The sequence below is a fragment of the Pezoporus flaviventris genome, unplaced genomic scaffold, assembly GCF_033815535.1.
Source record: "Pezoporus flaviventris isolate CSIRO_AGI_PZ_B2104156 unplaced genomic scaffold, CSIRO_AGI_Pfla_v1 ptg000154l, whole genome shotgun sequence".
In the NCBI taxonomy this organism is placed as follows: Eukaryota; Metazoa; Chordata; class Aves; order Psittaciformes; family Psittacidae; genus Pezoporus; species Pezoporus flaviventris.
The window spans coordinates 1,903,341-2,031,432 of record NW_026892702.1 but is presented as its reverse complement, the minus strand read 5'-3'; the positions used below and the strand labels follow the sequence as shown (position 1 = coordinate 2,031,432).

Genomic DNA, 128,092 nt, shown 5'->3' with positions numbered 1-128,092 from the left:
TATCTCAGTGCACAGCTATGCGAGGCGCACCAGCTGTCTGTCATCATGTGGCATGGGAAAGATCTCAATCAAATCCCAGGCTGAAGAGGTGGGCCAAGGAGGTGGTGAAATCTCCATGCTTGGAGATGTTAAGGTTGGGTTGGACACAGCCTTGAGCAACCCAGCAAAAGTCTGAGTTGTTTTGCAGAGCGGAAGGTTGGATGGAGACCCAAAGGCAAAGCAGAGGGCTTGCAAAGGCATAGTGTGGCCTTTGGGACTGACCTTCATGGGGGGAGCCCTGCTACCCAAGATACATGGCTTGGAGAAGGTTTTCCAGGTGTCCTTTCCCCAGGCAGACTCTTCCCAGGGTGCTGGGCTGGGAAAATCCCAGACAGACTTACTCAGGCTTTCCTCAGATGCCTAAATTAGGGCAGCTGCATCCCAGCCTCGGGGGCGGCTGATAAAACAGCCCCGGAAATTCAACAAGCTCAAAATATCCCCTGGAAATCCTAGACTCTGTGTTTCCAGCAAGGAGCCATGAGTGGCTCTTTGGAATAAGCCCTATGGCTGGGAAAGGAGCAGAAGCTGGTCCCGAGACAGATTTCTTTATTCCGAACTCATGCAGCCTGCTTGTATCTGACCAGCTGGAGCAGACACCATCCCATTCACTCTGTCAAACAGCCTACACACATACTGCCCTGGACCTGTGGCCAGCCCTGTTTCTCACAGAACCACAAAGTGCTGCTGAACTCCCAGTAACCCCCTGCTGAACACAGAAATGGTAGAAGTGTTGGTTAGAAGGGACCACTGGTGATGTCTAGTTCAACCTCCCCCTGACAAACCCTCTTTCCCAGCATGTCCCATGGTTTCCTTTAGGGGCCTCCCAGCTTTTTCCCCAAGAAGATACCTTATGGCAGGGCTCTGGGTCATATCGTGCCCCATGTCCCCAACTGGAGACATAGCTTCTGACCCAGGTCCATGAACCCTCTCCCTGTGCTGGGCACCAGTGTGTCTGTGTCCGGGTCCTGCTGTGGCTCTGACCCCACTATTCTTGCTGGTTGGACAGTTTTGTTTCCCCAGGATGCTCAGCACTTTGCAGCACGCAGCAGTGTGGCAAATCTTAACTTTAAACCCTGAGAAACACGCTGGGAAAGTCTGATCTTAGCAGTTTTATTCTTACAGGATTACAGAGGGAGCAAGGCGCACAGGATCTTTGCACTCTCATCATTTTGAGAGCTGAGCTATGTCTGATTCGTGAGAACTGACAATTACAGCATGCAAGTGGAGGCACTGAGTACAGTTATGCAACACTCACAGGTAGGGAGCACAGCACAAGCCCAACCCAGGAACGCAAAACTGGTTCCTGCAGCCTTTTGTTACAGCTCTTGGAAACCACAGTCTCTGATCAGTCACAAGTGAATCAGCAGTAAAACCTGCACAGCTCTTGCTGCAGCCCTGGCTTTTCATCAATGCTTCTTCCAGCCACTGCCGGCCCTGAGTCACCATCCAGAGTCCTGGTGTCCCTTTGGAGGGGTGCAGGGTTCCCAGGCCATGGTGCTGCTCCAGCAGCTGATGTCCAAGAGCAGGTCTAGGAGCACAGCTTCTCACACAGCTCACTGCTCTGCACAAGGGAAACTGGCCACGCACTGCCTGCAGAAGGCGTGCAGAGGTCTCCTTGCTTGTTGTGGCCCATCTGCTGTGGTTTGCCTGGGAGGCTGATGCCCATGAGCTGATGAGAAAATGATTCCTGGGGCCTCTGAAACAGCTCTGTCTTCTCTGGAGCTGTTCCCTGCAGCCCTCAGTGACGCTGATGCACAGAGTGGCTGCACTTCAAGGCTCTTCCCCCCAGCCAGTCCTTCTTGCTCAGGATCCTCAGTTAAGACCTGCAGGAGGATGATGCCAGCAAAGAAGAGCAGCCACCGCTTGACCAGGTCTTTCTCCTGACGTGGCAAATACTTCCTCACCTGCGCTGGGTACAGCACCCTCCTGGCTTTCCTGCTTCGCTTTGCTGCAAGGCCTGAAGGTCTCCTGACAGCTGGGACAGCAAACATCGGCCCGGGCAGCCTCTCTGCACTGCTTTTCAGCAGATCAGTGCTGGAGAACATGTTTTCTCTGGTGTAAGCCAGCATGTCCTTAGCAGCCTGCTGGGGTAGCTCTGAGAGCTGGGAGAACTCTATGGAAATACCCTCTTTGCTCAAAGATGGGTTTAATTCAAAAAGCAGAGCAATGAAATAATAGTAAGAGATATCAGTAACAACGGCAGTTTTATTCATTCGTATTAAAGCAAAAAATGCAGAACCCCAGAGCTGAACTCTTGGAGTGATTTATGCATCTTTCTGGGAAGCTCGCCTTTGATTTCTCTCCTTACTCCTACCTGTGCTATAAATACTTGCTTTGATGAGTGAAGTTGTGATGGGAGGAGCTCGTCTGACTCACAAACCACTCTGGAATGTGTCTGCCCCCAGCACCAGGTATCTGCCCACGGGCACTAACAGGAGTGTAAAATTATGCTCCAAATCTCCTCCTCCCCAGCTCTGTTCTCAGTTATTACAGCTGTCTGTCACAGAACTTTGCCTCCAGAATTTTGAGAGTGTACCATCATTAGAATTCACCCATCTGCTATACAGAACAGTCTGAGGACTCTCACCTTCCCACCCTGCCTTCCCATCCCATGCCGGGATCTCTGGCCTGGAGCTGGAGGGATGGAGCTGGGAGACCCCAGGTTCTGTTAGGATCCTGTGCAACCTCAGCACTATGCCCCAGAAAAAGAGCAACCTCAGCACTTGCTCTGGCAAGCTCGGTCTCAGAGATGCCCAGAAAAGGAAAAAACACTCGTGTTCAAATTCTTTGTGCCTTATGATGACTAAACAGAGCCGGAGGGGGCTGAGTGCCCACAAACCTGCTGGAGAGGTCTGCAGCTCTCCAGCACCTTTGTCATGAACTTAGGAGATTTAGCTGCAAACTTCGTGTATCTTTGTCAGCGTGGGGCACTTCACACCGGTATGGAGCAGGTGAGGGGGACAGATGGACTTCTGCAAGGGCCCTGAGCAACCACCTCTGGATGGCTAACCTGAAATCGAACACAGCAACCTCTCCTGAGCAGCCGTTAGCCACCACAAAGCACCAAGGAGCAAAACCCCAACTTTTAAAGCTATTCTTTGGCACCTTGGCACCTCCCTGTCTGTGGCAGGGGTTTGGAACTGGATGATCTTTAAGGTCCTTTCCACCTAAAACCATTCTGTGACTTCCTTTTGCCCTCTGGGGTCTCTAACCTCGCTTGCTTTCTGCTTCTTGGAAGAACAAATTCATGTTGTCTTTAAGTCACAAAGCATCAAACTTCTGTGCTTTCAGCATTGTAAATCACCATCATGTCACCGGCTGTCACGACGTGACAACTCAATCAGGTTTATTCCACTGGAAACAGTCTTGGGCAAAACCAAGATGTGGCTGCTAACACAGTGACTACAATACATGAAGTCCGATTTTTTGGTATGGACCACCCAGCACCTCTAAGCTGACGGTCAGTAATTCCAAGCAGGACCACTGCTTGATTCTGCACTCATCCCTAACCCCCATTTAAACCGAGTCTGGAGCCAGTGGCTCACCACAAGGCTTGCTGCTGAAAAACACCTTCCTCATGGCAGGCTCTTAAATGAATGTTTAAACCTGAGACACAGCCAGGGCTTAAAAACAGGTCTTTGGTCATCATTTTTTTCCCCTACAAGGCAAAGTCTGGAGAGCTGAAGACAAACTGCTGCTTCCAAACTCACCTACTCATTGGCAACGCTGGGCAGTTCCTAAAGTAGCAAGGAATTGGCTCAAGCAGCCCCTGTAGTCACCATCTCTCCTGGAAGCTGGTTGGAGTGGGGTACAACGGCTTGTCCCTTAACTGCTGGCTAAAGCTCTGCTCAGTGGCAGGTCCTAACTGCATCCCTGCCTGGCATCCACCCCCATGACTGGTGCAATGCTGTCAGGCAGCACCTAAATCACTGAAGTGCTTTAAAAGCAGCACACAGTAAGAAAATAAAGCATGTAAAGTGCTGCTGCTTCACCCTGTGGTGTCTGAGGCCTCGGATCCACCCCGGTCCCAGCACATGGATGAGTCAGGATAGGGATTAGCAACAAACCCTCCCACACGCAGGCCATGGCTTCAACCAGCTCCACTCGGATCAGAGGAGGAAGAGCCACAGGAAGCTACCAAAGTGGACACTAGGAGCACCCGGATGATGAGCGAAGGGTGGATGTCACAGACCAAAAAGCAGACATTCAGTATGACATCCAACTACCCCTTTTATGTCAACCAGCATCATAACCAAGCAGACAGACCCATTTATCTTTTCCCAGCTGTTCCATCATGAGCTGTATCTACCCTGGTGCAGTTAATGGGCAGCTCCTGATGGACTGGAACACAGCCTGTCTAGAAGCTGACTCCAGCTCTGACACCAATAGCATCACCTTGTGCAACTGATCATGGAGAGGTTTCTCAGGGAAGCTCCGCATCTTCACCTCATCCATCTCACCAGCATTGCCCAACACCCAGCTGTAGGGAGGCGAGTAATAACCCAGCTTCAGACTGAGCCCCAGGAAGAGGGGTCTCTGCCTGCAGGGACAAATCCTGTTCTTATTGGCAATTACCATGACCCATTAGCTTATTGTCATGTGAGTATTACACAGGGGTGTATTTATAACTCCCAGGTGAGCTTGTCCAAGCAGGTCACTGGATCCTCCTCAAGCGAGAACTGAGATGAATCAGCACCACAAGAAGCAGATCTTCTGCCCACCAGGTGCAAGGAGAGGAAAGACGACTTCTGTTGAGCCGGAGCCGAAGAACTGAATTTCATCTAACCCAGAGACCTGTGTGCATTGCACTAAGGGATCACCAAAGCCAAAAACTGAGCCTTGGATGCATCAAGAGCAGCATTCAGAGGTGGAGGTGCTGGATCTTTGGCACAAGGGTGCAGCCTGAAAGGTCTTGATGTGATTTATGGGAGTAAAAGAACCAGCAGAGAGCAGCTTTTGCAGCTGAAGCCGACAGAGGCCGTGGCACTGAGGGAGCTGAGGACACTGGGTCGCGTCAGGCCAAGGCGCTCCACAACATTCAGTGCTATGTTCTGACCTCAAGACATCCAAGAATCAGAGTGCAGTTTGTGCTGCAGAGTCTGCAGGGAGGGGCAGAGCCGCTCATTACATCATCTGCAATAGCTGGAGCAAACCCAAGGTACACACAGCTTTTTTCACGCTGGAGAGAGAAGCAACAACCTTGAAGCCAAGGACCAGCTTATGCTCGAAGGAAAGGCTCCGAACTGACTTTCCAAGGCCCCCACAGCACCCAGGGAGGTGGCAGGACCTCGTATAGGCAAAGCAAGGCTGTGAGTCACAAACCTCCATCCCACAGGGGGAATTTATGAAGTCATCTCAGGAAGAGCTGGGCAGTTCGCTGTGATATAGCAGCAACGGTATGAGAGAGTAACACCGCATTGTGCCAGCTATGAGGGGTGCAAACCCCTTCACTGCAGCCGAGAAAAAGCTACTGGGAAACAGAGAGCTGGGCTGTGGAAATGTGGAAGCTGGGGAGGGCTGGGAACACAACAGATGCCCTGGTTTCAGAGTCATGCCTGCAGCTCCTCTTGTACCTGCACTGAGCTCACGTCAGGCAGCTCAGAGCCTCAAAAGAAACCATACGTTCTGGGAATATATTTCTCCAGGATTTTTCATGGATGCTTTGGGTTTGTTTGCTTGGAAGAACAGGAAAAGTACCACATGGACCTGGCTTGAGTGAGAGCACTTGGATAGTGCAGTGCATTGTAGGGGCAGGAGAGGGGAGAAGTTACAAGTGAAAACATATTTTGGGTGCCGTTAATGCTTTACTTCTCTTCAGATATCACTTACTGGCCTCAGAACTGTACATACATGTCATGCAGGTGAGAAGCCAGGATCTGGTGAAGGATGGGGTCCTTCAGACTGGATCCTTCATGACCCTCTGGGAAAGCTGATGCCAAAGGTTAACAAAAGCCATCGAGATCTGGTGAGGGGCCCCAGGCTGGGACCTGGGGAGGTGAAAACACCGTGATCCCTCCATCCAACCACATCCCCAGGGTAAGGCCCCAGCAGGGAGATGCACCATTAGCAATAAAAGCAAAATGCAGGGCAAGACGCACCCACAGAGCTGTCCTGTAGCTCAGGGCAGCAGAGTGATGGCTTTTACAAGCTGGTAGCAAACTAAGCAGCTTAGCACAAGTTTGGTCTGCAGGAATTCACTGTCCTAGATGGAAGATGTTGGGCAAGGATGGGTGAGTAGCCAGAGTGGGATGCAGTGGTGGTGGCTTCCATCAGCAGCCTGTTGTTGCATCGAGGAGAAGAGAGCTGCAAAGGGATGGAGTAACCTGGGGGCTGCATGGGTACCACGTGCCTGCAGGGGTCCAACCCTGCCCAGGGATCTCAGAGCAGGAGCTGCGGCTCAGAGAAGGTTTTCCAGGTGGCTTTTTCCCAGGCCTGGGTTCCTGGGCAGCCTCTTTCCAGGAAGCAGGGATGGGGAAGTCCAGGAGAGACTTACTCAGACTTCAGGATACCAAAATTAGGGCAGCTAAATCCCAGCCTGAGGGGTGGGTTGGCAAACCAGCACAGGAAGCACAGTGGCAGTAAGCTCAAAATAGCATCCGCAGATGATCCTAGGATGTGCATATCCTGCACGGACCTGTTAGCAGGTCTTTGCAGTGATCTGCACAGCTGGAGGAGGAGCTGATGCTCTGCTCCTGCACACGGAGCCACCAACCACCTCCACATCTGTAACTGGAGAATATCAAACCATGCCAGAGCATCTGCCCCTTCTGCAGGGGCTTCCTGGAGAAGGCTGCAAGTCCTGAGGCAGCTCCAGGTGCAGACCCTAACCCCATACCTAAGATCTATTAGAAAACCAAGTCGATAAGGGAAAACAAGGGGAAGTAAATGAGGTTTGAGGTGAATTGTTACATGAATAACTCTTCTGCGTGCTCTAGTTTCAATACTGGCCGATTCTCTTGCCCTCCTAACAGATCCCACCTGGAAAACCAGTCTGTCTGGGGGGGGGGGTTACTTGCTGATCTCACCACATTTCCCAAGTCTGACAGTTTGCAGATGCAGGTGCCTGAGACTTTGCACCTGAACCCAGGTATTTTAGTAACTGAAACCAAGGAGCAGTGTTGAATTGCTGTGCTCCCTGTGAAGGCTGAGCACTGCAAGTCAAACCAGCTGTGTGCTGAGCAGGTTACAACTGACCCCTTGACAGGCACCAAAGATTAACAGAAGACGAGCAACATATGGGACCTGGTGCAACCACCAAGGCAGAGCCCTACAGCTTGGGCTAAACAATTCCCCTCTGGGTTCAGTGGCAGCAATGGCGCAACCACCCCAATAAACCCATTTTGGTGCTTCACTCCTGCAGTTACAGCAGTTTTCATCAAGTTTAACATATTCCTCACTCTCTGGAGCCAATCCACACCCTGCCATGGATGAGGGGGTAACCAAGCGCTGCTGTCTGCTCCTGCCAGGCTTCTGCATGTTTGAAACCTCTTATCATGCTTCACCTGAAACTTCTCCCTGGGCTGCATCCCCCCCTCACCAAGGTCTTCCTCCCCAGGAGGGTGCCCAAATATGGCCACGGTGCTCCAGCGAGGCCCCACATTACTTCATCCCTCGCATATGCAACACACCTCTTTACACACTTCTGGATGTTTGCCTTCCCCACAACCCGAGGTATTACCCCTTGTGCGGAGCGGGAGCGCTGCGATCCCCCCCCCAGGCTTGTTTTCCTCCCAGCCCTTTGCCCTCCCCAGCCTGGAACGTGCATTTGCTCACCCCCACCCTCCTCTGCAGCAGCTCCTCTCAGACCTTTCCTCCAGTGTTTGTGCTTGCCATCCCCAGTGTGTCTCCTGCAGCGCTTGCAGGCCTCCCAGCTCCCCGTCCCCTCCACATTCAATGGGCAGACAAAATCCCACCTCTGTTCTCCCCACTGTTTGGGGGATATTGACTTTCCCCAGCTCTGGAAAGCTGTTTCCAGCTCATCCCAGTAACTATTAACAGCTATTCTTGGAAAGGAAGAAAGACTTCATGGTCACAACTTAACTTACTTCTCCCCCCTCTGCTAAAAGCTCACACATAATACTTTTGCTCCCATCTGCTTGTGCCTTCCTCCTCCTTCCCAAGGAAAGGGAAGGCTTGTCCTCCCTCCACCTTTCAGAGGCTCACTCATCCTCAGGTGATCTCAGAAGCCATTGCAGACATTCCTTCTGCACCTTGAGGTAAGTTGCATCATTCACAGCTATTGAGAAAGCTCTGACTTACCTGAGCTGTCCTCGCTCTGTTCTCCCCTCCTGCAGCCCTGCCACCACTGATAAGATTTGCTTTTCTGCTTGCAGCTCATCTGCTTAGTGAGGACCACAGGAGTTGATAAGAAAGCAACAAAGCACTTAACCTGATAGGAATCAGTAGCTTTTCCTTGTCCTGGGAATATTATTAGGGAATCCCAGATTGGTTTAGAAGGGACCTCAAAGCTCCCCCAGCTCCAACCCCTGCCACGGGCAGGGACCCCTTCCACTAGAGCAGCTTGCTCCAAGCCCCTGTGTCCAGCCTGGCCTTGATCACTTCCATTAGTGTATGTGGAGATGGGTTTATTGTCACCCCCACATCCCTGCAAGCGGTACCTCGATTTACACAACCTCTGTTCAGGTGCCCCAAGCCAATGTCACGCATGCCCTGTGGGTCTTGGTAGAGCCATGATGGCCAGAGGCACTGCCAGTGAGGACAAGGTCCTGCTGGGGGGGGCACGCTGCAGCAGGAGCAGCTCCAGCAGCACATGGGGAGCTCAAGGACCAGGCAAGCCCAGCAAGGCTCACCCAGCGCTGCGGTGCATAACAGAGCAGCACTGGTCAGTACTGTGCCAGCACTGGAGCACCTTCCCACGGCAGAAAGAAACCCCAGGGAGGACCCAGCCTCACAGCCAGGCTGGGCACAGCAGCCAGCACCCACCTCTGGGAGCAGCATCAGCCTGGCTCGCTTTGAGCCACAGAGGCACCCAGGATTAGCTCCTTTTAAGGAACGTTGAATACAAACCTTTCCCTGGAGGCAGCTGAAGTTAACCAGAGCCGACACAGAACGTGTGTGTGCACCCACCTTCCTCTGCCTGGAGCTGGGCCATGGCCACGGGGAAACACAGGGCACATCCCACAGCCGTGGGCCACGCAGGGGAGGCAGCCGGGTCCCTGGTACAGGGATGCCCTGGAACCTGGGGTCACGCCTGCAGCGCCCCAAGCCCATGGGCTGGGCGAAAGCAGCACATTAGCACACTCTCTATCAAGACAAACCTCCCAGCTCAGGTGCAGGAGCAATCTGAGGGTCAGCCTTCAGCTCCTCCTCGGGAATCACTAAAGGCCCTCCTGCAACGGGAGGATGGGAGAGACAGGCTGGGAGATTGTCCTGGATGATGCTCCTAGAGGTGACCAGGGCTGTGGGTGCAGAGCAGGGACACCACCCCAGAGCCCAGCTGCAAAGTAAAGGAGCCCTGCAGCTGAGCAGGGACGTGGGCAACACCCAGAGAGACACGAGCAAAGGCATCAGTGCACCACTGCCAACCCCAGCAGGGAGGGGTTTGCTGTTTCTGTCTCTCTGCAGCCCACTCTTTGTCCAGGCATCAGGGTTACTGCACCCAGCATCCAGTCAGAACACCCACAGACACGAGCCCCCAGTGCCATTTGCTGCCAGTTGATGTGGCAGGGACAAAGCACCCAGAGCTGGGTGGGAGGAAGGAGCTTCAGTCCACACATGGGCGCAGGGCGCAGTGGTGGGTTATGTCAGAACCACACACAGCTTGGGGGCACATCAACACTAGCATGGAAAAGAGATGCCACTGGGATGGAGGACAGGCTGTGCAGCAGTGTGCTAGGGTACAAGCACACCCTGGGATACAGCACAGGCAACACCTTCACCAGCCAGGCTGCTCATGTTGCTGCACCACCCCAGGCTGCTCCTTCCCTGGGCAGACCCAGCGATCCATCCCGCAGCCCAAAGCAAAGCTGCTTCAGCAGGGAAGGAGGTGCAGGTGTTGGGAACCACTTTTCCTCCAGCAAAAGGGCTCTTCTGGTTCCATGGGGGCTGTTCTACCAACATAGGTCATACCCTGGATACCAGAGGGATGTTGCCTTCTCCTGTAGCTTTAGGCACCTATAGGGAGAAAGCAGTCAGTGCCTTGCCCACAGGGCCCCCTTCAGTGTTCATCCACAGCTGCACACTTGGCCTGATGGCCTTTCCTGGGCACCCCCTCCCATCAAGGTGCCCTCATATCAGGGGCACCAAGAGGCCTCTCCCTCAGGGAGGGAGAACTTGGAGGAACCCAGTCCAACAGGACCCATCCCATGGTACCTGTATGGAGACCCAGGCAGGTCTGAGATAGCAGCCAGGTCCAACCAAGAGTCCAGAGCAACCTGAAAGTCCAGATCCAGCAACACATCTCATGATGATGAGATGGGTCCAATGTGAAGCCAGCCTGCAGATTAGGGCAAGCACTGAACAGGCAGGTCCATGGTGATGGAGCAAGATGAAACAACAGGCTACAGACTGTCTTGGATCAGCAGCAGCGCATAGATCAGGAAGAGCTTGACCTGTGCTGGACACCAGCATTCCTTGAGCACAGCATCCACAGGGAGTGATGGCTCCAGCTGAGCTTAAATAGGTTCTGAGCATGCTTAGCCCATTCCTGCCATGCAGAGAAGTCTCCAGGGAGTGGGGAGCTGTCAGGTGTGGCTGATATGGGGAGGGTAATTGGTACCTCCAGAGCTGGTGCTCACATGCATCTTCTACCTCCTGGAGGTAGCCCAGCCGCTCTGCAAAGGTCTGACAGTGCTGGATGTGATGGGAATGCAGCTTGTGCCCCTCTGACCTGAGCCCAGCCCTGGGGAAGCCGTCAGCACAGACCACACCGTGACCAGTGTGGCCACAATTCCCGTGCTGTGCCAGACACCGTTTCGTATTTGCTTGTGCCCTCCTCCATCACTGTTACGCTCTCACAGGCAGTAGCAGCAGCTCTGCCCACATTCACCTACTGGGAATCACACTGCACTTTCCCCAGGGGAATTTCCCCATACACCATTCTGGCTTTGGGATACACTTGTAGGGTGCAGAGTACCTGCTGTTCACCCCATGAGCCCCAGCCAACCCCGTGATGGGGAATCATTATCCCAGTGCTGCTTTGATTACTGAACCAGCTGCGCTTTGCTCAAGGCCGAAGGTGGTGCCATGCCTGCAGAAGGGCAGGAGCTGCTTTCCATGAATCGCTGCTCCGAGCACGACAGGAAGGTGTGCCTGACTCAGGAAGAGCTCTTGCAACTGAGGAAGCCTTCCCAGGGCCACCTACACCCACGCCTATAGCAGATAGAGAATGGTTTGTGCTGGAAGGGACCTTAAAGCTCATCCAGCTCCAACCCCTGCCACGGGCAGGGACACCTTCCACTAGAGCAGCTTGCTCCAAGCCCCTGTGTCCAACCTGGCCTTGAGCACTGCCAGGGATGGGGCAGCCACAGCTTCTCTGGGCTCCTGCACACCAGGCAGCCCCCATTCACCCAGGGCATGCAGAGGAGCTGGATGAAGGCCCAGGACAGATGAGCAGCCACGGCAATTCTTTTTATCCCTGTCAATATCTCCTCCAAAGTCATATTTCTAGATCTTTGGATGATAAAGGAGCTATTAAGAGTAAAGAACGGCTGAAGAGATCCCTCATGGATGAGTCTATGGACAACACAGCACGATACCCTCTGCAGCCCCCTACTCCATCATGTGTTGTACGCATTCCTGAGTGCACGGTGCATTAGGCAGCAAGAGCTGGCCACAGGAGGGTGACCCATCCTGGTGACATGGGCCCTTGGGACCAGCTGTCCCAGCGTCCTGTGACACCCATGGCCCAGTGCTACCGGAAAGAAACGAGCCCTTCCCCAGGCAAAGGGAGCCAACAGCGCAGGGGAGGCAGGAGGGATGCCTCCAGAGTCAGGGAGTCCAGGCTGCCACCAGCCCTTCAATACACGGCTGGGCTGTGCAGGGGAAGAGCAGGACCAGCAGTCCATGTACCCCAGCATGGAGGGTTCTCTCCATCCTTCAACTTCAATCCCATCCCTCCAGTTCAGCCAGGGTTTTCCCTGGAAAATGCAATTGGGTAAAGAAATCCAGGCTAAGGAGGACAAAGTCTATGGTGAAAGCATGTTTCCACAGAGATGCCCTTTCAGCCATACCCATCAAGTTAAAGCTCTCTATGAGAACCTTGGGTTCTATGCCAAGAGCATCCAAGCCTCCAAGAGACAGAGTGGGACCATGGACAAGCCTCAGCTCTCTCTGTGCCTTTGTCCTCCAGCCTCAGCTGTGCTGCAGGAGGAGCTGTTGACTTCTCCAGCCAGGCCCATCAATCAGCACAGCCCTACAGCAGGTGTGTGGTACGGTGTGGGGCAGGTACGTGTAGGAGTAGCTGAGTGATGAGCAACGTGATGAGTAACTCCTCGAGAGGTCCTCCTGACTCTGAGCAGCAGGAGGCTGCTCCTGTGCCGAGTGAAGGAGAACCTCAGTGGTCCTGGCAGAGCTGTAAAGTTCCCCCATATTGCGACAGCAGCCATTAGGGGACACTGAGGTTTGTGTCCTTAACGGTTCCTTTCCCCTAGACCAGCTTCCTTTGCACACACGACATTGAGAAATGAGACACCAGGCTCCTGGTGCTCAGCACTGCAGATTGACCATGGGCCAGCTCCCCTGCCTTGAAAGTGCCTGGCAGGGCCGGTGGCTTTGCAGAGGTTCTCGCAGCAGCTTGGGGTCTAGGACAGTATGGACACGTCTAAGCTGGCATCCTGGGGGGCACTGGGGATGGGACACCGTGAAGAGCCATCTGAGCTGGGATCTGAGCCCTGGGCAAGCTGGGGCTAGGGACAGCCTGGCCACATCCTTATCTGCTGGCAGGGAGAGTCCTCTCCATGGCCTGCAGGTTCCTGTGTGTTCTGATGAAGGCCTCCAGAGGTACAGGCTGTGGTGTGGGCTGGAGCGTGAGGAGGGCTGGCACATGTACAGCACTGGCCAGGTTGTCCTCCCCAGCACTGGCCAAGGGATGAGGTGGTCTTTGTGCAGCAGAAAGCTGAGCTCCAATTCTCAGCACTGAGAGGAGCTTTGTGGGAGGCAAAGACCTTGGCGGGTTTTAGGGTGCCCAGGGCACCGATGCACCCCATGCCTTTTGCAGCTTTGCTTAGGGAGGGACTTGATGTGCTGAAGTGGGGTAAGATGGAGTGGGAGGCAAGACAGTGCAACATGTCCTTCATCTCCCCAAGAGGCAGCATGGGGCCCTACACTGCTGAGCCACGGGGTGCTGAGCTGCTCCCAGGGAGCCCAGAGCCACCCCGCACCCAGCTCTTGGTGGACACGGGACAGAAGCCATCTGCAACGCAGCACCCATGGGTGTCTGCTCCGGCAGCACCCCTGCGGTCCAGCACTGCACACACTGGTGGCACTTCCAGCTCCCAAGCCCAGGCAGGGTGGGTGATGTCTCTCCTGCCACGGGGATTGGGCTTGGAGCAAACCTCCCAAAAACAAGAGAGCTGGGTAGAAAACACACAGCTTCTGTCCTGCTCCCAGCCGGAAAGGGAGGGGAATCCTGGTCCCTGAGTCGTTTGTTTCTTATCCAGGATAAAACCAGGATTTTTAGTACCAGGATTAACTGTCCTGGTAGCAAAGTCACTAAGCTATGGGGACCAGCTCGCATACACCACGTTTTGTGGCCACTGTGTTCAGAAGGTGGCTTAGTTTCATTCAGAGCCCACCCCCTAAGCCATGCAAACAGCAGCTGCTCTCACGGGCTCCTCTGCATGAGAAGTCTTCTCCAATGGGTAACGGCAAGTGAAGGAACCCCAGTCAGGCCTTCCAGCCCAGCAGCATCTCGGGCAAGGACACACTTGGCTGGCCTCCAGGCTTGTCCACCCTGTGCAGCTCAGGGGGATGGAGGAGCTGTGCAGCACACAGCTCCCACACTGCTGCACGCTGTGGGGTTTGGATCTGGCTTTCCATGAGTGCACCTTGAGGAGCTGCACACACACAGTGCACCAAGAGCCTTGATCCCAATGTGAGTCACTGGGAAGCACAGGCATGGAAATGCAGCTACATCCGTCCAGAAGAGAAATTTGGGAAGAAAAGCACATTTCACTCAAATAAAGGAAATGTACTTCAAATGATTTTATTTGGGACCGTTTGGATTCATTCCTGACAATAGCTCTGGAAGCAGGAGTTTGTGATGGAAGTCTCTGGAGCCCACATTACAAAGCGGCAAATCAAACCACCAGTGCAAACATCCGCAGGACTACGTAGAGGATAATTCACAGCAAATTGTAGAAGGGGGTTTAGGCCAAAACCCAAACCCTGAAAAGGCAATGTCATAAATACCTGCTCGGTTGGCCTGCACAGAACAAGCACATGTGCTTTTCCTGAGGCGCTTCCCCAGGTCTCAATGGCAAAGAACCTCTTCTTGGCTTCGCACAAGTGGGAACGAGCCCAGGATTCCCACTGCACTTGGCCCAGACAGCCCCAACTGTCTTTTCCAGTGTGTGTTGCTTAATACATGTCAGTTGCTATTTTGGGCTTCCTGGGTAATGGGGTGGTGAAGGGTACCCAGGAGCAAAAGCAGAAGAGCTCTGGGGATGAGCCCCCACCAGCATCGCTGAAACAATGCCGTGGTTATGGCTGCAGCCTTCGAGACGAGCCCAGACAGACTCGCAGGGCACAAATCTCACTGGAGGTGCCAAAGGTGAGCTCAGGTATGAGCTCAGAAGAGCAATAGCTCAGGAACAGATCCAAAAAGGATTCTCTGGAGCATGTGGTGATGTAGGAGCTGGAGGGAGCAGAGCTCTGACTGCCCTGCAATTGGGAATGAGGAGCCACAAATCCTTTTTGCTCTTTTACACAATTACAAGGGCCTGTAGGGACAGGCCAAGGGGAATGGCTTTAACCTGCCCGAGGGGAGACTGAGATGAGCTCTTAGGCAGAAGCTCTTCCCTGGGAGGGTGCTGAGGCGCTGGCACAGGGTGCCCAGAGAAGCTGTGGCTGCCCCATCCCTGGCAGTGTTCAAGGCCAGGTTGGACACAGGGGCTTGGAGCAAGCTGCTCTAGTGGAAGGGGTCCCTGCCCATGGCAGGGGTCGCAGCTGGATGAGCTTTAAGGTCCCTTCCAGCACAAACCAGGCTGGGATTCTGTGATTCTATGATCCTCTTAATTCTCCCAGGCACCCAGCACTGCCTCTGCTCTGCACATCACCAGCCAGGACCAAGAAAAACGAAGAGCTGAAGACTGTGAGCCTGCAGGAGTGAGAGATGGTTACGTGTACTGCAGGGACAGTAACCCAGTTACTATTTCCTCCTCCTCACAGCGTCTCTTCTCATCTCACAACTCCTTAATGACAAGTATCCCAAATGAGCATGTGAGGAACAAAGCATCTCGCAGTTAATGGGAGGTTGCTTGGGCTTCGTAGCCCAGGCCTTATTCACAGAACATTAGGAACAAGTGAAGCATCTGGAGAACGGAGACCACAAGGCTGCCATCCCTCTAGCTGGACCAGGACAAGGGCAGTGAGGGGCTGAGGAGGACACCTTGACCACAGCCTGCTGCAATGCACTCCTCCAGAAGGCCAGAACTTTGCAAATCCCAACAGCAGGACTTGGTCCCTGCAGTAAAGCACTACAACAGGTTGACTTTGGCCACAACCTGCTTGCAGCCCATCCTGGAGTACTGCTTATCCTCAGTAGTGTAGTAACTGAGCTGACTAGCTAAGTTTTCAACATGTTTCTGGTCGGGATACAGCCCTTCCCTCCTCATCTCCTCTAGGAAGCAGTTTATGACATGAGTCTTCTCCAGGAGGACAAATGGGATGATATCTGCAGACTTCCAGAGAGGGTGGGCATCGATCAGTACAGGCTGGACGATGCTCAGCAGTTCTTCAACTCCCCTCTGCTGACGCAGGATCTCAGCAGATGAATTCTGGATAACAAACTTGGTTATTTCACCACCTCCTATGTTGCTTATTAAAATGTAGATGGCATTGAGGAACTCATTGGTTTGATTGGGCTCAAAGAATCGGCTGAGAGTATCCAGCAGGACTGGAGACATGAGTTCAACCTCATCCAGAATAAACAATGGGATCTTCTCCTCTATTTCGGCTCTTGTGACCATGTCAGAGATCTTCTTAGACAAATCTATTTCACATGTAAGCGGGGCCATGCCGCTGGGACAGTGATGCATAACAAAGTACTGAAGCACAAAGTCATTGTCCATGATGGAACGAAAATGTTTGGCCAGCAGCCAGCCAACATGACTCTTCCCAACTCCTGTTGGGCCATTTAAAGAGATGACTAGAGGCTTGTTGTGTATGTGGGTAGCCAGGTAGTCTTTCAGCAATTCCATAATGCTTTCCACAGCAACCTTCTGCCCAAACACTTCCCGGTGCATGGTTTTCTCCAAACCATCTAGGTCATATTTTTGGAGGTTATCATCCAGGTTCTCTATTGCATTGAGAATCTGGAAGAAGATAATGACAATGAGCAAGAGGAGGCAGCGTTTTGCCTTGCTCTTCTCCTCCGCTGGCAGGTATCTCTTGGTTTTATCTGGGTACAGCACTACCCTGGATTTCCTCCGGTTCTTTTTCCACCTGCATTTTTTCATAGCGTACTGCTCCACAGACGTGTCAAAGGTGAAGTACTGGGAACTTTCAAAGCTGCTCTGGTTAAAGAGGGACATGGAAGGGCCGTACAGGCCAGTTCTGTTCAGGGAAAGCTGCCTCTGAAGCAGCCTCGTATGAACGAGCTCGGAGGGCTTCTCTCGGGGCAGCTCTAAATGCAGCCGGCTCTTCTTTTGCCCGCGGTACCGCCGGCGCAGGCGGATGATTGCCCGCAAGGGAGAAGAAATGGAATACATTCTTTTGGAAGCAGCAGGGATTTCAGTAGCTGGTTCTTCTTCCTCCTCAGTCTCATAGAAAGATCCCTCTCCTTTGGCGTCACTTTCGGCACAGGGCATTTCCCCTTCCCCGTTGCCATCAGTGCCAGGCATCTCTCCTTCCACACTGCTCTCAGCACGAGGTGCCTCTTCTTTGAGGTTGGTCTCAGTACAGGGTATGTCTCCTGGTGCATTGCTCTCGGTACAGGGCATGTCTCCTGATGCATTGCTCTCGGTATAGGGCATGTCTCCTGCCGCATCACTCTCAGTACAGGACACATCATCATTGCTCTCTTCACAGGGCTTCTCTCCTCCCAGATCCTCCATGGCAAAGTACACTTCTCCATCCGCCTCAGCACAGGGCAGCTCTTCATCCATCTCATCTGATTCTTACAGCTCATTCACATCATCTTCTGTCTAAAAAGAACAATGTAAAAATCAATCTTTGCAAGATTTTGCAGTGGCCATTGACAGATTAGAGAGATACCCCACCTTCTAATAGGCAGAACGGTGACCTGTACCCGTCAACAATCACAAGGTGGCAGAGAGAGACTGTCAGACCTAAGCTAACTCTCTGGGAGATCGTCTAGACATGCAATACTACAGATGAAATCCAGCATAAATAAATCAAGTTGATGCCTATCACAAACCCAGCCCTGCCTTCGCATCCAGAAGGAGAGCTCAGAGCAGGCTGGAGCCAAAGCCGGGGCTCTGCTCCGTGCTACCTGGAGCAAGAGGCAGGACACGGGCAGACAGACCCAGAGCTGCCCAGTCCTGTTCCCTGCTCTATTTCAGCAGGACCCAAACCCACCCCAGTGCACCAGCACATGCACGTACACCTCTCGAAGGGACCTTGTCACCCACACCCACAGAGCCCTCACAGGGTGTGCGCGCAGGAGCAGCTCGCTGCGGAAACAGGGCTGTGGTGGCTCCACATCTCCCAGGGGGGGAATTCTTCACAGCACCCCAACCCTCCTACCCCTGCGCCATGAGCCCCCACACACTCACACCCCTGCACACGCAGCAGCCGCTGTGTCCTTCCCACATGAGAACCGGGACACGAGCATCCCTGGGGATAACTGCACGGAGAACGCACGGACAAACCTCGGTGGGTGCGCGCGGAGGAGGAGAGGCTGTGCTCCAGCAGCAGGGCTTCATGAAGGGAACCCCCCAAGAGGAAACATCTGCCCAGGGCTGGGGCTGCCACGCTGCCAGGACCCCGCACACAACCACCTACGTGCTGCGGCGCCGGGACGGCTCTAGCCCTAGCCCTAGCCCTGCCCGGCACGGCACGGCACGACGGCGGCGGTGGTGGTGGTGGCAGAAGCTGTGTCACAGTGGGAGGGCATTTTCCAGCCAGCTCAGGACCGCAGCAGCGCTGACGCAGGAGCAGTTTGACACCGTGACATTGCCAACCCCAAGAGCAGGAAGAGCAGAGCCGCCTTCATCGGCCGCCCAGGAAAGCTCAAGCCTCGGCGTTGCCGGCGGCAGCACGGTCCCTGGGCAGGAGGAGGAGGACCCAGGGTTCATCATTAACCTGCTTCAGCTCAGCAGGAAGTTACCAACCTGCCGAATGTCACGCTCCGGAGAAGGTTTTACTTCCCCAAGCACGGGGCTGACGCAGGAGCCGGGGCTGGGAAACGCTCCCAGCCACCTCTTCCCTTCACCCGGCTCCTTCCTTGGCTCCTCTCGAATGCCGGGATGCCCCGAGCAAAGCTTCACCCCTGCCCTGGGACAAGGTGATTTCTGGACCATGTGCTGGCATCCGGCTTGGTTTGGGATCAGAGCCAGGGCCAGCCCAGCGCTAATCTGCTGTGGAGCAATTAGCCCTGCGTGTTAATTGCTGACCCCGTGCAGGATTTGCCCGTGCCCAGAGCAGAACCAGCCAGACGAGATTCCTGCAAGCAGGAGCTGAGCCACCGGGCAGCAGGGCTGGGGGCCACCAGGATGCCACTGGGAACACCAGGCTGTCCCCACAGCACCCTGGGGTCTCTCACTCACTTCTCTCCATCTCACAGACTCTGCCTTGCTCACACAAAGCCTGAAGGGACCCAAAGGGACCCAAAAAGCTGTCCCCAAAGCTGTTGGGAGCAGCTCCTGTGGCACAGACCAGCACAGGCCGTGGTCCCCAGGGAGCGCAGACACCACAAAGCTCAGCCTGGGGACAGGACAACACACGTACACCCCATAAACAGTGATGCTTTCTCAGCCCCAAACCCAGGCAGGTGTCAAGGGGGTGACGGAATGCCAGGGGGAGCTGTGAGAGCTTGGGGAAAAGGTTTAGGGAGCAGAAGGACGCTGGCAGGGAAACACAAGACATCCCTAATGCTTCCCTACGGATGCTGCCGGCACACAGCAGGGTGTCACCCCCCTGCCCAAGCATGGAGCACTTCAGCTTCTCACAGCCTGGAGCTGACTCTCCTACCACCATTGTGTCCATGCAGGGCCCCCAAGATCCCTGTGAGGCCGATGGAAAACATCGAGGACTGAGCACGTATTAGCCAGGAGATGCTCAAGACCCCCCTTCCCAAAATCCAAGAGCCCAGATAGCACATCCATCCCACCGGCACGGGGTGCCCAACCCTCCAGATGAGCTGAATCCATCCTCAGCAAGAAGTCTGTGCTGTCACCACCAAATAATCCTGCTGAACCCATGACTCAGTTCCTAATACCTGCTGGATGTACAGGGACTCTTCTGGAAGAGCAGCCCCTTGCTTGCTCAATGTCAGAGCGGGGCCGGGCAGGCGGCGCTGCCAGCTTCCAGGGACGAGCCTTCGGCACCTTAATTGGGTGTTTGGGAACAACAGCATGGAAAGGAACCCAGCAGTAACGTCCAGAGCATCCCAAGGGCTCGTGTAAGCGCCGCCAGTCACTGCTCCGTGCCCGGTACCGCAGGCACACCGGCACCCAGCCCCTGCGAACCTCCGGCTTTCCTCCTTTGGCTCTTCCCATCACATCTGCATCCCCGTGTCACCCTGCGCCCGCCAAAACAAGGTTTCCACAACAGAGGAGCCTGCGTGGGCAGAGGGAGGCAGCCGGGACACGAGCGGGACACGGGGGCAGCCTCCGGGCATTGCGGGTGGGAATCAGGCAGAGAGCGGACAGGGAAACGTGTCCCTGGTTAAAGCGCTGGCTGCTGAATCCCGAAGTTGGCACTGGGGAGGAGGGAGCTGCCCCCCAGGTGCAGGTTCCTCGGGTTAGCAAAGCTGCTGGGATAAGGGAACAGCTGGAAAATCCCAAAGGTTGATCCCCCCACAGCTGGAAGCTGAGCCCCTCCGGCCAAAACTGAGCCCTTCCAGGGGGAACGTGGAGGAAAACGGCCCCTCATAGCGCGAGCAGTGCGTCAAAGGGTGTCAGGGGCCAACACCGGCGACCAGCATGGCCCCAGCACAGGGCACAGCCCCACGCCCCGAGCTCAGCTCCCCAGGGACACCGCTCGGAAGCAAGCTGAGCAGCACGGATTGTGCCCGGGGTTGTGTCGGGGTGTGCAGGCGCTCGCCCTCCCCAGAACCACCGCACAAGGGTGACACCAGGGCAACGCAAACCCCACCGTGCCACCCCGAAAGCCTGCGTGCCACCAAAGCCATCCAGCCCCGCTCCCCGCACAAACAACTGCCAATCCCAAACGCCAAGCGACGGGAAGGGAAGCAAGAGGAGGGAAGAGCCCTGAGCACCTGAAACCAGCGGGAACAGGAGGGTCCCCATGAACCTGCGGTGGGTTTTGGAGCAAAGGGGCCACTGGGGACAAGCAGGAGGTGGTGGCGGGGACGGAGATGGAGGTGGCAGAGGCCAAGGGGCGCGCAGGGAAAGGGGAGCGGGACGGGGCCGCCGAACCGAGCGCAGTTACCGCAGCGTCCCCGCGGGTCCCCCGCAGCCTCGGCAGGGCCGGCCGCTCCTCTGCCCTCCCCAGCCGGCTGCGGCCGCGGCCGGGAGGAAATGGAGAGGAGGAGTGGCCCAAGAGGCAACTTCCTTCTCCCCGCGCCGGGGGACGGCCGCGGGGCCGCTTTTCTCTCCCCTCTCTTGCTCAAAGCCCTCCTTGGTGCCTGCGTCACATCACGGGGGCATCGTGCGGGGAAACACCACTGGGGGCGGCTGCGGAGGGACCGGGATGGGGCAGTGGGACAGGGATGGGGGCAGTGGGACAGGGATGGAGCAGTGGGATAGGGATGGGGCAGTGGGATAGGGATGGGGCCGTGGGATAGGGATGGGGCAGTGGGATAGGGATGGGGCCGTGGGATAGGGATGGGGCAGTGGGATAGGGATGGGGCAGTGGGATAGGGATGGAGCAGTGGGACAGGGATGGAGCAGTGGGACAGGGATGGAGCAGTGGGATAGGGATGGAGCAGTGGGATAGGGATGGGGCAGTGGGACAAGGATGGGGCAGTGGGATAGGGATGGGGCAGTGGGACAAGGATGGGGCAGTGGGATAGGGATGGGGCAGTGGGATAGGGATGGGGGCAGTGGGATAGGGATGGGGCAGTGGGATAGGGATGGAGCAGTGGGATAGGGATGGAGCAGTGGGACAGGGATGGAGCAGTGGGACAGGGATGGGGCAGTGGGATAGGGATGGGGCAGTGGGATAGGGATGGAGCAGTGGGATATGGATGGGGCAGTGGGATAGGGATGGAGCAGTGGGATAGGGATGGAGCAGTGGGACAGGGATGGAGCAGTGGGACAGGGATGGGGCAGTGGGATAGGGATGGAGCAGTGGGATATGGATGGGGCAGTGGGATAGGGATGGAGCAGTGGGATAGGGATGGAGCAGTGGGACAGGGATGGAGCAGTGGGACAGGGATGGGGCAGTGGGATAGGGATGGGGGCAGTGGGACAGGGATGGAGCAGTGGGATAGGGATGGGGCAGTGGGATAGGGATGGGGCAGTGGGATAGGGATGGGGCCGTGGGATAGGGATGGGGCAGTGGGATAGGGATGGGGCCGTGGGATAGGGATGGGGCAGTGGGATAGGGATGGGGCAGTGGGATAGGGATGGAGCAGTGGGATAGGGATGGGGCAGTGGGATAGGGATGGGGCCGTGGGATAGGGATGGGGCAGTGGGATAGGGATGGGGCCGTGGGATAGGGATGGGGCAGTGGGATAGGGATGGGGCAGTGGGATAGGGATGGAGCAGTGGGATAGGGATGGGGCAGTGGGATAGGGATGGGGCAGTGGGATAGGGATGGAGCAGTGGGATAGGGGTGGAGCAGTGGGATATGGATGGGGCAGTGGGATATGGATGGAGCAGTGGGATAGGGATGGAGCAGTGGGATATGGATGGAGCAGTGGGACAGGGATGGAGCAGTGGGACAGGGATGGGGCAGTGGGATAGGGATGGAGCAGTGGGATAGGGATGGGGCAGTGGGATAGGGATGGAGCAGTGGGATAGGGATGGAGCAGTGGGATATTGATGGAGCAGTGGGATAGGGATGGAGCAGTGGGATAGGGATGGAGCAGTGGGATATGGATGGAGCAGTGGGATAGGGATGGAGCAGTGGGATAGGGATGGGGCAGTGGGATATGGATGGGGCAGTGGGATAGGGATGGAGCAGTGGGATATGGATGGGGCAGTGGGATAGGGATGGAGCAGTGGGATAGGGATGGAGCAGTGGGACAGGGATGGAGCAGTGGGACAGGGATGGGGCAGTGGGATAGGGATGGGGGCAGTGGGACAGGGATGGAGCAGTGGGATAGGGATGGGGCAGTGGGATAGGGATGGGGAAGTGGGACAGGGATGGGGCAGTGGGATAGGGATGGGGCCGTGGGATAGGGATGGGGCAGTGGGATAGGGATGGGGCAGTGGGATAGGGATGGAGCAGTGGGATAGGGATGGGGCAGTGGGATAGGGATGGGGCAGTGGGATAGGGATGGAGCAGTGGGATAGGGGTGGAGCAGTGGGATATGGATGGGGCAGTGGGATATGGATGGAGCAGTGGGATAGGGATGGAGCAGTGGGATATGGATGGAGCAGTGGGACAGGGATGGAGCAGTGGGACAGGGATGGGGCAGTGGGATAGGGATGGGGGCAGTGGGACAGGGATGGAGCAGTGGGATAGGGATGGGGCAGTGGGATAGGGATGGAGCAGTGGGATAGGGATGGGGCAGTGGGACAGGGATGGGGCAGTGGGATAGGGATGGAGCAGTGGGATAGGGATGGGGCAGTGGGATAGGGATGGAGCAGTGGGATAGGGATGGGGCAGTGGGATATGGATGGAGCAGTGGGATATGGATGGAGCAGTGGGATAGGGGTGGAGCAGTGGGATAGGGATGGGGCAGTGGGATATGGAGGGGGCAGTGGGATATGGATGGAGCAGTGGGATAGGGGTGGAGCAGTGGGATAGGGATGGGGCAGTGGGATATGGATGGAGCAGTGGGATATGGATGGGGCAGTGGGATATGGATGGGGCAGTGGGGTATGGATGGGGCAGTGGGGTATGGATGGGGCAGTGGGATAGGGATGGAGCAGTGGGATAGGGATGGGGCAGTGGGACAGGGATGGAGCAGTGGGATAGGGATGGGGCAGTGGGACAGGGATGGGGCACTGGGATAGGGATGGAGCACTGGGATAGGGATGGGGCAGTGGGACAGGGATGGAGCAGTGGGACAGGGATGGGGCAGTGGGACAGGGATGGAGCAGTGGGATAGGGATGGGGCAGTGGGATAGGGATGGGGCAGTGGGACAGGAATGGAGCAGTGGGATAGGGATGGAGCAGTGGGATAGGGATGGGGCAGTGGGACAGGGATGGGGCAGTGGGATAGGGATGGGGCAGTGGGACAAGGATGGGGCAGTGGGATAGGGATGGAGCAGTGGGACAGGGATGGGGCAGTGGGATAGGGATGGGGCACTGGGATAGGGATGGAGCAGTGGGATATGGATGGAACAGTGGGATAGGGATGGAGCAGTTGGACAGGTATGGGGCAGTGGGATAGGGATGGGGAAGTGGGACAGGGATGGGGCAGTGGGATAGGGATGGAGCAGTAGGATAGGGATGGGGCAGTGGGACAGGGATGGGGCAGTGGGATAGGGATGGGGCAGTGGGATACGGATGGGGCAGTGGGACAGGGATGGAGCAGTGGGACAGGGATGGGGCAGTGGGACAGGGATGGGGCAGTGGTATAGGGATGGAGCAGTGGGATATGGATGGAGCAGTGGGATAGGGATGGAGCAGTGGGATATGGATGGAGCAGTGGGATATGGAGGGGGCAATGGGATGGGGATGGGACAGTGGGATGAACTCAGCACCCGCACAGCCTCCAGAGCCCCAAGGTCAAGGAAAACCTCCCACCCGTTGGGTGACATCAGCCCAGAGCCCGTCACCAGTGAAGGCCAGAGCGATGATGCTATTGAGGTTATTGAAGCCGAACCCACAGCCCGGGGACAAGGGGCCTTGCCAGGGGGAGCAGAAAGTGAAACTGGGAAAGAGCAGTGAATCCATGCGACAGAGCCTGGGGGGCAAGCAGGCCCAGAGCAAGCGCTTTGTCTGTCGCTGGGCACTGCAGCAGCTCCTGCACCGCGGCCCTGCTGAGGCGCAGGCACGTCCCTGCAGCACAGGACATGGGGCCAACGGGGCCGAGCCAAAGCAGCCTCCTGATGGGGTTCAACTTCCTGGTGCTGGGGAACCCCAGCAGGAACCTGCTCCCTGCCACAGCAGCTGCACAGGAGCAAACCCAGGAGCGGGGAAGGTCTGGGGTGCTCTGGAGCATCGCAGATCCCGCCCGGGCTGCGATGCACACCAAGGTCCCCACATCCCCGTGGGGCCAGGATGCTCTGAGCAGGGCCCCCCCCCAGCCTGGACCCGCAGAGTCTCTGCCGGGCACCGGACCTCGCTGGGGCTGAGGCTGGGATTTGCCTAACAAATCCCTGCAGCCCTGGGGGATTCTGTGTCAGGAAGGAGCAGGAGCTCAGCTGGGGGATGTCCGTCCATCGGCACGGAGCTCCGGGTCCTGCTCTCAGGGTTGGGATGCGTGGGGCCGGACCCAAGCTGGAGGTCCTGCCCCAAGGAGCTTGCTCCTCCAGGGGCGGCCACGGCAAGAGATGGGCTCAGGCTAATTCCGTTTTGCAAGGGAGGAACCTCCCCGAGCACCGCTGAAACCGTTGGAAAACCCCAGCGATGCCCCAAGGACCCGAAAGGAAGCAACTGGAGGGAAAGCGGCTCCCGGGCACCACCTGAGGGCTGTAAGCGGGGGCAGTGTGAGCCATCCCCAGCACCCCATGGGCAGCCCAGGGGGAACAGGGGCAGGAAGCCTCCAAAACGCATCAGGAAACCGAGGGAGGTGGAGGAAGGGCTCAGTGCGCGCCCTTTCTGGAGATGGGGGTTCCAAACTGCCCCAAGCTGCAGGCAGAGGGGCCGGGGGCCACGGCCGGAGGTCCTGGTTGTAGTGGGGACATGGGACCAACCTGCATGGGACAATGGCGCATGGGGATGGGGACCCATGTGGGGCAGCCTGACCCAGGGTGCCAAGCACGGCTGTGGGGTGCCCGTGCAGGTGATGGGGTGATGCATGCGGGGCGATGCAGGGCTGGCACTTGCAGCTGGGGATGGTGACCTGGTGCTGATGCCCATCAGCCTCCCAAAATCATCAGCTTGGTCTGGGGTGATGGCCAAAGAAGCCGGGGGAGCGCCTGGGAGAGCAGGAGGATGGGTCGGGGCATCACTGGCAGCAAGAGGTGTCCCACATGGGGATGTCCCCCTGGTGCGGCCCATGGGGACAAGAGGGACAGGACCATGGAACCTGCTCATACTCCCGGCTGTGCTGCTGCTGCCCCTGCCACAGCCCTGGGCTCTGAGACCTCTGGTACCCCAAAGTGGGGCAGCAAGCTGCTGTGCTGCTGTGTGCCATGGGGAGGGGATGTCAGGGGTAGGGGCACACATGTGGGCAGTGTGGCAAGGCAGTTGGGGGGCAGCGCACCCTGGGGACCCCCACATGCAATGCAGTAGGCTGTGTACATGGGGGGGGGGGTGTCTGATGAAGGAGGGGCACACATGGGCATCAGAGCAGTGCAGTGGGGGAATGGGGTGGGGGATACACACACCACGTAAGCAGGACAGCAGTGGGGGGCCATGCCTGTGCAGTGGGGCAGGTTACCTAGGCGGGGCTGTACGCATGCAGTGGGGCAGTGCAGGGGTGGGGGCTCTACACATGCAGTGGGGCAGTGCAGGGGTGGGGGCTCTACACATGCAGTGGGGCAGTGCAGTGGGGGGAGCTGTACGCATGCAGTGGGGCAGTGCAGTGGGTGGGGGCTGTACGCATGCAGTGGGGCAGTGCAGTGGGTGGGGGCTGTACGCATGCAGTGGGGCAGTGCAGTGTGGGGGGGCTGTATGCATGCAGTGGGGCAGTGCAGTGTGGAGGGGCTCTATGCATGCAGAGGGGGGTCTGTTGCAGGAGGGGTGTGCATTGGGCCAGGCCTCTCTCCCCCCAGCCCCAGGCCCCCACTCACCGTGTCCCTCGATCCCTGGACCCCCTCCGTGTCCCTGCGGGTGCCGGTGCCGGGACCCCCAAGCTGGGCCCCTGGCGGGGAGGAAGCGGCCGGGCTGGGCTGGGCCCTTCCTGCAAACCCTGCACAAACGTCCCCTCCATGGGGCACCCGCAGGGAAGGGTGGGAGATCCCCAGGGATGGAGGCACGGGGACCTCGGAGCCGAGGTGCTGGTACCAGCCCCTGACCAGCACCCCCCATCTGGGTACCCGCAGGTGATGGGCACCCCCTGGTCTGGTCCCCACCAGGAGGCATTGCTGCAGATGGGGGGGACCACAGGGCCCATTGCTGCTGAGCACTGATTTACAAGGGCGATTTTAGGTCTTTCCTCTGTTTTTGCCTTGTTGCCAGAACACCCCCAGGGCTGTTAAGCTGCAGCCCAGACACGTGCAAGTGCCCCCGGCACTGTGCTGCCCCAGGAGCCACAGGAAGCTCAATGAAGCCCCCCGAGGCCAGTGGGTCCCTTTGGGGGGGTGCCCAGAACGGGTCCAGCGTGAGCCCCATCAGCTCTGTGCTCCCATCCCCACAGCACCGGCCTTGCCCAGGGAAACTCTGCGAAAAGGAGGAAATCTGTTCAAAAAGAAGCAAAAAAAGCAGCTGAAAAGGTCACGGGCTCGGAGGTGCAGGAAAACGGGCGCAGGGATGAAATGTGCCCCATGGAGGCACAGCCGGGAGCGGGGAGCACAGAAACTAAAAGTGAGAGGCTGCAAGTGGAGAAGGGGAAATGGTGCTGGGATGGGGACACGGAAGCCCCAAACAAGGAAGAATTAAAGTGTATAACGAAGTAACCCGCCCCATGGTGGGAGCAGCTTCCCCAGTGTGGGGCTGCGCGAGCATCACCTGCAGCGTCCAGCCCTTTCCCAGACCCATAGCGCCTTACCCAAGCCCGGAGCTGCCCTTTTTGCCCTGTGAGCCCCCACCCCATCAGCAATGACTTGGGCTCTCGGGTGGGTTTTGTTTTCTGTCGCCCACCTTTGCGTCCGCGCGCCCTGAATCGCTGCTGCTCCTCGTTCCCATGGGGTCCCATCGCAGCATCAGCCCTCCTGCATCCTGAACCCGTGGCAAGAGGCAGGAGCAGCAGAACCGCGGCGTGCAGGCAGGAGCAGAGCAGGGGCTCCCGTTTCCTGGGGCACTGAGCCTGGCCTCACCGTTACCAAAAGTTTCCAGCCCTTGTGAGCAGCTTCCACAATAACCCAAACAGTTTACGCTGGGCCCGGGAGCCCGCATCCTGCTTGGGTCAGCGGGGCCCTTCTAAACAGTTTATGCATAGAGCAAGGGAACTGAGGGCGATCGCTCTTCTCAATGGAAAGCGAGGAATCTCATGGGATTTGTGGAGTTAAAGCCGTTCAGGGGTGCTGGTCCCGATGCCCGCTCCCGAAACCCAGCTGAAATCCACTGCTGCTTTCTGATGCAGCCGAGCTCCGTCCCCACCTTACCAAAAGGATTTAAAGAAGGATAAAACAGGGAGAAAAGGATTCTGGCAGCTTCGGCCCTTCACGTGCTGCCGTTGGCACTGGGAAGGCTCCTGGCTGTGCCACAACGAGCTGGGCAGGCTCAGTGCCACCGTGGATGCTGGGGCCAGCGACAGGAGAGGGCAGGGAGCAGTGGCAGAGGCCGCTGGGCCAGGGAGGTTTCAGGGTCACGCTCTGGGGAAAAAAGTGAAAAATTGGGGCTAAAAACAGAAAACTTGGGAAATAATTTGGAAAAGATGAAGTGCAGTGAGCGCCTGCGGCTGCTTCCTGCGGCCGGTGGGACAGGCACCTACAGCACCCTGAGACTGTCACCTACAGCGTCCTGAGACTGGCACCTACAGCACCCTGAGACTGTCACCTACAGCGTCCTGAGACTGGCACCTACAGCGTCCTGAGACTGTCACCTACAGCGTCCTGAGACTGGCACCTACAGCGTCCTGAGGCTGTCACCTACAGCGTCCTGAGGCTGTCACCTACAGCACCCTGAGACTGTCACCTACAGCGTCCTGAGACTGTCACCTACAGCACCCTGAGACTGTCACCTACAGCGTCCTGAGACTGTCACCTACAGCGTCCTGAGACTGTCACCTACAGCGTCCTGAGACTGTCACCTACAGCGTCCTGAGACTGTCACCTACAGCACCCTGAGACTGTCACCTACAGCGTCCTGAGACTGTCACCTACAGCGTCCTGAGACTGGCACCTACAGCACCCTGAGACTGTCACCTACAGCACCCTGAGACTGTCACCTACAGCGTCCTGAGACTGGCACCTACAGCGTCCTGAGACTGTCACCTACAGCACCCTGAGACTGTCACCTACAGCACCCTGAGACTGTCACGTACAGATGTCCTGGGACAGTCCCTTACAGGGTCCTGCTGTAAATATCAACTCATTTCACAGGCAGTGACCATTCACTCTCTCCCGTGTGAATGAGTGTTCATAGAAGGTGCTTGTCCCAGGCAGCAAGGGTGCCTGTAAAGTGCTGCAGAGGAGCCAAAGCCATTTCCGAGCCCCTAAGGAGTAAAGCAGTGGGATCGTACCTGCATTTTAAAGCTACGAATGCTTTTCGTTTCTTTCCTCTAAAAGCTGTTGGAACTACGTGGTCTTTAAGGTCCCTTCCAACTCAAACCATCCTCTGATTTGCAAAGGCAAAGACATGGGACAGGGCTTTGCCTTGGCCAGCGTGTGCAGCTCCAGCCTGAAGCAATGCGGCTGCACAGCCAACAGCGGAGGGAAGAGCCCAAAGCCCTTTCTTCCCACCCTGCAGCTCCCCCTGTTCAGGCTGGAAGCCGCATTTCCAGCTTGTTCCAATCAGTTTCCAGACTTTCACATTCCAGACAAGCCCCAGGGCTCATTAAAGCAGGAGTTTTCCTACTGTAATGCTGTGGAACAAGCACTTTAACAGCTCAGCCGGTGGCCCTGGCTCGGCCGCACCAAGAGAAGTGACTCCGGGTCCCCTAAGCAGCAGCAGAGCTCACCCTGCGCTCACGATGGACAAACTCATCCTATCCCAATGCCCTTCCCATGGGGCAGCATCAGCGCAGCTGGGAACAGTCAGGACAGGAAAGATGCTCGTCCTGGGCCCTTCCCTTCTCTGATCTCCATGGCAGGGCTACGGCTTTGGGCATGGCGAAAGGGCTGGATGTGCCCCTCACCTCACTCTGAGGTGCTGCTGAGGATGGGTAATGGCCCTGCAGCACCCTGTTCTGGGGGTGACAAAGCAACGTGAGAGGAATACATCCACCTGTACCCATACATACGTAAATAATACTGGCTAATCACAGGATCCCAGCCTGGTTTGTGTTAAAGGGACCTTAAAGCTCCTCCAGCTCCAACCCCTGCCACGGGCAGGGACCCCTTCCACTAGAGCAGCTTGCTCCAAGCCCCTGTGTCCAACCTGGCCTTGAGCACTGCCAGGGATGGGGCAGCCACAGCTTCTCTGGGCACCCTGTGCCAGCGCCTCAGCACCCTCCCAGGGAAGAGCTTCTGCCTAAGAGCTCAGCTCAGTCTCCCCTCGGGCAGGTTAAAGCCATTCCCCTTGGCCTGTCCCTACATCCCTTGTCCCAAGCCCCTCTCCAGCTTTCCTGCAGCCCCTTCAGGCACTGGAGCTGCTCTGAGCTCTCCCCTTCAGGAGCTTTCTCCTCTCCAGAACACTTTTGCAGTCACAAGTGTTTGTGCCTGTGTGAGCAGAGCAGAACCAGCCGGGCCCTGCAGTCCCCCCCAGCCGCGTCCCTTGCCCCAGCAGCCAGCCCTGGCTCCGTCTGTGGCCGCCAGCAGTGCTGGCACGAAGCTGGTGGTTCCTTTGATCCCAATGGATCAAAGAGCTGTTTCCCCACCGCGGCGCGGCCGCAGCGTGCCCAGACACTCCATGGTCAGCCAAGGGAGGAGCAGGACGTGCCCTGTCACACCCCGGCGCTCCTGCTGCCCCTCCGGGTGCTTCCCTGTGCTCAGCTTCCCTTCCTGGAAAACACCCCAAAGCAGAGCACAGGGAGCTGGGAAAGGCAGCCCTGGGGCTCTGCCCCTGCAGCACGAACAGGGAAGAGGTGTCCTGAGGGATGTGGGCACAGCCAGCCCATGTCCTGCTCCCGCTCGCCCTCATGGCCATGTGGGGTTTGGATGGAGCCCAGGCACTTGTGGGCTGCTTTGATTTATCCGGCGTGGGCCAAGTGTCTGAGCTGAGCAAAGGCACAAGGAGCTGAGCAGCCTCTGAGGGAATGTGGAGACTCACGGGATATGGAGAGTGCTCCAGGAGGTGGTTTCTGCAAGGGAAAACCCCGCTGCAGGAGCACCCAGTGGCAGCAGAGACCTGTGCCTGGGATCGAAGATCGACAGCATTCCATGTCTGGTGCCCTTGACATGTGGCTCCCAGGGATGTCCCCAGCCACATCCCATGCAGGGCACAGCAGTGACAAGGCCGTGTCCTGGCCACTCTGCCCAGCCTCAAACAGCAGCAGCTCCAGCTGGCTGTCCTGCCAGGGGCTCATGGGGACGCTCAGTGTTTCCCTTCCCTGCCTGCTGCCATCTGGGCTCAGCCACTCGTTATCCTTCTTGGCTTTACCTGGAGCAATATCCTATAGGTTCACAGATGGGGATTTGTTATTGCCACAGCCTCTACAGCACAAGGGACATTCTAAGCATCACAGCAGAACACACCAAAGGGCTCCCAGTGCCACACCAGCACCAGCCAGGAGCGAAGTGCCACAGGGAAACAGGAACACGTGCTCCCACCCGCAAGGGAAAAACAGGAACATGCCCAAGGGGAAGACAAGCACCACACTCTGCTGCCTGCAGCTGCACAAAGTGTGAGCCTGGCGGCCCTTTAGGCACTGACAACCCAGGTTAAATGTTAAATAGGGTGATGTGCAGCCCTGGCTTTCCGTGTTGCAGGAGTCTCCGTGCCCCTGGAGGCACAGCCGTGAGGCAGTTCTCAGCGGGACCCTTTGCTATCTGAGCTCCAGCTCCTGCCCACAGGCTGGGGTAGAAGATTCAGCAGAGGACAAAGACTCCCTGGGCTGTGGGAACAAATTTGCTTCACAGAAAGCAAGGTGTTAGTACAACCCCCCCCCCAGATTCCCCTGCATCCTATGATCCGTGTTCCTCCTGATGAGCCAAACTCACCGGACTGAGGAAGCCCGAATGCTGTGAAGGGGAGACAGAATGGACCCCCCCTGCTCGATACCCAGGTTGGGACACAATGTTTAACCAGGGGAGCTCAAGGATTCTCCCATCCAGCTGCCTCGTTGATCTCAGTGGTGCCAGAAACCCCAAAGCTCCACCAGATGATGGCTCAAGGGCAGCCCTGTGGTGCTGGAGATGCGTATCCATGCCACGGCAAAGCAATCCTACCACTGCCTCAATAATCCACTTAATTATCCTCCCGGACCCAACTGCTTGCCCTGAGGAACTGCTACATCTCATCCATTTAAAGCATTCCTCATCCCACAGTGAAATTATTCCACCCAATTTAAGAGTTCCAAACAAGGAGAAGCAGGCCCTGGAGTTCCTCCCATGTAAGCCAAAGGAGACAGCATCAGCCCTTGCTCCTGTGCAGGGTCTCACCCATCACAGCCAGATGCAAGACGCTGCTTTAGCCACGCAAAGAGACCCAGAGAGCAACTGGAGCCAAGAGCCCCCTCCAAAACCTCCTGGGGACAGATGAGACCCAGGGAAAGGGAGATGGTGCCTTCCAGACGGGGGAGTTTCCTCCCTGCCCTTCCAGCATGGGAATGCTGATGCCAAGCGTGGAAAGAGGAGTGGAGAGCTGGTACCATCTGAAAAAGGAGACTGCTGGCTTTTATTAACCAGTGAAGTGGGCCCAGACACTCACATAAGGGAGGAAAAGCAAAGCAGGGAGCAGCCCCAGACCCAGAGTTGGGGTGTGCATGGCCCAGAGTGCTCCTGAGCTGTCTCCATGTGGAAAAGGACACCCATCCGGGGAAGAGGGCACAGAGAAAGTACCCAGAGCTGGGTGGCACCAGGAGGTGAGCACAGGCCCGGAGCAGGGACACTGCCCCCCTTAGTTGCAGTTCTTGGGCAGGCGATAGACACCTCCGGAGTAGATGAGCTGCTGGTCCCGGACCTTCTTCTGGAGGAAACCCTGGAGCTCTTGGATATCGATTTCTGTCACCACGGGGCCTGTCATCACAAACATCTTCAGCATGCTGTGAATCCTCTCCAAGGACAGGCTCTCCAGGTTGGTCAGCATGGCCTGGATGTACGTCCAGAACAGCTGCAGGGGACACACAGCAACAGTAAATCACACGGTCGTCTGTACCAGGAGGAAAGGGGTGCTTTAGCATCCTGTATCCCAAACGCAGAGCAGGGCTGGAGCTGACAGCAAGTTCTGCTCTCAGCCATGAGCGTTTGGTCTTCAAACAGAACCGCATCAGGTGCTGGGACACACAGCAGGGCACTTTTCTGGAGGGAAGGCTGCAAACCAGCACATGCACCAACGAGCGTTAAGAGATACCCACTTCAAACACCCTCCAAAAACCTGGACTTGCCATGGAAACTGCAAATCCAAAATGCATCACCTTAATCAGATTCCCCAGTCCCAAAAGCAGGGGATGTTTGCATCATCCTGCTGCCTTTGCAGGCAGCCAAGACACACGGACAGTACCTGCAGCTCTTCCTCTTTCTGGTCAGCCTGCGAGGCCATGGCAGAGTCCCCCTCCTCGTCACTGTCTATCAGAACAACCTTCTCCACCTGGTCCTTCTGCTCCTCCTCAATCACAGTGAAGGTGCCCTGGGGCTCCTCTCGCAGGACACCCTGTTGCAGCCACAGCGTCATCTTGCGCTTCAGCGACGTCACGGGCACCTTGAGCACCTCACTCAGCTCCGTCAGTGTCCATGTACCTGCAGAGAGCACGGGTATCAGAGAAGAGAACAGGACATCTGCCCACCCCCAGCGTGCCAGGGCTTGGTAAGAGGATGGGGAAGGCTGGGGAGCCGCTGTCAGGAGCGAGCAGTGACTGCCTGAACACAGAGCGCTGAGCTGGGGCCCTGCTGGGTGCTGTCTCCTAGGAGAGCCGGAGACCTGGCTGAGCGCTGCGGTAGATGCAAGTCCATGAACCAGGCCTTGGTCCTGCTCTCAGAGCCTTCAGCTACCCCAGGACCACGGCCTTCCCCTCCACCCCTGGGAAGCTGACAGACACTGGGGTAACACCGAGCCGCTGCCACTCACTCTTGGTCTGGAAGTGCAGAATGATGGCAGCGTGCACAGGAGACACGGACAGCGAGAGGGTGCGATCCGCCAGCTCCACGTCCAAGCTCACCAGGCCCAGGTGGTACTTCCAGTTCAGGGTCCTCATGGCCTGGAAAAGGGGAAGCAGCCGCTCACAGCAGATCTTCCAGCAGGAACCACTCAGTGCTGCGTTACTGCAAATGCCCCTCTGCACGTCACACACCTCTGCCAGGTACCAAAGCTGCTCCCCTCATGAGTCGCCCAGCACTGCCACCATCCCTCATGGGGAACATCCTCCTCAGCACCAGTTGTGGTTCAGCCCTTACCCAAGACCAGTGCCCCTCTCCTGCATAAACACCGGTTACTCAGCTCCCCGGTAGGGTAATGTGGAGGTTGAGGAAACACTGGAAGACCAATTGGGTTGCTCAGGACAAACTCCTACTGGAAAAGAAATATGCATCTGGGGCAGGATTTCCTCAGAAGAGAAGTAGTCTCTTCTGATACTGATGTGAGAAGAGCACTGCTTGCTTTAAGGCTGAGGATGCTCAAGGAGGCTGCTCCCTCCTTCATAGAGTCATAGATTAGTTTGGGCTGGAAGGGAGCTCAAAGCTCATCCAGTCCCAACCCCTGCCATGGGCAGGGACACCTTCCACTAGAGCAGCTTGCTCCAAGCCTCTGTGTCCAACCTGGCCTTGAACACTGCCAGGGATGGGGCAGCCACATTCATACCCTCCTAACTAATTTTTCTGCAGGCACAGGCATCAGCTGGCTTCCCCATCTGCCATGGGAGAAGAGACAGGACCTAGAGCTGGGAGCTTCCCAGCCTCATGGCACATATCACCTCGTGTATAGTAACAAGAAAGGATACAGAAAACCAAGCTGGAAGTGATCAGAGCACAAGTGGACAGTTAAAGAGGAACATCTGCATAAAGCACCAAACTGTTCAGGTTGGCTGCAAAGAACCACCTGCATGTGCACACAGACACGGTACCAGCCTAACTGCTAAATCTGAACCCTCCATGCTCCAGATGTGTGTTCTGCGCTCCAGATGTGTGTTCTGCGCTCCAGACAAAGCCAAGAGCACAACTCTGGAAATGACCTACATCTCTCTTTGATATCCAGACAGATGCTCCTGCTCCCAACCCACTCTATGTGCAATGCAAGACGCATCTCAGCCTTCTCTATTTAACCACCGTGGTCAAGCACCCAGAGAACACAAAAGAATATTGCACAGTTGCTTATATTTCCTCTGTGTGTCTCCATTGCACGCTGTTTATAAAGACATGGATCCTATGTCTGAGCCACTGTCAAAAAAACTTGCACCTGAATTGTCTTAACGTGTTCAGGAACCCTCCAGAAATGGATGAAACAAGCCAGGAGAAACCACAGGCACAAGAGGCAGCAGCACTCACCTAACTCCAGACTAAGGGACTCTTCAAATGAGAGCATGTTAAGTTTCTTTTCGAGAGGATAAACAGGGGAGGAGAGTGCCAGAGTAGTGAAGAACAGAGGCCCAACAGGGACAGGAGGTTGCTTCTACTGCTACAGGATGGCCAACAAGCTTAAGAACTTCCAGCTCAGAACCCATTTAACCAACAAACACAGTCACGTTGTAGAAAACCACCAAACTGCAGTCACCACAATGACCAGGCACCCCCAGAGATCAACCCTTCCTTTGGCTCAGCTAAGCTAGTGCAGCCTCCAACACTGATTCAAAGCTGAAGAACTTTGGGGCTCCACTGTAACAGTGTGGGTTTACCAGCAGCTAAAGCCGAAGGGATGTTAAAGGGGACTTCTCAAGGCCCATGCTATCTAACAAAGTCTGCCTCACCTTTAATTTCTCATACTTCTTGGAATAGGCTTCCATGGCTTCCTTGACCTGCTCTGGAAGCTCCAGCTTCTCCTCTTTCAGTGGTGGCCAGAACTCACTGGACAGGATAACAGCCACGAGGCTGAAGGGTGGCCTCTCCTCCTCTGGAAGCTTCTCTTCTTCATCACGGATGTTGGCGTTAATGCGTCGGGAGTCTGCCATATCCTGGAAAAGGCAGAGGAAGCTCAGGCAGCCCCTTCTCCCCAAGTCAGTGTTAACCAACAGCAAACCTCACCAAGGTGACCAGCCTTGTCTCCAAATGATGATGGGGACATTAGAAAGGGTTGAGGGAGGGCCTGCAGCTCAACACTGGCCTGCACTGGAGTCCCTCAGACCTGTGTATTTCTCACAGTGCTCCAAGTGAATTAAACTCCAGAGTCCCAACCTTAGAGGAGCTGGAAGAGCTCACCTCTTAAATGCCAGGATACTGTACTGCAGGAAGGGCAGGAGAGACAACAGCACCAGAGCAACCATCCCCCAGGGTCAATAACACAACCCACAGGGCTTAAAAACCAGACTTGATTTGAATGCACTTCTGCCTGTCATGAAGCAGTGCCCTCACTGGGATTTTGGGAACCCAACTTTCCTAAAAGACCCTTTTTTGGGGTCCTTCTCTTCCCCAACAAGCTCAAAACGCCAGGATTTGAATTTCATTGATAAAAATTACTTTTAACATGACTTCACAATAGTGCATCTGAGCTTCCCCAAACCGCAGCTTCAGCAGCTCCACGTTGCGGATCTCCCTGGTAAGAGAAAGAGCAGATCAGACCCAGGTCCCTCAGCCAACGAGCCTGGCTTGGCCTCCACCCCTTCAACACAGCCCAGAGAGGCAGACCCTGGCACAGGGTGCTCCTCCTAGGACCCTGCAAAGCTCTTTATCTGAGAGGATGCCTCCCAGCATCTAAGTGAGGAGCAACCTCTGGGGAGCAGCAGCTTTTCGAAGACCTTCCCATCCCTTTCATTCAGATGAGCATCATGTGGAGCCAATCCCCTCAACACCACAGAGCAACCTCAGCGTTTGGTGAGCCACTTGCCCGAGTTTGCCCATCCCAGATATGGTTTGCAGTAGAAGCACTTCACAGACAGGAAAACCACTGAGCTGTTGAATCAAGAGACACAGCTGTGTTGCACCTGAGGTTTCCTGTTGCTTCATCTCTTTTGCTTGCTTGGACACTTTCTGCTGACCCTCAGCAGCCTGTGCAGGTTGTGAGGGCCACCAGAACATGTGAGATAGAGCTAAGAGGGTGTTGGTACCTCCAGTTTCCTACGTGCTGCCCTACTTGTGCAAGCCAAGGGCAGGACTGAGGAGGAAGCAGTCCGAGAAGAAGTGAGCACATGAAATTCCAGATGCAAACCCAAAGCTACAGAGAAAATGGCCAAAGACATTCCCGGTGTTCACAGGGGAGTCTGTAGCACACCTTTATCAGGTGATTTCACCATGGAATGCCCTGGGCTTGGGCACTTGAACCTCACCTCTCAGCACTGTAGTTGAACTGATGCAGCAGCCGGTCGGCCAGGAGCGTGCGGTACTCATTGATGAACAGGTCTTTGCTGCCGTAGATGCTCACCAGGAGGCTGATGATGTCTGAGGAACGACGCTTGGAACTTGATTTTCCTGGTGAAATCCAGCACAGTGTCACATCAATAGAGACTTGCCCCAGCTCAGCTAGAGAGCAGAAGCAAACGAGCTGCTCAAGTCTGCAGCGAACCTACTACAACTTCTGGTCTTGGCATCTAACCTGGATCTGCATCAACTGGGTCAGGAACCCAGTCCCCTGGTTCTGCAATGTCATCATCACTCTCCTGGCCATTCTCCAGGGTCACTGGGTCAGCTTTTGAGAGCTCGTTTGCAAGATCACCAGAGCCCTCAGCATCCCCTGTGAGCCCAGCCACGATCTGCCGCACCGTGTCCTCCCGCGTCCTGCCAACAGCAACAAAACAGAGCAAGGGAAGGGAAGAGGAGGAAAAGGGGATGCCTAAGGCTGCCCCACAAGCCTCTTACCTCAGATACTTCCTGATGGGCTCACAGGCGACCTCCAGGATAACCATGGAGGGGTCAAGCTCCCGCAAGGCCTTGATGGCTGAGATATACAGAGTGATGATGTCGGATGTGTTGACTCCTACAGGAATGGGGCAGAGGGAGTCAGAGTCCCAGAGCACAGACTAATGGCTTGGATGCAAGAAGCCTGGATGCTGCAAGCCCTTGGTTTGATCTATGGAGTCGGAGGCAAAGGGCTTGCTGCCCTACTGCCTCAGCCAGAGGGAGAGATTGGATCCATGTGTCTGAGAAAGCAGTTCCAACTGTGAGCACAGGCTCAGAGCGCACCAAAAACCAGCTGAGCCCTGACTGTGCATGAAGAGATCCAACCACACACAGCAAAGAAGCCTGTTTCCACCTGGACCAAAGCTAAACTTCCAGTGCAGCTCCTCACCATACTGTGAAAATGAGGCAAAAATGGGCTGGCTATAACCATCTACTGCTGTCCATGCTCAGCTGAACACAGAGAGCATGCGACGTGCCCAGCCTCCTCAAACACAAGATCAGACGATGGCTCCCAGCAGACCCCCACTCATGCCCAGGTTCCTTACAACACAATGTGTGTTACGACACACATGGGGATGCAAAACCCACCTGGATGCAGAAGCCGCATTTCCAGAGCACTTTTCAGGGAGCTGAGCAGCTGCTGCCTCTGATTAGTCCTTTCCAGGCAGAACTTGAGGTCCTCCACTGCGGGCTTCGACTCTGGGAAATCTACAAACCAAGCAGTGCCTATGAACAGTGGCCATGCTCCTCTGGAAGGCTGGAGGAGGCAGCGTGGCACATCAGGGGACAGATCTATCATTCATCCCATCCAAGTCCAAGAGTGAATGAACACTGAGTGGGTCTCACCTACCTCGAATGATGCTGAAGAGCTCTTCAATGCGCATGCTGGCGTAGATGCGGTAGAAGAACCTCTGGACGTGGCACCGCCAGCGCTTCAGGGTGCTGCTGGCTTCTGAAGAGGAGTGAGCAGAGGGACCATCTTGCAGGAAAACCCTGCTGAGCCAGCCAATTACCTTCTCAATCCACTGCACAAGGACAGGGAGAGCACAGAGGCGGTGAACACCACAGCTGGATGCACAGCTGGATCCCACACTTAACCCTTCATCCCACACCTACCACAGCAAGCAGAAATGGGCTGCTAGAAAAAGACAGCACCACCTCCAGCCACTCTCCAAATGCACCCTGCCTGGGTTACAGCTGAGGATCATAGAATGGTTTGGGTTGGAAGGGACCTTAAAGCCCATCCAGCTCCAACCCCTGCCATGGGCAGGGACACCTTCCACTAGAGCAGCTTGCTCCAAGCCCCATCCAACCTGGCCTTGACTGTGAACTTTAACTAAAGATACAGGATATACACTATGCAGATGTGTCTGAGAAGATAAGGGGTGACTGGGGACTGTGCATGGGTGCTGGGCTCCAGAAAGGAGCACCATCCTCAACCTAAAATCTCTACAATTCCTGAAATCAATGAAGAGCAAGCAAGCCACGCCAGGGGCTCAGACAACCACCCAAACTCAGGCACTTGAAACCAAGACCTCAAATACCGGCCTACTCACTGAATGACAAAATGAAAAACTGAAAAGGGAGCACCAGAAGGTTCAGGTTTTGATATATTTGAGTTTTCTTACAGAGAAATGTGTAATTGGCAAATTGCAATGTGTGGATGTTCAAGAGAAGTGTTCAGGGGGGCGTTCATTCCCCCTTTAAGGTGACAAATTGTGGCACTTCTTACGATAGTACCTGAGGATTAATAGTTACTGGATATTGAATGGGTTTTGTTAGATTTCCACAGCCTGCAACACAAATGCTGTCAAGGTCTGGCTCTGGTCAGTTTTAATCACCTACTCACCTGAGGAAACAATGAAATGCACAAGTTCTGCCAATGCCAGGGCAGGATGAAAGCAGGGACTACAGAAGACCTGGGCACTGAGCTGGGCAAAAGTGAGGCAGAGGATAAGGAATGTTCCTAAAGGCTGAAGGGAAGGGCTGTAACTGATGCCACACAACTCAGTTTTAAGGAATATAATTATTATCAAACCAACCCACTTGTCCCCATGAGTTTATCTCTGAGTGCTCCAGTTATAACCCAGTTATGAGCTGACACCGAGAGCTGTTGCTGCTGTGTCTGACACAGGTTTGCTCTCAGCGCCTGGACTTTCGGCAGGCTGCCTCTCAGACTCTTTTTTCTCCTGTTTTACCTTTCTGTTGCCAGGCTTCTTTTCTTCCTTAAAATCATCTCTTCCTAACTCTGACACGCTCCAACACTTGGGGCCAAACACACCGGCCCTTCTGAGGAGGTGGGAACAAAGGGACCTTGCAAGGTCTGGCAAGTGGAATGCAGCTGCCTTTTCTCATAAACAAGCTCCAGGTCAAACAAAAGCTTTTCACACCAGCTCCAATAAAGGAAGTGTTGCAGGGCAACTAAAGGGAAGTAAACATAAAGTGACTGCTGATGCTTGCAGGCAACAAAAGAGGCTGGCATGGGAAACAGCAAGGAGACCAGGAAAGCAGACAGCGGTCGGATTTGCACAGCAAACTGACTTCATGGGTTGCTCTTTGACACAGGCAAAGGAACAAGGAGCACAGGGCTAGCCTGCAGAGCCATGGCTGTATCCTGGAAAAGCCATAACCTGGAGAAGGGTCTGACTTTAAGGCCACACTGGGTAAAGAGCCCAACACAAACTTGGTTCGAGGCAGCAGCAAAACGACTGGGCTGTTGCAAGAAGGAATTTAGTTCTGTGCAGTCCAATGGTGAGATCTATCACAGAGTCCCAGCCTGGTTTGTGTTGGAAGGGACCTTAAAGCTCCTCCAGCTCCAACCCCTGCCACAGGCAGGGACCCCTTCCACTAGAGCAGCTTGCTCCAAGCCCCTGTGTCCAACCTGGCCTTGAACACTGCCAGGGATGGGGCAGCCACAGCTTCTCTGGGCACCCTGTGCCAGCGCCTCAGCACCCTCACAGGGAAGAGCTTCTGCCTTAGATCTAACCTGAACTTTCCCCTGTTTCAGTTTGAACCCATCACCCCTTGTCCTATCACTGCAGTCCCTAATGAAGAGCCCCTCTCCAGCATCCTTGTAGCCCCCTCAAACACTGGAAGCTGCTCTGAGGTCTCCACGCAGCTTCTCTTCTCCAGGCTGAACAGCCCCAATGTCCTCAGTTTGCCTTTGTATGGGAGGTGCTCAGCACCCATCCTTGCTTCCTGTTTTAATGGGGTGCTGAAAAATGGGAAAGATGCCAGAAAACAGCCACACAAATGATGATGGCCCTGCTGATGCAGAGGGAGCGTCCTCTGCAGGCGAGGCACACTACATGTTCTTGTTGATAAAACAGAACCACAGCAACTCCCTCATTACTAGGGACATCAGCAGGTGAAATACAAAGGTCCACTGCACACAGGGCAGAGCAAACCTCCCCCTCAAACATAAATCAAACCAGGGAGCTTTAACCACGTCTCTGCTGGGGCGGTGGAGTCACAGCCCTGGACCAGAGGTTTTCAGGTTGAATTTGCTCTAGCCTGAGCTGCACCAGGAGCAGCTGCACATCTCCACAGGCAGGGCCCCCGCTGCCCTCCTTACCTCCTGGAACTCGTTGAGGAAGGAGTGTTCGTATTCCCCCCTGCACCGCTGCTCCATCCTCTCCTCTATCATCCTGTGCAGGATGGTGGTGACGGCGTCGGCGCTCACTCTCTCCAGCAGGTTCAGCCGGCGGCTGCAGAGACCAACAGCGACTGAGCTCAGAGCGAGGGAAGCAAAGGTACGAGCAAACAGAGACACTCTGACTTCCTGAAGGCACCTTCCTCCCTGCTGCTCCACTGCTGCAGGCCCAGGCCTTAGTTCAAATGCTCCGACAGCCCACATAGAGGCACAGGTATATAACACATGACACCACCAACACCCCATCCTCCTTAGAAACATTATTTTCTGGCCATCAAAAGCTGTCTCATTTAGAAGGCTTTGCTTCCTTGCAGACAGAAGGCCTCAGAGCAAGAAGATACTCTCATATACAAGGAGAGGAACCTTCTACCTGAAGATCTGCTCTACTTCAACCATCAGTTGGCAACCAGCCACAGAACTCGTGTCAAGTTCCCTACCCAGTACCACAAACCAGCCTGACTTCCCACCTAACTCCTGTATTCAGACATCAAGACCTGCTGCTGCTCCCCACCCAGACCATCTGCTTGCTCCGAGGGACAGCCACCACCACCCCACAACGTACGTACAGGATATCATTGAGCTGCTGAAACTGCTCCATGGCTTTGGGGCACCAGCACTGCTCTCTCCTGCTGCTGCAGCCCGCACACAGCGCGCTCTCTCCTCCGCCCTCCTCCGTATCACTCTCCTGCTCGGTCTCACTCATGCTGCTCTCACACTCATTGCTTCCATCTTCTCCTTTCTTCCACTGCCGCATGTATATCCTGAACGTACGGCTGTAGAACTGCTGGATCATCTCCTGGAAGGATTTGGTAGTGGAGAAGAAAAGGATAGCTTTGAACATGGTGTAGACCTTCTCTTGCAGCATCTGAGCGCCTGTCCCCAGGAGCAGGCCTGCCTTGGTCCATCTCTCCAGGAGTTCCAGGCTGTTCAGGTAGGGGTCCAGGCGGCACTTGAGGAGACAGAACGCATCCAGGAGGAGTGAGGAGCACTGGGGCTCCTCGGCCGTGTTTTCATACTGGCTGATGCAGTTCCAGAACTCAGGAGCTATATTTGCCTGGAGGTCCGTCTGCAGCACCTCGATGAACCACTCCTCCACGACCGAGTGCAGGTCATAACACCGCAGCACGTCCAGGGCTGCCCGCAGGTCGGCATCCTTCAGCGGCCCCACAGCACTGGACCTCGGTGCGGCCTGGAAAGAGGAGGGGATAACAAGTCAAGTCACAGACTTCTCTAGGAGGATGTGGCGGAAGAGACCCTCCGCATAAAGCGCAGGGACCAAATGCACATGGGCTCTGCTGCCAAACAGCATCAAGCGGATGCTGTTCATCCATGGAGACCTGATGGGGATCCAGCTCCAACCCCTGCCACAGGCAGGGACACCTTCCACTAGAGCAGCTTGCTCCAAGCCCCTGCGTCCAACCTGGCCTTGAACACTGCCAGGGATGGGGCAGCCTTGTCCACTGCCGCCCCCGCCGGCGGCTCCCGCAGCACACGTGCCGGTGGGGGAGCCACGGCTCAGCCTCGGGGCCTCAGAACCCAAACCCTCCCCGCGGAGCCGCAGCACGGAGCCGTGCAGGGCAGGGCTGGACCCGCGGCCCTCCCCTGGCAGCCCCGCGCACACACACAGCCGCCGCACCCCGCTCCCCCCGGCCCTCGTTCCACGCCGCCGGTTCCATACGTCGTCCCCCCCCCTCCCCAACCCCGGCACCGAGAACAGGACCCGGACGTGGACGGGACCGGACCAGGATGGGGCCGCCCCGGGGCCCGCGGTGACGTCCGGACCCTCCGCGGCCCTGAGGCCCGTGAGGGGAGCGGGGACCAGGGCGTTTCCCCCCCCCCCGCCCGTCCCGGCCCCTCACCAGCCCCAGGGCCGCGGGCGGCACCAGCGCCGTGCTCAGCGCGTGCCAGGCGGCCGAGAGCCCGGCGCCCGCCGGCGGCTCCATGCGGGCCGCGCCGCAGGAAGGGGCGGAGCGCGGCGGGGCGTTGGGCAGGGCCGCGCCGCGGAGATGAGCGGGGCCGGGGCCGCGCTGCGCGGGTACGGAGCGGAGCTGCGGGACGGTGAGCGGGGCCGGCGGCTGCGGGGCCGGGGGCTGCGGGGGCCGGGGGCTGCGGGGCCCGGGCCGCGGCCGGCGCTGACGGTCGGTGCCGCGCAGGGCTGGCGGAGCTGCGCGCCCGGCGGGACGAGCTGAGCGGGCGGATCCGGGAGCGGGAGGCGGAGCGGAGCCGGCTGCAGCGCCGCATCTGGGCGCTCACCGAGCGGCTGGCGGGCACCAGCGAGAGCCTGGCCCGGGACCTGGCAGCCCGCGCGGAGCTGGACCGGACCATAGCCGAGACAGAGGTGGCCTGCGGCCAGGTACCCCCGAGCGGCACCCGCTGACCGCATCCCCGGCCCCGGACAGAGCTCCTTGCACACGCAGCACACCCATGGAGGAGGTCGGGGTTTGGTTTGGTTTGGTGCATTTGGGCCTGGATAAAGCACACTGATACAAGACATCGGTGGTCCTCACGTGTAGCCCAGTAAAGACCATGTCACGAAGCATCACCTGCGGGGAAATGGAGCAGCTCTGCTCTGGAGCCAGGCTGAGAGAGCTGGGCTGGGGCAGCCTGGAGAAGAGAAGGCTCCTGAAGGGGAGACCTGAGAGCAGCTCCAGTGCCTAAAGGGGCTGCAGGAAACCTGGAGAGGGGCTTGGGACAAGGGATGTAGGGACAGGCCAAGGGGAATGGCTTTAACCTGCCAGAGGGGAGACTGAGATGAGCTCTTAGGCAGAAGCTCTTCCCTGGGAGGGTGCTGAGGCGCTGGCACAGGGTGCCCAGAGAGAAAGGAGGAAACCAGAGCTGAGACATTGACTCAGAAGACCACACATTCACACAGGTAACAACACACTGCAGTGACAGAGCTTCTGACCGCTCTGCTTGCCCAGCTTGTAATGTCATTTATTCCATCTCTAAGGGAACGGTATCATTAAAAGAGCCGAGCTGCTGGCCCAGTACAGGGGTAGGAAGGGGACAAACCCCACAAGGGTGCTACCATTATTTTGCTTCCTCAACCCATTCACCTTTCCTATAGCAGTAAACTGCCAGGCAGGGAGTGCTTGATCCTGCGCGTAGGGTAACACCTGAACCAGGAGCTGTTTGGTTCAAAAGCACCGTTCCCCTGTCAGCTCCTGCTGAAATCCCCCTTTTCTCATTTGTTGAATGGGATCAAGCGCTCTCTGTCACATCCTCATCTCCCAAAGGCAGTACCTTCCCGTGACAGTCATTTCTCAGGGGAGGCCCGAGCTGTTTTCCCAGCCTGCTTCAGGACCTGATGGTTTGGGGTGACGGGGGGAACCCACATAAAAACTGGACAGCTTAAAACTCGTGTTGTGAAGCTACAGCGGCAAACAGCAGCTTCTAAAAGAAACCTTACCCCAGGTACAGGTCACAACAGCCCGCAAATGGACCCATGTTTACTGGAATTTGCCCGCCCCAGCCCCTACGAGGCACAGCACTCACTCCACCTTCATCCAGGGACAAGATGGCAACGTCCCAACACATCCTCTCAGTGTCTCATCCTGCAGGCACTGACCTTCAGCTCTCTGACCGCACAGTGATTTCCACAGGCTCATAGGAACGCAGATGATCTTTGGGACTGCACCCTCATATCACACTTCATTACAATTGTCCTCTGTGTTTAAAATGGTGACATGGACGGGCAGCAAGATCTAAACCTGTTGCAGCCTCACTTCCTCGAGGATAATGAGTGGGAGTGTTAGGTTACATACAATGTAAGCTAAAAATAGGAGAAAACGAATAAAGGGGAAGATTTAATCTGACTTAAGGCCATTGTGGACTTAGTCTTGAAGCAAGAAACCTAGAGTGCAGTTTTAACAGTGGAAGATGCCTGAAACCAGCTCAGCTGACCACTCTTTAATACTGCTCTGAAAAGGCCAGGTAGCAACAGCTCCCTTTGAAACAAACCAACCCCCCCAAACCCAACCCAAAGTTCACCCCACGTCCTGCTCCAGAAGTTCTCTGCCTCCTGCTCCAAGACATAAATGGGCCAAGGTGTTTTGTAGTCAGAGGTATTCCAGCAGGGAGACAGGATGATACATTACTGAGACGTAGACACTGTGAGGATCCCTCCTGCTGCAGGATCAGCTGAATTCCAGGGGAACTCCCAAACAGTTTATGTAAAAATAAGCTGTGTTTATTTCTTGCTTTCCCAGATCCTGGAGAGTTCTCAGGCATTGCTGGATACCCTGGAGGAAGGACCTGGGAATGCTGGTAAAGGCAGCGAGCAGCAAAGCACTTCAAAAGAAAAACAAGCACATGAACAAAAGCGTTCCTAAACTCGTTCTTCAGCCCGGACAGCCCTGCTGGTCTGGGACAGCTCCTGCTCTGGTGCAAGGGTGCCACGTGTAATAAAGGTCCTTGTCCTGACGACTTCCCTTTTGGATGCACTGTGGTGTTAGAGCTATGAAGTTAATCCTCAAGTGCTAGAGATCAGGGTGGGCATCTGCAACAAAATACCCTTTCTTTTGAGCACAGTAATGAAGCACAGCCCAGGAGGTGACCTGGCAGCTGCTGCCCTCCAGACAGCACTCACCTTGCTCTGCCAAAAGCAAGCAGAGTTCCTCTGGTAGTGACAGGGAAGTGCAGAGGCAGCACTCACCGAGGTGCAAATCACAGCTACAAGGTAGAGCCCCACATGCTCCTCTCAAGAAGCACACTGCACTCCCGTACTCCACTGAGCCTGTGCTAGCCAGAGGAGTTTCAGGCGCTGAGAACAGCACAGGGTGCCCAGAGAAGCTGTGGCTGCCCCGTCCCTGGCAGTGTTCAAGGCCAGGTTGGACACAGGGGCTTGGAGCAAGCTGCTCTAGTGGAAGGTGTCCCTGCCCGTGGCAGGGGTTGGAGATGGAGGAGCTTTAACCCAAACCAGGCTGAGATTTGCTGAAGTCAGTGGGATTAGCTGCAGGATATTGTTGGCTTTAGCATTCCCCATTGACCCAGAGCAGAACAGTCAGGACCAGTTCAGACACCTTGTCCCTAACTTTAATTGCTTTAGCCCCTGCAGTTGCAGATCTAGAAACAGAGCTGCCTTACACTGGCCTCAGCTTTTCTGCAGTGCAAGATGCTCACAGGGTCCTTTTCTCCTAGAGAAGCTGTGCATGAGCTTTTCTTCAGACATAGCCCCCATCTCCTTTGGCTGTGCGCACAGCTACTGACCATGGGCAGTGCTCAGTGTTTAACTGCATATCTGGTAACTTACTCATCCCTTAAGCCTCCAGTGGTCACTAGAGATCCTGGATTTCCTCATTCTACCCCAGTCTCAGAATCTTGTCCTGAAATATTCCATTAATGGGAGAAGCTTTTAGCCTACGGGATCCACTACTGTTTACATGGTACTTGTGCCCCATCGCCTTAGAAGTGCAACGTCCTGACATATCATTCAGCAGCACAGCCTTCCACCTGCTACAATGTACACCAAACCAAGTGTAAGGTATGCAGAGCATTTTCAGTTCATAACCCAGTGCCCCTGAGTCAAGATTTATCATCCCTATATAACACACAAACTAATAAACACAAAATTTAACAAAAGATACCACCCCCTCCTCTGGATGGGGCCACACATGGGGGTACCACTCATTCCATAAAGCCCAAGGAGGCAGTAGCTATTCCAACCATCTCTTTTAATCCCAGAAGTACAAATCACATTAGCAGCAGTGTTCCATCTTTTCCAGAATGCAATTTTGACCCTGAGTTTACAGTAGTAGAAAACGTCAATGGAAGAGTCTAGCAGATTCCTTTGCATATTGGCTGCATTAAACCATTACAACAGAACTATAAAAATACTAGAAAAAATAATAAACCATATTCCTTGTTCAAGTTCTGCAGAAGGAAGGAGTGAAACTGCCCTCCTGTGCTTTGCATCAGAGGAGCAGAGCAAGCGTGGCTGGAAGGAGGCCTCTGCACCAGCCAAGAGAGAAATCTTGGGCATCAGATGCTGGAACAAAGCAACAAGAGGGCCTGGCAAACTGAAGCACAGCCAGCAGTTACTGGAGACAGGACGCCAGGGTTGGGTATGGACAGATCAAAGCTATGGCCAATGGCTGGGAAGCTGCAAGAGCCTCAAGCTAGTCTGGACACTTCCCTACAGATCAGTGCAAAAATAACCCCTAAAGCCAAAAGCATTTAATCCCTCTCCATCCCTCCAAGTGCGTTCAGCTTCCCTCAAAAGAACACAGCTGGCACACTACCTCCATGCTGGTTCAGTCCAACTAGAGCCAGAAACATGCTGAGAACAAACCCTGAACCTTCACTGGCTTCCCAAACTGCTCCCCAATCCCCTGTCAACTCACAGCCACTTGTGTGAACCCAGTAACTGCCCAGGTACTCCCAGTGCTCCAGCTCCAGAACCATCCTTCACTGGGGCCTCTGATAGGAGAAGTGGTACAAAAGCCCCCCAGTCCCCACACAGTGCCTGGATGAGTGGACTCAGATAAGCACCAAGAGACTCTACATCCATCCTGGGGTTACAGGTCTGTTCTCAAGACACTTGCCCAACTGGCAGCTGATCTTGAACAAGGAACTTGCAAGGCCACAGGTAGAATAAATCATACGTCTTAAAAGTAGTAGTTAGGTCCCAGAATCCAGTGCAAATATTCTCCGGAGATGCTCGCGAGCATCTCGTCCACCCTTGGCATCAGGATCCAACAAAAACCGTGGTGAGGGAGGGACCCAGAAGCTGTTTCTGCGGTGCTGGCGAGGACCTTGGGAAGCTGCACTGACGCGGTTCGTCCAGCAGCCGCTGCTGCAGGCCAGGAGATGAAGCCATCAGAAGTAGAGAGCAGGCTCGCTGCTGAAATCCGAGAGGCCGCCCTTGTCTGCCGGAGTGAGCTGTGCAGAAAGCAGAGTTGACATGGGGTGTCATCAGATCCAAAGCACGGGTGTACCCACACCTTCAGACTGCACTGGCACCTTGCCCAGGGCTAACAACTGCATTTAATTCCCCCCTCCAAAAGTGCCCTGCAGTACAGGGTGTGCCAGATGCCTCATCTTCACCCATGCAGGTCTGGCAGTGGGACCTGGTGGAGAACCCCCTTGTGAGCAGTGCACAGTGGAAGGCACATCCCATCCCACCCACTGTCCAGGCCAAGCCAGGCACCAGATGACAGCACAGCAGGACAAAGCCACGACTTCCTTATTTAATGTCTCACCATCACTTGGTTCCCCTGGGAATCAGCTTCCTTTGGGAGGGGTCCTCCTGCAGCAGGTATCTCCTCGTATTTCTGCTCCTGCCACTCGCTGAACTTCACAGAGTGCTTTGGGGTGTAGCTGGATAAATCTGCTGGAAGGACAAAGCTGATGTAAGCATTTCTCACTATCCCAAAAGAAAGCGGGGGATCAGGAACCTGGCAGGGACATCACGGAAGCTGCCCATCTGCAGGTCCCTGCTCTGGTTTGAGTCTCATCCCCACCAAGCCCCAGTTCTGCTGGCAGCTGGCAGCATTTCCACCTGTATGGAACCCCATAAGGGTCTGTAGGAAACGTGGACAGCATCAGACACCATCATTAACCCCACAGTGCCAGCACAGTGCCTCGCTCACCTGAGTTGGGGGTACTGGGATGCAAAGTGCTGTTTGGGCTTGGAATGTAAAAGGTGCAAGATTTGTCCTCCTCTGTTTCAGAAGCATGCCCTTCCCCTTCCTCCTCCTCCTCCTCTTCTGCCAGTGAGCTCTCTGATGGGTACTCAAACATAGTCTGCAAACTTGTCTCGTTGAAAGAGATCTTCATCTAGACCAGAGCAGAGGAGAATCATCAGAAAGCAGCACAAGATCCCAACACTTGCTCTGGCAAAGGCCACCTCCCATGCCAGGGCTTCACCCTGGTTTTTAAACCACTGCATATCCCCCACCTTTCCCCTTGTGCCTTCCTGAATCTCTTATCATGCTGAGAAACCACCGAGGCAGGCAGCCACATAGCCAGGATGGAGGCAGGAGGCTGAGAGGTCCACAGTACCTCTGGCTCTTTGCCTGGCACATGCTTTGTCCTCATCTGACACTGATGCCCAGCAGCCAGGAGGAGCTGCCGCGTGTCCCGCGGGAGGCATCAGTGTTCCCGAGGAGGGGAGGAAAGGAAATCACCCACACGTTGACTTCACTGGTGCCTGCCAACTCGTTTGCCTACCCATGCTCTACACAACAGGAGCACCAGGGATCAGGACTGCATTTTGGGGAGGACATCCTGGCAAAGGCTATTTAAGCTGAATTAAAAGCAGTGCTTAATACCAGAAGTGGCAAGACAGATGCAGCTGCAGGAGAGAGGGTAACAGGGGGTAGTAGGAGGAAAAATACTGGACAAGTGGGAGGCCCATAAGGGTTCTGTTCTGAAACCAGTTTTCTTTAGTGTCTCACTAATAACTTTGGCACAGTAACTGAGAGACTGAACAGTGAAGATGACTCAAACATGGGAGCTGAGGTGAAAAAAACAGTTTAATGAAGAAAACTACAGAGCAAGAACACTAGAAATGGGTGATGTTTAACACCAACCCTTGCTCAAAGAGAAGTTCATCCTCTGTGAATAACTGAGAAGGAAAAGTTTGACGGGTTACAGGACCATCATTAGGAGGCTGCTTAAATAAACCAGGAATAATGCAAGGCATTTCCACTGGAAGCAGGGTCTGTCCTCACTGCACCCGTCAGTCCACACCCAGCAGGCAGCAGATGGCAGCAATTGGACTCCTCCCTTCTCTCCTCCAGCTGAACAAACCAGGTCCCTCAGCTTCTCCTCACACACCATCCCCCAGCCCCAGGAGTCTTTGGCAGCCTCCCCTGGCCTTGCTCCAGTTCCTCTGCATCCATCCTGCAGCAGGATGCCCAAATCCTGCCACAGTAAGTCCCAATGTCCTCTTCCAAGTTGAAAGGGGAAGCTGAGGGAAGGCGTTGTTCCCTTGCAGCCTTCCATTCTCCTAATCATTATCTACTGTTCTGCTTAGCTGTGGTTACACATCATCTCAGCAGGTGCAGAGGAGGTTCTGTTCACACCAGCAGAAATTAAGGATGAGAAAAAGCATGACAGCAGTTTGTAAGCACACCAAGAAATAACCCCAAGGAGCAGAGAACTGCTGATGCCAGCAGGCAACAGACAAGGAGGAGAAGCTTGCCAGGAATAAATTTAGGCCAAAAGCAGGGAAGTATTTAGCCAATGTGGCTCAAGGTTCAGGAGCTGCTGCTTTAAAGAGTGTTCTGATCCATTTACTTCTAACTGGAATTACAATTGAGCTAGTAGGGTTATGAACAGAACTGGTGGTTGCTTGTGAGGGGTGGTAGGAGCTGGATGGCTCAGATCTCCCCGATGCTGTGTAATAACTGGCAAGAAGAATCCCAGCCTGGTTTGTGTTGGCAGGGACCTTAAAGCTCCTCCAGCTCCAACCCCTGCCATGGGCAGGGACCCCTTCCACTAGAGCAGCTTGCTTCAAGCCCCTGTGTCCAACCTGGCCTTGAACACTGCCAGGGATGGGGCAGCCACAGCTTCTCTGGGCACCCTGTGCCAGCGCCTCAGCACCCTCCCAGGGAAGAGCTTCTGCCTAAGAGCTCATCTCAGTCTCCCCTCGGGCAGGTTAAAGCCATTCCCCTTGCACACACAACAAAGTGCAGCACATTTACCCCGTGTGCCCTATTTGCAGTTTCCCTCCCACAAGCTCACCCTCAGGCTGACAAACAGTGCCCCAGGCAGGTACCACCACCCCTGCTGCCCTGCTCCATGTGCTCCTCCAGCAGCAGCCACCTCCCTGCCTGCCCCATACGATGCCGCTGCTGGGCTCCACTGGAGCCAGACCCACAACTGCAGAGGGGCCAGATCCTGCAAATGAGCACGGAGCAGGAGCACAGCACCTCCCTGTGCTGCCCAGAGAGACACCCTGCAGCTCAGCTCTGTGGGTCATGAGGGTTTGCAAGGCAGACAGTGAGCATCTCACTGCTGCTTTTCAGTAAAGCAACAAGGGGAGCTTAAATCAAACCTGGGTTACACAGTGAGAACCTAGCGTGTCCATGCTGCAAATAACGTCATGGAGCTCTGTGCTACTTCGGCCAAGTCCAAGATGTACCTTGGACACTGGCTGGCTCCCTTCCCCACACTCCCAAGGGAAGGCAGAATGGAAATAGCAGAGAGCAGCAAGCTGCCTTCCCCCATTGCCTGCCCCAACCCCAAAGCCACTCTGACCTTTTCCAGATGACCCATGGGGAGAGGAATGGTTGCGTGTCAGGGAAAAGGGGTTGGAATAAAAGGGCCCCGAAGATCAGAGCATCCCAGTTGCTGTTGCCTGAGTTTCTTGCCCCTGCTGCTGACCTAGATGCTCCCTGATCCGAGCCAAGCAGCAGAGCGGGCAGTGACTGCTCACAATGTGGCCTCTGTACTGCAGGGACGAGCACTGCTGCCAGGCACAAAGGCCACAAGGCTGGAGGTGCCCAGGGCTCCCAAAAGCTCAGAAGTATTCCCAGAACCACCCTCACAGGGGAGAGCTTCTGCCTAAGAGCTCATCTCAGTCTCCCCTCTGGCAGGTTAAAGCCATTCCCCTTGGCCTGTCCCTACATCCCTTGTCCCAAGCCCCTCTCCAGGTTTCCTGCAGCCCCTTCAGGCACTGGAGCTGCTCTCAGGTCTCCCCTTCAGGAGCCTTCTCTTGTCCAGGCTGCCCCAGCCCAGCTCTCTCAGCCTGGCTCCAGAGCAGAGCTGCTCCAGCCCTCGCAGCATCTCCATGGCCTCCTCTGGCCTCGCTCCAACAGCTCCACGTCCCTCTTGTGCTGCTGCCCCAGAGCTGGATCAGGGCTGCAGGGGGGGTCTCCCCAGAGCACAGCAGAGGGGCAGGATCCCCTCCCCTGGCCCAAGTTAAAAGCATCATTTCATTTAATCTCCTCTCTTTCCATTTCATTCCATCAGGACACATTAGAGCCCTTCAAAGGCAGCAATCATTAACCACACTGTGCCAGCCCCAGGCACCCAGGGCCCCAGCCTGGGGGAGAGCTCATCACAAGACAATGTGCTGCTTCAGCAACACCTCCGGGCCACCGCAGCCTGCACACAGGCTCACCCCAGGCAGCCCTGCTTGGTGAGAGTGCACCTTAGCAATTCCCCCCCTCAGAGCCCCAGCTTGGCTTTGGTGGCATCCCATCACCCTGCTCCCGGGAAGCAGGAAGAGCCCCATGGCAATAAAGCGCTTGGACGCACCCAGGAAAGCAAACACAGGAGGGACAGCCTGGCACAGGGCTGGACTCTGGCAACAGGCTCTGCGTGAGCAGCTGCACCCCCCGGGGCGCAGTCACCCCTGCCCGTGCAGAGCCAGAGCCCCAAAACTCACAGGGACAAACCTGCCCTGGCATCAGCTGGGTTCACCCCATGAGCTCCCTTCCCCACGCATGAGGAGTGACAGGGGAAGCACAGAACAGCTCTGCTCAATCCAACAGGATCCCAGCCTGGTTTGGGTTGGAAGGGACCTTAAAGCTCCTCCAGCTCCAACCCCTGCCACGGGCAGGGACACCTTCCCCTAGAGCAGCTTGCTCCAAGCCCCTGTGTCCAACCTGGCCTTGAGCACTGCCAGGGATGGGGCAGCCACAGCTTCTCTGGGCACCCTGTGCCAGCGCCTCAGCACCCTCACAGGGAAGGCAAAACTAAGGGACACGGGGGGCAACAGAGCTGCCTCAAGCAACCCTCTGTGTGGGGAAGAGAGGCAGATTCAGGCTCAGGAGGCATCTAAAGAGAAAAACCAAGAGCCCAGTAACAGCAGAGACGACAGCTCTGTACAGCCAGCAGCCCCCTGCCAGACCATAGAGGCTTTTATGGAAGCACAAAAGGCAACAGGGGTTGTTTTCTTGAGGAAAAGCACATCCCACAGGAGCCAAGCACACCCGAGCCCAGGCAGAGGACTGCTCATCCTGCCTCTGGCTCCCCCAGTTCCACCTCAGCAGCAGCTGCCCGTGCTGGAAAGGAAGAATTCTGCACCCTTCAGCTGGGGATGTTTGCAGGGATTTGTCACTGTTTGCTCAGCTGAATGCTTCACCCACAGCTGTGTCACCAAGCCAGGGTCCAACCCAGACCCACGTAGCTCTGCCAGCCAGCTGAGCCACGCTGGGAAGGATAAGGCAGGCTTTTCAGGGAATATCTAACATGTGCCGCTCAGCCAACAGACCCCTGTTGCCATAGCAAAAATCATTCATTTATCTGCTAGGATTTGAATAGTAATGAGTAAGAGTGCCCAGGAAGGAGAAGCCAGGGTAAACATTGCTCAGCATGCGTCAATCCGGGTTGTTACACAAGGCTCAAGCTTGGCTCGGGGGCTGCAGCCTGCACCAGAGCAACCACGGAAGAGCCCCCGTGTACAGAGACATCATAGGAACAAACCCAAGCACTTTACAGAAACCAACGTGCGACATCCACAGCAGCCACCTCACTTCAAACACGGGGGTGGGAGAGTCCCTGCAGCTAAGGAGAGACCTAACTCCCTATGGCTTCTCACAACCCATCTCTGTTGAATCTTAGGAGCAAATCATGGGGCTAATCTGCATCCTCAGCTCCACAGCATCCCTTTAGTGTGGCTTTTCGCCACCCAGTATTGCTTCTGCTTCTTGGCAGATGTGGCAAAGCCCGAGTGATAAGGTTGGGTGGTTTGCACCTTTCAAACAGCAAGCTCTTTGCTAATCCAAATCCTCAGCTTGTAAAATTCAGGAAAAAAAAACATTACATCCTTCTAGTCATTAAAAGAGGAAGGGAAAAAAAAGTTCCAGCAAGGAGGGTCAGAGCCCCACACTGATCTCATCAGAGTGGCCTCTGTGGACTGCAAACCACAGAGCCCATTGCCCCTTCCCCACAGAGCAATTCCCAGCAGCCATCTCCCAAACCAGAGGCTCTTGCAGGAGCCGGACGGGATGGCAAGTTGTGAAGCACAAGCTGAAGTTTATTCCTGCCCCTGCTAACATCACACAGTACCTCCAGCACATCCAAACCCCCCACACTGCAGCCTGCCTTAGAGGGCAGTGGCTGCTGCGAGGTGACAAGGACCCAGCAGTTCTGCAGTAAGGTGGTTGTTACCCAGGTACTTCACAAGATCCAAACCTGAGCAGCACCAGGAATCAAGACTTGCTCTTTCCAGGTACTAATTTCCCCTCATCGTCCTCTCTCCCCAACCCATCCAACCCAGAAGTGACCGATTTAGGGACTTCACTGACTCCCCAGGGCATGTTTGGGCTGCTGATGCGCTGGGTGTGATTTAAACCAGCTTTTCACACCTGGTCTATCAAACACCTCCTCCCTTCTGAGCAGCTGATAACTGGAAGGGCAGACAAGCAGTTCAGCATGAATATGATTGGTATCTCAGAGACCAGGCACTAACAGGATCAGGGTTTTGACTCTGTGCAGTCTGACACATCAGCTTTGCTAATTCTGCTGCACCGATTGTATAAAGATGGAGTCAATGAAGAGGAAAGCACAAGGCATCACACCCAGATACTTGAAAACTGCAGCAGCAAACTGCTGGGGGTGCAGCAGGAACCTCTTCATACAGAGCATCCCATAGAGGCTGGCAGGCACAGCCCCTCAGGCTGAGCAGGAAAGCTCAAGTACCATTAGGTCAGAACAACCTCCCACCTCCACGCTGCCATGGGGTGAAAGGGAAGGTCCCTGCACAGCCAAATAACTGCCTGTGAGACTGGAAACAGAAGGCAGAAGCAGGTATTTTTGGGTGGACAATGATTCCTAAAGGGTTTCTCTTGGTCTTTCCATCTGACCCTGACTGTTCTCACAGATCAATAGTGAGAGTGGTGCAGGGGCAGTTCATAAACTGCAAACCTCTGCACGACCTTCATTTTTCTCATAACAACCTGCAGACAGCGGGATACAGTTTTCCCTCTGGAACCTTCAGATGAAGGACATACAGGAAAAATGAGCTATTTCAGAGAAGGCAGCAACCAGCTTATCTACATGCCTGCACTTGTCCTGAAAACACGTCATGTCTCAGCCCAAACTGTTGAATAACTCCAAGCACAATCTCTATGGGCTGCAGCAGCATCAGTATGTTACCAAAGCATTTGCTATCAGTCAGGAGAAGATAAGTAGCTTTTGTACCTCTAAAGCTTTTCAGACACAGGAAGAAAGGGTTCTTCCCTGAGAGATGCCTCTAGGAATGGAAGGGGCTTGAGGCTTGGCTCCTTCATCAGATTAACCCTGGATTGCTATGGATGAAGCAGCACAAGTATGCCCAGAAAACTGCAGATGGCACTTCAGAACAGTACTTTTCTGTACACAAAGCAGAGTTCAGAGCACAGGAGTTGGCTGCTCCACCACAGGCTCACTCGACCGTGCTTTTCCAAGGGGTGTCTCCGTGTAACCCTGAGTTTTGCTCAACTATGACCAGCATCACAGTCACTGAACAGCCAGCAGCACTGAAGATTTACAGCAGCAGCACGTCAGGGAAGCTGTGCTGCTGGCAAAGGAGAGGTTGCCTCCAGGGTCACATCCCAGCTCCCAAGCCCCAAGGCAGAAGAAGAAAGTCTCCATTTACAAGGCAACCCACAAAGGCAGCTCTGTGTAATCAATCTGCTGAAGCACATGGTAGATAGGAGCATGGAGATTCGAAATATTAAACTCCTTGTACAAGACATGGGGAAGTTTCAAATTCCTGATGAGCAGTGACAGGGTAGGGGCAGCCCCAGCGCACGGCAGGGCAGCAGCTTTGTTAACTCTTGACTGTGTGGGACAAGAAGAGATTCCCAAACAACCAGAGGGTGCTTGGAGTCCCAGGCTGGCAGGGCACAAAGCAGCTATTCACCCCAACCCCTGCATTCCTCTGCACATCTGCAGACGGAGGAGCCAGAGCCTTCCAGTAAGTAACAAGCAATTCAAATATAACTTGGTTCATAAGAACTGGACAGATCCCCCCCCTACATGAAACAAATCTCATCTGAACACACAACGAGAGCACGCGTGTGCAAGGTACAATCAAGTGTCAAGCCTTGGGATCCCCATGAACAATGCACAAACCCCCCAAGAGCAGAGGATTCTGCTGTACAGGCAACTCTGAGCACGTAATTTGTGGCTAGGACCCGATGCAGAGCTGGGAGGTGCCGCACACAAACATCTCCATGCAACCAAGGCTGACCACAGCAGTCCAAAGCAGCACTGTGGTCCGGTGCAAGGGAGCAGTCTCCAGCTGGAATGGGACAGACGGAGCGTTATTTCCCAGGAGACATGGGGAGGCTGGGAACGGAATTACCTCCCACCCCGGCAAGGAGCTCATGCTGAACTTCAGAACCAAAAGGCTTCCGTGATGTGACTGATAGCAGCCACACAACAGAGTTCATGTCTCTTGCCCTTTCTCTGTACTACCAGCATGCAGAATTCCTCAAGGAGAAGTGCCCAAGTGCAAGTTCACCGCGAGGCTGAGGGACTTGTCCTGCAAGCCATACGATTTCCCTAGGCACACAAGTGTTCTGCTCTCGTGATGTCTGGGATGTTGCCTTCAGCTCGCCTGTGCTCCTTCCAATGCCTACAAGCCAGCAGCTCCATGCTGCCAAGTTCCCAAGATCATCTAAAGGCCACATCTCTGAAAACAGCACAAAGCTCCTTCCGTCCACACGTTCCCAGGAGGTTTGGGAAGTTTCTGTGTGTGATACAGGGGCTCCACATGGCTCTTCCTACACAGACTGGCCAAACAGTGACAGCTCCACGGCAGATCCATGTTCCAGGCACTAAGAAGAGGCTTGGTTTGTACATACATTTTAAAGTGCCCAAGTTTCATTCAGGAGGGGACTGAAAGCGCAGCCCCAGAGGTAAAGGAGATGGTGCTGCAGCTCCCACTGAGGTTTCTTTTACTGTCACTGAACGTGGAAACTAAACATTACTGTTTCCCACACATCCCACAGGCAAACAGGGGTTCTGCCCTTGCCTGAGCACGTGCTGACTGCCCAGCTCTGCTGAGGACCGCTGGGACCACATCCTGGAAAAAGCAGAGCAGGGAGGCAAACCCAAACCCAAGGCAGGCTGAATACTGGAGATGGACAGAACTTATAAACTACTTCCAATCTGGTCCATAGACCAGGGGATCCTGCCCCTCTGCTGTGCTCTGGGGACCCCCCCCCCGCAGCCCTGATCCAGCTCTGGGGCAGCAGCACAACAGGGACTTGGAGCTGTTGGAGCGAGGCCAGAGGAGGCCATGGAGATGCTGCGAGGGCTGGAGCAGCTCTGCTCTGGAGCCAGGCTGAGAGAGCTGGGCTGGGGCAGCCTGGAGAAGAGAAGGCTCCTGAAGGGGAGACCTGAGAGCAGCTCCAGTGCCTGAAGGGGCTGCAGGAAAGCTGGAGAGGGGCTTTGGACAAGGGATGTAGGGACAGGCCAAGGGGAATGGCTTTAACCTGCCAGAGGGGAGACTGAGATGAGCTCTTAGGCAGAAGCTCTTCCCTGTGAGGGCGCTGAGGTGCTGGCACAGGGTGCCCAGAGAAGCTGTGGCTGCCCCATCCCTGGCAGTGTTCAAGGCCAGGTTGGACACAGGGGCTTGGAGCAAGCTGCTCTAGTGGAAGGGGTCCCTGCCCATGGCAGGGGCTGGAGCTGGATGAGCTTTGAGGTCCCTTCCAACACAAACCATTCTAGGATTAAAGAAACCAATTACGATAACACTGCCTGTAATCTGTATGATCAGAACTCGGAGCACAAAGCATTCCAAATCTCCTTTCAACCTCTGGGGCTGGCTGAGCCCAGGGCACGTCCTAACCACCTTGAAAGGCAGCTCACCTCATCTGCATAAGTTTCTATTTTAGCCCTCCTACCCTGCTCCTTGTGCTGCTGACAGCAGCAGCCGAGCAGGGGATGGGAGGAGGAGAACCAAGGGGAATTTGGGAGCAGCTCAGGCTGTTGCTGTGGCATAGGAGCGGCGAGGCCGTGGAGAACCTCAGTCACAGAACATTTCCCACTGTGGAGATAAATGCGAGCCATGAGCTCTACCAGGGGGGTTGGACAACAAAGCACCAGCACTTCAAGGGGCTGGCAGGCAGCAGGGAAACAAACCCAACCTCCTTCCCCACCGCAAGCCTCAGGTGCAGCCTGTGAGGTGGTTTAAAATCTGTAACCACCACAAGATCCTGGCTTCTGGAGTCACTGGCCACAAGCAGCACAAGCTAAAAATCAGACTGAGAAAAGGGCAGGGAAAGAGCACTGTCTGGGTGAAGGAGGTCCTCACATTGACAGCTAAGGGAAATCACCTCTGCAGGGGAGGGACCTGATCAGCCAAGACACCTATTTCTGAGCAAACGTGTCACTGCTGAGCTCATCTCCCCAAAAATCCAATACATCCACGTCAGACACATCCGACAGGCACTCCTTAAAGGCGGCACGTGGATTTGCCTCAGCAGAGCACAGTCACAAGGCAGAACACGGAACAGGAGCACACAGCTCCCTGAGAGCTGAAGAACACCAAGCCTTGTCCTGACCCCTCCGAACACAGAGATAGGAGAATCAAAGTAATTCTTCAGAGGCATTTTTGCCTCTGCCACCAGGTTCATTCACTTGTGTTATGGTTAATTTACTTGTGATATACATTGCAAAACCACACTTCAGGCAGTCGCTGCTGTTTGGATTCCACGCTGCACAGACTTGCTCCAGACAGGTCTGGGCAATAGCTGGAAGGGTTCATCCCTGCCAGCATCTCGAGCCTACACCTGGTTCTCACAGGAGACCATCTCCAGCACACCTGAACACAGAAAGCTAGGGAACAAGAAGTTCAGCAGGTTCAGCCTACAAAACTGCTGCCCATGGTGAACGGCTGAGGGGCGCTCAGAATGCTCCCTTACCATTCATTTAAGTGGGCTTTTGGAAGCCAGATTCAGGCTTTATGCAGCTCAAAACATTAGAAAACAGACCATAAAGTCCAGGTGAGCTGGAAAGTTTTGAAGTTCAGCTGAAGCTGAACATCTCTGAAGTCAGCTTTGCAAAGAAGCAGGACACACTCCAACTGTTTGGATCCCACCAGCCTTGTTCTGGTTAAGTCCCACTCACACAAGGCCCAGCTCACCTTCCAGTACCCAGCAAACTGCCAACTGTGACAAGCAAAACACATTAAAACCATCAACAACCTGATGTTTGTTGGCTCTCATGTCCTGTTTACAGGATTTGGGTGGCCTGGCCAGAAGTCACCTTTCCTGCAGCATTCCAAAGAGGCACCAGGTCCTGGAGAGGACAAAACCACGCTATGACTTGGGATGAGCTGCAGGAGTGACAACACGGAAGGAAGGAGCACAGTTTGGGCTAATTCTATACACACAGGCCCTTCATGGCAGAGTCCAGCCTCCAACAAGATGAGACCATGAAGCCTAAAGACAGACAAGTACTGCTCAGGACCTCGGCAGTCCTCAATCCTTTCCAAGCACTCGCTCCAACACGGCAGTGACATGTTTTACACATACCCAGATCTATCCTGCTGACAACTTTATTGTACATCATTCTGGCAGGTAACCAAACCAAGACTGAGCCTTGTCAGCTCAGCCAAGTTAGATTTTATCCTCTGAGATCCCAAAGATCCGCATCCTGCAGCAAAGCCTTCCCTTCCTCCTGGGGCTGCTGTCAGGCTGAAGTGTCTTTACTTCTGTAATAGAGTACAAAGATGAGCACTGAACAAAGGTCACCAACAGTGCTCTGCATCCTCTGCCCCACTCCCTGTTGGAATGAAGGTCAGGAGGTCTCCTTCCACCCCTGCACACGTATCCTGGCCTCACTCTTGGAGCTGACAGCTCAGCCAGCCTCTCCCAGCAGAAGTGCAGTGCTCTGCTGGACACCCAGCACGTCAGCTCAAAGCTGCAAACGTTCACTGTTTTCAAACTGGACACCCCCAGCTTTATCTGAACTGATTTGCTTGGAGAGGTCTCAGAGCACTTATACTGCTTGGAGAGGTCTCAACCCAGCCATGGAGTAGATGAAGAGTCCTCAAGGGCCTCTTAATGCTGTAGGGCAAGAGCTCCAACTCCCTGCCCACACTGGTAATCTGGATCCCAGGATGAACATGGCTGGGGCTGCCCCCTCCTTTACCTACAGATCTTGATCATGTCCCATCATACACAAATAGAATCACAGAATCAACTAGATTGGAAAAGACCTTTAAGATCAAGTTCACCTTCGCAGCCCTGGTGAATGACTGTCCCACCATGGCAGCTCTGGTTGCACAAGAGAGCTGGGACCCCATTTTTCATTCTGACCCAGGAGGAGCATTTCTCTCTCCCTTATCAGCTCCAACACAACACAAACAACTGCTTCACATACCTGAAGTGTCTGGAAAGAGCAATAAAGCTGTTTTTCCTGAAAGGCCTTGAACACCAGCAGCGTTCCTCAGGCACAGCAAAGTCACAAGCCCCTGCACAGCCCAGAGCAGGGGGCTGGAGCTCCCTCCACACAGACCAGAGCAGCACTGAACCCATTCCCACCCTGTCCCAGTCACCCTCCCACTCCAAAAAGCCACAGAGGATGTAGACCATGGAGTCAGCTCCATTCTGCTGGTGTCTCTGCTATAGTCAGGCAGTCAGTGGCCAGACATGGGGACAGAAAAGGGATGCTGTTTCCTCATTTGAAGAAAAACACCATTTGCATCTGACAGAACACTCAGTCCAACAGCCACCGCCTCCGTCCCTCCTAATAAATCAGTAGCCCTGACTGTAAGCACAGACACCGGCTGATCCGATTCGGGCTGTGCTGTTTATCTCACCCAGATTCCTGCTGGACATCAGCAAGGCGATGCAGTTTTCCAAGTCAAAGTTTCACAAAACACCACTTTCCTGAACCTGGATCATACTTAAAGGCCTTTCAGCAAATCCAAGGCGAAGTTTGGAAAGGAAGATGCTCAGCAGGAGGTGGGCTCACCCAGCAGATCTGCCTGGGGAGAAGCAGCACCCCAAAAGACCCAGGCAACTGCTTACTGAAACCAGCATCAGAATGGATTTCAATACCCCCAAAAGGGGCACTGGTTTTAGCAAAGACCTGCAGCTTCCAGCTCACAGGAAATGTCTGCTTCTGCCCAATTCAGGCCAAAATCAAGCTTCTGAAAACTCCTACAAAACAGAACCTTTGTTTTTGGCCGGTTGCCCCGGTGACACAGAGCCATCCCTTGGGAAGAAACCAAGGAATGCATCCCAATGCTAGCTCCTTCTTTTTCAGGCATCAACACTCAGCCTTATTGCCCAGAGTAAAAGCCACAAACACCCTCTAGGTTAAGAGTAAACAGCAATCTTTCCATTTGCTACGGCGTCAGCATCTTCTAAACCCTGGCTACAAAGTCAAACTTCAATGCTTGCCACCCCTAGCAGGATGGGAACTGAAGGAAAAGCTGGTGTTCATCCCACTACCACATTAATTCTATCCAGAAACTTCTCCTTAAGCTGGATCTTATTTTCCAAAGGGTCCCCATTTGCTTCACCCTCCCATGCTCTGCAATGTTACAAGCAGCTCCTTCTTTGCCTTTTAATCTCTCTTCTCAGAAACTAGATCTTCATGCAAGATCCCATGCAGGACATCCCCCACACGTAACTCTTAGCAAACCCCATTACATTTACAGATGCACCTTGCAACGTTTAGCTCGCTTCACCTTGAGTGCCTGCAGAGAGGGACAGTTAATGCCATAAGCTGATACAGACATAGGTGGAGAAGCAGCAGGACCTGCCCCATGTCACAAAAAATCCAACACTGAACAGCCAAAACAGATGTTAACCAGTTTCAAAGACTCATATGACAGCTGAGGTTGGGAAAGGACCTCTGGAGGTCTTTAGTCCCAACTCCTGCTCCAAGCAGGACCTGATCAATTGCTCAAGGCTGTCCCCTGGCAAGTTTCAAGTAGCTCCAAGGATGGAGATGCCACTGCTTCTCTGGGCTCCTGATCCAGTGATTAACCAACTGCAAACAACCCAGTCACTGCACCAACCTTGTCCTTGTCTCCCTCCTTTTTGTACTCGTACGGATGCTTCCACTGCGCATCACTTAACTGGCGCTGCTTAATTGAGGCTCTACTTTTCTACCAGCCAGCACCACCCTGCACAGAGCTGCCAGCCCCGTGTCCAGCACAAGCAGGCTTATCTAAGAGTCACTGTCCTGCAAAGACAGTGTATTTTCTGCTCCATCCTTAGAATACCCATAACTGACATTTTGTCTTGACATTTCCATCATTTATAGCACACCTGATTTGGCGTACATCCAGTTAATACCCAAACTGCTCGGTTGAGCAGCCAAGGAAACAGCTGGAATGAGCTCATGCCAGGAGGTATTTAAGCAGCAGAACAACTCCAGGCTGACCAAGCATTTCCCCATGGGAGGACACGGAAAAACAACTCATGCAGGAGCACGAGCAAGAACCAATACTCCTGCTTATTTGCTTATTCTGGATCGCACGGCACTCATGCTCCAGACCTGCTACCTGCATTAGTCACAATCACATTAATACAGACTGTGTGTTCTTATGAGGGAGCTTAACAACATCAAGCCATGACAAAGAGCTCTCCCTGCCTCCCTCCTAAATGACAAGCACCCTGTTCAAAGGATTTCCTCAGCTTAGAACGCTCAGCGCCTCAGGCACCCATGTGGATTCAGTCCATCAAATATTTAGTTGCATTCAGGTAACGGAACAACGTCAAACAACTCTTCCCGCTATGGAAAAACATGTCATGTCACAGACCTGGAAATCAGGATCTGTCACCCTGGCATGCTGCTCTCAGAGCTGAACAATTCACACCTCCTCCTGCGGCACAGCTCCTTCTGCATGACTGTGTCCTTATCGCATCCACATGCATTTCACCAAGCCACACAAAGATTAATTCTCAATTTAAGGCTCACAAGGATCTAAGTTAGAACCTGGCATTCGCTTCAAAGACCTGGAGCAATCAACATCTCTCAGATCTTCAGAGATGGAGCTCCACATCCGTAACAAGCAGCCAGGTGGTATAAGCCTATTAAGGGAGTTAAGTTGCTGATCTCTTTCTGCCTAATAGAGACCTAATTCTTGTCTCTATCAATAGATCACTAATGCAGGGAATACGCCAGTGCCACGCTGGCCGCTGGCGTGTGTCGCAGGCGGGACAGGGACCACGGGGAGCTCAACGTGTCCAGCCCCACCACCGAGGGAGCAGAGCTGCAGGGGAGGCGGGCTCACAGCCATTCAAACCATGCAACTCCCCATCATTGTCTGAATACCTGAAATATTTTACTTCCCGTTATCATACCTCCCACAAGCAGCTGTGGGAGAGGCCCTGCAGTTACCCCAGCTCATATCCCACCCTTATCCGCTTGTTAGAACAGCACCCAGTGCCCCATCCCCGAGAGCTCTCAGAGGGCCGATGAAACCCCTGCCCACCTCGCCACCCGGTGCCTCATGGAAACCCAAGCCAAAAGCACACCCGAGTTACTTTCAGCCTGGCTCCTTGGGGCAGAGGTGCCCCAGGCCGTTACCTTCTTGCGGCGGGAGCCCGTCTTGCTCATGCAGGACCTCTCCAGGGACAGGTACCCCCCGATCACTTCGATCTCATTCGCCGTGGGGTATCGCTTTTTATGGGACACCCCAACTTGGGGCCCATCAGCGTTCTCCACTGGTCTGCCTTTCGCTTTGCTCTCGTCCTCCTCCTCCTCTTCCTCCCGCTGCGGCCTTCTGCTGGCATCGGTGAGAGTCTGCAGCCCCGAGGCAACGGGCTTCCTTTTGGGCACAACAGTGAAGGTGCTGCCTCCCCTCTGGTGGGGGGCAGAGTGTGCCCTGTAGAGGGGCACGGAGGAAAACTCCATCTCCAGGTCAGGGCCAGCTCCTCCAGGCTGATCCACGCTCCCCGTCCTCAGAGCCCTGGGACACAGCTCCCCGCTGTCCGGCTCCACAATGTCATCGATGTAAGTCACGGGTACCAGCGGATCCAGCGGCGCCGCTGGGGAAGCGACGGGCTCTTCCTGCTCCGGGGCGGAAACCCCCGGGGGCTCCTTCGGTGCCTTCACCTCGGAGGCCGGTGGCGGCGGCCCTGGCGTGGCGCTGGGGGCCGGGGGCACAGCCGGGCCGCCGTTCCGGCGGGGCACGAAGAGGAAGGAATTGCGTGAGTTGAGGCGCAGCTTGGCCAGGGCCTGTGCCTGCAGGTCGTGTGCGGGGATGGCAGCCAGGTCGGGCTTGGGGGCCGGGTGGATCTCGAAGGAGCCCCCGGCCCGGGGGGCTGAGGAGGAGAGCGGCTGCGTGGAGCCGGTGGCACTGGGGGCCGGGGTGGCACTGGGCGGGGGCGGCACGGCCGCTTCGGCCTCCTCGGGCTTTGGCCTCCGAGCGTTGGCTCTGGCATGGGAAGCGCTGGCGGGTGGCGCGGATGGCACTGGCGGCCCCTTGGGCAGCGCGGGCCGGCCCGCGGGGACAGCGCTGGGCTCGGGGACGCGGCTGCCGGGGGGCAGGCCCCGGGGGGTGACCGTGAAGGAGTTGGAGCTGATCTTGTGCAGAAAGCAGTTGGCCAGGGGGGCTGCGGCCTTGGGGGCGGCCGGGACCGCCTGCGGGGCTGCGGCCCGGGGGGGAGCCGGGGCAACCGCGGGCTGGGGGGGCACAGCCCGGGGGGGAGCCGGCTGCGGGACAGCAGGCGGAGGGGTGGCAGCCCGGGGGGGAGCCGGCAGCGGCGGAGGGGTGGCCGGGCGGGGGGGAGCCGGGGCTGCCTGGGGGACCGCGGGCTGGGGGGCGGCAGCCCGGGGGGGAGCCGACACCGGAGATGCCGGTGCCGCCTTTGGGGCCCGGGGGGAGCCGGGCACCACGTGCGGAGAGGGCGGCCCGGGGCGGGGGGAGCCCGGCGCCGCCGCAGGAGCGGGCGGCCCGGGGCGGGGGGAGCCGGGTCCCGCCGGCGGAGGAGCAGCCACGGCGCCGGTCCCGGTCAGCGCCTCCCCTCCGCGGCGGCGGCGGCCCCGCGGGCGCTGCCCGAACTTCTCCAGGAGGCGGCTGACGGTGCCCGGCTCGGCCGCCTCGGGCGGCTCTGGCGGCTCGGCCGCGTCGTAGATGACGACCTGGTCGGCGCGGATCTCGGCGAGCGCGGCTCCGCGGCGGGCCAGCAGCTCCCGCAGCGGGTCGGGGCGGCGCGGCGGGGAGCAAGCGGCCGGGTCCCGGCGGCGGCCGGGCAGCGCCTCCCCCTCGGCGAAGCAGGTGGCGGCGTCGGGCTGGGACTCGATGATGAGGATGTTGTCGGCGCGGATGGTGCGGATGCCGGGCACGGCGCTGTACAGCTCCAGCAGCTGCCGCAGCGGCCGCGCCGCCTCGGGGCCGTGCCCGGCCAGCCCCTGCCGCAGCCGCCGCCGCTCGTTCTCCAGCCGCATGAAGGGGTTCTCCCGGAGCGGGCCCAGGCTCTCCGCCACCACCAGCCGCTCCCCGGCCGGGGGCTCGGGCTCGCCGCCGGCCGCCCCGGCCAGCTTGGCCCGCTTCCTCTCCAGGATCTCCCGCTTCCAGGCGGGCTGAGCCCGCGGCCCAGCGCCCAGCGGCGCCTCCGCGCTGCTCATGGCGGCGGCACAGCCGGTTCTGCGCGGCCCGGCCGCCGCCTCCCGCCGCACCTGAGCAGGCCCCGCCGCCGGCCGCGGCACCGCCCTCGGCGGGGGGCGGGAGCGGGGCGGGCGCCATGACAGGGCCCGGCAGCGGCTGCTCCGCTCCCGGGGGGGGAGCCGCGGGCGGGGCTGCGGGGCCCGGCTCATCGCTGCCCGGGCGCCGCGGGGTCGGGACCGGCCCGGCCGCAGCAGCCCCGACGTGCCGTGGCCCGTGTGGTGCCAGCCCGGGAGGAGGGGAGTGGAAAATGTCTTTGGGGTCACCCAGCGTGAGCTGGGAGCAGTGCCCGGCGCGGGCAGCCCTGGTGGGGAAGGAGCAAGCCATGGGCACCCCGGAGCGTGCCGGTGGGAGCTGCGGAGCAGGCAGGCTGGGGTTCCACAGCACACGCAGCCCGGCGGAAGGGCTTCGCTCCGCAGCCAGCGCTGCTCGTGGGGCACGGGAGGCCTCCGCAGCGTTGTTGCCAAGGGCCAGCAGGTGCCTTTGGGAGCTCTGATGGGTCCGGAAATGAGTGCTCGGCGCGCAGCTCCGGGAGCGCTGCGGGGCAAAACACTCGGCCCGCGAGGCGTGGGGACACGGCCCTGTACGGCACAGCTTCAGTATGGGGACACGGCACAGCTTCAGTATGGGGACACGGCCCTGTACGGCACAGCTTCAGTATGGGGACACGGCACAGCTTCAGTAGGGGGACACGGCACAGCTTCAGTATGGGGGACAGGGCACTGCATGGCACAGCTTCAGTATGGGGACACGGCACTGCATGGCACAGCTTCAATATGGGGGACACGGCACTGCATGGCACAGCTTCAGTATGGGGACACGGCACTGCATGGCACAGCTTCAGTATGGGGGACAGGGCACTGCATGGCACAGCTTCAGTATGGGGACACGGCCCTGCACGGCACAGCTTCAGTATGGGGGACACGGCACTGCACGGCACAGCTTCAATATGGGGGACACGGCACTGCATGGCACAGCTTCAGTATGGGGACACGGCACAGCTTCAGTATGGGGGACACGGCCCTGTACGGCACAGCTTCAGTATGGGGGACACGGCCCTGCACGGCACAGCTTCAGTATGGGGGACACGGCACTGCACGGGACAGCTTCAGTATGGGGACACGGCACAGCTTCAGTATGGGGGACACGGCACTGCATGGCACAGCTTCAGTATGGGGGACACGCATGGCACAGCTCCCCTTTGGGGACACGGCACTGCATGGCACAGCTTCAGTATGGGGACACGGCCCTGTACGGCACAGCTTCAGTATGGGGGACACAGCACTGCATGGCACAGCTTCAGTATGGGGACATGGCCCTGTACGGCACAGCTTCAGTATGGGGGACACGGCACTGCATGGCACAGCTTCAGTATGGGGACACGGCCCTGTACGGCACAGCTTCAGTATGGGGGACACGGCACTGCATGGCACAGCTTCAGTATGGGGACACGGCCCTGTACGGCACAGCTTCAGTATGGGGGACACGGCACTGCATGGCACAGCTTCAGTATGGGGGACACGGCACTGCACGGGACAGCTCCCCTTTGGGGACACGGCACTGCATGGCACAGCTTCAGTATGGGGACATGGCCCTGTACGGCACAGCTTCAGTATGGGGGACACGGCACTGCATGGCACAGCTTCAGTATGGGGACATGGCCCTGTACGGCACAGCTTCAGTATGGGGACACGGCACTGCATGGCACAGCTTCAGTATGGGGACACGGCCCTGTACGGCACAGCTTCAGTATGGGGGACACGGCACTGCATGGCACAGCTTCAGTATGGGGGACACGGCACTGCACGGGACAGCTCCCCTTTGGGGACACGGCACTGCATGGCACAGCTTCAGTATGGGGACATGGCCCTGTACGGCACAGCTTCAGTATGGGGACACGGCACTGCATGGCACAGCTTCAGTATGGGGACACGGCACTGCATGGCACAGCTTCAGTATGGGGGACACGCATGGCACAGCTTCAGTATGGGGGACACGCATGGCACAGCTCCCCTTTGGGGACACGGCACTGCACGCACACGTCAGTAACCTTTGGGCAGCAGTCGCAGCCTGCCTGGGAGCTGTGGAACCGCCCCCCGCAGCCTGGGCTGCTCCGTGTTAGGGGCAGGAAGAGCGGATCCTGCTGATAGTGCTCGGACCTTTGCACTGCCGAGCCGGAGCAGAGCAGCTCCGCCTTGTCCGGATGACACCTGGAAACGGTACTGCCGGAACGGGAGGTTGTTGCTGGACTGCAGGAGCCGTGCAGTGCCCTGTGTGCTGCGTGCCCCGAGGAGCTGCTGCCAAGTAGAGCTGAGCGGAAGGAGGCAGCTCTCATTCAGCTCAGCTCACACAGGACTCAGCTGCAGCCAAGGTCCCTGATGCACCCTGCTGTGTCCTGCCCAAACCTGGTGCCTGGGGTCGGGGATGAAGACCCCGGCAAGCGGGTAGTGACATTTCCCTGCCTCTGGTGACTCGTGGCACAGGCACGTCCAGAGCCAACAATGTGCCTTTGTACTGGGCAGATTTCGGTGCATTTCTCTTTCGTGGCCATGTCTGGTTGGCTTTTGAGCCCGTGTAAAGCCCATAAATCCTCACATAATGAATCCCACGCAGTTTGGCTGCACCTGGTGCAAAGAAAACGCCTCCCTTTGTGGGGAGCGAACCTGACATCTGCCAGTGTCACTGCACATCTGCCTGCCTGATAGCAGACAATGAAAGCAGGCATTATCCATCTCCTCCCCTGCCAGCCAGGATGTGAGCCTTCCATCGCTCTGACAGCTGCTTCCTTCCTGCTGTCAGTGGAACAGTGTTAAGGACCGGACAGTGGAGCTTGGCTGGCAGGCGGGTGCTTTGGAGCTAATCGCCTGCCTTGCTGGCTGTACAGCCATCATGAACCCTGCGGTTGTGTTACCAAGAGGCTCCTGGCAATCCCCCTCAGCGCTCTTCTGTCACAGAAATGAATGCCGGGTTCCACAGCCCAGGTGTGACAATGGCAGGGGACGGGCTCCGGAGGGTGCCATGGCCGAGTGGCACCAGCACAGGCACGAATTCCCAGTGTCCCAGCAGTGCCAGGGTACAGCTGATGTGGCTGCGAAGCCAGCAACAGGACACGTCCGCACCAGACATGGCTTGAGAGGGAGTAGGGCTGGAAATGGAGGGATCTGCTGGGACAGCCACAAGTACAGGGTCACAGGGGAACAGGGAAGAGCGGAGCCTGGTGGGACTGGAAACACTTGATTTCATTTTAACCCCCCTGCAAGCCATCTCGGTTCCTTGCCCTTTTACAGGGCAGAGCCAAACTCCACCTGCACAGCTCCCATCTGTCTCCATCACCCCATCATGAGTAACAGAGCACAAAGGGACAGGGAAGAAGGCAGTAAGTAAAACTAATCCACTCTAACTGGGCTTCTGCAGCAAATTAGACCTTGTACCCTGTGATGGCTGATTCAAAAACAGGACAGTGCTGGCACAGAATGGTTCCAGGATAAAGGTTGCGGGATAAAGACCATCTTTCTAGGCACCAGGTACTCCGGGCAGCACTGATGCTGCAAAGGCCTTGGGGAGAACACTGGGCAGAAGCTGGCTGTGCGGTTGGTGGTAAGGGATTAAAAGGGATTTCTGTTGTCTATTACACTGCTAAGCTGGATACAGCACGTCCCAAGCTGCCGTGGTGTGGAGCAGAAACTCTTCATACGGGGAGGATGCAGAAATGAGGGCTGAGAGATCCCAGTGCCGAAGAAGAACGCCTTCATTGACAGAGCTGCCCAGCCTGTTTGTCTCTGCCAGTGCCCAGAGGGGCTGTGGTTACCACGCATAGCAGAGGCTGAACGTGGAGGTGGCCATCGATAATGGAGGTAACGGGGAGGACTGCAGCGGGCAGCCAGACCTGCTCATCTTGGCAATCAGGTCAAGCAGACCTGCCACAAGGAATTGAGCGGAATTGGACGTCTTCTGCCCTCCTGGGGGTGTGCTTTGTTTGGAGCCGTTTTCCCCAGAGGGATCATCAAGCCTTCAGCCTCCCTGGTGTTTCCCCAGGGCTCTGCTCCTCAGTGCCTATGGTGATGCTCAGATCCACCTTGCTCCCAGGAAAAGGCACGCTACTCAACGCTCAGTAAGCCCTTTAGGCATCCCCTCCGTGCTCCCCAAGCCACAGACACTGCTGGCGCTGTGAATCACTCCTCACTATCCCCATCACCGGGCTTTGCCTCTCAGATGGTTGCTTGGTTAAAGCACCGGTTTTTACCTTCCTCCCCTTTTAACTGCATGTGGGCCTCTTGCACCTCTCGAGCTCTGTTGAGTTTTCAGCACTTCCCTCGCTGCTGCCGTTCAGAGGTCCTGGGTCTATGAACAGCCAGAGAGCACCACCACCACCAAAAACCAAACGAGACAGCCTGCTTTCCCAGAAACATCTTTTTATTAAATCACATCTTAAAACCTAGAAACATTAATCTGAAACCTGGTTATCATACACGAAGCAGCGGATAGCCTCAGAGAAACACACTGACGGAGGCAGTAGAGATGGCAAATGTCTCCCATGTCACAGCCAGGTTTGCCCCTTGCCTGACATCCAGCCAGAAACCACCTCCAACACCAGGGAGAGGACTTTGGAGTATCTCCCTTCAGACTTTCCCAAGCAGCCAACCTGCTGGTCCAGGGCCCACTGAGACCTCAGTGGTTACGGTCTTTGCATTCAAAACTCTCCACTAACTTTAAGACAGTTGGGGCCCCAAACCAGCACGTCCGGATTGAGCTCTCTAACCCAGAGGCTCTCTCAGGTCAGCATTTCAAGCTTCTCATGCATCTGTTCTGCCTTCAGCTTCCCACTGGGCTGAGCAAAGAGGGACCCGAGTGCTGGGACTTACCAGGGGCTCAGCCTCACCCGGGATGGATGCACCCACACAGCTTTGCACTCAGGTTTGGTTCTGGCCAGGTCCCTCTGAGCTCAGCAGAGCAGAGGCAGAACCAGGCACCAGAGTGCTGTGTCCTCACAGGGCTTGTCAAATGGTCGATCACTGTTCACACTTGGGGGTTTTGGGGATGTTTCTCCCTGTTGACCTCTGTTTCTTTCTTTCTCATTAGGATGAAAGGAACTATGAGGGTGCTGAGGCGCTGGCACAGGGTGCCCAGAGAAGCTGTGGCTGCCCCATCCCTGGCAGTGTTCAAGGCCAGGTTGGACACAGGGGCTTGGAGCAAGCTGCTCTAGTGGAAGGTGTCCCTGCCCGTGGCAGGGGTTGGAGCTGGAGGAGCTTTAAGGTCCCTTCCAACCCAAACCAGGCTGGGATTGTATGAGACATCCCAGTTTCGGAGCATTACCAGGTGTAACCTTCTCCTCTACATGACCAGGCTCATTTTCAAAGCCTGCACCATTACCTTTTCCACTCATTACTCCCATGTTTGGTTTTCTGTTCAGGAAGCCAGTGAGGCCTCCTCAGTAGCAGCTCTGCAGTAGCAAAGGGAACGCTCGCAGCTGAGCTGGAAATGACAACTGGTGCCTGGACTCCGAGGGGAAGCAGTGAAAATCCCAAAGGCCGTTTTCTGCCAGCCCTGCCAGAGCTCAGCTATTTCTGTGCTCGGTATCACCACTGAAGTCAGCCCAGTTCCAGGAATAGAGTTGTTAAAGATCAACAGGAAACGGACAGCAGAACAACTACAGTCTTGCTCATGCGGGTACGACTCCAGCCTCATTTCCTGGGATGAGGAACACCAAACTCGCTTGTTTTTTTCAGTCATCCCCATAAACACCCAGCAAAACCACATCTCAGCACAGTGAGCACAGAGATCCTCACTCAAAGGGCCTTGGCTGGCTCATCTACGATGCTTTAAGGGTATTTTGAATGAGGGTAATGAAACCTGTTCTGGAATTCCCAGCTCCAAATTAACAGGATCTCTAGTGGTGACTGTATCCCTGCAGCTGTTTTAGCACTAAAAAAGGGAAGAATTATCCCATAACCTCACACTCTCTATTGAATACCATGACGTGCATCTCTGCTGGTCCCAGCCAGAGGCCAGGGTGCCGGCAGCAGTGGCCAGCCTCTGGCCGGGTGCTGGGCATGCTGCAGTTTGACTGCCCTGGTAAGGTTGCTCCCCAGGTACAACCCTGTACAGCCACAGGAACACAGAAACCCCATGGACCTGGCAGCCAGGCAGCACCGTGCCCATGGCTGTGGCTGTAGGGATTCAGGGAATCACCGGAGGGGCTTCCCCATGACAGGATGAAACCTTGGCTTGAGAGCCTCCGGGAACACTTCCCTCTGCTCCAGGCTGAGCAATGCAGATGGAGGCTCCTCTTGCTCCAGGTTTATGGAGCCATTACTGCTGTGATTAAGCACCAGTTCCTTTGGCTGCTGAGATAAGGAAGAGAGACTGAAGTGCCCAATTAAGTACCGAGATATGGCCTGGCTTCCGGCTGTGCCAGCCCTAGATCTGACCTGACCTGTGTCAATGTTAAGGATCCTCTAAAAGCAATATAATAAAGTGAAAAATTACTGGGTTGTATTAGTTGAGATTTACTAAACATTTCTAGCAGAATGCAGCTTGGCTTTCCTTCAGATGGAGTCCTACATGTAAGGTTTGTTCCCTCCAGCCTTTTTCTCACACTGATGGCAGTATGTTGGGCTGAATTTATTCCTGAATCCAAGCAGCTCCTGGTTCCCTTCAGTCTGACAGCTCGTGCACAACCCTGGCAGGAGACAGCCAACTCTAGTATCTCACTGTTATTTCTGCCAAGTGCAGGATCACCGGGGAGGAACAATGCTCACAGCCATGCTCATGGTCATTAAACCACCCTTTACTCACTCAGTTCCAGTTTGGGGTGTTATTTCCAGGCTGACTTGTCATCCAGACCAGAAGAGTTTCCAGCTCACTTTGGCTTGTGTTTCCACAACTTAGAATTCAAACACTCCCACGGAAGATGCAGAAAGCCACGGATCCTCTGGGAGCATGGAACAAAATACAGGATTCACAACTTTTTACAGGTGCTGTGGAAAATGACACCGCCACTGGCTATCCCTTGGGAGGATACAGGGATATCTGCATGGCATCCTTTGGGAAGGGCTGTCTATCCTCAGCCACAGGAGCACAGAGCACGGAGTGATTCAGCTTCACGCGTAGCCGCAGAGCTGTGTCCCATCGCTCAGCAAGGGTGGCACGACACAGCACATCCTCTGATGCGAGCTTCCGGCAGCGCACACCAACCACCATGGGCCACAAAGGGATTTTTAGTCATACACTACCATACCTTATCCTGGACCAATGCATTAGCTACGTGTAAGCGTGACTCAACCTGGGTTTTGATGGGTTGCTGTTTACACATACACAGAGGGCAGTGCGAGCCTGTTGTTCCGCTCCAGTGTGGGTGGGATGAAGGACACGCTCCCATTTCCAGATCCTGCCAGGCTGGTGGTTTGAAAACAGCATTTTCCATTCTTTCAAGTGACCCCACTTGTGTTGTCCAAAGGTGACGAAGCAGTGTTTGCAGTCACTCTGCCAGCACAGCCTTGGGAACAGGAACTCTCAGCCACAGGTCACCAGCGCAGTCACATCCCCGAACAGCAGCAGCTATTTGTGCAATGGATGAGTGCCAGGAGGCAGTGAGATGCTAACACAGCACGGACAATGGCAACGCTGCCCCACGCTTTCCTGCACATGGCAGAGTACGTGGGGACAGTCGAGGGGGACCATCTCCCCCAGACCGCAGGAAGGAGCCTGTTCGTGAAGGGACAACATGCACACACACACACACGTGCACTCCAGAAGCCCTGGGAGCAGGAGGAGCCCTGTGCTGAGCTCCAGGCACGAGATCCAAGCTGAGAAACAAAGAACAAGCCCACTTCCACAGGCCCCTCTGCAGAGGCAAAGCAGAGCCCACTGTGGTCCATGGGATGTGGCTCAGGTGGCTCTGGGGGCGCTAGGAGGCAGAAGCTCCCCTGGGTGCACGCAGCGGAGTCCTGGCGCAGCAGGATGGTTGCCTTTCCCAGTCAGATGTTTTGTTAAGAGCTACAAGGACTTACTGGGTTTGTTTTCCAGTTTTTCAATGCAGGAAGGGATTATCTGCTCACTCATCCGTTTCCCAGCCCAGGAGGTGGGCTGCGAAGGGAAGTTGGTGGCTGCAGCACGAGGAGAGGTGCAAAACGCTTTAGCTCAATTTTCTACCCATTTCTGTGTCCTTTGGGTAATCTGAATTTTCTTCTTCCCTTTCCTTCCCAGCCAAACAAGAGGAAAAGAGGAAAGCCTCCCTGGAAAACCCTGTAGAAGACTAAAGCCACATTCAAGAAGACACCACCACCGCCCCCAAGCCTCTACAGCTGGGTGAACATTCTCTGCAGGCAGCAGAGGATCAGGTGCTGCTCCCAGCACATGAGCTAGGCTGAGGAGCTGCAGACCAGACTGGTGGATGCACTTGCTGCCCACCTTTCTCCTCTCCTGGAGGCGACAATCCCAGCCCAGGCCATAACACAACCAGCAGACTGTTGACATTCAGTACTGTCTCATAGCAAGAGCAGCAGAAACTGCCAGCATGGTTGGGCTGGCACTCAGTTTAGCTATCCCAGTTTGATCCACTTCTCTCCAGGGTTAACCAGGTGTTCCCATTGCTAAGCACAAATCCAGCCCATACAAGACCTGCAGGAGCAGTTCCCCACGGTGGGGCTGAGCCTAACGGTGCCACAGGGCTGGAGCTCAGCCACACCATGACCACTCGCTCCAGTTACCCTGAGAGGCGAGCTCCACCGAGCCAGGTCAGCTGCAATTACCAGGTGTGTGTGAACAAACCGGTTTCAGAGCTTCCCCCAGACACACCCCGAGAGCAGGCAGCAGAAAGCTGGGTGCAGAAGTGGAACAAGAGATTGTCCTGTGTGCCCAGCAGCCATCGCTCCTGGGGTGCGAGGAAGGGGCCTCAGTGTCTGTGGAGGGGATGTCATGGCTGGGACCGTGCTGAGCACACCCCGAGTCATCCTTCACCAGCTGCTTCAATGGGGGAAGTTCCAGGCTCTATTAAGTTTAAATAATGATGTATTTTTTTGTATCCTCTCCTCTGCTGGTCCCTTCCGCTCCCAGCAGCCACTGGCCAAATCCAAGCGGGTAAAGAAGGGGAAGAAACTGGTTTTCTGCTTTCAGAAATGGGTAACTTCAACGACGCCGTTTGCACAAAGGACTTGAAACATCAAAAGTCTGTTGTCTTTCCAGTCACAGCTTTTAGAGCATTTCATCTCTTTAGTCAAACACCACAAAGGGAATAACACACTCATGTCATAAACATCACAAACTGAGGAATATAGATCTTTGGAGAGAAACGCATTCGTCGGTGTCATTACACTACACTACAGTCAACTGCACCACTACAACAGTCCATAATGGTCATTCAAACACACATCTTCCTACAGAAGTTATGCAACTGTACAAGCTACCTTGCTACTTTGCACCCCTACTTCTACAAGTGGTCAATGAGGATAGATATACAATAGTTGTACAGAGAAATCACTCAAGTGGATACAGAAACGGGCCCTTTCGGAGTTAAAGGTTTTCAATAGTTCCACAATGCTACATTCATGCTACCAAGTTCACTAGATTGGGGGTTTAGTTTAGCAAGGAGAAAGAACATTTTGCCCCCAGTTAGGAGCATGACCAAAGGGGCAGAAAGGGAGAGGGGTTTGTGTCAGCATTTTAACCTGCTGCTGCTGTTGCCTTCTCCACATCACACACGACTTCCTGCTGTCATCGCACCTCCAGCTCCCACCTCTCCCAGCACAGCTGGTGGAAGCTGCCATCCTACAGAACAGAACTGGCCTCAGTTGTGTTTTCTTTCTTATACCTGGCATTTCCCTCCAAAAGCTACAGACTGGGGCCCATTATCCCCTTCACTACACGTCTGGACAACATGAAGAGGGCAAGGGTCCAGCCAGGGATGAGCCGTGGCTACCAAACCACCCCAAAGAGGTCCCCCCTAGGGTACAACAATAGCCTGCACCTATTTGTTTCAATGTGTTGCTTTCAATGACTTTAAACCATCTCTCTTCAGCTGTTCCTCTCCTTACTGTATGTACATTATTTCTCCAAAAGTTCTGCTATAAAACTGCTGTAGTGTAAAGGGTTGAGCAGTTCCAGCCGGACGCCTGCTCCCCACACTCACACCCACAGCAAGGGGGAAGGAGTACTCTACAGGTCAGAACAGCTAGTTCTCTTTGTTAAGTATTTAGATTTGTACATATATTGTCCTCCACAACTAATTTTAGAGAGCAGGAGATCAGGATATCAAGGTAACCCTTCCCAGTTACTGCTCCAGTGTGTATGACTTAGAAAAGCAGTAATGTATCACCTCGCAGAACTGCCAGAGAGACCTACACAGGCTCTGAGCAGTATTTACCCTCTGAACGGGAGAGTACAAGATCAACAAACCCTTCCCAAACCAAAAAGCAACCCCCTGACTGAAACAAAGAGTCAATATAGTCTCAAATATACCCTCACATGCCAAGCAGGAGCCTGAGTTCCCAAACCCAGCTGCTCGACACAGCTCTGGGCTTCCTCTGTCCTACACCGGATGGGATGTGAGCAGCTCAGACCATTCAACAGGTCTGTTTAGAAGGGGGAAAAAGGTGGTTGATGCACAAACAAGTGGCAATCAAGTGAACAGAGGGAAGGTCCAAACTCGTGCTACAAACCCAGGCTGTGCTCCTCCACAGGCATCTCTTCAGTCTCCGTGGAGGGTCTCTGGTGGTCGCGGAACTGCGCCGCTCCACACCGCGGGCTAGGAGGAGAACTCGTCTCAACACACAGCAAAACACCAGCATGAACAAGTTAATTACCATGGCTATTAATTTCTAATTCAGTTTGATACCATAGTGAACCCAACCGAGGCTTCTCAGCCAGGTTCTGTGTTTCTAACCTAAAGTATTTCAGCAAAACTCAAGTCCCGTAGTTTTGCAAGCAGCAAAATAGAAAGTAACAAACTTGTGTCTACTTGGAGGAGAACTATACATTCGTGAGAGCACACACAATGAGTGCAACACAGCTACTCTGAAAGTAAGGAACCAAACCGGCTTAATCAATGCAGCAGACATGCAGGGTCTGCTAAGTTACCTTAAATCCATGTTTGCTGGTGATTAAATATGTCTACAGAAGATATATTACCATTCTGAATATATTTTCAAGCAGACCAAAAAAATACCTCATCTATTGGTTACTGGTGTGTTATTTTTAACTAATTAAATATTGGGAGGGATTCTACCCCCCCTTGCTATAAAAATTGCACTTCTTAATTTCTATTAAACAAAACCAAAAAGAGATAGGTTTCAATTCTATCTTCCAGTATATATTCACATGGAAACTGGATCGTCTTGCTCTAAGCTTGCAGGAGTAGGTGTAGCAGTCCTTGCTCTCCAACATCCCCTGCACAGAAGGTGCCATCAGTACAAACCCTCCTTCCTCTGTGCTCTGGTCACTTCTTCAGTGTAGTGCATGGGTAAGTGATTTGATTTTAATTTTTTGTAAGAAAACCTGAGCTTCAAAAGTCTTTAAAAGGACCTGGAATCAAATCTGGCCCATTCTGACCCAAAACAGCTCAGTTCTGCTAGGAACTCCATCCTGTCCTCGTTGCACACAGCTCCTCCTGAGACACCATGGCTCTGACCTGAGGCGAGTGAGGTGTCAAACCCTTTCCCTCCAGTCTCTCTTGACCCAGGAGACTTTCCTCCCAACACACTTCCGAGGGCTCCTTCTTCCCTCCCTTTAGCACTGCTGCCTCCCATAGGGCTTTGAAGGGCTCCCCGTGCCAATAAAAAAGTCTCTCTGCAATCAGCACGACTTCCTGGACACCAGTGATCAACTTCCTCTTGCAAAGTCTTCTCCAGCTCATAAAATGTCATCGTAATCCAATAGTTTAGAGTGCTGGCGGGTCTTCCAGAGGCGGTAAAGGCGGAAGTCAAAGTAAGTCTCAATCATTTGCTTACCTAGGAGTGAAATGAAGCGGAGGGGTTACACCCTGCAGCAGCAAAACCACCCTAGCCACCTATAGGCAGGGGCACAGGAGAACCCATCCACATGCTTCATTGGTGAGTACACCGAGCACCTGCCCAAAGCATGGGAAGGTGCCCATGAGCAGCAAACATCATTGTAGAACTCAAACCATGAAAGGCTCCTTAAATCCCCTGGCAGGGTTTGTCTGAGCTGGGAACTGAGCACAGAATCTGCCTCCAGACTTTGACCTCTCCGCACTAACTGCAGAAGGAGCCTGTGGAAGGGGGCTGTGGACTATCACAGAATTACAGATTGGTTTGGGATGGAAAGGACTTTAAGATCATCTAGTTCCAACCCCCTGCCACCAGACCACAGCTCCAACAGCATGCGTGAGGCTACCCAGCCCAGGGACTTCAGGACATCACAAAGCCAGAATTAACTCCTTGTAAAGATTTGTGGGAAACTTTAAAAACAAGTAACTTGAAAATTCAAACTAAAAATGGGTGCTTTGGTTTATAAATGAACACTTACAGCTGCCCCTGTCCTGCAAAGCTGTGCCTTCTCACAGCAAGGAGCTCAACGGAACACACTAATGCAAGCTGTGTGCACTGGCACCTCTGACGGAAGGTGGAGGTCTCACAGGCCATTACAGACCCAAGACCATGCACAGGAGGCAGTGAGTGCCTTTGACAACCCAAGGGCAAACAGCCTCTGAGACAGGGCTTAAGGATGGGATTTTCGCTTCTGAGGCCTGATTAAGATTAATTTCAGATGACTTTGCAAAGGATTACAGCCGGTGCTGTATTAGCACGTCCCAGATTGATCAAGGGCATAAATTCAGGCATATTCTCCAGCCCAGCCTCTTCAAAGATTAACTGCTTAAATGTATGCACACAGAACCTACTGCCTCGCCTGCCAAGCTGCACAGAAACCCAGGAACTGCCCCGCAAGTTGCTTCTGGGCACACATAAAATCCTTGAATACACTGCCAGGGATGGGGCAGCCACAGCTTCTCTGGGCACCCTGTGCCAGCGCCTCAGCACCCTCCCAGGGAAGAGCTTCTGCCTAAGAGCTCAGCTCAGTCTCCCCTCTGGCAGGTTAAAGCCATTCCCCTTGGCCTGTCCCTACAGGCCCTTGTCCCAAGCCCCTCTCCAGGTTTTCCGGAGCCCCTTCAGGCACTGGAGCTGCTCTAAGGTCTCCCCTTAAGGAGCCTTCTCTTCTCCAGGCTGAACAAGCCCAGCCGTCTCAGCCTCTCTTCATAAGAGAGGTGCTCCAGCATGTTTGCTATGGGATCTATGCAAACACTCTGTAAAGTGGGGTCCAAATCTCGACAGGACACAGACAGCTTTGTGCAGCATGAATGTGCGCAGCTCCTCTATGGTCCTGTGACAGTGAGTGGAGTCAGGAATAACCCATCAAGTGCTGATGCGAGTGTGAGCAGCAGAGGAAGTCTCCACAGTGCTTACAGCCTAATGCTGCATGTTCTTATCTTCTTAGAGGTCAATGTACTAAGGATTACAGCTAAGGTAAAATAAGGGCAAACAGAATGTCGCTTCAGAAACTGCACCCATAATTACATTGACCAAAGAACAGGAAGGATTCTTTAGCCCTTGAAATATCCTGAACTACAGGCAAAAAACATTAAAAAAAGCAAGGCAAAGCAGACTGAGATGCAGAATGGCTCCAGCCCAGTGCTTGCTGATGACACAACTCACTCAGTACCAGTGGTTTGAGCCCTGCAGAAGAGAATCCTGCACACTTGGTTACAGAAAAGCTTCTGCTCCCACTTGCATTTCTGCCATGGTCTTCACATGCCCCAGTACATGACAGATCTCCTAAACTGAGCCTGGAAAGCTGACTACTCTTTAGGCTGCTTTGCCACTGCCCGTGGCCTGAGAGAGGGTTGTGCAGCCAACAAAACAGATGAAATGTGATCATGGAGCAATTGCAAGGGGAAAACCAGGTTCAGCCACTGAACTGCACAAGGAACAAGCAAAAGCAAGACTATGGCAGGGCTGAAGGGAGCTCAGAATGGCTTTTTGAAGCAGAGGCCCTCTGAATGGGACAGCCTGATGAGGATGGTGTGTGTCTTTGTACAGAAAATAAGTTACCTTGAGCTGATAGTTCAAGTGGAGACTCGAAGGCAACCCTATAAGGATTCATTAAGTTTTTCAGATTCTGAAATAGCTGAAAGGAAAAGATACTGGGGGTTAGCAGCTGAAAACAAAAATGAACTCCAGGACACCCAGAACTGCCCATCATTGTTCCCTACCTCAAGAAAACCTCCCATCCCTGTTCTTTAAAACATCTAGCTCACCAGTAAATAAAGTGCTTTGAACTACTGTTCTCCTCAAAGGCTTCAGTATTTGTCACTTATTCCTCCCCTGCCCTCTGGGGAAGGCACAATCCATAGGGCACTTCACCCATTCACAGCCTCTCATAGGACAGGATGGCAGCATGTTCCCACACAGCAGAAGAGGAAGGTTTAGACTTCACAGTGTAGCTGTTTGGCTTGGTGCTACTCACCAGACACTCCCAGGAAGCTCTTACCTTCTCCCCATTGGGGTTTCCAAGAACATAGCAGCCCATGATGTGAATGATATTTGGTTCAGGATTGACTTTACTCATCAGCCGGCTCAACCTCTTCCAGAAGCTGGAAGAAACAGGAAAAAACAGAATATATAATTTAAAGCAAAGCAACCCCCCCCATCTCCTCATGAGTAATCAATCACAACGACATGCACACACAGCTCGGGAGGGACCTGAGGCTTGTGGCCTGAGGAACAGCCTGCTCAGGAAGAGCCGTGGTTTCTTAGACAAGGAAACACAGGGGCCAAGCAAGGGTCCAAGGAGCAGGTCCCAGTCATGTGGTAGGGAAGAAGGAGCAGCCCATTGAGCCAAGGAAGCTCCAGGGTGAAGAGAAGGGAGCCAAGTCCACCAGGAGTGCTTTCAGACTGCCATTCATTGAGCATTCTCCTCTTGTAGTAGTTCCCTCCATTTTTCTCTCACATTTCTATCAATTACCCTTTCTAAGGATGAGTGGTATCAGTGCACTGGTTCATTTGCAGGGCACAAAATCAACAGAGAACAGCTGGAGAGGTTGTTCTCCAACATTGCTAGAGACACCAGCAAACCACCCAGTGCTTGGTGCTGCTCACCAGTCAGACCCAGTTTACCTTTTGGGACTACTGACCACACACACTGTGCCTAGGGGACAGAACAACCACCTCCCATGGGCAGGGGATCAGGGCAGGCTTCTGGTGGGCCCTGAAGCTCTCTGTGATCAGATTGCTTTCCTCAGGACTGCCTCCCAGGGACATAGAGGTTAGGTGGAGATAGTCACATCCAAGTTTTCAGCTGTGACCAGCTCTGGACCAGCCATGCCTGGCCTGTGTTCAGAAGCGTGTACACAAACACATGCTGAAGAATTTTATTGTCAGTGCTTGTGCCAGAGCATGAGAGCACTGAACAGATGTAGATTTTAATAGCCAGTTCTCACGCCAACAAGTTGTGCAGAACAGGTTGGTGTACATCCTCTCCCCCACAACGAGGTGAGTTTGAGCCAGCACAAACGAGCAGGCAGCAAAACAGACAAAGCTTAACTCTCTGCAAGGAGAAGCAAAACTGCCTCAGCAGCCCTGGCTGACAGGGTGGTGGTAGTGAAAATCCTCCTCAGGAACGTGCTGGACTTTGAGCAGGCTTTGCAGAGGCAAATTCCATCTCCTCTGCAATCAGGAGGGAGTTACCAGAGGCAGCTGTGGGGGGGGGACCGGTTGGATTTCTGCTTAGAAATGCTGTCTCAGCCACTTCTGAGCAACAGAGGCACAAGGCATGTGTCCTGGGGTCCTGGTCAGCAAAGCCTGCGTTGAGAGGAAATTTCCACACCCCTTTTGGCAGTCTCTGTTCCACAGATAAAAGCATCAATCTCCTGGTGACCTGTCCTGGGGCTGCACCACTCCAGGGCCAGGCTCAGCCCTCTCGTCCTTGCAGCCCCCCCAGAGGAGCTTTAAGCTGCTATTAGGTCACCCCTCAGCCTCATCTTCCGCTGACCAACCCCTCCCCTCTCCTGCTCAGGCATGTGCTACAAACAGAGCAAACCAAGCAGCAGAACGCTGTGTGAGCCCAGAAGGTGATGCAGCCACTCACAGGATCATATCTTCCTCCTTCTCCACTTTGGCAAATGTGGCAACTTTGTTCTTTAACAAGTATAAGTGACCAGGGCCTCCCTGCAAGAGACAGACAGACAGATATGAACCACTGGGCACAGGCCATGAAGAAACAAAGCCTGGATGTTTCTCGTCCTACACAGCCCTCTGTGCCACAGGGGAGCAGAGCCAGGCTGGCACGGCTGCTGTGTCTTCCATAGCAGGCACTGCAGGGCTTGCTCGGGAAAGAGTCACACATGGGAGAGTGCTGGGGGTTGGATTCTCTGGCTTTTACTGTTCTATGCCCACCTTATTCTAAAAAGGCACAATAATAGACAAAAATGTTCATTGTGGGTGGCTGGAGAGAATAGGGAAGACAAGAAAGCCCCTTTTGCTTGGGGATTCTAGGGGACTCGCCTTGGTGGGCAGAGAGAGGCTGAGCCAAGCAGGGATTAGCAGGAGAGATGTCACTGAGGAAGAGCTGGACTTTGGCTGTAGCAGGCACGAAAAGCTTGAGTACAACAGCAGGAAAAGTCACCATCTCCAGGTCAGTGTGCTGCAGACCCTGCTATTCCACAGCACCGGGCACGTGGAAATGGGTTCAAGTCAGGCCAGCTCTTAACTTCTCATTTCAAGGTTTCTCGCCCAGCCGCTGGGGAAGTGGGAAGCTGAACACCCTGAGGAACAAGAAACGTGGGAAGGAAATCCCCAGACCCAGCAGGAATCTCTGCACCCAGCTCGGCAAGCCTGGACCCTGACAGCACAGGCCCGGCTCCAGCGCCGAGCTGTGCCATCTGCCGGTCTGCTCCGGGACACACACCCTGCCACGGCCACACTGAGCGTAGGGAAACGACCCTCATCGCATCGGAAATGCTTGTTCTGTCTCTGGAGCACTCATTTCGAGGTCTGTGTAAAGCTGGTTTCCATGGGTTTCCTTGAAAGCAGCCGAGGAGCAGCCCAGCTCTGGACTTAACCACACTAAATCAGACTTTATTTCCTGCTGTTACAGCAACTCCCCACTTCTCAGTGTCTGGGGAAAGGAGAAGTGCAAGCTGCCCATGTGCAGTTACTGTAACAGAACCTGGACCACTGGTTCCTCTTTGTAATTTTCCCTGTAGAAAGTCACAGAATCCCAGCCTGGTTTGGGTTGGAAGGGACCTTAAAGCTCATCCAGCTCCAACCCCTGCCACGGGCAGGGACACCTTCCACTAGAGCAGCTTGCTCCAAGCCCCTGTGTCCAACCTGGCCTTGAACACTGCCAGGGATGGGGCAGCCACAGCTTCTCTGGGCACCCTGTGCCAGCGCCTCAGCACCCTCACAGGGAAGAACTCAAATTTGTGACAACCTCCCAGGCCCTTCACAGTTTTCATGTACCTGGCAAAATATCAGCATCTTCCAGATCTTGCAGCCTTTCCGATAGATGTTCAGCTTCTTCTCTATTTCCTCTGCAATAAACACATTGGGAAATTAGAACCATGGAGGAAGTTCAAAATTAATCTTATTTCTTGTCACGTCAGTGCTGAAGGCAGGAGGCTGAGCTGCGAGAGGTGCTCAGCACCCACATTCGCAATGATGACAAAGCAAACCCTTCGCTTTCATGCTGTGGAAAGCAGGAAACCCTGACACATCCCAGGGCAGAGAAGGGACAGAGCAGCACCAGGTACTGCTCTGCAGTGACCATGGCACTGGACTAGATCCAGTTGTGCTGACCCTCTGCTAAAGCTCCCCTTCACCTACAAGGGTACAATGAATCTTTGCTGCCCTGAGCCTCAGCTTCTCTTCCATAAACTCGGAGCTTGGCACAGAACATGGGCCACAGAAGTGAAGTTTTCTTACTGCAGCACATCCAACAGCACTGACACTGTCAGGTGTCACTGGGTGACAAAAGCACCTTTACGTGTGGCAGCTGAGGCACAGGGCAGTGGAGTGACTAACATGTTGATCAGTTACACCTGCAATGGGCAGGAGTTAAGGAAATAACACTCACGTACCAAGGATGTCATCAAAGGTGGCATGTTCATGGTCCTGGAAACCAAGAGAGAAAACATATCAAGGTTTACTGTCATTACACCAGCTCCCACGACATTATTATAGTCTCTAACCTTGTACACAGCTCCCATGACATTATTATAGTCTCTAACACTGCACACAATCCACACACATCCCAAACGGATGCTCCAAGAGCTCAATTTTATCAACTGATTGTGTCTGGTCACACCACAGTAATAACCACCCTAAACCTCATCTAAGTAAAGCAGCTGAAGACTGAGTGGTTCATGAAGACCAAGTCTCAAAGCTGAATCCTGCAGACTCCACAGCACACATCATCCATCAGATGCAGTCAGCATCAGCAATGACTATTTGCCTCTTGGCCCATGTTTTGTAGCCAGCCTCTGGCTCTAGATGTGTCTAAGATGGCTACAAACAGTCACAGTACCAACACATCTGTCTCTGGCACAGCAGGGTCATCAGGATATCCCTTTCAAATGCAGTTAATATAAAGTGATGAGGAAAAGAAACCCATGGACCCATGCTGGTGCTTCAGACACCTGCTCCTAGAGAAAAACCGAGGTTCTGACTGACAGGGCTGCACCACTGTACAGTGTCAGGGCTCATGGTCCAATGCAGAGCTCCGAGGTTCTAAGGATGAACAGAAGGAGGAGCCCTAAGCCTGGCAACACACAGCTCTGCCTGGGTGCTCAGTCCTGCCCTTTCCTTGTTGATCTTCCCAAGCTCCCTGGTTGTGCTTCCATAGTCTGGCAGCCCCATGTGCGATTTCCACTCCTCCGTACTCTACCACTGAGACCTGAGCTCCCCTCCCCGAGCTACCCCAGACCCAAATCACAGAATCCCAGACTGGTTTGTATTGGCAGGGACCTTAAAGCTCCTCCAGCTCCAACCCCTGCCATGGGCAGGGACACCTTCCACTAGAGCAGCTTGCTCCAAGCCCCTGTGTCCAACCTGGCCTTGAACACTGCCAGGGATGGGGCAGCCACAGCTTCTCTGGGCACCCTGTGCCAGCGCCTCAGCACCCTCACAGGGAAGAGCTTCTGCCTAAGAGCTCATCTCAGTCTCCCCTCTGGCAGGTTAAAGCCATTCCCCTTGGCCTGTCCCTACAGGCCCTTGTCCCAAGCCCCTCTCCAGCTTTCCTGCAGCCCCTTTAGGCACTGGAGCTGCTCTCAGGTCTCCCCTTCAGGAGCCTTCTCTTCTCCAGGCTGACCCAGCCCAGCTCTCTCAGCCTGGCTCCAGAGCAGAGCTGCTCCAGCCCTCGCAGCATCTCCTGGGTTCAGCACACCCCCAGCCCTTTCCTGACAGCTTTCCCAAATCATATCAGTGTTTCAGAATTCCCATAACAGGAACCAGGGATAGGGACAAGAAACCCCCATTAAATAATTGTGTGTGAAGCCTGCTCCCACCCATCCAAGCCATAGCAGAAGTGAAACACTTACATAGAGAATGGGGATGATAGAGGGATCGTCCCTGCGGATAATTGTTGGGACATACTCTGCTTTGGGCACCTTGGAGGAAATGAGCTGTAACGGGAGAAAGGAAACAGCATGAGGAGAAGGCAGTGGAGTAAAAAAGCACAAAGGCCACGGTAACAGTGCCCTGTTCAGTTGCTCTCAGGTGTTACCCAGCTCATCCAGCCTGTCTGCATCCCTCTGGAAGGTCCTCCAAGCCTCTGATCCACTACAGAGCACCCCGAGGTCTGCCCACTCCTGCTATGTGTCACAGTGTCCTCGAGCCCCAGCTGATGAGCACACAGCTCTGCTGACAGGCAGGACTGAGCCTGAGACAGCAGTTTGTAAAGTGGAGCCCAGTGTGCAGAGGTAGCAGCTTGTGCATCACCACAAATGGCAAAGATCACTTCTCTACAGCCCTCCTCTGTGCCAGGGTCTGCAGAGGATCATTCAAACAGGCACACAAATCTGGCTGGTGGTGGGATGGCTGCATACCTGAATGGGAACCAGCCGAGGGATGAAACAGCATCAGCACAGGCAGACACAGGATGTCAGGCAGATGCAGGTTGCCTGGCAACTCCAGCTGAAGCTTCAGCTGGCTCCAGCAGCATGAGAGCCCAGAGGATTCTCCTGCTGTCAGCACAAGCACAGCACAAGGACTATGGGAACATAGGCAGTTTGACTGTGCTGTGATTTCAGGCACCTCTGTTCATCACTTTGAGAGTGGAGCAGGCAGCGGTGCTGGTGGGCTTGTGGGTTCCAGCTTAGGCTGGCTTCAGAGCCCTCCCTCCTAGACAGCACATCACTGCTTTAGCCACTTGGCAGGTAATGCAAAGGTTCTGAAGAGTCCAGGGAGGTAATCATCACATGCACCACCTGGGAGACACACCGGAGATGTCAAGGGCTGAACAAACCCAAGTTCTGGGTTCCTGGTGATCCATTCAAATGCAGTCCTGCTCTGCTGGACTGGCAATGCCACCCTGAAAGCTTGAGATCCCTTTGCCTGAGTACTGGTGCATGTGGCCAAAGGATGTGTCAAGATCTGGTCCTGTGTGCCAAATCCCCCAGGGCATAGCAGGAGGGAGTGCAGGGAGATGAGCACCAAGGAATCATAGAAGAGCAGACAGCATCATAACACAGAGCTCCATACCAGGCAAGTAACAACAGGAGGGAGGCACTGCTGGAGACTCACATCTCCAGTTATTGACTCAGTTCAGTGTTGGTGACAGTCCTGCTCTGATCTCAGGCTGGACTACAGGTCCTTCCACTTCCAGTTTTCTTTCAACACATCCCCAGCAATAACAGATGCTCAATACCATGTCTTGGCTGATCTCTCAGTGACCCTCATATACACCTGAAGAGTTACTTACATGAAAGACTTGCCTCTTCTCATGAAGATCCTAAACTTAGCAGCTCTGAAAGGACAGACACAGCCCGAGTAGATACAGGTAGCAGAGTTGAAATCCTCACCATTATTTTTGGTGGAATAAAGTCTTCTCCATCACATGCCACGGCTTCAAGTTCCTTTTCTGCTTCCCAGTTCAAGTCAAAGTTGCCATCCAAAGTGCCACAGGAATCCTGAAGGTCATGGCCTGCAGGAACAGTGTGCATTACAAGGGCAGAACAGCCTCCCTTCCCCTCTTGGTCCTGTGTGGCAGCCACCTTGCAGGAGGTGCCACAAGCCCTCCTTGTGCCCTCCTTTCTTCCCCCACAGACACCACACTGGGGCTAGTGCCCCTGAGCAGACAAAACACTTAACAAATGAGGAGAGCACACACAGAGCTGGTACCACACATCACTCCACAGTTCATCACTCCACAGTCACCACATTCAGCTTTCAAGTGCTAATCACAACAGCCACCCTGTCACTTCAGAAATGGAGGAGGAGACAGAACACAGGCAGACTCTACACTTTAACATTGCCAAGCTGATGAGCAAAAGTCCACAGACTTCAAAGCTGGTTTCCTTGTAATTATTGCTCTGACACTGTCTTCTGTGATTATAAACTCTGCCTTGTTGGTCAAACTGATGCTGGCAGAGAAGTCCCAGCGCGTGAGGACAGCCGTAGCAAACAGCAGTATTGCAAGAGTACACTTGAATTTGCTCTCCAAACTGACCTTACCTGTTGCCCTTCAAGCCTCCTGGGGAAAAAAAATCTGGAAGGAATATAATTGACCATTAAAGGTTAGAAACAGAGATGGTTCCCTGGAGCCAAGGCCTGAGGAAAGAGAACCAAGACGCCCCTGTTTGCGCCTTTGGGGATGTCCGAGTGTCAGAGTGTCCCTGGCAGTGCCTGGAGCCTGTCTGAACCATGTCTTTTCCATTCGCCTCTGAGTTAGCTGAGGGAGTGGGGAGGAATCAGACTGCAGAGGAACCATCGGGTCATGTTTTGAACCTACACCTCCCCCTACAACCTGGTGTGTGTCTTCTAGGAGGGCTGCACCTCGTGCTTACCTAGTAGGTGAGTCCATTCCATTACTGAAATTCGTTTACATTACATCCCATTTCGACATGGGCAAACTCACATCCACCATGTGTCTTGCCCACAGGATTTCAATAAAAGCTGGGTAAAACAGCTGTTCCCTTTATAAAAAGACAGTGGGAAGACGCTGATATTTCCTCCTGTGAATTAACACACCAGCATCTCAGTCCCCACGAGCATTACTGCGGATTCCCAGAGGAATTCCTGACAGCCCAAACAAGGATCAGATTGCCCCAGGCTATCACCCGTACAGCCAGCATGGCCAGGAAAGCAAAGCTCCATCTCATGGAGCGCTGCAGCTGTGCTCCTGAGCCATTCCAGCCTAGGAAAGAGCTCAGAAGGGGCTCTGCACTGGAAGCCAGGCAGGTTAGCCCTGCTGTGGTGAAAGCCTTGGACTGGTGTGCTTCCAGGTAGGTTGTTTTGGTCCCAGGCAAATATGGGATGATGGGAACAGAGGGCTGCAAGACAGCTGTCCCCCTGGGTATCCTTTGGCAACTGCACAGTAACATGAGGTTGGATGGGTTGTGCTCTACAAATAAATACAGGCACACACAGATGAACAAGTGTATCTACCCGGAGTGGTACTTGCTCAGATCTCATGGAACTAAAAGGATCACAGATGGGACAAAAGAGCACAGAGGAGTTCCTCCAGTGGGGCTCCAGTCCGCACCTCAGCTGGAGGTTTGGCCACAGGAGGAAGCTCAAAGGACTCAGAACTCACTTTCTCGAGAGTCATGGAAGGAATCGGCTTTGATGGGAGTCGGGTCACTCCAGGACCTGCTGAAGCTCCTCTCACGCCGTTCGGCAAATGCTAGGATAAAACCAGAGCAGGACATTAACAGACTCCAAAGCCACCTCTGCTGCTGCCAGCAAACAAAACATCCAGAGATTTCCACCAAAGCCACACATCACGGACTCCCCTGTGCTTGTTCTTCACTCGCCAAACGTGAGGCCTTTCCACACAGCAAACAAGGGTCTACCTTCTGGACAGCAAAAGGTAATGTGCTCACTTCCTGAGCAGGACCATTACAGGGTACGGAACACAGCAAAAGAGAACACTTGATGCTCTCTCAAATGCACACAGCTCAGTCTAATCAAGACTTTTCCAGTGTTCCAGTATCAATGCTCTGACTCAAAGGGCCTCACGGACGTACTCAACAACTAATGACACCTCCACGACCAGAAGAAGGCAGTAGTTCTCCAGTTTCCCCTGCATGTTCTAATGCATCCCAGTTAGAGCTGGACCAGATGGGATGGGAGGACTCTGGAAAGCTCCCACTTTCTAAACTTTCCTGCAAAAGAGGAAATCCTTCAGGTTTTGCCTGCACTCGTGTGAGCACTCCTCCCCCAGCTTTCCTTGTTTGTCCAAGGGGCATTATACTGTTTGTACCAGCATTTCCCAAGCAGAACCAGGGAGCTTAGCCCAGCTGGCTGCACTGCAGGCAAATTCCTGGGAGCTGCCAACAATATCTGACTTGGCAAGCCCCTGTGAAAGCCATTACACCCAGATTAACAGCCACTTATAGCCACTAATACCTATTTCTGGTAGCAGACAGAGCAAGTTTGCTGCAGTGTGTCCAGTAACAGCATCTCATGTCAGGAATTGACTGCAGATCTGCATTATAACAGCTGAGAAGCAACCTGTCCTTGCTGCAGTGTGTCCAAGTGTGGGAGTCCAGGGAGACAAATCACATAGGAAGCTCTTCAGGTGATCTCCATCCTCAGCTTTCATTTAAACCCAGGCATTTAGCTACTGTGCACATGAAGAAAGCTTTGAAAACATGACCCGAGAGTTACCAAGGCAGAGGCATGCCTGAGCTTCCAGACAGCTCTAGGGTACATAAGCCCTCTTCATTTCAGGCAGTGCTAACTCAGATGCCAATAAAGACTCTTTGAAGGACAATGCTCTTTGCTGTTCACCCCCCACAGCATATGAGAAAGGAAAGGATGCAAATTCAACTCAGCAGTGCTTTGCAGTGGGCAGTCTGTATGTGATGCTTGGCCAGAGGTGGGAAGAACGAGCTGTTTCCTCTTCTGGAGCAATCCTCAGGAGGTTACACCATTCTTAGCCCACTTCACAACGATAAGGGAGCTGCCCAAACCAAGTCATGGAGTGTTGCCTTCCTCAGGGAAAGGGAACTGCTGTATCCCAGGTGATTTCTTCCCCAGTAGAGGCATTAAACACTCCCTTATTTCCCCTTTGCTACAATTTCTTCCCTGTTCCTCTTCTTCCTTCCACCATCCTCTCAGCAACTCTCCCCCACATCCTGCTGTGGAGATGGCGGTGAGACAGGGGAGGAGAAGAGAGAAAGCCACGAGCCCACTTGGCACATGGAGCACCAACTGTCCCAGGAGCCACAGCTGGTCCTCAGCTTCAGGAAGAGGAGTAAGAGGCCAGGCAGCCCTCGCCAGCTCCGCAGAACTCCCAGCTCTGATTCTGCTCACAAGTGCCTGCACTGGTCATCACCAAACCCCACACACATACACGACAAGGATGCTGCAGTTCTTCCACTCCTTGCACTGACACCACGGAGATCAGCCACGGCCAAAGCAGAGGGTCCTCAGAAATAGCCTGCAGGCTGCTTGCAGACATTCATGTGTCCTGGAGACTTGCAACAACCTGGCTGCTTCTTTGTAAAATGGCACCAGCACCTTTCTCTGGCCCAGTGCTAGGTCCTTTCTACCCACATCTGCATGCAAGTTCCCATATCCCACCAGCACAACCCCAGCTCCTCACATCCACATCTGACAGGTTCAGTGCTCACTTACTTTGTGCTTTAACCCTTCGGCTCCCCACCATGCGGAGGTGCTTCCGAAAATTCCTGAAAGAAGGCCAAACAGAACCTGTGAGAAAGGCAACCCAGAGCAAGACCTGGGCCCAGCAGGCTGGGAACAGCTGTGAGGGAAACAGTGATCTTGGGAAGACAGTGTGTTTCCTTCTGGGCATTCGAAAGCTGAGACCAGGCTCCCAGCCTGCACCTATTCAGTGCTGGGGATGGTCGTGTTTGTCAGGAGCACGGCTATTTCTTCCTGGCTGGAATACATGGCAGTCCCTTTCTCAGAGCCTGCTCTCACCTTCCTATGACCAGCATGCCTGCGCTACCTCTGCTGAAGACACTGGCTGCTGCCTATGCTGGCAATGGTCCCTCTTCTCATAAAGAGCAGTAACTGCTCCTCTCCCCTGTGCTCCACGCATGCTTCAGCAGGGAGGTGGGTGCCCAGGCTCTGCCCTGCTCATGCACACACCACGCTCCTGGCTGTGCTCATTCCCAACACATTCCCAGCAGCTGCTAAAATCCCCCCTATGCTGTTAGCAGCCATGCAGCCCCTACTGCCCTCCAGGGCAGGGAGCTGGGAAAGATGGAAGCAGCTTCCTCCTTGTGAGGCAGGGCTGTAGGTTGTCAGCAGGGCTGGCTGTCCTCATGGGCCTGCCTAAGGCTCACAGGTAGAGCTCAGTGGGGCTGCAGAGTACACAGATCCAGAGGAAGCCACCAGAGGATGAGCCTTGGGGAGCAGCTACACCCCAGAGTCAGGTCTGTGTAAAACAGACCATCCCGGCCACTCCTGAGCGACCATGGCAAAGGGACTCAGTGCTGTCCCTTCAAGTGCAAAGGACCTCTTTCCCTTGGTTTCATAGAATCCCAGCCTGGTTTGTGTTGGAAGGGACCTTAAGGCTCATCCAGCTCCAACCCCTGCCATGGGCAGGGACACCTTCCACCAGAGCAGCTTGCTCCAAGCCCCTGTGTCCAACCTGGCCTTGAACACTGCCAGGGATGGGGCAGCCACAGCTTCTCTGGGCACCCTGTGCCAGCGCCTCAGCACCCTCCCAGGGAAGAGCTTCTGCCTAAGAGCTCATCTCAGTCTCCCTCTGGCAGGTTAAAGCCATTTCTCATCACTTGCCTAGACAAGAACCAAAGAGGACAGAAACCAAACAGGACACCAGAAGAGACACAGGGAAGTGGCAGCACATGGACTATCACCCTCCATGAAGCCTAATTGCGTGGCTTCACCCTGCAGAGCAGCCCCATGGCCCCAGGGCTGTCAGCCAGCACAGCAGCCTGCCTGAAGTGCAGGAGCCTTCCTGGGGTCCCTTCTGCCCCATCAACACACACTGCAGACACCAAGCAACAGAGCCCAGTGCTGGTGAAAGGGGTAACATGACGAGTGGTCTGGCTCACACACAGGTTAGTGGTATCAGTAAAGACACAGTACAACCATGCAGATACATCAGCAAACACTAGAAGACACTTCCAGCACTGACATGTTGTTCAGAAAACATTGGATATGTCCATTCCTGTACAGCTCAATCAACACAGCCCTCATGGGAGAACATTTAACCCATGTCCCATTTAGCCTTCTGCACTGTGCTCCACCTTGGCTTTGGATCCCATCCTGTCATCAGGATGCAGCTCAAGAAGGAAAAGCTGGGCAGTGAAGCTGGGAGCAGCATTATTCCATGACAAATTTCCACGTGCACCTGGGCTATTAAAGCTGTTTCCCAAAGCTTTATTTTAGCCCTGCTTGGGTACACGAAGATTCACTGCTGTGGATCAGACACCTGCCCCTTTAGACAGGAAGAAGCCCCATTCACTACACAGGGACTGGCTCTGTATACAGCCCTTCTGGGGAGGGGGATGACTGATGTGGGCTGTCTTATTGCACAATAGATTCAAACCCAAATACAATGTTTTAAGTGAAACAGGGACGTTCTTTACACAGAAAGGTCGCAGACACACAATGTAGCTTATCAGAATGAAAGTTGTCATGGTGCATTGTAAAACCAAGGTCATACCAGGCACTGAGCCTGAGATCATACAGACACTGAGCACCCACATAATTGCCAAGGCCACTGTTGCTTTGGGCTTTGGGCATTTGGAGTAAAGCCCATTCTGGAGTAAAGATCAGTCTTCTGTTGAATGCTCAGCTGTCCTCTCTGCAGAGGAGCTTATTCAGACCTTGGGGGCAGGGGTTAAAGCAGCCTTTGCCATGAAGATGCTGCTCCCAGCTGCTTGGACAACTTGCTCCCTCCCACGACTGCAGCTGAGTGAAGCTGTCTAGATACACAAACACTGCTCCAGCAGCTCAAGGGGATCCAGCTGCTTCAAGCTGACCACTGCACTACATGCTTGGAGAATGGGCCAAAGGCCATTTTTAGCTCCTTGTTGCTTCTAGAATAAAAGCACCTTGGAAAGGAGGCCCAAGCCTGGAACTGCCTTTTACTGTGGGCATCCTGTGGTCATCTAGAGCCTTCTGAGGGCTTTCTGCAGCTGTATGGGCCCTCAGGCCCCTCTGCTTGCATGTTAGCACAGAAGGACTGGCACAGGAGCCCTGGGAGAGCTGCAGTCTCCTCTGTGAGCAGCAGGGTACATAAACCTGCCCATCTTCCTGCCTAGTGGCTGCAGCTGCACCCACAACACCCAGTGTTACTTGAGCACCAGCAAGATCTCATCACCCATCAAATGAACAAGCATCCCCCAAGTTACACTGACACAACCTCCTTATGACTCCCTTTCCTGAACAGCCCTCCTCCAGACTGGCTCTACATGACCCTATGCAACTCCACGGCATCCATCCCAGCCACAGCAGCCCCATTCCACACCCTCTGCATAGAAGCCTTTTTACTGCTCAGACAGAGGTCAGGGGCAGAACTGCTGACCGAGAAAACTCCCAACATCACCTCACACGTTCTCAGCTCCTCCTTGCAATGGTCCTTCAGCAAACCACTGGGCATCACTCACTGTCACTGCAACACCCATCGTGTGCTGTGCCACACAAACAGCCTCCCATGCACCAGGCACACAGGACCAAGCACTGGAGGGGCTGTGTGATGACAACTGAGCTTCCAAGACATCCAAGCCACGAATTGCTGCACAACATCCAAAGCTCTGGGGTCCTCCTCCCTCCAGGAGGAGAGCCGAACACGAACCACAACCCCACAGCCCACTGCCCTCTGCTCTTTTACAGCAAGATGAATGCAGATGGGCTCCCACTGTTCAATCCTGCCCAGATCTGCAGTGTCCACAGGTTGAAGGGACACACTGTTCACCCAACACAAGGATGCCATCAATCCGTCCTCTATCCTGACTACACAGCATCACTGAGGGATACAACTCCTACTCCCCTACTTGCAAACCACATGAACAAGCCATTTCCTAACAAAGACTCGCCTCTGTCTAATAAATCCTGTGAAATCTTAAAGACACTATTTCACAGGGTCTTCAGTTGTGATTCTTATTTATCATCATTATTGAGGGAAAAAACCCCATTACCCTCAAGTTGCTAATGAAAACAATTCCTGGCAATTTCCCAGTTAAGAAAACCTGATGTTTTTCTCCCACTTTGTTTTGAACAGTGCTGAAGTGATCATGACAGTTTTTAACCAATGACACATACACTGTGTTATCCATCTTAGCAGGCTGCCAAAATAATCGAGCCTTGGCACATGTGAAAACCAGAACAGTTCTGATCACCACAGTGGCTAAATGATGTGCCTGTGAAGCCAGCAGAAAGAAACCAGGGCCCTTCTGTCATACCCAGATGACCAATCCCTTTCTCTTTCCTTTCTGTTCTTTTCAGAAAAGCTTGAAAAAAATCAGTTCTGGTCACTAGAGGGGTACATTTTGCCTAGGTCAGATTTTCTGGAGTGCATCTGTAGATGCAGCAACAGTACAGTAAAGTACACATAGAATAATAAAATCATAGATTGGTTTGTGTTGGAAGGGACCTTAAAGCTCATCCAGCTCCAACCCCTGCCACAGGCAGGGACACCTTCCCCTAGAGCAGCTTGCTCCAAGCCCCTGTGTCCAACCTGGCCTTGAACACTGCCAGGGATGGGGCAGCCACAGCTTTTCTGGGCACCCTGTGCCAGCGCCTCAGCACCCTCACAGGGAAGAACTTCTGCCTTAGATCCAACCTGAAATTCCCCTGTTTAAGTTTAAACCCATTCCCCTTTGTTCTGTCACTACAGTCCCTAACGAATAGTCCCTCTCCAGCATCCTTGTAGCCCCCTTTAGACACTGGAAGCTGCTATGAAATCCATCTAACCACAAACAAATTTAAAGTATCTGGGAGAGAACTGGGGAAATTGCACCTTTAATTCTTCTATATACATTTTTTACTGCCTGAGACACAGATCCTGTATATTATATTCAGAAGCTTAAGAAACTACAGTGTTCCTTTAAGAAGATAGAGACCAGCTATCTTAAGCCCTGCAGCATCATTCACCTCCACATTTCCAACACAGCCACTGCTAATGTCCCTAGAACAGCAACACAGACAGGGACAACCACGTTCAGTGCCGTCAAGCCTCAGGAATGACACCCGGAGGGCCCATGCGAGGGTGGAGCTGGGGAGGGAACGGGCCCTACCTCTGTATAACAGCTGCAGAATCATTCTCTCGCTTCCGCCTCTTCCTCTCTGCGTAGCCCCTGAACGCCCTGGGAAACCATGTCAAGCCATTAAGCAGCTACACAGCTTTGGACTGGAGAGGACACGAAACACAGACAGGAGAGGCCTCACCACACGACAGAGAGAAAGCTGACCAAGGAAGAGAGCCAGCCCTTGCAGGCCTGCGTGCGAGTCAGGGACCAGGCAAACACTCGCTGAGCCAAAGGTCCTCACTCCCTAGGGTTGGTGGTTGCACAAAGTTGTTGTTCCTAAAGCAAAACAGCGACCAGACCATGGCCCAAAGAATATGGGCGAGCAGTCATCATCCCTGCTACGGAGGAACTGGGCTAAGAGACTGCAAACACAAAACCCCTTACACCAGGATCAAGAGGGACAAAAGCATGCCAGCAACTCCAGTCTCCATTTTGAAGATGAGGATGGTTGTGGTGTGATCTGTGTAGGCCTACCAGGTGTAGCCATCTAATCTCCTGCCTGCTGACAAACAGCCCTAGCATAGGGAAAGCACGATATGATGGACAGGAGAGGAGAGTTTATGCAGAACACCAACAGACAAGGAAATAATGAAGATTATACTTACGAGATGCTAGAGATTCCAGGAGATGCAGGGGAAAGAAAGAGAAGAGGAGTTCATTAGTGCTCAGCCCCAGCAGCATTCCAAGGGAATTCTCACTCCAGAGGGAATCTTTCTTGTTAGGTGAAATTGCTTTTTAAATGAAACATTTCTCAGTGGTAAGACTCCTACTTGACCGAGCTAAATCCTCCCTGGGGCAGTGCTGGCATGCAGCTTGGATGCAAATTAAGCTCCTTGTAGACCCAGAGAACATGCAGAGGTACAACTGAGAGCTGAACCTGGCCCATCAGGCTGCAATGGGAGCTCAGCATCATGGACTTCTGGAGCAGGGAGACCTTCCCACACAGTGACAAAGACTTGTGAAGTCACCTCGTGCTGTCTGGTCTATGAAGGAAGAGAGCAAGGTGGACTGAAGGCACCTAGAGCAGAGGCCAGGAAGACAGGGGCACCCGGGGGATCCCTGTCACCCCAAGCAGCTTAAGGAGGTGCCCTGAACTCCTGGAGATGTTTCCATGCAATCTCTAGAGGCAGCACATTAACCTGAAACATTAACCTGGGAGCTATGTTAACCAGGGGAGCTGTGCTCCTCAGGGGTTTCCTTAGGGCACCATTTCCCAAACCAGCCTCACTTTGCCCTTCAAGCCCTGTAAAGCCCTGCCATGGGCCATCATTCTGCAGTAAACCTTGTGCCCACCAAAGATGACTTCCTCAATACTGGATCCAGCCCTCCCTGCCATCGGTCCTTACAGGTCCGATCCACTCTGGGTTATCCCAGAATCAACAATCAGCCTCTTTTGGGGATTCAGGAAGGGAAAGGTAGGAAGGAAAAGAAATGGCAGAGACAGATTACATAAAGGACACCAGACAAGGAGAAACAGGAGTAGAGCTGAGGGTGACACAGGGAAGAAGACAAGGCTGGAGAAGGGCCTTAGAAGCAGAACAGTGTCTCATTTCCCTCATTGCTTGCCTTGGCTTTCCAGCCAGACAGGAAATACTTGAAACCAGGAAGACAGCATTTCCTGACAAGTTGGGTACAACCTGGAAATGAGGCTTCCCTTCTTCAGTCCTTTGAGAAGTGCCTCTTCCCAACACACAGCAAGCAGGGCACCAAAACCTGCCTGAGTCTGGAGAGAAAGGCTGTTCCTAACCCAGATCCAGCCACACTTCACAGTGACACCTTCCTCAAATGCCCAGACCAGGGCAGAAGCTGCAGGGCTACATCTCATCCCATAGAGAAGCACTCCTCTGGCTGACGGATGCAGGACAAGCCTGGAATCATGTTCCCTTGAGACAGTGGCTGCAGCAGAAGCAAGTGCTGGAGGGTCTCATGGTGCTGCCACAGGACCCTCTCTCTGCAGCAGCAGCCAGGGACAGGCACGTCACAGAGAAAATCAGGGAAGCAGAGGAGAGCTGAGTAGCCCAAGGAGTTAAAGAAGGTAAAACCAAACAAGTGGGAGTAGTAGGAAAGAGAACTAATAAGCACAAGAGAGAAATCAATAAGAGGCAAGGCTGTCTCTCTCACCCACTGCAGTGCCAAACATGCAACTCGATTGCTTCAGGCTCTTAGCTACAGCTCTGAGTGGGCCATGAGCTTTCAGCTGCACAATAAAAGCTATAGCAGAGGTTTCACTTACGCTTGCATAGTTGTAGTAGCAGTTTGGAAACTGAAGAGGTTCTCTTTTGGGAACCAGGTTCGTATGGGGACATCATCTGGAAAAGAGAGAGCAAAACCTGAGAATCCAGTAGGCAGAGACATCCTTCAGGCAGCAACACTTCCCAAGCTCCTTCTTTTAGTGCTGTTCTTTAGCATCCTGCCCTGTACTAACAGAAAAGCCTCATCCTCCTCTATATCTGCACACTACCACCAAGTGTAAATTTGTGCTAAGCCATCTAACAGGCTGCTTAACTGAAGAATGTAAGCTCCATCCTAAACCTGGAAGATTAGAATAATCCAGGAATTACAGGAGAGACATTTGAACCAGAAGAAAATACAGGAGAAAGAAATAGTTTTCATCAAAAGCCTTTTCCAGCCTCTGCCTTTCCCTTAGTGCCATTAATTTGAATTGTCCCATTTGTCCAGCTCCCTGAAACAACCTCCTGTGAAAGACAAAAAGCATTCACCTTCCTCTCCTCAGGACCATAAGCCTGAGATATGGCCTTCTTTTTGTGGTTTTAAAAGTCAAACAGCGTATCAGCTGCACAATCCACAGCTAACTCTGGGCTGCTTTGGTTGCCTGTGTCTGTAAACTGCCCTGCCTGAACCAACTGTGGATCATTTCTTAATTCCACTGCATTAGGACACTGCATCATCGTCACATAATCACAGAATCCCAGCCTGGTTTAGGTTGGGTTGGAAGGGACCTTAAAGCTCCTCCAGCTCCAACCCTGCCATGGGCAGGGACACCTTCCACTAGAGCAGCTTGCTCCAAGGCCCTGTGTCCAACAATGACCACCAAGACAAAAAGCAAGCACCAAACTGAGTCACTAACGATGAGTGTGGGATGGTGGTGACCAGAACCTGACCAAGAAGCAGCTCCTACTGAAGCCTCCCAGGCTGAAGTCAGTCAGGCAGGGACTCGGAGGTATCAAAATCCACTGACACAAGACGTGCCAGAACTCAAGGATTTGGGTCTGATTTTTCGTCTTGCTTCACTCCCAGTTTGTGGCTTCCTTGCTCAGTGCCTTGCCACAGGCTGCCTGATCCCGTGCTTGCTTCCCTTATTCAAGTTTAAGATCAGCTGCGTTATCTTAGTCATTAATATTCTGGCATTGTCAAGAGGATTCTTTTAATTCACTTCAGTTGGCCCAAACCCAATCAAACCCAATCAAACCCTGCACACCTACTGCAGACACAATTACTACAGACCAAAGCTTACCCAGTGATTTGTACAGATCATTATGCTACAGACTCATCCTGCTGTTCCCTGGAATAGAAGAGTGGCTGCAATTAGAGATGCAAAAAAATGCTAAATGCAACTGGGGAGGCTCCCTCTAAAGTGAAGCTTCCAAGGAATCCTATAGAAAGCTCTAACACACGCTCCTCAGCTCACAGTTTACGTCAAGCCTTGTATAAAGGCACCCTAAGGAAATATATGTTAAATGAAAACTGCATTCCAGTATGCTAAATACTTCTTATGAAGTTCCTATGTCTGCTCTTCTCCAAAGAACAGATGGAGGAGAAATGCAAAACATCTCAGGCTGTAAATGAATTACTGGTTTGAAGTCTCAAACCCACAGAAGTGGTGGAGGAGAAGTTGGACAAATTCCTTTTCAGCCAACAATTCTGTTCAGACTTCTCCAGCACTACACACCTCAAAGGACTGGCAATCTCTTAATGAATTTTAGTTTTAAAGCCCCCAGCTTTGATTCAAAGCAGAGCCAGTGTTTTATGATACTTTACCTGGACAATCACTGCAGCTTTCCTCCTTTTCTGATAGGCAGGAGTCAACACAAGAAAGATATCACTCCCCTACCCAAAGCACTCAATGGAGAATAAAAGATTTGGGACCCTTCAGAAACACCTCATTACCAGCTAGAGGTAGAACAGTAGCAGAGAAGGGGACCAGGGAGCAGAGCTCAGCTCCAGAGCTCATCCCCTAAATAAGATTCAGATTCTGAGTGTGGCTATCTTGCTTCCAGGAGCAGGTAGCACGCACTGCTTTGGCCAGGCAGAGCATCTTCTTCTGCTTTCTTCATCAACTGTGACAAAACAGCGAGGGAACCATGGGCCTGGGTAAGACTGGAGGCACACCACCACCACCATCAGCACCTCCAGCCACATGCCAGGGGATAAACTCATCTCAGCACCTCTGTTCATGAGTGGATGTGTTTGTATGAGACACAGGGAGCAGCGCAGGAGATGACAGCTTGTGCTTCTCTGGAATGGTGTTAGGCATCATAAACTCAGCATAAAAATCCATATAAATCATGCCAATCTGGCCTAACTGCAGCAATAACACATCATGTAAATCCAAACAGAGGAGGCAGCACTGTAAAGTGAACCTCTGGGGAAATTAGTCCATCTCTCCCATCTCCACTGTTTTCTCCACCAGCCATGCATGAAGGACATCCCAAAGAATACTTCTTGCATCCTCTGACAGTTATCCCATTCCATTCTCAGTTTTCCTCTGAGTAACAACACTTGGATAGAGCACGCAAATGAGACCAAGCTGAGAAAACTCTCATTCCATGATGCCAGTGCTGTGATGGGATTTGGACTCAGAAGCGCACATGGATGCATTCAGAAGCTTGAGACAAGCACCGAGGGTGGCTGCTGCCTGCTTGTAGGGAACATAAAATACTCCCCCAGTTTCAGCACTGTCCATTTTGTTCCCATTTAAGTAACTACCCTGATCTGTCTTCAGAAAGGCAAATCTCCATTTCTTATTGAGAACTATGCCTAACAAAAACTGATGCCTGGTTGACAATCTATTGTAAATCCCAAGGCCCAGAAACAACGTGGCACCTCTCTATACCATTTGCTAGGACAGATTTTTCCAGCAGAAGTGTTTACGAGTTAGACTTTCCAGTAGTGATCTGGAGCTTTCCTTCAGTATCATGTAACCTGCCTCAGTCCCACAGTGCACAGCACAGTTCTGATTTGTTCAGGTTGGGCTGCTTTGGGCTGGGGTAGGGTTATTTTTCTTCACAGTAGCAGGTTTGGGGGTGTTGGTTTGGGTTTGTACTGCAGCGTTGAGCACACAGGGATGTTTCAGTCACTGCTGAGCAGCTCACACCATGAGGCTGCAATAGATTCAACTCAGAACCATCACCTCCAGAAGACCAAGCCCCCAGGGCTATGATCTCCTCTCCTGAAATGGTTTTGGTTTTGTCTCCTTCCACAAGCTTTCTGGCTGGGTCACCATATGCAGAGCCAACCTTTAACAGGCAAGATATAACCATACAACCATTAAAGGCTTCCCTACAGGAAAACTCTCCTCACTCTTTTTCTTGCACTTCAGCAATAACAACAACTAAGTCCAAACACTCACATACAATGTCTGATGGGAAGCCCCAGAATCCCACGGAACAGAGGGATAATGCTTAAAAAACCACACGCAGGGGTTAGTGGGACTGCAGGTGTTCCGTACGTCTGATAACCAGTTCTGGGTTCATTATTCTTCTTTGGTTATTAGGCCATGTATTTAGTCACGTAACTTCAAGCCCCAAGGTATGAAAAGATGATCCAGAACCCAACCTTTCAGCACCTTTACCTGCAGTAAATATCACTATGATATTTACTAGAAAACCAGGAACCCAGGAAGAAACACAGCCTGATCTCCACAGTCCTCATACTCCATTGCTTTACAAGCCTTGAGCTTTCCTAGCTGGACACTGTGCTCTGAAAGCCTTGGTGTGTCTTTACAGGAGAAAATAAATCAGACAAATCAGGTCAGACTCTCTGCCAGCCACATACTGAGCTGACAGGCAAAGATGGACTGTGTGCTACCTGCTAACTCAGAGCACAGAGATGGTGCCACGTACTTGATGAATGGTTAAGTTTCTAAGGACAATCAGGGATTTTTTTTTAATGTAATTGAATAATTCCAAACCTCTTCCCTGAGAACATGGAGCAAATGCACAGTAAGGGGGAAAGAAAGTCCAGTATTGTGTCACTTGCTAGTATTAATGGACAGCCCAAGAGGTGGCATGCCTCATACCTGAGAGACCCTGCTACACTGGTTCCAGGCACACAGATGAGTACTTTGGGGTGCACCCAGGAACAGAACACCCCATTTGAGCTGAACTGAGGCTCCCGCTGAGCACCCTGGCACTGTCACAAAGATTTCACCAGCCCAGCCCCAGGATGAGGCAGAGAAGACGGTCCTGCTCTGAAGGGCCTCCTGGCTGAGCATAAATGTAGGCTTTGACACAGCCTTTTCTCTCTTGCTCTTCCTTTGCAGAGATGACCCTCACTGAGCTACATGAAGCTGGCATGAAAACCACCCAGTTTATCTGCTGCTTACAAGCTAGAAGCAGAGACAATGGAGCTTGGACAAGCTGACCTCAAATTCAGCTCAGCTTATTTCAGACTCCTCCTTAGACAATCCCTTGCCATGAATGCTGCTGCAAAGTACCAGCAAAGGGGAAACCCTACAGGGCCCAAACTCAAAGCACAGGGCAATGAAACCTCCATACTTAGAGGAGATGGGTACCACCCTCCACCCCTGTGTCAGTGAGTCCCTTTGTGTCCTTCCAGCCCCCAGCACTCACCCTTACTTACCAGACACTCGATCGACACTGTACATCCTCTCCAGCCTTTTCCTGTGCCACCCTGTCTCGCTGGACTGATGGTGCTCCAGGTCAAAGGAATGCTGGGAAGGGGCAGCCAGCCGGGTGCAGTTTGGGCACTCCTTAGAGCCCTGCCTGCTGCCTGGCCAGCCCTTGCAATGCCTGCCAGCACCATGAGAGCCACCAGCACCGTGCACTTGGTGACCGTGGTGGCATTCCTCTTGGGCAGCCCCCTTCATCACCACCAGTTCCATACTTTCATTCTCGTGGTCTGACAGCATCGGCCTCTCGCCGGAGATGGTGTAGACCCGGGGCTTGGGTCCCTCACTGGGAACCTTCTCTGCCTGCTCCTCGGTGAAGCTCCGCTCAAACTTGCCATCGGAGATGACGGAGAGCCTGCGCTTGTTCTGTGCTGCCTGCTGCATCTCCGGGGAGTCCTCCTGCCCGATGTAGGAGTCTGCCAAGAGGTGATCTGGAACAAACAGCACACTTCCCTCAAAACCAAAGCACCCCAGGCACTAGCACATTCAAGAGGCTCTTTGTTACTGCTGCAGGAAGGGAAGGGGTGAGCAGGACATGGTAGGCTCCCCCAGGAACCTTCTCAGATGAATGCATGCCCACAGCAGTCTAAACCTCCAGAGCTGGTACTGAAATGAGACACATTTCTCACAAATACACCCAGTATTTTAAGTGTGCCTGGCCACCAAACAAGGCTGGAAGCAAATGCAGGTCTCACTGCACAGCATGAAAATGCTCATGTGCAAAACAGCCCATGATCAGCTGTCTGCTTCGGCAGGTTTAGCCATGCATGGGCTGCTGGGCTGGTGAGGGTTCACAAGACAAGGACCAGCACCAGCTGGTCACAGCAGTGATAATAAAAAGTGAATGTTCTGTGCACAAAGTTATTTTTTAGAACTAAGGGTAAGGGGCAAACCACCAGGGTTTGGGGGTCATCACCCCCCCCCCCCCCCAATTTTCTGCCAATTAGCTTCATAGAACCAGAGAACCAACCAGGTTGGAAAAGCCCTTAAAGGGCTCATCCAGTCCAACCATTCCCAGCACTGCCAAGGCCACCACTAACCCATGGCACTGAGGCCTCGTCTCCACGCTGTGTGAACACTTGCAGGGACGGTGACTGCAGCCCTGCCCTGGGCAGCCTGTTCCAATGCCTGAGCACCCCCTGGGCAAGGAATTGTTCCTCAGCTCCATCTAAACCTGCCCTGGGGCAGCTTGAGGCCATTTCCTCTTGTCCCATCCCTTGTTCCTTGGGAGCAGAGCCCAGTCCCTCCTGGCTCCATCCTCCTGTCAGGCACTTGTAAGCAGCCATCAGGTCCCCCTTGAGCCTTCTCTTCTCCACACTGAACCCCCCAGGTCCCTCAGCCGTTCCCCATCACACTTGTGCTCCAGGCCCTGCACCAGCTCCGTTGCCCTTCTCTGGCCCCACTCCAGCACCTCAATGTCTGTCTTGGAGTGAGGGGCCCAGAACTGAACACAGGATTTGAGGTGCAGCCTCACCAGCACTCATCGTAGGGGCAAAACCACTGCCCTGGCCCTGATGGTCACGCTGTTGCTGATACAGGCCAGGATGCTGGTGGCTTTCCTGGCTGCCTGGCTCATGTTCAGCTCTGTCAATCAGCACCCCCAGATCCTTTCTTGATGTGAAAGAAAGGCAGTTGGATGTGAAAGAACTGCAGAAGGCCTTCAGCTGACAGCTGCAACCAGCACCCTGCTCTCCACAGCACCCCTGGTTAGCAGACTTCATCCTGTGTGCAGATGGTGACAGCACAGCCAGAGGATGCTGTCCTGAAGGAAAACACAGCCGCTGCCTTTGTAGGGTAGGAAGATGGAAAGCAGAGAGGCCCATGAGCACAACTATCTTCGGAGCCCACACACTGGATGAAGTGCCAGGAAATCTCAGCATTTCCATGGCAATTCCATGCATGAACCCAACAGTAGCTCCCACCCACCTGCTAATCCTTTTCAAGTGGCTGTTAATTACCTCTCAGACTTCCCTCAGCTGGGAAGCAGCAGGGGTTGGGAAAGGGCTCAACAGGCAATGCATTATTCATGTGACTGCTACCCGAGAACCCAAAATCATCAGTGGCCAGCACAGACAGCAGCACTTGAAACACAGGCAGAAACAAACCCCAGCCTTTACTTCATTACCTTTCCTTTAGCTACTGAGCCACGACCTGGAAGACCGCAGCAACAATCTTGGCTCCCTCATAGCTGGCCATGATGGTCTGATGTATGTGTGCAACACAGAGCTTCCACTGCTGCCACACTCTGCTTCCTATGAAGTGCTCTTGTGCCCCTATGAAAAGAGCCCTCCCAAGCTGAGGATGCACATTTGCAGCTTTTGATTCTGAAGCCCCCCCTGGGTTATGCCCACGTTGCCCAGGGCCTCTGCACTGCTCTGTCTGCAGCTGAGACTGAACTGAATTGAGCTGGTACTGGCACAGTGCGTCACCCTGATCTCATTTTTCTGCTTGAGACACAACTCCCTCGACACCACTATGAGACAAATGCATCTGGCCACTCCTGATCAAGAAGTGACCATCAGGACCATGCAGACTGACACAACTTGGGTTCATTTCACTTGGTTCCTAGTGAACCCTCACAGTCTCGACACGGCAGCTGACAGCTTGAGCTGACCAGGAGGAGCTGCCTGTAAAGAAAGCCTCTTGAGCCTCTTCTGATGTTACCTTTGCAGACTGCACATGGAGTCTAAAATCCATGCCTAGGTGCAGTGAGGAGCCATGCAGTCCAACCAGTGCAGAAAGTGTCTCCAAAGTCTCTCCATCCACTTGTCACCCCCCAAGAGGCAGCAGCCACTGCGTTTGTTTTCCAGCAAGTCAGACCCTCTCCAGTTCCAAGACTGATTGTGCTCCAGAGCAGGCACGTCTTGGGAAAACACCAGCAAACGACTCCAAGATCTGCCAAGATGTGTGCTGGCTAATAGTGCCAAGCACACCATCTTGAAAATGAAAAACAAAGGCCAGTTCCAAGTACTCATCTCAGCTTGTCAAACTTACTAACGCGTGTGGGCTCAGTGACGCTACAATTTCTTAAGACCACAAAATAGTGGCTGACAGCTGCCCTGTTCCTCCTGAAATTAATACTTCCATGGAGGACACGGAGCCTCAGGGGAGCAACCCACAGGACTGAGCACCTGTGCTCACGCACTGACAGCACCACAACGCAGATTGAGGACTTGGCACCTCTGTGGGTGGGTAAATGGAAAAATGAAGTACCCCAAGTACGGTATGTCTGAAAATGCTGATGGTTGCAAGTGCAGAGACCAGCTCCTGCCTCTGCTTCATGACCACCAACGTCTGTTCAACCCATAAGATTTAGAGATTTAAGTGGGATGTGACTATAAAAATCACAGCAGGGTTACTCTTGACCAGATGTATTTGACATAAACCACCTGTCTGATCTAGCATGCAGAATGCAAGCATAATCCTTTCTTCCCACCTTACTTGTCTGTTACTCAAGGTGTCTTCACCTGTGCTTATTTAAGAGTTTTCATGGTCTACACTCCACAGTCCTGTCACTACAGCAGTATGCTTTCTCTTTGTCCAAGGACTGGATGATTATTTCTTTTCATTTAATTTAGCACCTTTGGTAACTACACAGCTTCATATGCAAAGGGAATGTGAAGCTCTATAGAAGTTAATAAAGAATATATCTACAGAAAAAAAATAGCATGAAAGGAAAAGAGATTCAAACATCCATCAGAATGAATTACTGGCTTCTAAAGACAAACCTGCACCATTCAGGGAGCAAATCTGTGCTAACATTCACACACACGTGTTCACATACACCAGCACCACTGAGATAGCACCAGGGACTGATTCCCTTGTCTGTGCTTCCAGAGGTGGGATTCAGATGCCAAAGCACTGCACCTGCCTCCACTATGGCATTTCAGATCAATAGTTCTGCTAGAAAAGTGAAACTGGTCTGAAATCAATGCTGAATTGAACCTGAGCCAAAAGGATGCTCAGTGAAGAGGACAAGGTAAGAGGGTACTCCAGCAGTGACAGGAGTTGCCTCCTCAGAATTAGCTGCAGCAGACTGCTGTTAACATCCTCTGCCTGGATACTGCTGCTCTGTCTCATCTTCACGTCACACTTGCCACCTCTCCCACACCCAGCTGCTCCATCCAACTGCTCAGCAGCCCAGGACAGTGTGACTTGGGAGGCCTGGCATAGCTCCCTCCTCTCCAGGCCCTGAGGAAAGCTGACCCAGTGGCAGCTCTGCTCTCCCTCTTTCACTAGCAGCACCCTTGTTTGCCCTGGAGCAGACAACTCAGGTTACTCAGATTTCTTTTCAACTAGATCTGTGGTCTACATGGATTTATTGTGCCTGAGATACTTATCAGCAAAATGAAGGGAAGAGGACCAACATGCTGGATCTGTGAATCATGTCTCTTAACCTGTATTTTCATCACTTCCCTGTTTACCTGCCTAAGTCTAACAGCCTGCCCAAGCCTGGGGGCTTGACAGTCCAGTGCCAAGGACGAATCCACTTCTCAACCCCCTTGTTATTCACTGAACACGTTTCTTTGGCTTCACTTGCTCCTCTTGATATTTCTCTTCACCTTCTACACAACACAATCACTAGGGCATGTGTATCACCAGAGACATAACTACCAACAGCAACTAGCACCTGTACTGGTTAATGTGTGCTACCTTGGTACATGTAGTTCCCGATAATTAGACACTACTATTAACTTACAATGCTTTCCCATTCAGTAACTAACCTGAGAACTTGCTTTGACCCAGGTAGGTAATCATGGAAGAACTTCCATGTTCTCTTTTGCTGTCACAATGTGCCTCAAGAGGAGGCAACACACTGTGATAAGCCTCAGCTGACTGATGCCTATTGATAACAGTGGAGGGACTCACCAAGCCAAACTCATCTCTGATGCAGGCCGCCTTCTAACCCCATGGAATGGGAAGTTTATAAATCAAGGTGGAATACAGCCATAAGGCATAGGCAGAAGCTTAAAAAAAGTCCAAAATTTATGACTAACAGCTTAACTGATGATTAAAGCACCTTAGATTTAAAACCTCAGCTCCAGCACCAGAAGCAAAGTGGCAAAGGGGAATCCAGATAAGGCCTATTAAAAACACATCTGTCATCTCAGAAAACATAAATTTAACAGGAACAGTACTCTCCCCTGCTCCACCTCAGCTGGATTCTCCGGACCAGGTGTTGATGGTACTGACTTTAAATGAAAGAACTGTCTCAGCTACTGAAGAATGAGAAGATTTTAGCTGTACAGTACATGGACCTGCAGCACTGTTCATAGCAGTTGGAATGAAGTTAATGCTTTTTCATTTTACACCAGGAGGGGTCCAGGTGACACTCTCGATGAGGAGAGCAGATGGATGCAGTGGCTAGAGCCCCAGGCACTGCAAAACCAGGAACATCTTTTCAGACAGCACAGCTGAGCAGCTCCTCTCACAGTTTCAGTTCTGAGTCCTCCCATATGCCTGCCACTGCCCTGCAGGTGTGCTGTCAGGCTGTCAGGTCCTGTTCTCCTCTGCTCCCTCTCCGAGCGAGCACCAGAGCCATGACACATCAGCCCTGTCCTTCCCAATGCCAATGTCCCACTGCGTGACCCCACCAGCACATGGCTCCTGCCTCCAGAGCCGGGCTGGCAGCTGACCCCGCTGCTCTGCAGGGCTGAAATGCAGGCAAGAAATATGCATGGAAACCAGGAAAAATGGTTTGAAGCATGGGACAGGGATATAAAACCAGAGATACAACAAAAAGGTCACAGTGGCATTTCAGCCACGCAGTAGCTCCAGAGTCAAGTGAGTGAAGGACACGCACAGTGTTTGCTATGAAAGTACCTGAAGACTGACCGAGGCAGTGGCTTTTTGAGGCACCCTGACCCTACTGCTCCTGGGGAAGGAACGTCACACACTTCTCTGCAAAGCACCAGGGAAGAGCCAAGGGCTGCTTCAGTGAGGGAGCTGCTTGGAGGAAACAGGAGGTCACTTTAGCTGTGACAAAATGCTTCCAATTAGTCCTCAGCGCTGAAATGGGTCTTGAAAACAGCCAACCTGAAGATGCTGTTGACATTGTGCTTTATAGAGAAGTAACCTTTAAGTCTGGCCTGTAACATTAACGTGAAGAGATGAAATTGGGACTGAGAGACATGACCCAAGGGAGCAAGTGACAGCTCCACCAGTTTTCCATTGCATTCCTATGGTAACACTGACCTACCTCTTTATTCACTTTAGAAGCAAGTTTTAGCATATACCCCCACCATACTTGTGCTCTGCCGATCCTGGAAGCAGCCTGAAACCCTCAAGAGAAGAGACTTCACATCCCTGCTCTGCCCTGAATTCATCCTACCCCCTCTGGAGCACGGGCTCTTTCTAGAAAGGCCACCTCCATTGCTCAAGGGCAGCCACACTGCTCCAGCACAGGGGTACCCCAAGAGCTGGGCTGGGCACAGTGCTGGGGCTCCCCCTGGGGACAGGGCAAACAGCCTCCACAGGGAAAACGGATTTGGTGCTTACCCTGAAGCAGGCTGCACTGGCAGCTCCACAGTGTGCACAGTGGCGAACTGAAGGCTCCTTTTAGAGCACTGTAGAGCTGCAGCCTTTCTTCATGGCTTCCTATAGCACAGCTCACAGGTCCCTTGCATGGCCTCAAGCACCTGCAAAGCCTCACGCTGCAGTTTCTCCAGCCCTGTGTCAGCTCCTGGCAGCATCAGGACCCTCCTCCATTTCACAGCTCCTTCACAGCCCTTACATGCACCCACAGCCCCTCTTGGGAAGCTTCAGAAGCCCAGGATGCAAACACAAGTGGTTGCTTTGTGTCCATGGCACAGGGGCCTGAGGAAACATGTTTTTCTCCTGCCACTATTACCCATTGCTATTTGGCTTGGGGAAGCTCAGGAATGCTCATTCTGCACCCAGTGTTTTCACTGACGGCTGAAACATCATGCAAAACCAAAGAAAAGCAGCAGACTTCTTTTGAGCTTCTTCCAGTTACAGGTAACTATCCCCTTTGGTCTGCACTGATGCAAACCAGTCAGAGCAGCCGTGCTGATTCTGCAAGAACCACAGTGAATTTAGGTCAAGACCTGCCGGGCAGCTCTGGCCCAAGGCCCATCATCTCTGCAGCACCAAGCACACCTTATACTTGCTGGGATCTTTCCCTTCCTTTTGCTTCCATAGCCTTTCACATGCAGGTCGCTCAGAGCCCCAGCCTGCAGTGGGCAGAGCAGTGCTACATCCTACAGCAGCAACCCCAGCACTGCAGCACCAGCTGCCCTCCAAATAGCCCAGGCAAACAGAACACAAACTGCTTGATAAAAAAGCATCAGGGAAAAGCCCCAGCACAGCTCCCTTCCTTTCCTCGGTGAAGGACCCTTGTGCTGAACCCCATCTCACCGAATGCATCACTGCTTCTCCTGATAGGTGGAAGTTTCTCAAGTGCTCTGCTTGCTGTCACTGCTCGTTTCACTGCCCCATGCTCTGGGTATCTTTTTTCCTCTCACAGTTCCAGTACATGGAGATAAAGAAATCTAAAGCAGTATCTCAGTGTGGGGGCCCTGACACCTATGCTGTAAGAAGGGGACTCTGGGAATGTCCAAAACTGTGAGCTCTGGTGGGACTTGGAGTGATTATTTCTTCTATGTTTGTATTTTGCTCTCTGCAGCCTTCTTACACTTCCCTTTTGCAACTGTCAACCCTTTTCCCTGTCTTTCTTCTGGGTCTGTCCCAGGGGACACCCACCCTTACACTACAACCATGCCACAGAGAAGATGGAAAGTCTTTGGAAAGTACCAGAAAGCTGTGAGGGTCAGCGAGGACTCTGGCAGCAGCACTGCAGTCAGAATGAATGCTGAACATGAGAGTGCTCTTCTTGGGAACCTTCCCAGACCTTCAAGCCTACACGAATAAGCCAGCATGAATGGAGGCAGGAAAAGAGGAGGAGATGCATTACCACCTCAGCACCAGCTCCCTTAACAGATCCATGTCCTGGCAGCAGCAGAGTCCAACCCTCCCTTTTTTCTAGTTCCTCAGAATATTTTAAAGATCAGGAGAAAAAATCTGAGTGATGCCAAAAGTACAATTCCTTCATCCTCTGCCAGCAACTCATACCCTGTCAGCAGGCAGCTGGGGAAGGGAAGCAAAGAGAAGACAAATGTGTATTGCTGTCATCCCTGCTGCAACCTCAGAGAACATGGTCAGTGCACTGCGAGCCAAGCAACAGAGGAGAGGTAAATGGACTCCCCAGTTGCCTGGAAAACCTCCTCCAGAACAAGCCATCGAGGAGTTGCATAGGCATAGGCACGGTGTTTCTCAGCCATGAAGTTCTCAGGCCTCACGTTAGGAAGAATCAGAAGTTGTAACCAACAACAAATACTCTCCTCACCTTTTCCTTACTATGTGTACACCCCGTAGTATGCTGCAATCCTCCTTACCCCCTGGTGATGTTCAATTCCACAGCCACTGCCTTAGCAAAGGGAGTGGAACATGGACAGACTGTGATTTTATTGAAAGCAGAAGGTGAACAAAGCCTTGCAGATAGCTCACCCTCATTACAGCGCTCGGACATGGCAGCTGGCCCATCCTGCTGGTGCATAATCCCTCTGTAGTTCTTCTTCACCACTATCTCAAAGACATTCTGACGCACACACTCACACAGGCTCTCCAGAGGAGCCACCGAAAATAGACTGAGGTGTAAAAGTTACCACCGAAGAATAGCTCTTTGATCAGCTGTGGAACGTGAAGAGGGGGGATGCAAAAGCTGTCACAGCATCTCCTTTCCTGGGAGTCAGGAGACTCTAAAGACAAAAAGAGTCGAACCAAAATGGATGAACCTCAGAGAGCAAAGTGCAGCAGAAGTGGAGGAAGTTGAGGCAGTCTCTGCACACACGGGACTCCATCTGACAGTGTCTGCTGTGTCTGCCTGGGGAGTTCCAGCTCTCCACCCTTCTGCCATGGAGGTAAATTAGCAGGTAAAGCAGCAGCAGAACTGGCACCCCAAAGATTTACACTCCTCTCATTCTCTGCATGAGGATTGTCATCTGCAGAGAGAGAGCAGGGTTCCAGCTCCTTGGATCCGCAGAAGAGGAGCTTTTTAGGCTTCCACTGTCCCACTGATGGCTCTGCCAACTTCTTGCTCCTCAAAGACCACAACCCTTTTCCCTCACTGCATTCATCAATGACTTTAAGCCTTTCTTAGACCTTTTTATTTCTTGACTATAAACTCCTGAACTCAAGGCCTGCCTCCTTCCAACCACATTTAGGCTAGAGCCTTAACCGCAGCCGCAGTCTCCTGGCAGTGCAGGGAGCATCCATGTAGACAGGGTTATTACAGTGGAAACCAGCCCATCCCACCAGGTAAAGATGCCCCTAGTGAAAGCCCAGAGTGCTGTGAACAGAGATGTACGTGCACTGAGGAATCAGCTCCTCGGTGTGCTGAGCTTGGACCTCAGCCACCAACACATGCCAGGAGGAATCTAACTACAGGATATTGGTGGGCTGGTAGAGCCCTAACACTGCTCTCCTGCTCTCTGATGAATTGGAGCAGATTCAGGTACGTCTATGTATGTGCTATGTCTTCAAGTCACGTAGAAGAGGCTCTTCCTTGGTTTCACTGCAGGCACTGGATGAACGCTATAGCTTAAGCGCTGTGCTGAGCCAAAGGTGAAGTGTTCAGAAGGTTGTGAAAGCCATACTGAGATACAGAACTTCTGAGGAAGGAAAGAGTTGGTTCCCCTGCTATTGGACTCCTGGCGTGGATAAGAGGGAGACAGATTTTCTAAACATTTTTATAGGACAGCAACCTTCCTACCAGTTATTTATAAAGGAATGCTAGAGTGGGTTAAACGATACACTGCAGGACTGCAAAAGATGACTTAAATAATGAGGATTCTTATTTTTTCCTCTTTAAACATTTACAGTAATCTAGGAAACTTTATTTCCAAGGCAATACTTAAGGACTCTGTAAGGACTGTGTATTCCATGTGTACCGCTCGCTGCTTGATTCTTATCCATAGCAACTAAATTCACTGGAAGTATGATCTCAAGCCTGATACACTGGGGGGCAGTGGGTACGAGCACAGAGTGGGTTTAAGCACTGGTCAGGGGAGCCCAACACTAGTGCATTATCCAGGAGTCACATTAGCTCCACTCCCATGTCCTCCTTATCTACAGTCAAGAGAGGAACAAGCAACTAGGAGCAACCATAAGGATGAGTAGAAGGTCAGCTGTGTAAATGTGCATAAGAGAGGGTCCTACTCCTTGGCTTTGACCAGGGTTCCACAGATCTCAGGCCTTGAACACTGCCAGGGATGGGGAAGCCACAGCTTCTCTGGGTACCCTTTGCCAGCACCTCAGCACCCTCACAGGGAAGAATGAAATTTCTTCCTGGCACCTGGGGTGGGGGTGTGCAGAAAAGCACCAGCAAAGGCTTCAGCTGCAAGAAGCAGCTACAGAAATGGCCATGATAAAGAACACTTCTGCCTGGCCTCCTGGGACCTGCCCAGCCTGTCCTGCACTGCCTGTCCAACCCCTTTCCCCCCTCTGCCTCAGGCACCTCACCTCCACTGCATTAAACCCCAGCCTTTTTCTACCCTTCCCTTCCTACCACGATGGGTTGTTCTTAAATACTGGAAGTAATGTGTCACTGGAGTTCTTATGTCTGAAAGAAAATCAAGGAAAATTGCAGTACATTGTTTGAAAGCCCCTCCATTCCCAAAGGCAGCACAACCCAGCCAAGGATAACTTGAAGGTCATTAGATCCAAGAGAAAAGGAGGGGACTCATTCAGCTGCCTGCCAAAGGCAGGTGGGACTGGGCTTGCTCTCTCAGGGAGAGGCATTCCCTGCCTGCAGAGGTTTAAGTACACACACAATTTACATTAAATGGTAACATCACTCTAAATTATGGTCTATCTAAAACTGTTACCCCTGGCAAAACAGTTCAGTGCTAGGGAACAATCTGCTTGCTGCTTGTTCACACATGGTTTTATGTGGGTTCTATGGGATTTTCTATAGGTTTTATAGTGAATTTATTGTCTGCAAAATGTTTTCTTTCCTCACAGACCAGGCACAGGCCTGTTAGAAGTCAGCTGAGTTTCTCTTGTGCTCTCTTGCCCATCAAGCAGAACTCAGCATAAGCTGATAGGGACAATACCTGTGTATGAAATATTAACACATTAGCTGGCACATGCTGGTGTCCTCAACCAGACAGGCAAATCTCATTTTAACCCCTGCTGAAGCAAACCCTAGAATAAATTCAGATGTTACCTTTGTCAGCAAAGGCAGGTTGCTGCACACACCCCAAGCACCTCAGCTGACACTATAACTCACCTACTTTTATTCCCCAGGGAAAGCAAGACCTAGAAGTGACAAAGCAGCACAGATGCCTTGTGCAGTGCAGTCTTTCCCTTCCCAGCTGAAACGTCTTCCAAGGACATCAGCTGTAGGTGGATTTATGACGGGACACTTGTTCACTACAAGTGAACTTGTTCCCACAGCCCACCCAACCTTTGAGTCACCAAACTGCGTTTTCTCCTCAAGGGCTTCACCGATTTAGAGGGTGACTCCTCCTGCTGAGATCTCACACTAACCCTTTACGATGAATAAATGCACTTTCATTTGAAGGCCTATTAATAAATAGGTGCAAGCACATAAGGATATAAGCAATGTCAGTTCTCTTACCTGAGCCGTTTCTACCTTCGGGATGGTTTTGGGAAAGATATTCTCCAAAAGCCCTTGCTGCTCTGCACGTCCAAGCATCCCAGAAGGCAGTAAAAAAGAAAGAGATTAATATTGGTTAAAGGCCAAGGAAAGAAGGAACAGTTCAATATCAGTATACCGCTGTTCTCCTGCAACAGCCTTTCAGCTTCTGATGACACCAATTTAAACATGGTGTAATAGCAGGGGGCCTTCCTGATAAACACACCAAAAGGGTAACCACAAGCCCAGGACTATTTTAGTTTTCAGCTTCTCTGTGAACCATTGAAATGCACCTGCATTAAACTTGGCCTTGTTTCTGTGATACACATAGGCTAAACCCCTTCTGGCAGCCCAAGGAAGAAGGTATCTCCAGCCCAGCCCCATCCATCACCCCAGCCTTCTACTCTGGTTCTGAATACTCCTATCTGTGAGCCATCACAACTTAGATGTTACTACCAATACCCGTTTTACCTACCTTAACCCTAAGTGCTCAAGCACCAACTATGTCAGCATTTGGATACTTGATTTGAGAGGCCCCACAACACCCCACAAAAGCCATCCTTGGCTCTCTGATGGATTCAGGTCCCATGGATGACTGGAAGCTGACTGCAATATATTAAGCATCAACCAGGCAGGGTGAGCGCAACCCTTATCACACATCAGGGCCTATGTCAGAGAGCAAACCTATGAATATTCCAGCCAGGAAAAAGCTTGCAACCCACACAGGAAAGGCATCCTTGGTCAAGGCATGCATTCCCTGCTCTACAGTAAATACAATCTTCAGGGTCCTACTGCAGGGCATTTGCTGCTGTGCTTGTTCTCCTGCACCCAAACAGACCTGTGATTTGAGAGTCAATACCAGCTTTTACCCAGCCATCCATTTCCCCAGGTTTTAGAACAATCACCCCAAGGTCAGCAGCACCACAAGCAGGGTGATATTTGCCCATGGACAACCCAGGAGACAAACCAGCCACCGACCTCCCTGGCAAGCCAAGCCAACAAAAGCCAGCAGCCAGGCACTCAGCCTTCAAGCACACCAGCATCTGCTGGGAGAGGAGACAAAGTCACTGCAACAGCGGAAGACATAGCAAGGCATCACGTCCACCATCCTCCTCCTTCAGAGGTGCTCAACCTCAGAACATCCCTCTCCAGCTCAAGCTTCCACAACAGGCTATGCTCATAACAGCTAGAAAACATCCAAGTGGAAAATGGCTTTGACCTCCAACACAGCCTTCCGTGATCCTCTTCCGTTTTGTTACCCAATCCAGCAGCATATCCCAATTTGTGTCACCAGGATTTCCCCCCACTGCTTTTACACGCCTCCTCCCAACAGGAAAAGATTAACTAAGCTACAACGTACCTCCCAGAGCAACGAGGGCTGGAAGGAGTGGGAAGTCCATTTGTCATCCACAGCCAACAACAAGGGATCAATATGAACGATGAAGTGATTTAATCTCCCAGGGACTAAATTTCAGCACAGCCAAATGCAAAACGCTCTGGAGCAGCACAGTTGGAGCTGTGTGAGAAGCAAGGTTCAACCTGCTGTGTCGTGACAGGTTCAACCTGCTGTGTCGTGACAGGTTCAACCTGCTGTGCTGTGCTGGGTTCAAGCTGCTGTGCTGTGCTGGGTTCAAGCTGCTGTGCTGTGCTGGGTTCAAGCTGCTGTGCTGTGCTGGGTTCAAGCTGCTGTGCTGTGACAGGCTAACACACAGTACCAAGGCTTTGCTGTTTGTGCATTCTTGCCTGTCCAGTACTAGGTTGTGCCTTTAGACACTGGGGTAGGAGTTGCCCCAGCTGTCTTCCTCGGTGCCTAAGCAACCCCAGAGATGGTCACACAGGGGCTCTGTCACATGAGGGAGCTGTACAACTGGCACACAATCTTCACTACAAAGAACAAAGGGATGACCATCACGGCTCACCCATCCAGGAGGACAAGCACCTCATGGATGTTCCTTCACCCACCACCTTTCTGCCTGGGCAAAAAGGAGGACTTGGTCCTGGGGCAACACACAAGGGTAAAGTTGGGAGCTGGAGTGTGGCATCTTCACGAAAGTGGACGAGTCACCATGCCTGGAGGTGTAGATGTGGTGCTTAGGGACATGGCTTAGTGGTGGGCTTGGCAGCATTTAGGTTGTTGATCTTAAGGATCTTTTCCAACCTAAATAATTATATGATCCTATGGTTCTAACATCAGGCTATGCAGCTGTAAGAGCATTCCTGAGCTACTCCTCCACTCTACCTTAGAGGTGGTTAAAGGCTCATCCAAAGCCACGGCTGATCTCACACTGCACTGGCAACAGCCTTGTGAGCAGATGGCTGCTCTCAAGACTTCCAATATCTCTTCCACCAACGCTGCTGGGACTCCAAGGCTTCCCATAGAAACATCTGTCCTTGCAAGTCATCATCAAAACCATTCACAAACAGGGCACTTACACCACTGGGAAAGACTTTGAAGCTTCTCTGTCCATCAGCAGCCATTCCATGTAGAGAAAATAACAGTGAGGAAGTTCTCGGGTAAATTATCAGGGAGAGAACATGGAGATTTACACAAAGAATACTGAAATACGATGATAAAATAGTCTAACTACTTCAAAAGCTCCAAGAGCATGTTAGCTCAGCTGTCATTCTCTCGATTCATCTCTGCCAATGCCTGAAGCTGATTTGTCTGCCTCAAACCAGAACCAGTGTTTGCCCTTAGCTTGCAAACCACAGACTCAAAAACTAGTACCAAGCGCTTCCTAAGACCCAAAGTGCAAAGAGCTAACATGGAGCCAGAGAGAAGCACTGCCACCCTCCGCCCCACCTTGCTCCACAGTGAAGACAGTGTCAATCAGAATGAGAGCCTGAGTTCAGAGGTGCTGCAGTGTCTGCAACCTCACGCTCCCGTTGCCCCAAGCAGATGAGGTAGGAGGGTAAACCAGAGCTCCCAGAGCCCAGGGGATACCCAGACCTCTCCTTGCAGGCAGAAGCACAGTGGCAGAGCACAGAACCACTCAAAGCCACTGCTGCCTGCCCAGGCTGGACTTGCAATTGCGTCACTGCCACTTCCACTGCTCTCCAACGCTGCAGGCCAAGCCAAGAGCAAATGAATGTGAACACTTGATCTCAGTTATCCAGTGACAGCTAATAAGGCAATGAGGCCTACATAGCACAAGGTGCCACCGGGGTTTTCCAGCCAATTACACTGCAAACTCAGGCTAAATTTCTGCCTGTTATCTCAGTGGTTCCCTTCTACATTCCTGCTTCCTCAGTGCCATCGGCTTCTCCTTGGCTGGGCCTCAGCTCATCTCCCACAGATGTCCATGCATGCCCTTTGCCAAGGGGACTCTGCTGGCCATGCTAACTCCTTATGCCTGGTCTCCCCTTGCCAAGCCTTTCGTGTCCCTTCTCCCTCACTGTGCTCACAGTCACCCCAGTTTACCAGCATCTGCCCATATTGTTATCGTGCCATTCACCCCTTCTCCTTGGTAGCCACTAACTTGATCAAAATAAAGCCAGAGCCAAAGGCAAACAGATGGCAGTGCTCTATTCATCTCATTCTTTCCTATTTCTTACAACACACTGTTAATACAAGTCACAAAACTCCCAGCTCAGTTTTGTCTCTACTCTCACAGTTTAAGTCCCACCAAGTGATCTGATGACACTTGGCAGAAAATGCTTCAAGTGCTCTCAGAGCAGAGACACATCAGGATAATTCAACTGGCAAGAGATTAAAAAACAAAGCCTTGTTTCACATAAACGTGATGAAGTACAAGATGCCTCACACATACAGGGGCAGATGAGCTATAACCCTGAGTGTATGACACTGCAAGAGCTGCATACCAATGAGCAGGTAGGACCAAGAGCAATCAGCTGACAACGTGACAAGTTTAGCCCTGACTCATCTAGAGAGAGGGATTCATTTTAGTGGCAGATCAGATCTGCACGTTACACAGTCAGCACGGCCGGATTTAACAAAAGGATGTCAAGCAGGCACCACAGCCTCAGTATGCTGTGCTATGGGGTCTAACCGGTGAAGACAGCACTGCTGGTGCCTCAGAGAAAACACCACCAGCTTCTCCACCAGCATGGCTTCAGGAAAGCGGAGGGTGGGATGGGAGCACAGGCAGCTGCCCTTCTGAGGGCACTCCTCAGTACTCACTGGGCATTAGATGTCAAACCTGGACTCAGGTCTGAAAGAGAAGTCGGCTGAGACTTCACTAGAAGGAAGGAAGCTGCTAAGTAAGATCTCAGTGACAGCGTGATGAGCATGGAATAGCCATCATGTGTCTGAAACAATCACATCAGCAGGATAAAAGGGGCCTCAATGCCTACTAGCAGCCACAAGAAACTGATGCGAATACATGCAATCCACCAAACTGACACTGAACCAAGTGAAGAAATGAGTACTGAAATAGAGATCCAGGAAAGACCTGAGATAACTCCATTTAGAGCAGAGCAGCAAGGTAAGCAAAACCTGGACTGTTCAGCAGCACTGTATGGAAAAATAAAGAACACCCACCACCTTCTTGTGCTCCTTCCGAAGCAATGCCCAGAGGAGCTGCAGCAGGAATCTGTTGTGACAGCATCTGACAGTGCTGCACCTCAGGAAACCAGGAGAGAAAAGACCTCCTGCATCATCAGGACCTACGTCCTCCTACAGCAGCAATCCTCCCTTGTCACTAAGCAGGGATGGGAACACTGCCAGCACATCCACAGGTACCAGGTCCGTCACTAAAGACTGCTGACACCTACGTTGTTTAAACCTGATAGTAAGAATACCCTGACAAAAACCAGTTGTCTGAAATATCTGTTCAGGGAGATTGTAGCTGGAAAAATTGTTTAAATGTTAGAACTGCAAATTCTTGCTCTCAAGAAAGGGAAATCTGATGTCAGCAACGGACCTTCAAGTCAAAGACCCCACACTTCTGGGCGAATTTCTACTCAAATCTTGGACAGGAGGAGAGAGGATGGAGCCAGCAGAAATTAAAAGAAGGTAACCCAAGCATAAGAGTTCAAACCACTCACAGGAAAACTGACAAGTGGAAAAAGGAATCCAGCCTCCAGGAAGAACCCCAGCCTAAGACCAAAATTGCTCATGCAGCAAGAAACCTGGAATAAGGAACGCATTGAAGTACCTCAGCACTTGCCAGAGCAAGATTTACCCTTTCACAGCAACTAACACTTGGTGGCCCTTGTTTAAATCCACTCTCTAGTCCACAGGGAAGGAGTGAGACCAAATTCTCATCTCCCTGTGGGGTACCTTGGACTAGACACCAAAGCCCTGGAAATGGGCAGGATGAACCATGCTTTCAACTCCAATATTCCCTGTGCTAACTATAGCACAGAGAGATGGTTCTGGAACACGTGAACACAAGTCTCATGTCCGTCTGCTCCCAAAGAAAAGCCATAGGGCAGCATAACACAAAGCAGGGCTGCAGGAGAAGACAGACTTTTAGCCACAGCTGGGGTGCCAGTATTTTCTGTAGGCGTCAAGGCAGCAAGGACAAAGAGAGCCCATTTCTAATGGTTTTGGTTAATCTACGCCCTTCAAAGTGTGCTAAGGAAGCCAGGGAGTGTTTATCAGACACCACACAGGCCAGGAGCCTGAAGAGAACCTGCACCAGCCCAAACCTGCAGCAGCCTGGGACTGTCAGCAGAGGGGCAGCACCAAGGTCACAGCTCAAGGACAACTGCGCCATCCCTGCCCTAGGAGCTGCAAGGCAAAACCAGCACAGATAGGAAGGAGGCACAGCAAGATCTCACATCCAAGCAGTTGAGATGTGATCAGAGCAAGAGCACGGAGCCACAGTCCCTTCCTGGTGCCATACACAGTTCACTGCAGCTCTCCCAGGAGAAGACAGGACTACAGAGACCAAAGCTGGAAGCATCGTGGATGCTCTCCACAATGTTAGCACACAGCAACTATGCCGTTAGTTTTGAGAGGCTGTTTAAAAGACCCAGCACACAACAAACTGCATGGAGCTTAATTGCTTCTCCTGGGACAGGAGCTTCCCCTGAGTTGCTCTGCAGAGATTTTAGTTTAAGAATCTAGGGAGCTTGCCCCTTCTGCTTAGCTCGCACTACTCACGATAGCAAACAAATGATGCTCTCTGCTAAGGAAGACAATCAAATGCACATGCACGCTCCGGCCATGCATAATAAATACACATTAGTGGCCACTTGGACTTGCAGTGAGTTTCAGGAGATGATTTTTCTCTCTAAATGAAAAGTCAGGAGAAATATGAACAGGGCAGAGCTCAGGAGGTGCAGAGAGACAATCCCAGGGCATCTCCTGCAGCATGAGATCAGGATCCCATAGCTGCCTACACAAAACCACCGGGGACCTGATCATGACAGCAGTGCTACCCACACAGGGATCCAAGTCCCCAGCCCCCTTGGGAAGGACAGAATAGGCTCTCTCTGTAGCTTTCTCTATTGCACGCTGCAGAATCCTCACTGTAGGGAAGGAAGATAAGGACACGAGGGATACCTGAAGGTGGACACGAGGCAGAGCAGAGGAGCTGTGTGTGATGTGCTCCAGGAGGAACCTTTCAGCAGATCATCACTGCTGTGAATGATGCCAAGGGTAGCTGAGACCACACGAGGCAGGGACTGAGCTGTGCCTGGAGGGGCAGGGTGGAGGCACACCGGCAGTGCCTGTCCCCACCAGCACCTTCTCTGTGCACAGACGCACTGCAGGGAGCAGTCCTCTGTCCTCCCCAAAGGCTTTTTTGATTAGGCATTTCTAACACAGGGCATGAATGGGGAGACACACAAAAGCACCTCTCCTGTGCCACACACTATGTGACCAGATGCTCCTCAAGGACTTTATGTTTCTGAGCCCAAGTCCACTCAGCTAACTGTTCTGGTCAAACCACCACAATTCACACCACCGAGACACTTTGGAGCACCCGCATACAGAAGCAGCAGCCTGGTAGCAGTTACAGCAGGTATGTAGCAAACCAGAACCCCAGAGGCACCTCCTGAACTCTACACAGCTAATACTACTTGCGTAGCATCTGCCCATCCCGGTGTAGGCTAACAAATCATTGCATTCAAAACACATTAGTCGCTCCCAACACCCACACTCCCGTTGGAAATGCTGGCGATTACCCAGGATGATGGTTGTGTGTGACTGGCTGTCTAATCCTGTTCCCAGCACCCCATTACAACAGTTATGGTGCATTTTGTGTCATTTCTATATATCCACCTGGCTGACATCTCCCAAAAGGAATCCCACTTCCAGATCTCTGAACACCATTGCAAGCGCTCACGTTTTCGGTACTGGGTATGAACAGGGCGCACCATGAAGTGGGGAAAAGTTCCAGGCTCTACCCAGACAGCTTTCTCCAGAGGCACTCCAGACTTTGAAGGATGGATTTCTTTACAACACAGACAGCAATATATAAACACCTTTGGATCTCTCCGCTTTCAGCCACAAGACCGTGTCTCCTCCCGGCATGGCAGAGATGCCGTAATGCCAAGTTACAGTCACAGAGAGGTGACTGAGATCCCTCAGCAGCACGGATCGAGTCCTACACACGACTCCGGGTTATTCTAACACAATTCTGTCTCACACAAAGGAGACGTTACATAATGCAGCTGAAAAGTTTATTTCCTCCCATTTTTATCGGGCTACCAAGGAGCTACTCCACATCTAAGAGAGGCGCTGCCAGACCTACCCCTGTGCACGGCTGTGCTGCTGGGAACCTGCGCCAGTGCCCCCACACAGTCCCCGCTGACGGCTGTGACACTTGCACTGCAGCGGGGGAGAAGGGTCGGGTCCATCCTGCTAGGCAAAGGGCACTGTGGCAAAGCTCATCAGCGATGGCTTTAAACCTCAGCACAACCCAGCGGCAAACACGGCTTAGAGCGTCTCCCATGTTTGAGACTAAAATCACTGGGACCTGGCAGTAACGAAATGCCACACTGTAGGACAAGCAATATACAAATTAACAGGTACGATAACGATATAGAGCCCAAACCTTTTAACTGGCTAATACAGCGGCCGGGGACACTGCCGGCGGGGGCAGGTGTAGCTGGCTCCGGATTTGCACGCTGTACGTTTTCCATTCAAAGGATCAAGCTCCCTTGCAGCCAGCGGCTGACTTTGCCCTCGGACACACGCACAGATGGCATTCCAGCTGGTGAGGAGCCACCGAGCAAACTGACCGCGCTCCCGGTTCCTCAACATTGGCAAGATCCAGCCCTGACAAATCCGCTTGTGACCCGCTCCTTGCCCCCACGAGCAACTCGAACCTGCCGGGGGTGCCAGCCGGGCCGGCAGCGAGAAGCGGGGATACCTCTGGAGACAAAACACCCTCCGGAGGCTGAGGGTCCGCCGAGCGCGGGGGACCGCGGTCCCGCAGCCACCGGCGAGCGGGCGGGCGGCTGCTTTCGGGGGGCACCGCAGCAGCCATCGAGGGGGCACCGGCGGCGTCCCGCGGGCACAGGCTCTCCGAGCTCTCCCAGCCCCGGGGGCTGAGATCTCTGCCCCGCTGGTCAAGCGCCGGGGTCGCGCCCGCAGCCGCCCGCCGGGGCTCGGGGCCTTCCCCCCCCCCCCAGCTCGCCGGGTCCCCGGCACCCACCTCACTTTAGCCGCCACCGACGACATGGCCTCGTTCCTCAGCGTCTTCCTTTTGGACACGGCTGTGCCCATATTCGCGCGGGGAGGAGCCGCCGGGGGAGCGCTCATCGCAGGACCCCGCGGCTGCCCATGCCGCGCTGGGGCCGGGTGCCGGCGCCCGCCGCCGCTCGCTGCCGCGCTCCCTCAGCGCCCCGCCATGCCGCGGCACCCCCGCCCCGTCCCGCTCCTCCGCGCTGCCCCCGGCCGATGCCGCGCTCCGCCGCGGCCGCCACCGGCTCATTGACTGCGGCAGGAGGCCGGTACCGAGCACCGCCCCCCGCCCAGGAAGCGCCGCTATATTTGGCCGGCGGCTCCCGCCTCCCCCGCTGACATCATGGCGGCCCCGCCTGAGGGGACGCGGCGGCCACCCCGGGGAAGGGCGGACTCCACAGCCCGCGGGCGGCACGGTTACAGGGCACGGGTACGGGGCACGGTTATGGGGTCTGGCCGGCAGGTTGGGAACAGGCGTCTCTAAAGGGTGTTGTCCGCCTCCGGTTTGTCCATGAGCTGCTTCGTCCATGGTGTCACCTCCCAGAGCAAGCGCCTTCCTTGGGGTCACCAAATGCTGCTCGGCCGCGCCGTCAGCCAGGCCTTAGAGGGGCTTCGGTTTGTAGAATCAGAACTGCTTGGGCTGGAAGGGACCTTAAAATTAATCCAGTTCCAACCCCTGCCACGGGCAGGGACACCTTCCACTAGAGCAGCTTGCTCCAAGCCCCTGTGTCCAACCTGGCCTTGAACACTGCCAGGGATGGGGCAGCCACAGCTTCTCTGGGCACCCTGTGCCAGCGCCTCAGCACCCTCCCAGGGAAGAGCTTCTGCCTAAGAGCTCAGCTCAGTCTCCCCTCTGGCAGGTTAAAGCCATTCCGCTTGTCCAGGCCTTTCTCCACCTTTCTTATACATCTCCTTTGACAGGCTTCAGGAGGGTCTCCCCAGAGCCTCCTCTTCTCCATCTGAACAATCCCAGTGCCTTCAGCCTGTCTTCACAGCAGAGGGGTTCCAGCCCTGACATCAGTTTCATGGAGGTAGGGTTTGATATCCTGGGTTTGGGAAAGTACTTTATAAATCTGCTTTTGAGGCACCTGTGTGGCAGCAGCAAGGTTTCATATGATGTTCACAATCTACAGGGAACAAGCACTCCGTATCCACCGGCTCTGCAAGAGAGCACATGAATCCCAGGAATTCCAGGCCAAGACATTCAGCAATGTTTGACAGAAGGGCAGAAGTTTTGTGGATAAACTTCCTCCAGGCTTTGAGAAAAAGAGGCAGGGAAGGAGGCAGTGACAGCCAAGCAGACACCATGTCCTGTCTGTGCCTTAGGAAAGGCTATATGTAGTGTAAGCTCATGTGTCACTGTCCTTCAGAGACCCTGCGTGAAAGAGACCGAAAGTTTGGGAAGAGCTTCAGTCCTTTCTCTCCAAAGTCAAACCTGCAAGAAAACACGTGAGGATTTGAACAAATTAAGTCTCTTAGGTCTGTTAATCTACAAATTGAAAAGCACAGTAATCCGTGTAGAGAGCATAAAAAAGGATGGGTAACAGACCCAGCTGCCCTGGTGCGTGTGGACGCAAGGAGCGGGATGCAAATACCTCATCGGCTGGAACTGTATCGGCCACTGGAGAATTCATGGTGAATAACAACCTTTCAGAAACGTATCTTCGCTTACAGCCAGGCTGGGAGTGCACAAAGTGCCATGCGTGCAAAACAGACTTCACCCTGCTTGAGACGCGGCGATCTGGAGGTGCACACACAGACAAGAGCAGGGGGACGAGAAATGCATGGGAACACTTGAACAATAAGGTCAGCCTGAGCCTTTGACTGTGCTTCCCCCCCCCCCCCCCCTTTTTTTTACTAAGTAAAGGGGGGAAGTGCTCTTTATTTTGATGTTTAAATATTTTGTCACTTGTGGCAAATGCTATTCTTTGAACATGCGAACAAAAAACTGACAGAGCTGTGTACTCTATCCCTGACATAACCCTCACCACATCTACCTGGAAACCCCCAAAGCTGCTCACAGTGGCATTTCTCAGGTACAAAACAAAACCCAGTGCCAGTGCATTGGATTTCTTGGCACATTAAACTTCTCATGCCTATCCCCCTGCCCTGGGTTGTGTTGCACAGTCGTGTCACCAAAGAGCTTCTAAAACAGAAAGTTAGACTATTTTTAGGGAGCACCTTAAGAATCCTGTAAAGCACGTGAGCCGTGCAGCAGTTACAGTCCCAACAAAGCAGTGCCCGGCAGTGTCAATTCCCAAAATTAAAAAGCACAGATCCCTCCACCTTCATTCTGTTTTCAGACCACTCTCTGCCACATTTGTGCCTCTTGGAGCTCTTTCAAACTCTTTCTTGTCTGTTCATAGAACCATGGAGTGGTTTGTGTTGGAAGGGACCTTAAAGCTCCTCCAACCCCTGCCACGGGCAGGGACACCTTCCACTAGAGCAGCTTGCTCCAAGCCCCTGTGTCCAACCTGGCCTTGAACACTGCCAGGGATGGGGCAGCCACAGCTTCTCTGGGCAACCGCTCTTGAATTCCCTGGCAAGGTCTCACACTTTGAGGCTGGGGAGGGTCCAGCCCAGTGTATGGCTCACTTCAAAGGCACATGGGCTGCTCAGAGCTTGGCCAGGGGGATTTTGAAGACCTCCAAGGGTGGAGATGCCACCACTGCTCCAGTCCATGCCCCAGGGCTGCACCTCTCTCACAGTGAAAGACTTTTTCCACATATCTAATGGGAATTTCCCTTGTTGCAAGAGGTGCCCACTGCCTGTTGGTCTGCGTGCCCCTGAGAAGTGCCTCGCTCCATCATTCTGTAGCACCCCACCAGCAGTAGCCAATCTCCCTGCAGTGTCCTCTCTTGCTTCCTGCTCCTTCCATACCTTCATTTAGGGCTTCCTCCCTGTCTTCGGGTTTCTCCCAGGTATCTGGGGGTCTGCATTGCCCTAATGTGACACAGAAGAGGAGGCTGTGGGCCTCTGGCTCATTACAGCTGGAGAGATGCCTTTGCTTCGTGCTAGAAAAAAGCCAGGCGAGCCAGGCAGACTGTTCCCCATCACTTCTCCATGGCAACAGGCCTTCCAGACACACACATAGGCAAACCAGCCAAGGAGGCAGGCAGGGAGCGCCGACCCTCCACCTGAGCCCCAAACCTCCCCTCGTGGGGCTCACGTCATCCATGGGAAGCACATCCAAAACCAGCTTCCTAAATAACCATAGCTACACAGAGAAATGCTTCCCTTCTTCCACTGGTGAAGGTGCAATATCCCAAAGCTCAGTCCAGGCAAAATGAATCATGCCAGTGATCGTTTTTGTCCCTATAAAGGTGTCACACTTGAAAACTCCGGTATCGCAGCATCCTGTCAAACCAAACTGCACATCTGCCAGTGGAAAACCCAGAACCTTAGACCTGTTTAGATCAGCCTGAGAGGAGAAGGCTTGATGATTCTCTGACTTTAAGGATCCAGTACTTTTATGCTTAGAAATACCATTTTTGCCTGAACATGAAAATAAATGTGAATCCTGACAATTTAGGTGCAAAAAGGAGAAATAAGGCAAGCCAAAACCAGTCACAGGAACACTCTGCCAAAGGCAAAGAATAATAAATACTTCTTCAAACACATCAAGCACGGGAAGCCTGCTGGAGAGGCAGAAGTTGGCTGCAGTGCAAGAGGAGCATTCATAGGAGATAAGGTCAGAACAGACAAGAAGAAATAGTTTGCATCTGTAGTCAGCAAGGAAAAGCTCAGAGAAGGTCCTGCGCCAGAAGTCATCTTTATATGGACATGGCAGTGGCTTTGGCTCCTGTTCAAGTGTCATCAGCTGAAGTTGAGGAATAAATAGCCAAAGCAAAGAATGCAAATTCCCCAGGCTGAGCCGGTTCACCTGAGTGCTCAGGAACTCCGAGATGAAACAGTCTAATTACTTAATTGTAGCATGTAATCACTGCCTGATGCAGCCTCCGTGTCTGAGAGCTTCAAGGTGACAAATGGGAAGGGTTTGGGGTTATTACAGACCATGAAGGCTGAGATTCCCTCCTGGGCCAACTAATAGAAATTGCAATGAAGAATATGATTAGTGCACAGCTGGATACATCGGACATCCTGGGAATTAAAAAATGGGTGCTTTTCCTTGAATAAAGGAATGCTTCATAAATCTGTTACACCTCTGCAGAGGAGTCAATAGGCCTAGATTCCCAAAAGCTCTGTCACTGAAATGCAGCTACTGTGGGATTAACATAGGGTTTGAATTCTGTATGTAGGAATATATTGGAATAACTGGTTAAAGGATCTCAAAGAGTAGCTATCAACAGCTGCAGGAGGTGGGACTTGAATGGAGTCCCACAGGGACCTGTGCTGAGGGGCTGCTCACCTCAGCATAGTCAGAAATAATCTTGAACAGTAATTGAAAATAAAGAGGTGACAAAGCTTGCTGCTGATGCTACAGGGTCAGAAATACGTGAGATGCTAAAGACTTCTACAAGGGCTGCATGATCATGAAGAAGTACGTAATAAAATGGCTCAGGGCATCCAGAGCAGATAATTACAAAGATAGGCACACAAAGACAGGAGAAAAGCAGTCCCAGCTTCAATGGCACAGTACTGGGCTCTGCACTCATCCTCAGAAATGTCCTCTTTATCTCCCAGCTCCATCAGAACACCACCCCCACGAGCTGCATTTCTGCCTCACGCACTGCTCACTGGCTTTGCAGGGAGTACAGACCCAGGCAGTAACGGGAAGGGAGTCAGCAGGATGGGAAGCATAAACCCAGGACAGAGCAAGACGTTTCACAAGCCATGTGAGATTTTCGTTTCCTTGGTTCAAACTGAGACCAGGGTAATTTGTGGTGTCTCAGTTCAGCTCTTCTGACAAGTCACAACACCACTGAGACCTGGTGCTGAACTGAAGGTGCTGGAGGAGCTGGAGGAGCTGTCAGGTTGTATCTACCTATTGCTGTTCAGGAGTTTGAGGACAACAGTTATGGCCAGCTGCATTGGGAAGCTCATGGTCTCCCAGGAGGCCTCTCAGATACCATCTAACCACCTTCCCCCTTGGCCAGTTTAGTCAATTCAAGATGTTGCTGTCGAATTCATCGATTAGAAACTTCACTCTAATAAGGCACTGTAAGAAAATAACTTTCCCAACACTGGTGTGATTAAAATTAGGCAATACATCACAGCAGCAATAGCAATAGCTAACAAGTTGGAGTTAGCCAAGAATTATGGGTTCGCTTTGAGTGAATTCATTTAAATAGAGTTGTTCTTAAATGGCCAAGCATTTGGCATCAGAAAGATCTTGTTCAAATGCAGCCCCAGAGGGAGTCCTGATCACTAAAACACCTCTTCTGAACCAGCTGGGATGAAGCCCTCAGCCCCAGTGTTAGGCCAGCTCAGCCCCAGCTTTATTTAGGAGAAGACCTTATCAGTAATTATCAGGGCTGGATGCAGGCTCTCAGCCCTGCTTTCTGTGATGTGACATGTCCCAGCCCTGATGTGTGAATGAGCAGTGCTGGCAGGAGAGGAATTGAGACGCTTTAGACCCCAATCACAGGACTATCTGTGCTTGAAGATTAAACCCTCTGCACCACCCTCCTCAGCCACTGCACCTTCCCAAATCATGTCATTTTGCCAGCATTGTGGGGAAGCCAAATGTTATTTTATATTAACTGTCTGCTCCTGCACAAGGCAGCAAGGTCCCTGGCAAGGCAAGCCAGAAGCAGCCCTGACCCAAACTGGAGATTAGGAGGGGAGGATCTGTGCTCAGCATGGGGTGGAGGCTGTGGGAAAGCAGAGCCTTTCTATCCCAAATTTGGAGAAAACAATGTTGAAAAGAGCCTTGGAGCATCACTTCCCATGCATAGCTACAGTCTGGGGGGATT

At 53.5% G+C, this 128,092-nt stretch overlaps 5 protein-coding genes across 10 annotated transcripts; 1 reads left to right on the top strand and 4 right to left on the bottom strand.

Annotated features, from left to right (window-relative positions):
* Positions 1 to 14,178: 14,178 nt before the first annotated feature.
* TOR4A (torsin family 4 member A) lies at positions 14,179 to 20,867 on the bottom strand. Of its 2 annotated transcripts, none has more exons than XM_061479629.1 (2): positions 20,794 to 20,867; positions 14,179 to 17,363 (listed from the first exon to the last, which is right to left on the bottom strand). In XM_061479629.1, exon 2 carries the CDS (start codon positions 17,322 to 17,324, stop codon positions 15,696 to 15,698), a length of 1,629 nt encoding a protein of 542 aa, XP_061335613.1. In that variant the 5' UTR covers positions 17,325 to 17,363; positions 20,794 to 20,867; the 3' UTR covers positions 14,179 to 15,695. The 2 variants fall into 2 exon arrangements, with proteins under 2 accessions (XP_061335613.1, XP_061335614.1); XM_061479630.1 differs by having other exon boundaries at positions 20,781 to 20,802.
* An 11,295-nt stretch (positions 20,868 to 32,162) lies between these two features.
* On the bottom strand, positions 32,163 to 43,126 carry ANAPC2 (anaphase promoting complex subunit 2). Its single transcript, XM_061479758.1, has 13 exons — positions 42,999 to 43,126; positions 41,706 to 42,328; positions 41,062 to 41,194; positions 38,338 to 38,512; positions 38,076 to 38,195; positions 37,446 to 37,563; positions 37,183 to 37,364; positions 36,917 to 37,058; positions 36,111 to 36,186; positions 35,405 to 35,608; positions 33,574 to 33,703; positions 33,010 to 33,245; positions 32,163 to 32,619 (listed from the first exon to the last, which is right to left on the bottom strand). Exons 1-13 carry the CDS (start codon positions 43,080 to 43,082, stop codon positions 32,407 to 32,409), a joined length of 2,436 nt encoding a protein of 811 aa, XP_061335742.1. The 5' UTR covers positions 43,083 to 43,126; the 3' UTR covers positions 32,163 to 32,406.
* On the top strand, positions 43,081 to 45,572 carry LOC133283192 (microtubule nucleation factor SSNA1-like). Its single transcript, XM_061479762.1, is given in 4 exon segments — positions 43,081 to 43,128; positions 43,131 to 43,197; positions 43,293 to 43,492; positions 45,348 to 45,572. Coding segments are annotated over 4 exon segments (438 nt in total). The 3' UTR covers positions 45,471 to 45,572.
* A 1,222-nt stretch (positions 45,573 to 46,794) lies between these two features.
* On the bottom strand, positions 46,795 to 65,674 carry TPRN (taperin). The gene is made up of 4 exons (XM_061479580.1): positions 63,574 to 65,674; positions 48,729 to 48,915; positions 48,339 to 48,469; positions 46,795 to 48,018 (listed from the first exon to the last, which is right to left on the bottom strand). The coding sequence occupies exons 1-4, from the start codon at positions 65,614 to 65,616 to the stop codon at positions 47,956 to 47,958; spliced, it is 2,424 nt and encodes an 807-aa protein (XP_061335564.1). The 5' UTR covers positions 65,617 to 65,674; the 3' UTR covers positions 46,795 to 47,955.
* An 11,146-nt stretch (positions 65,675 to 76,820) lies between these two features.
* NSMF (NMDA receptor synaptonuclear signaling and neuronal migration factor) lies at positions 76,821 to 122,411 on the bottom strand. Of its 5 annotated transcripts, XM_061479793.1 has the most exons (15): positions 122,188 to 122,411; positions 113,600 to 113,661; positions 101,892 to 102,371; positions 97,303 to 97,378; positions 95,058 to 95,126; positions 90,460 to 90,512; positions 88,412 to 88,501; positions 86,679 to 86,800; positions 85,197 to 85,280; positions 83,739 to 83,772; positions 83,122 to 83,192; positions 81,749 to 81,828; positions 80,153 to 80,255; positions 79,714 to 79,789; positions 76,821 to 77,595 (listed from the first exon to the last, which is right to left on the bottom strand). In XM_061479793.1, the coding sequence occupies exons 1-15, from the start codon at positions 122,292 to 122,294 to the stop codon at positions 77,498 to 77,500; spliced, it is 1,605 nt and encodes a 534-aa protein (XP_061335777.1). In that variant the 5' UTR covers positions 122,295 to 122,411; the 3' UTR covers positions 76,821 to 77,497. The 5 variants fall into 5 exon arrangements, with proteins under 5 accessions (XP_061335777.1, XP_061335779.1, XP_061335778.1 ...); XM_061479795.1 differs by lacking the exon at positions 88,412 to 88,501; XM_061479794.1 differs by lacking the exon at positions 95,058 to 95,126.
* Between the last annotated feature and the right edge of the window lie 5,681 nt (positions 122,412 to 128,092).

Coding starts and splice junctions, on each gene's coding strand:
- TOR4A (XM_061479629.1), bottom strand. CDS start 17,324: ATGGATGAAGAGCTGCCCTGTGCTGAGGCGGATGGAGAAGTGTACTTT.
- ANAPC2 (XM_061479758.1), bottom strand. CDS start 43,082: ATGGAGCCGCCGGCGGGCGCCGGGCTCTCGGCCGCCTGGCACGCGCTG. Junction 41,195..41,705: donor CAGCAGCTCAATGATATCCT/GTACGTACGTTG, acceptor TGGTCTCTGCAG/CCGCCGGCTGAACCTGCTGG. Junction 32,620..33,009: donor AGAAAGAGGAAGAGCTGCAG/GTACTGTCCGTG, acceptor TGTCCCCTGCAG/CTGTTCTGGACGTACATCCA.
- TPRN (XM_061479580.1), bottom strand. CDS start 65,616: ATGAGCAGCGCGGAGGCGCCGCTGGGCGCTGGGCCGCGGGCTCAGCCC. Junction 48,470..48,728: donor TCCCAGTACCCCCAACTCAG/GTGAGCGAGGCA, acceptor TTGTCCTTCCAG/CAGATTTATCCAGCTACACC. Junction 48,019..48,338: donor CCCAGGGGAACCAAGTGATG/GTGAGACATTAA, acceptor CTTTCTGCACAG/CTCACTCCGGCAGACAAGGG.
- NSMF (XM_061479793.1), bottom strand. CDS start 122,294: ATGAGCGCTCCCCCGGCGGCTCCTCCCCGCGCGAATATGGGCACAGCC. Junction 90,513..95,057: donor TCTGCAGCTGTTATACAGAG/GTAGGGCCCGTT, acceptor GCCTTCTTTCAG/GAATTTTCGGAAGCACCTCC. Junction 79,790..80,152: donor GAAACCCCAATGGGGAGAAG/GTAAGAGCTTCC, acceptor TTTTCCTTTCAG/CTATTTCAGAATCTGAAAAA.